Source organism: Stegodyphus dumicola, chromosome X2 (assembly GCF_044657685.1).
Source record: "Stegodyphus dumicola isolate Sdum_Otavi_A_Nest chromosome X2, ASM4465768v1".
Classification (NCBI taxonomy): domain Eukaryota; kingdom Metazoa; phylum Arthropoda; class Arachnida; order Araneae; family Eresidae; genus Stegodyphus; species Stegodyphus dumicola.
The window spans coordinates 121439373-121583551 of record NC_140781.1 but is presented as its reverse complement, the minus strand read 5'-3'; the positions used below and the strand labels follow the sequence as shown (position 1 = coordinate 121583551).

The 144179-nt window shown below is 33.0% G+C and overlaps 1 protein-coding gene across 1 annotated transcript; it reads right to left on the bottom strand.

The window, feature by feature from the left end:
• Positions 1-52681: 52681 nt before the first annotated feature.
• On the bottom strand, positions 52682-140175 carry stnB (stoned B). Its single transcript, XM_085808744.1, has 9 exons — positions 139901-140175; positions 119903-122544; positions 79617-79874; positions 79360-79534; positions 74062-74230; positions 70714-70795; positions 63238-63453; positions 54602-54737; positions 52682-54465 (listed from the first exon to the last, which is right to left on the bottom strand). Exons 2-9 carry the CDS (start codon positions 122534-122536, stop codon positions 54128-54130), a joined length of 4008 nt encoding a protein of 1335 aa, XP_085664870.1. The 5' UTR covers positions 122537-122544; positions 139901-140175; the 3' UTR covers positions 52682-54127.
• Between the last annotated feature and the right edge of the window lie 4004 nt (positions 140176-144179).

The window sequence follows — 144179 nt, the reverse complement described above, 5'->3', positions numbered from 1 at the left end:
AGAAGAGAACCCTCCGCCACCTTTACCCATCCCTTCCTTAGATGATAAGAGGAGCTGGACCAAACCGTCATGGCCCGAAACAAAATCGACCCGGCAACGGAATGAAATTGAAGTCATCACAATTGAAGATGAGGAGGAAGAAAAAAAATTACCTCTTAAAAAACGGTCGACTTACCGGAACCTACCTGGCGTGCAAGATCCGCTTCAGAACCCAGAAGCTTCTTCTTCTTCTTCCCCGACTTGTTCAAACAGGCAGCCTCTTTCGGACTCCTCACAGACAGAACCTCTTCCAGTATCCTCTGCTTCTTCTTCTTCTCCTCCAACCTGTCCCGACATCGTAGAGGTAGAATGTCAGCCGGGTCCACAAGTTCCAACGGGTCCAGAAATCATGGAGGCAGAATCACAGCCGGGTTCACAAGTTCCAACGGGTCCAGAAATCATGGAGGTAGAATCACAGCCGGGTCCAGACATCCTAGATCCCTCCACTCATCCCAAAGAGACTCCAAGTGTTTCAAGACAGGCTTGTGAGGATCCAGCCCTTCCCGTATGGAATGATTATATGGACTTACAAAATTTGATGCAACAGGAAGGAGAAGAAAATAATCATACGGATGGGTGGGTCAAAGACTGTTTAGATCATTTAACCTCGAATGAAATTGAACTGTTATGGAATTGCATTTCTGAAATCACATCGGAAATGGGATAAAAACCAAAACAAAAAAAAAACAATTTTTTTAATAACAAATTGGAGGAGGGTCATGATGTCAATTAAAAAAATATTATATAGAGTCCAATCTTGGTGGTTCACTTCAGTTTTCCAGCATGAGGTTATCCACGTTTCCCGAAATATGGATCCCATTCCAAGAGAGATTGTGTAGAGCCTTCACTTCAGTTCTTTTTTTTCTACCAAGAGGAGAGGGTCCCCAAAGGGCTACCCATGTTCAAAGAGAGAAAGTATAGAGCGTTCATTTCAGTTTTTTTTTCAAGTTTAGGGGAGGGAGGTCTCAAAATGACACCCCCCATTTTCAAAGAGAGATGGTGTAGAGCGTTCATTTCTGTTTTTTCCAAAGTTAGGGAGTTTTCAAATGACTACCCATTTCAGAGAAAGAGAGAGAGAAGGTGTAGAGCGTTCATTTCAGTTTTCCAAGGTTAGGATGGTGGTGGACAATCCTCCAAAATGGCTACTCATGTCAAAGAGAGAGAGAGAAAATGCGTAGAGCGTTCATTTCAGTTTTCCAACATTAGAAGGTTCCAAAATACCTTCTGAATTCAAAGAGAGATCGTGTAGAGCGTTCATTTCCAGTTCTCCAAGATCAGAAGAGGGTCCGCTTTTCCCAAAAGGGCTTTCCGCATTCAGAGACAGCGAAGTGCAGACTTCAGTTTTCTCCCTCCCCAAGAATAGAGGGTCCCAAAATGGCTTCCCATTTCAAAGAGAGAGGGAGAGGCGTTCATTTCCATTCTCCAAGATAGGGTCGTCTGCATTTTCCCAAAATGGCTTCGCAATTCAGAGAGAGAGAGAGAGAGAGAGTAAAAGGGTGTGTAGAGCGGTCATGTTCATTCTCCAATATAGGGTCGTCAGCTTTTTCTCAAAATGGCATCTCCCCATTCAAAAAGAGATCGTGACCAATTTTTTCCAGTTTTTTCCAAGATGGGGGGGAGAAGAAAACCTAGGATGGAATAACACGACACACAGAGAGAAAGAGAAAAAAATGCCATCTTGTCATTTTCTGATAGGGTACCGGTGTTCGAATACTTTTGTGACCGACTGTACAAAGAACCCACAAGTGGCATATGTTTTTATCATATGAATTTTGGCTCGCAAGTGTGCCCCTCCATGCACTTTTGTACAAGCGGGAAACTAAATGGGCGGTCTTCTGCTGGCCAACAGAATGTCCGCCACATCGACAGAATAGTACTGGCTGATCGTTCAACTCAGTTATGTTTTCTAGTAGATACTGGAGCTGACGTATCAGTGCTCCCGAGAACTAAAACAAATGCTCACCAACTTAATAAACTTGTACTGTATGCAGCCAATGGTACCCAAATTGCAACCTACGGCACCAAACTATTGACACTTGATTTAAACTTGCGCCGGACTTTCAACTGGCCTTTTATTATTGCGGATGTAACTCAAGCAATTATTGGTGTCGACGTCTTGACACATTTCCACCTTCTAGTGGATTTCAAGAATAATTGCTTAATTGATGCTACAACTCAGCTGACATCACAGGGCCAAGCTTCTCACGTATCAAACGTACCTACCAACATAAGTGTTTTATCAGGCAGCACACGGTTTCATCGGTTATTAGCAGAATTCCCTGACATTTTAAACCCATCCAAATCAGGGCAGCATACTCATCAGCCAGAAGTGTATCATCACATTGAAACACATGGCCCACCTATATTTTCCAAGCCTCGTCGTCTTTCTCCAGAGATGCTAAAAGCTGCTCGCAAACAATTTGAATTCATGCTAGCACAGGGAACCATTCGCCCATCTAAAAGTCCATGGGCCAGTCCACTTCACATGGTTAAAAAGTCTAATGGTGACTGGCGGCCTTGTGGAGATTATCGTCGAGTTAATGCCGTCACAGTCCCTGACAGATATCCAGTCCCACATATCCAAGACTGTACCCATCTTTTTCATGGAACAAACATATTTTCTACCCTCGATCTTGCCAGAGCATATCATCAGATCCCAGTGCATGCTGAAGATGTGCCCAAGACCGCAGTGACTATACCATTTGGTCTCTTTGAGTACTTATATATGCCATTTGGCCTTCGCAATGCTGGCCAAACATTTCAGCGTTTCATACACCAAGTACTGTCTGGTCTCGATTTCTGCATCCCATATTTTGATGATATCCTGGTTGCATCTACAGATGCGGAAGAACATTTTCAACATCTGCGTCAGATTTTCACTCGCCTTAAAGATCATGGATTAAAACTAAATCCATCCAAATGTGTACTTGGTCAACCCTCAGTTTCCTTTCTTGGATGTCTTATTACCCAGAATGGAGTCAAACCTTTACCGGAAAGAGTCAAAGCAATTAACGACCTACCCCAGCCCCAAACCATCTCTGAACTGAAGCGTTTTCTAGCAATGTTAAATTTCTACCGACGCTTTCTGCCAAATGCCGCAAAAACACAAGCCTGCCTACATGAGTTTCTGAAGAATAGCAAAAAAAAAACGATCAACGAGCTGTCCCTTGGACTGAATCTGCATCTGCAGCATTCGTGCAATGCAAACACGATCTGGCAAATGCAGCCACACTTTCTTATCACTCACCTAGTGATCAGCTCTCTATAATGGTAGATGCATCTGACACGGCCATAGGAGCAGTGCTTCAAGCCCATACCACTAAAGGACTTTCCCCAATGGCATTCTTTTCCAGAAAACTACTGCAGAAACTTACTACTGCAGAAAGGAAAAACTTACTACTGCAGAAAGGAAATACAGCACATATGACAGAGAGCTACTTGCTGTGTACTGTGCTGTTAAATACTTCCGGCACAACTTGGAAGGACACGACTTCATCATTTTCACCGATCATCGACCATTAACCTTCGCTTTTAGAAAAAAACTCTGACTCATGTTCTCCTCGTCAGCTTCGACATCTGGATTGCATCGCCCAGTTAAGTACAGATATCAGATATGTCTCTGGTACTGATAATTGTGTCGCTGATACCTTGTCTCGGGTAAACAATATCAACCTCACTACCCCAGATTTCTCTGAAATTGCAAAAGCTCAATTGCATGATGAGGAACTCAAGAACCTAATCTCAAATCCACAAACCTCCCTTCAGTTACAACCGCTGCACATTGATCCAACGCTTAAAATTTACTGTGACATAGAGAACAATAGAATACGTCCCTATATTCCTGTCAATTTTAGACGTGAAGTGTTTAATGCCTTGCACAATTTGGCACATCCTGGAATCCGTGCCACCAAAAAGCTGATCGCAGACAGATTTGTCTGGCCAGCAATGAATCAAGACATCACAGAATGGACTCGTTCATGTATTAGATGTCAACGGTGTAAAGTATCCCGTCACACTCACAGCCCCATTCAACAATTTAACCTTCCAGCAAGACGCTTTGATCATGTGCACTTAGACTTGGTTGGCCCATTGCCTCCTTCAAATGGTTACACTTACCTCCTCACTTGTATTGATCGGTACACAAGATGGCCTGAAGCCATTCCTATTGAAAATATATCCGCTGAAACTGTAGCTCGAGCATTCATCTCCCAGTGGCTTTCAAGATTTGGCATGCCTACCACCATCACTACTGACCAAGGCCGACAATTTCAATGTCACTTGTTCGCGTCCCTCACCTCTGTTCTTGGCATTCGCCATATTCGCACCACACCATACCATCCATCTGGAAATGGGATGGTGGAACGCTTTCACCGATCTCTCAAACAAGGTTTGAAGTGCCACAGTAGCACACACTGGACAGAAGCCTTACCCCTAGTCTTGCTTGGTCTTCGCACAGCATTCAAAGAAGACATTGGTAGCACTTGTGCTGAAATGTTATATGGTGCAACCCTCCGTCTGCCAGGTGAATTCTTTCACCCGGAATCTACTCCAGTAATCGACCCTCCAACATTCCTTCAACGTTTACGTGAGACCATGAGCAATATCTCGCCAACCCCAGCATCTTCGCATAACCAGCCAAGCTATTTTGTACATCCTGCGCTTGAGACATCTTCGCACGTATTCGTGCGCAACGATGCAATTAAGCCAACTTTAACACCTTCATATGATGGTCCATTCAAAGTTGTCAAACGAACACCGAAACATTTCACCATCATCTGTAATGGCAAACAATCAGTGATTGGAATCGATCTTCTCAAACCAGCATTTCTAATGCAAGATCCAACAACTTCCTCATCAACATCACTCCCGGAAGAAAGCTTACATCCCGTTAAAGAGCAACCCAAAACTACCAGATCTGGAAGAAAGGTTAAATTTAACCCAAAGTACTTATAACGTACCGATGGTACTTGGGGGGGAGTACTGTGGCGTTCCGACAGATATTTCAACTTCTATTCATGAGATGGCGCCACGTGTAAAATCCAGTTCTTAATCGGAGCAGCAAAGCGACATCTTTACTCGCTCAGACTTCTCGTCGGACAAGTGTACGCGACGCTAGCACGAACTGTGTTCCGAGCTCTGTGTTGATCTCTGCAATGTAATTTAAATTGTAATTTAGTATTTAATATATTCTTTTGTTATAGGAGGTTGTCTATTCTTATTTTCTTTAATTATATCATGCATTAAGCACACACGACCACCAAAGAAACAAACGCCTCCACAGGACCACAAGCTTGACACGATCAAGGACTATTTACAAAAACTAAACGAGAAGTTCTACAAAAGTGCAGAAGAGTGTGATCATCTGTGATTTTAATTTGTTTCACTATGAGATATTAACAGAAAACAAATACCTTCGTCCTCTTGCGGCATTTAAGCTAAGCAAAAACCAAGTCTTCCCCACCTAGCTCTGATAATTTCGATTGTGAATGCTCATTGGCAGCAAAATCTGTTTACTACTTTCAAGCAGCATCTCCATGGGTCACATCCCGGGAGCATATTTTTACTCCCTCCATAGGAAATGCCACCCGCGACTAAATTTGTCGATTTACGAGGTCTTGGCGAAATTGTGTGGCTAGCGCATGCGCAGATATGGACGAACTATCGTGATGATATATCGTATTTTGCAGCGTGATACTTGATCGCCGATATTTCGTAATGGCGCTTTATATGTAATTGTGCATGTGTCAAACATAATTACTGAAGCAGCAAACTTCATATGTGATTAGTGGGGGGCATTAAATACAGAAAAATGGCGGTTCATTTTTCAACAGAGTGTACTTATGGTGCCTTTTTTATGGCTTGACTACGTGTCGAGCTATTGGACAGACAGACAGACAAAGTAGACAGATGTCTTGTTTTGCACCCGCTAAGTCGTTCTGCACCGATGGGCGAAAAATCAAGCATAGGTGCGAAGGAAAGGTATATAAAAAGGGGAGCAATTTCGTTTTTGAGGAGAGTAAAAAGGAACTTCGTACATTTTGTACGAGTTCAAAAGGCCAGAAAGAAAAGACAGGACAAAATAAAATTTAAAATAAATGGCCCAAAAATAATAGAGGGGGAATAAAGGGCCTATAGAAAGAAAAGGAAAAGAAATAGAAAATATCCTAAAATACGACTGCGTCCATGAGTATAGTTAAAAGGAGTTCATTAGGAAAATTAGTGTTTTTAAGAAGCAAACTTTAGCTAAGTTAAAAAAAATAATAAATGATTTCCTACATGGTAATGTGTATGCCCTTATCTTGAGACCTAACTAGAAAAGGCATATATCATCACAGAGATGTTCATAATATTTTAACTAAAGTAACATTAACTATTACCGTTCCCAAAAAATTCATGTATATTTCAGAAAAACAGTAATTGACAAAATCATAAATCCATACACAGTGTGAGAGCATTTCAGCAAAAATAAATTATACAGTTTATTTTTCTTAAATATTAGTTAAATATAAAATTAATTTGTTAATTTAACCGTTGTAAATTATTATAGTACCAGTTTAACAAATTCCGTCACACTGTATGTATATTTGCTCATAATTCTAAGTTTGAGACCTGAAAAAAAAAAAAAAAATCGGGGATCGTAGTTACAAAATCGCGGATTCTAACCTCCATGGTAAAAATACGCGCATGGTAAAAATACGCGCACGCGTAAAAATACACTCATCTATTATAACTTACATTTGTCCTTTGATTTTTGGGCCTAGAAAAGACTGGCGCTGCGATCACGAAAGGAGGCAGTGTCTAAACATAGCTCCGAAATTTTTTAAATAACTGTTTCAGTAAATATTTTCAACTCTCTAAAAAAGTTTAATGCACCTTTCCTATGCAATGTCTCATTCATCAAATTGAAAAAGGAAACTTCGCTTCATCGAAACTTCAGGTGTTTTGTTAGCTGTTTACTATCAGCACGAGAAATCCAAAAGAGGCCCTGACACGGAATATTCAGATAAGTAACATTCTGTTCTCTATACAATATATGTTTCTCTATCACTAGAGTGCAATTAAATTTTTTTATTTATTATTTTTCATAAGATTCTAGCATTATACAATAGTTAGTAATAGTAGCAAGTCATGTGATTCTTTTCTTCGTAACTATTCCGTAGAGACGCCACATTCCTTATCAGTAGTCTGTTCTTATCAGCAATTCACACCCTTCGGAGGCCCCCCTCTTCATGCTTAGGAATTTCTTGAGAGGGAAAAAATGGGGATCTCTTGACCAACGATGAGTATAGATTGTGATTTTTGTAACTAAGATCCCCGACTTTTTTTTTTTTTTTTTTTTTTTCAGGTCTCAAACTTAGAATTATGAGCAAATAAAAATACAGTGTGACGGAATTTGTTAAAGTTGTACTATAATAAATTACAATGGTTAATTAATAAATTAATTTTATATTTAACTAATATTTAAGAAAAATAAACTGTGTAATTTATTTTTGCTGAAATGCTCTCACACTGTGTATGGATTTATGATTTTGTCAATTACTGTTTTTATGAAATATACATGAATTTTTTGGGAACGGTAATATTTAATGTTACTTTAGTTAAAATATTATGTACATCTCTGTGATGATATATGTCTTTTCTTGTTAGGTCTCAAGATAACGGCATACACATTACCATGTAGGAATTCATTCATTCATTCATTTATTTTTTAGATGAACTCCTTAACTACGCTCATGGACACAATCGTATTTTAGGGTATTTTCTACTTCTTTTCCTTTTCTTTCTATAGGCCCTTTTTTTTTCCTCTATTATTTTTGGGCCATTTAATTTAAATTTTATTTTGTCCCATCTTTTCTTTCTGGCCTTTTGAACTCGTACAAAATGTACGAAGTTCCTTTTTACTCTCCTCAAATACGAAATTGCCCCCCTTTCTATATACCTTTCCTTCGCACCTATGCTTGATTTTTCACCCATCGGTGCAGAAAGACTTAGCGAGTGCAAAACAAGACATCTGTCTACTTTGTCTGTGTGTCTGTCTGTATTTTTAGGCCTAGTAGAAAAAGACCAGGGGGGGCCCACGAGCGATGCGTAGTGCAGGGAGAAAATTTTGCCACCTGCGCATGACGTCATGTGGGTGACAGTCGTTAGTTCTCGGCGTTTGTTTACATTCGTTGCATTTGATCTGTGATACATTTGATTTGTGTTGTTAATTTGCTTTTATAAGTAGTCGGAAATGGCAAGTTGTGCTATAGCGTTGTGTCAGAATTATAGAAGGAAAACTAAAAGTCAAGGCATCACATACCATCGTTTTCCAAGTGATCCAGAACTTCGTAAGTTATGGACTAATCGCTGCAAAAGAGCAGATAATTTCAACATCGAAAATGCCAGAGTATGTGCTCTTCATTTTACACCTGATGACTACGTACGAGATCTAAAGGCAGAATTGCTTGGTTCAACTCCTAAAAGGGTGCTGAAAGCCAATGCTGTTCCCACTTTACATCTTCCGTCATCATCATGTGAAAATAACTCATCAATAAAGTATATATGTTGTGCTTCAAAAACTGAACCTAATCTGGAGAGAACGTTTTCTAACAGGAATGAGTCATCTAAATTTATGCTAAAAAGGGATAGAGCAAGCAGGTGTCAGGCTCGGGGAACAAGGAAACGAGCATTGGAAAATTTAGCTTCCCTTTCCCCCAAAAAGAAAAAACTACAAGCTGATAAGATAGACTGTGCAACTCAGTTTACATCCAGTGACACATCTCATTTAGTTGAGCGTGTGCAAATCTTAGAAAAGGAAAATAAGAGATTAAATGTGTTGTGCAGTCAATTGAAAATGCAAAAGAAAATTATTTTTACTGAACTTACTGCTTCTCGTAGAAAATTGCGTAGCTATCAGAAAATGAGCAGGAAAGTAACAAGCAAACAAGTACGTAGTGCAGTTAAAAAAATTTTAGGGACAATTTTTACGGACAATCAAATTCGCTTTCTCATGTCAAATAAAAAATATGTTAAGTGGAATGCAGATGACATTTGCAAATCTGCAACACTTAGGGCAGTATCCAAAAGATGCTATAACTATCTCAGACAAAAAATGGGATTTCCATTTCCTAGCATTTCGACTTTGAAGAGATGGGTATTTTGTTCATTTCGCTGTTCTCCTGGTTTGCTACACGATGTAATTCATGTTATGCGTGCTGGGGCATTACAGATGACAGACAAAGAATGTATGTGTGTTCTTTCATTCGATGAAATGAACGTGGATAGTAGAATCTGTTATGACCAAGCAGAAGATAAGATTGTTGGCCCACATAGAAATGTTCAAGTAGTAATGGTGCGAGGACTTCTTGCAAGCTGGAAGCAGCCAATATATTTCGACTTTGATACGCAAATGACGGCAGAAATATTGAAAGATATAATAATAACATTAGCAGAAATTGGATATTATGTAGTTGCAGCTGTAGCTGACTTGGGTGGTAGAAATCGTGCTGTGTGGACAAAACTTCAGATTACTCATCTGAACAGCAGCTTTTCACATCCCCAGGACTCTAGTAAACGTGTGTGGGTGTTTGCTGATGTGCCACACCTTTTGAAACTTCTTCGTAATCACTTTTTGGATGACAGATTAATGCTTTCGGGAAATAAATTAATTACAAAAGAACCTATCGAAAGATTGATATCGATGGATTGCAAAGAAGTGAAAATTTGCCCAAAGTTGTCCGTAAGTCACATTTCTGTTAAAGGTAATGAACGCCAGCGTGTGCATTTAGCTGCGCAGTTATTTTCAAACCATACTGCACAAGGTATCCACTATCTTATACCAGAAGAAGAGGAAACTGCAATTTTTTTTGAATTAGTGAATAATTCATTTGATATTCTTAACTCCAGGAAACCTGTCTCTACAGTGTTATCTTGTGCATATGGGATACATGAAGAAATCCAGGAGAGAACCTTAAAGAAATTTTATGCTTTTTGTGAAGACATGAGAGTGGGCAAGGCAAAGCACCTATTACCATTTCAGAAAGGATTTATGATGTCGATTACATCACTGCTGGGGTTATTTTCTGATTTGAAACAATTAGGAGTTAAATACCTTTTAACTTCCAGACTAAATCAAGATTGCCTGGAAAATTTTTTTTCCCGAATCCGCGGTCTTGGCCATTTCTATGATCATCCACTGCCCGTAGACGTGAAGTATCGAATGCGTCTTTTATTGTTAACTAATAATTCCTACCAGATTTCACTTTCTAACACATCTTCTGTTGCTCCTGATGAGGAGGAAGATGCATACATTACTTCCAACTTTTTTGGTAATATTTTACCTGACATGACTGAAGCTCTGAAGATGTTAGACGGTGAAACTGAGATGAGGGATATTGTTTTTGATAATTCTAGATTGACCCTTGCAAGTGAACCTGCAGCTGACTGCTCTGTAGAGGGTTTTCGGTACCTTGCAGGCTACATAGCCTACCGTGGAAGAAAATATGACCATTCTTTGGGAACACCTACAGAACAATTGCTCCATCTGCCTTTAGATGAACACGTTGGTTGGATAGAAACGCTTTCTCGTGGTGGTTTACTTGTTCCATCTGAGGAATGGTTAAAAAAAATAAGTCAATTTGAAGTAGTGTTTGTAAGTGAACATGGGAAAGATGGTCTTTCAAGAAATAATAACATTATGCAAACTATGTGTAAAAAAATTGCACAAAAGTTTCCTGATGTGCATAATGAAATCATTAAAATATATGTTAAGACACGAACATTTATATGCTTGAGGTATTTGAATACAGAAATGAAAAAGAAGAAAAGAAATAAGGCTGATATGAAAAAGGCACAGAAGTGGATTGCATCATCTTTATAACTCCTCCTCATATTACATCCTACTCATATATGAAGATACTTTTCAATAGCAGCCAGGACAGCGATTGATGATGATGAAGAAGTTCAAAATGTTAATGAAAATGAGTGTAAAAAATCATTGCCAGTTAAGTCAAATGCATATGATTCTTTACTACACAGTGTCGAGTTTGAAGATAGTGTACCAGAAAACATTTCCCATGCATTTACAAAGATGTGAGGCTTCTTATGACATGATCCCAACAATCAAAACAAGCTTTCGTGTTTTAGGGAAAGTATTCTGCCACTGCAAATATCCTCTTCGCAAACATTTCACATTGGCAAATTTAATAATATTTTGTCAAACAATTTTTGGCATTTTAAAGAAAGAAACTTGCTTTAGAAGACTGTGTTGTAAAATTTATAAGTGAATACCATTAACATTAAGTAAAAGATGTCTGAAATGGAACTGTAATGCTACCAGATTAGAACCATCATTTACTTCCAGATATGTTACAAAAAGGGAGCTACAGAATGTCAACAAAACATGCATACAACTTTAGGTACTAATGTTGCATCATATGAGACTGTGAATGTTTGATATTGAAAGTTCAAAAACAAGGGCTATGGCTCAAACAAGGACTCAAAACAAGGATTACTAATATTTTCTCAAACAATTTTTGGCAAAGAAAGAGATTTGCTTTAGAACAGTGTGTTGTGAATTGTATTAAAATATCATTGTGTACAAGGTATCAGAAAGAGAACTATCACACTACCGGATTAGAACCACCACTTACTTCCAGATATGTAGCAAAAAGTAAGCTACAGAATGTCAACAAATCATATGTACAGCTTTAGGTACTAATGTTATATCATATGACACTGTGAAGGTTTGGTACCGAAAATTCAAAAATAAGGACTATTACACTCAAGAAGCATAGTACTAGAAAATAGTGTACCAAAAAACATTTTCTATGCATTACAAAGATGTGAGACTTCTTACGACATGAAATGTCTTTCCCAACAATCAAAACAAGCTTTCGTGTTTTAATGAAAGTATCCTACCACTGCAAAAATCTTCTTCGCAAACATGTCACATTGACATATTTAATCATATTTTGTCAAACAATTTTGGTGTTTGAAAGAAACTTGCTTTAAAACACTGTGTTGTGAAATGTGTAAAAGAAATATCATTTATCATTGAGTACAAGGTGTCTGAAATGAAACTATTTCTACTATAGTTGTGTTACAAAAAGTCAGCTACAGTATGTCACCAAATCATGTGTACAACTTTAGGTACTACTGTTATGTCATATGAAACTGTGAGAGTTTTGTATTGTGAAATGTATAAAACAAATATGTTATCGAATACAAGGTGTCTGAAATGAAACTATTTCTACTACAGATTAGAATCATCTACTTAACTACTCCAAAATAGAATCATTTACGTAACTACTACATCTATTTTAACTACTACAGAATAGAATCATCATTTACTTCCATTTGTGTTGCAAAAAGTCAGTTACAGAATGTCACCAAATCGCGTGTAAAACTTTAGGTATTAATGTAATGTCATATGAAACTGTGAAGGTTTAGTACCGAAAATGCAAAAACAAGGATTATGACATTCAAGGAGCAGAGAACCAGAAAATATTTTTCATGCATTAAAAAGATGAGTGTTTTCTTATGACATGAAATGTCTTTCCCAACAATTAAAGTAAGCTTTCGAGTTTTAATGAAAGTATCCTGCCACTTCAAATATCCTCTTCGCGAAATTTCACATTGGCATATTTAATCATATTCCGTATATAGGATTAAAGAAAGATTTGAAATTCGAATCATATTTTGTATATATGATTAAAGATTATGCATTTTAAAGAAAGAAATGTGCTTTAGAACACTGTATTGCAAAATGTATTTGAAAAAGAGAGACTTGCTTTAGAACGGTGTGCTCTTAAATTTATAAAAAAATACCATTAAGTACAAGGTGTGTGAAATGGAACTATCACACTACCAGATTAGAACTATATAATTTTCTTCCAGTTCTTTTGCAAAAAGTCAGCTACAAAATTTCGCCAAATCATGTGTACAACTTTATGTGCTAATGTTATATCAAATGACACTGAAGGTTTGGTACCTAAAGTTCAAAAACAAGGCTTATGATACTGAAGAAGCAGATCACTCTGGCCAACCTACTGATGTTGATGAGGCCCACCTACGAGAACTTGTTGAATATCAATATGTAACCACTCAAGGGCTTGCGTATGGTCTCGAGAGAGTGAAAGCTGAAGAGTTAGACATTAGTGCCATGTCCATTAGTTGCGCTGAGTATCTCGTAGATTTGACGCACAAGTTCAATTACTGGGTACTGCATGAGATTACTTAATCACACCTGCAGCCACATCTTGCTGGTGCTATCTTCCATTCTGCGCAGGATGTCCAAAATGTAGTTGATCTGCTTTTGAACTCGTGGCCACCAAGTTTATGTGTCGATGATTTTGAAAAACTACCAAAATGTTGACAGAAAATCATAGATTTGTCTGGTGATTTGTACCCGTGCTATATATACTACCTTTATGTTGTTGTTTTTTTCTAGTTTTATGAAGAACGTTTTTGGTGGAAAACTTTCTTTACAACCAGATAAAATAACTGACTATTTTTTAAATGAATTTATGTAGTTTTCATACATAACTTTTATGTAATTTTACATTTATTTTTCATTTTACTTCTATTTTAATTTTTTATCATAATTTTCCTTTTATGAAGTAGACTTATAGCGAGATATTTAATCTCAATGTCGTGTTTACCAATAGTGACTACCTGAATGATTAGTTGATAAATTTGCTTATCTAAGTTAATTCACATGCTTTGGTTACTTTCTTTACATCCCAAAAGTAATTCTATGTATTGAAGCAATGTCTGGGTTAAGCATTGAGACATAGTAAACTGATACATGCTTCAGAAGAAAGAACAATTTATCGGCCACACTATGATGCAAACATCGATGAGCGAGCGACATATTTCCTTCAATGTTGTTTAACTGATGCATATGCCTGATGTAATTTAATTGATATAACTAAGTGAACATACACATACCTGACCCTGAAGGAAAACAAATCTGTGTATAATGCTGGAATACAAATAGCGAAAGAGTAAGTAAGATATTCTGTTCAGTGTTATTTAACTGCTGCATATGTTTTAATTTTGATTCCATATAACTAGTTTTTAATTATAAGAGAAAGAAAAACAATTCAATATTGAACACATATTTTGAGTATAACAAAAGTATTTTAAGAAACAACCTGTTAAAAATACATTAGTCATTAAAAATATTTAATTTGTGTACAGGCTGAATTAAAACTAACATGTGGTGGTGTATTTAATTATGGCAAAGCACACTAGGGCTATCTGCGTAATAGGTGTGATGCCTTCGTGGAGGACTTTCTCAGGGAAACTGGCTCGTATACACACTAAGGTGTAGGGCAAGTTTATTATTGTGCGTATATGTGTAAGAAAATGTATTTTAATTGTTCCATTTTTATTGTATGGAAGGAAGAATAGGATGCCAATATCGAAGATTATTTACCATAGCAAATAATCACGGTCAGGATAAATGTTATATAGAAATCTTGGGAGTGTAAGGGATTATAAGAGTACTTTTAGATTATACTGAAAATATATGCACTTCTGCTAAAATCTGAAGTGAATCAGTATGAAGTGACTTTAAAAACAATGTGATAAGTATACTATTTAAAAGTATAAATGACGAATATTAAGAAATTTGTAGAATTTTATGGTATTTAAATATGAATTTGTTATGTCAAATCTTTTTATATATATTTTTGCTTGAGATATGTAAATTAAACTGAAAATCACGATCATATATTTCTCATGGAATGTCAAAGTTCATTTGTATTAAAAAAAAAATGCATGAGCAATGAAATTAAATAGAATAATACTTTTTGATTATGTTTTTACCATGGTCTTAGGAATTATGCCATCATGTGTTCTGTTCAACAAAATTTCTTTAGTGCAAACAATACTACGAAAAATATTGAAAAATAGCTTGTTTTACAATATTTATTTCCCTCAATTAACTTAAATATCGTTTTTCATTTCCTAATGCTTTCCTTTATGATAAGAATTTAATGTTTACAATTATTTTCAGCATTCGTACGAATTCTGTGCATAAAATAAACATTGCTTTAACAAAATACTTTATCGGAAAGTATATACCCGGTATTTCCGGTGTATCTACCACATTTAAAATGATTATTTTGCTTTAGTTTACATTACTTCCATTACGAAAATCATGTAGCAGACGCGTCGGCCGATGCGTCTTGTCTCCCGGGTGACGTCACTACCAGCAACCAATGGCACGCTTTTTCCGTTCCTAGCCTAACCTTAGTATATTAAAGAACCTTGGAAAAAGACTTAACTGATGCAAAGCACAATATCCACAAACTTTGTCTATCTCACGCCTGTAGAAAAGTTCGTATTTCTGATCGATCGTAATGGAGGATGACAGAGTATGCTAGTATATTATTGTTAAAAATATATGATAACAATTAGGGTATGCTTTGTAGTGGCTAATCTTCATGTCAGTAAGATCCGCATGCCGAAATTCGGAAATATTTGAGAGCCGCAATCACAGATTTATATTATTTTAATGCAGCTATGTGACTAAAAAGAAATGCTTCAGTAAATAAATGAGTTAATATTTTGGCTCATAGTGTAGAATTGGGTGACCCTTCGATTAGCAACAATTTTTTTTAAAATTTTTTCATTGAAACCTCACTTCTGGTTACAATGATAGCTTTAACTTTGTTTTAGCTTCTTGATTTTATTTAAATGACAATAGATTGATGTGTACATGGACAAATTTAAGGCAGTGCGCAATGCCTAGTTTGTGCAATTCTAGGATGTTTTTTTAAGTGAAAACAGATCGATGTGTGCACGGACACAGAGTTTGTGATATTCTTTGACTTCTTAATTTGGTTTTGTGTAGCAGCCATCTTGAAATTGTGCCTTCCTGGCACCAAAAAAAAAATCTAAAAAGAATCGCCAAAAAAAACAAGGTGCACCCAATTGTAAACTTTTACCAATATTTTTTTTGTAAATGTAGGTATTTATGGTTCTAATAATATTGCTCTATATTCAGGAAAGTTTGATCCTGTGACAGATTTGTATTCCTTCCCTTCCAGAATGAAAGCAGTGCCCCCAAAAAATATAATTTCCCATTTTATTCCCTTCGTTAGTCATAAGTTCAAATGATTTTAATAGAATGGACTCTTAATAAGCACTGCTTGGAAATTAAAAAAAAAAAAAAAAAAAAATGTGACAACAACGCTTCATACTACTCATTTTGTATCTAACTGCATGTACTGTCATTAAATAGTTACAGAGTTTTAGAGATTGCCTCTAAATAAACTTTTTGTATAAAAACATATAATTAAGTTTTTTACGTGTAAAAAATCTGTTTTTGACACAGAATTGCTACAGACACATGTGATCAAACTCATCATTCATTTTTCATTTTAAGCCATATAAATTCAGGCGCCGAAGGTGTGAAATTATAAACTAGTAATATTTAAATTCAGTTACTTGATATTTTAATTTCTTTCTTCTAGGAAAAAAGTTTTTCAAAATTTATTGCTGTCTTCATTCATTGTTGTTGATCTATTTTATGTGTAATTTTTCTGTAAAAACGTAGAGATTAATTTTATACTTGTGTATAAGTAGAAAATTAATCTTTATGTTTATAAATATATTATTTTATATTTCAAATATTCATATATTATTTTTTCTATTGTTCAATAAGAAGCTCATACATTAATAATTTGGGCTGATCTTTGGAATATGGTAACTGGTAGTTTGGCGACATTTTGGAGGCGATAAAGGTTACTACCTAGGACTTTGGTAATAATGTGAGAAGTGCTTAGTTCCGATTATGCATTATTTTGTGGAAGGAAATGAGAGATCATGAGATATGTCATGTGACATTAATGTACGAATTACAGTTCTTGAATCGAAAAGGGGGGGGATTTGGAAAACTGTAGTACTATATTATTTTGTATTAAGCTTCATTGTGTGTTGTGTGAAATAGTGGAAGTGTGCGTGCCACGTAATGAAGATTCTGAAGATTAGGTAAGTTAGTATTTTTAATCATTTGAGGATATTATTTTTATGCATTGTTCTAAATGTAAGGAGTAAATAAATTAATATATTATTTGAAAATTGTTATTAGCAATGATTTAGTTTAAAGTAATTAGGATTGTAATCTAATTTTTATTAATTTAATGTATGTGCTTATTTATATTTTAAGTAGTGTTTTTTAATTTAATTATATTTTAATTTAATGATCGTGATTTTGCGAGTTATATGTTTGTAGTATTTTGGAATATGTTGAGTATTTTCATGCATTTTCGTGACATTTTTCTAATTTATGAGAAAAAAGCAGTGTACATGGATATAGTGAAGAGTGTGCGCAATGCCATTTTTGTGCAATTCTGGGATTTTTTTTAAGTAAAAATAAGTCGACGTGTACATGGTTTAGTGATATTTTAATTAAATGAAAGTTATTTTGTGAATTTTATGTTTGTAGGAATTTGGTATACGTTTCAGTTGAAGTAAACGTGTATGGAAATAATTTAAATATTTGACACTAAGCATTTGTAACCATTTGTAATGTTTGCGGTATGAATTCGTTGGTGACGTTTATAATATAATAGATAATTTAGAGGTAAAAGTTTTTGCATATTTTATTTATTTTATACGTGGGTATATACCCTACTTTTTCGCGATCAGGTAATTTGATATATGTGCTTTTTACCAAGTTTAAAGATTCACAGAATTTTTTTGCATTTTCGTGCAAATTTTTGTAATTTATGAGAAAATAGCAGTGTAGATGGATAAAGTTAAGAGTGTGTGCAATGCCATTTTTGTGCAATTCTGGGATTTTTTTTTAAGTAAAAATAAGTCGACGTGTAAATGGTTTATGTGTATGTGCTATTCTGAAAAACACGCAAGGAGTTTGCGATTGTGTACTTTTCTCCAATTTTGCAGTTAATATTTGTCATGATTAAGCAGTTTTGTTACATAAAATTTCTAGCATAAGTGTAATTTGGCTAGTAGATTGTTGGAAAAAGTGTTGAGTAATAAAAAGAAAAGAAATATGTCCTTACTTCGTGAAGACAAAATGGCGGCGAAAAAAAAATAGAGGGTTGCTGTAGCAGAGTTGGTCACCAAATTTTTGCCAAAAAATCGCCATGTTACCATAATCCAAAGATCAACCGAATATGTTTAATTTTACTACTATTATTATTTTTTATAAAAAAGAGGGATGTTATATATGTTATTGTATCTATTATTATCTTTAATCATAACTGTAATATAGAATAGTAGATAAGCAATGTAGAATAAACGATGTTTGTGTACATCTTGTAATCATCACTGAGCACATACCCAACATATATAAAATACAACACAGACACAATTTTGAGATTTCCTTCACATATCAAAATCTTCAGTCACAGCAGTGCAGTGAAACTAGAAAAACACTTGATTATTCGAATGTTTATGTAAGCGCATTGATTCAATATTAGCCCTAAAAAACAGAAATATTAAATTCTAATCCTCGTTCTCTTTAGCAAGCCACATATTATATATATATATATATGTATATATAAAGAGAGAAAGAAATTATGTTCATCACAAACTAGCTAAATGTGAAAGATTTTGGAACTGTAATTTTACTGCAGTTATTACTCATGTGAAAGTTCTTATATATGGTTATAAAAAGCTAAATTTTACATAAACAAACTTGGCTAATCTTTGGAAAATGGTAACAGGTAGTTTGGCGACATTTTGGTAAGGCACTAAAGGTTACTAGCTAGGACTTTAGCAGTGTACATGGATAAAGTCAAGAGTGTGTGCAGTGCCACTTTTGTGCAATTCTGGGATTTTTTTTAAGTGAAAATAGGTCGACATGTAAATGGATACCGTGCATGCGCTAAAAACGCAGCAAGCAGTGGGCAATTTTGCACCTAATCTTTGTCATGATTAAGTATTTTTTTTCCATAAAAGTTCTAGCATAAGCGTAATTCGGCTAGCAGATTGTTGGAAAAAAATGTTGAGGAAAAAAAAAAGCCTTTACTTCGTGAAAACAAAATGGCGTCCAAAAAAAAAAAAAAAAAAACTAGCAGGTTGCTGTAGCAGGGTTGGTCGCCAAATTTTCGCCAACAAATCACTAAGTTACCATAATCTGAAGATTAACCACATATTCTTTTAAATAATAAGGTTTTTTAACAGTCCTACAAGATTGAGTAACGTAGTTATGTCCATTTGACAAATTTGATGATACTAAAGTCAAAAGTTGTTAATCCGGACTCATCGGGACTTCGGCGTTTCCGGATTATCGATTTTTCCGTATTATAGATCATCAGTTTAAATCTGGTGAGATGGCATGCAGAAATTATAAAATTAAAAATATGAAACCGTAATTTATGAAATGAACAATTATGATCTAAAGGGTATCAAAATTTACAAAAAAAAAAAAAAGCTTAATATTTATTTGTTTACTTTATTAAACATTTCTTTCAATGTAAGTTGTTTAAGTTGCTTCCTTTTTTATGTAATAATACATTCTCTTTAATTCTATAAACAGACATAATTTCTTGTTCAGTTACAAAGTTCCGCTGTTCAAGTCAATTGCTGTGTCGAGAATACAGACTAATTTGTCAATCGAAATTTTTTCGTTTTCAATAACCTCTGTCACTTTCTTCGCTATCGGAAGCGAATTATAATGATGAGGAATTTGATTTAAATCATATCAAAGATGGAGTACATCGAGATGAAATAGTACATTTAGTAAGGAATTATAAGCCAAATAAAATAAAAACATCTGTCCTGAAGATAAGGATAGTGCTGACAGATCAACTTCCAATTCGTTGCGCGCCGCAGCGTTAAAGATAAACAAAGTTTATATAAACAGACGTTAAAGTTTAGATAAACAAAGGATATGCCTTTATCCATTTTTTTTGCAGCAATTCCACTTTTTGTTTAATGGACTTCGAAACATACTTTCGCTTTGTAGATCCTTTACATATTAGTAAATATATATCAGAAATTCTATTTGACATAATCGAAAGTTCAAGCTAACTTTTATAAAATTGCTCCAACAGTCGGAAAAAAATAATAAGCCGAATCCAATTCGAAGATTAAGGAACAACGCAATCTGCAACATTAACTGAATTAGATAATTTTAGCTTAGCTTATACTGTCCGTTATACATTAAACGCGCATTCGTAAACGTATTTTGGGCACACGCATATTCGCAGCCGTAAAGGTCTTGCGCGCATGTGTCAAAGAGACGCATGCGCAGAAAGTTTGTAGCTTTGAGGTCCGGATTAACGACTTTTGACTGTATACCTCTTTCACTATTTGGTGACACAACACTTCTGTTAGGTTTGAAGGACTTGCAGGCACATCTAAATTTGTAGTGCTCCTACTATTTTCATGTATCTCGGGTTCATCTATAACTTCATTCTCATAGTTGTTTTGTATTGCAAACTCTTCCTGATTAGTTCCTTTGAGAAGGTCTCTTCCAGCGCCGGTGCAAGGTTATCCGGCGCCCGCCTGCAAAATAGCTAAAGTCCTCGCCCCCGACTTTTTTTTAAATTTCCCTATAGGAGAAGAATGTTTTGAAGAAAGCATTTGTTGAAATTCTTTTAACAATTTAACGAGAATAACTTATTTTTCTGCATATCATATTTACAAACTTTTCTATAATTTCTTTTGCATCTTATCTCTTAACAGATTTCAGTTTCAGTGGCAATCAAGCTAAATTTATGAGTCTTTCTTGTGATATATTTCACCATAAACATGTCTTTATCAATTTTAATTTAGAGAATGATCTTTTGCTACTAGGAACATTAACAGGAATGCTAAGTAGTATTCTCAGTATGATCTTCAAGTTCGGGAAGCACAAATTATTTGACACAATTAAGTTCAGAATATCGAATGTGTTATTCATACTGATTGTAAAAATATCTTTCAAAGGTACGATTTCGTCATAAAGGTCTGTGTTAATATCTTTATTGTCACCACACTGTAACAAGTTTTCTAATTTACTGCATTTTATTTTCAAATTTGCATTATCAATTTCTGATAAATTACCCAGGAAACTAAAATTATCTCACTGATTTTTCCATTGCATAAAACCTTTCATTTAATGATACCCAAGCAATATCCAAAATTCTAAAAAAGACATTTTCCCTAAACATCTCTTCTATGGAGATTAAGGATTTTCATCAGAATGTTCATAATTGAAGTGACGTTTCTTTCGTCGGATTTCTTCAACAGTTTTAAACTATTGCTCGCCATCCGCTTCTTCACTAAGTTCTTTGGCTTTCTCGAGAATACTTTTGTAATTGATGTCATTTCTATATTCTTCAATGAATGCTTTTATCTAACACTCAAACCCTTTGCTTGCTATTGTTTCCTGCCAGGATTAATTCTGTTACGCAAATCATGGCAAAGTATCAAGGAACAAATAAATTTATAATCCTTGATTTTGGGACACAGACTTTGTGCTGCATGTTGCACTTCTTTTGAAAACCATTCACCTTCAGATATTTCAAAATAAGCGTCATAGATTTCTCCTAGTTGATATCTTAAAGATAGAATGGCTTCAATTTTGCTTTCCCATCGAGTGTTTGACAGGGGCTTTAAGGTTGAACAGAAAATGTTTTTTTAAAAGAACTGCCCATCGCCAGAAGAAAAAAATAAATTGCATAATTCTTAAATTGTCGAAAAAAAACTTGTAAGGATTATGTTAATTTTATTAACAGTTAAATTTTCAGTTAAAGTTCGTTTCCTATCGATTCTTAACTTCAACTGACTACTTCCGGCCAGAATGTAGTTTTAGAATCACGTCTGAATACATAATGAGGAAGAGCTTTATTTAATCGCGAAGTTCTTAGGTCTTAGAGAGAGAGATACCAGGCATTCCGGCTGCACGCGTCCGCCTTTTTAGGCTACTCTCTCGTAAGCTATTATCACGCTCGGCCGTACTTTAGGCCCTTGATAGCTTCGCAGTCTATTAACGTTAAGGGGCCAACTCCGTTAGAATCTTGATAGCTTCGGCTATATCTCTTTAGTTAAGATCAGTTTAGTTTAGTTCTTAGTTTCTTAAGTTCACACCCAAGTGTCGGCTTTATTGTACACTCCAAGACAGAGTTTTGTTAAACTTTAGTTAGAATAATAAAGGGTTAGTTTATCCTTCTATCTTGTTGTTTCCAGTCACACGAACTCAAGCGATTACTCGCTTATCTGTTTTTAATATTCTTCACTTCAAACTGTAACTTAGAATTACAAAGTGAGGAACTCTATAAACTAACTGTATCTGCAACCTTTGCTGCATCATTAATCATTAAATTTAAGCTATGAGAGGCACCAGAAACATAAAAAGCATTAAGATTTATTTTTAAGCTATTGTTTTAAAGACCTATTTTCTTCCCTTTCACTATTTGCTCAGTTGTTATATTCCTGGCCTCCCACAGCATCAAGGAAAATGTTCCACATTTTCAACATTTCCATTACTGTCTCACATAGGCCGTTACCTGCAGAATCATCAACTTTAAGAAAGCCTAAGAATACTCCTTGATTTCTACCACTCCGTCACTGCAGTAGACAAAATGTATGACAAGACTCATCTGTTCAGTTTTACTAATATTGGGAGTACAATCTAAAATTGTAGATTAATATTTTGCTTTTCGAAGAGATAGTAAGATTTTCTCATAGATTTTTCTCTTAGTCAATAATTTGCAGCATTTCATTTTGACTATCTTTGCTTAGATAATGAACTGTTGCTACCTTTATGTCATAATACTCTATCTACATGAAAGTCCATAACTAGATCGAACTTTGCAAACAAATCCACTAATTTTAACAAGTCTCTGTTGTCTTTTTGGTAAAGCACATCAGATGAGCTTCCTAATACATTTAACCAAATTCCACCCCCTTTTTTTACTTTCATTTTCGTACATCTCTTGTACAGTCAAAAGTCTTTAATCCGGACTCGTCGGGACTTCGGCGATTCCGGATTATAGATCATCAGTTTAAATCTGGTAAGATGGCATGCAGAAATTATAAAATTAAAAATATGAAACCGTAATTTATAAAATCATGAGCAATTATGATCTAAAGGGTATCAAAATTTACAAAAAAAGAAGCTTAATATTTATTTGTTTACTTTATTAAACATTTCTTTCAATGCGCGCATGCATAAAGCATACCTTACGCATAGCCAAAATTAGAAAATTGCAACCAGAAAACTATTTGATTTGTATTCGTGATTTTTATAATGACGAGGAAATTAATTTAAATCATATCAGAGTTCATCGAGATGAAACACTACATTTAGTAAGGAATTATAAGCCGAATAAAATAAAAACATCTGCCCTGAAGATAACGATAGTGCTGACAGATCAACTTCCAGTTCATTGCGCGCCACGACGTCCTCCCCCCGCGCAGAGGAGCGCGAAATTGATAAACAGATTTCGGAACGGTTAGATAAACAAAGGATATGGCTTTATCCATTTTTTGTAGCAATTTGTTTTTTGTTTGATGGACATCGAAACATAATTTCGTTTTCTAGATCCTATGGGAGCTCCAGCATCGGAAATTCTATTTGACATAATCGAAAGTTCAAGCTTACTTTTATAAAATTACTCTTACAGTCTGCAAAAAATAATAAGCCGGATCCAATTCGAAGATTAAGGAACAACACAATCATCAACATTAACTGAAATAGATAATTAGAGCTTATACCGTCCGTTATACATTAAACGTGCACACGAAAACGTATTCTGCGCTTGCGCAAACGCATATGCACAGTCGTAAATGTCTTGCGCGCACATGTAAAACGCTTATGCGCAGCCGTCAACGCGGTGCATGCGCAGAAAGATTTTAGCTTTGAGGTCGGATTATAGATTATTCCGGATTATGGGTGTCCGAATTAACGACTTTTGACTGTATTTGGGAATCAATTGCTGCTTTAGTTTTTTAATTTTTCTCGAGCTCTTTCCCTTTTAGGAAATTTTTCATATGTGCTCAACTAGTCTCATGCCTTTTCTGGGCTTTAGATACATTTATTCAATCATTGTAGTCTTTTAGGAGGATACTACTGTCAATCGATGCAAATATCTTGCAACAGAAGCAAAAAACCAAATTTATATTTATGGAATATAGTAGCCATGTAAGGGGAACTAATTCTCTGTTTTCCATTTTTCTGTTGTAATATGTATCACTAAATTTACGTCCTTTATTACTTTTCGGATACATTAAACCTTTCCTTTGAATAGGCCCCATTTCAGACAAATCATTCTCACTTTGTTGCTAAGAGTTGGCCACTTTACAGGATCATCAAAATCAATATAAAGCAAGGAATTTTCATTTATGCCAGCCTCTTCCATCGAATTATCTGGATAATCTTTAAATATTCATTTAATTCCATGCTTGGATCATCATTCTCTTCCATTAGAGTTTCATCAGTCCTTTCAATAACTTCATCCAATGTAGTTGATGTTCTTTGGCTGAATGATGTGTATTCTTTTGTAGACGATTCTCCTCCTGATTAAATATGAACATCATTTACGTCCGCAGTAGTCTTCGTCTCCTTTATGAAATGATGCATAGCATCTGCCTGCTTCTGAAGAAGGAGCATTATTTTCAGCCTTGCATTTAGGATTTTGCGCATCGGATGATTTCTTCTATGTTTCCATGTAATGAAAATTTCACACTGAAATTTAAATTTTAAAATTCAATTCTAATTATTAAATATCTAATCTTTCTTTTAAAATAAATCATAACATCTGTTAAATAAAGATATTAAATCGATTTTCAGCAGGAGTTTATAATTGCAAATGAATGTGTAAAGGATAATGAAGCAGCGTCACCAATCCTGGACTTTAAAGTATTGGTTTTGAGAAAAAAGAAAAAAAAAAAAAAAAAAAAAATGGAAAATTTAGTGAGTTTCATTTAGTCTTATGTGATGAGACCCGAGGGGAAACTCATGTGGTGTGATTTAATCCTCCGGTGCACAGCTAAACCTCAACTGCACGGTAAGAAAAAAAAGGAGGTAATAGAAAAGCATGGTGAGAAAACACTTAAAATTAATTCAATTCTAATTATTAAATATCTAAAAATCTTTCTTTTAAAATAAATCATAACATCTGTTAAATAAAGATAAAAAGTAAAAAAAAATGAAGCTAATAAGAAACTAAAACAGTAACCTTTATGATAACGTTTTCGAGCAGTTGGTGAAGAATTACCATCTTTCTAACAAAGGACAAGGAAAAGTTTGACCTGTGATGGGTCAAACTTAGATGCTTGCCAAGTGCTTCGTGTACAATGACCCGGAAACTTCTCTCTCCCCAAACACCAGCTAAGTCTTACTTCAACCCATTTGTGCAACGCAACAACAGCACCGAAAACAAAACAGATACCAGCTCACGGCGAAAGTTAACCAAATAACAAAATGTTATTATGATAGGAATGCAAGACGGTTAAAACCACTGAAAACAGGAGATCATGTTTACATAAAAGAGAAAGGGAAAAAACTAAATGAAAGAGGGAAAATTATAGAAGAAGCAGAAACACCATGTTCATATAGAATTATAAGAACAGATGGAATAATTGTAGAAAGGAACAGAAGAGAAAAGGGCCAGCGGAAGCGGGCCTGCAAGGCCTTTTTTGCAGGCGGGCGCCGACCGACACTGAGCTATTTTTTTAATGCAAAAGAATTTGCACTTACCAGGGAAGAAAAATAAATGTACCTTAAATGCTACACAGGACAGGACCTTGCAAATATTTCTATAAAAAAGAAAGGTGGGGGACGCGAGTGCCTATAGTCCCTGTCCTGTGTAGCATTTAAGGTACATTTATTTTTCTTCCCTGGTAAGTGCAAATTCTTTTGCATTAAAAAAATAGCTCAGTGTCGGTCGGCGCCCGCCTGCAAAAAAGGCCTTGCAGGCCCGCTTCCGCTGGCCCTTTTCTCTTCTGTTCCTTTCTACAATTATTCCATCTGTTCTTATAATCCTATATGAACATGGTGTTTCTGCTTCTTCTATAATTTTCCCTCTTTCATTTAGTTTTTTCCCTTTCTCTTTTATGTAAACATGATCTCCTGTTTTCAGTGGTTTTAACCGTTTTGCATTCCTATCATAATAACATTTTGTAAGGTTTGTCTCTTCAGTAAATGTTGTTTATGGTCTTCATATCATTTAGCTTGGACGAAATTCTCTTTTATAGGCATCAATCCATTTACTTTTCTTCCAAACATCAATTCTGAAGGTGACTTAATTTCATCTGAAATAGAAGAGTTACGAATAATTCCAGTAATACTAAATATGGATCCTTGTTGTCAACTACAGCTTTTTCTAACATTCGCTTGACAGTTTGAATATGTCTTTCAACCATTCCATTAGATTGTGGGTAATTTGGACTTGAAGTTCTGGTTTCAAAATTACATCTTCTTGCAAAATCTTTAAATTTTCTGCAATAATATTGTAGACCATTATCCGAATATACTATTTTCAGAATACCATGTCTTGCAAAAATTGATTTCAATTGCTTTATCACTGCTACACTTGACAAATCTTCCAAATGTCCAATTTCAACATAATTGCTAAAATAATCTATAACCATTAGATAATCCCTTCCTTTAAAGTAAAAGAGATCTGTTCCCAATACTTCCCATGGACCATTAGGTATTTCTTTAGATATCATTGGTTCTTTAGTATTAGCTTTTTGTAAACTTAAACATGTTTGACAATTCAGTACCAAATCTTCAATTTCTTTCGACATTCCTGGCCAATATAATATTTCTCTTGCTTTGATCTTGCATTTTACTATGCCTGAATAACCATAATGAATTCTGCTTAACATATCTTTTCGTAAAATTCTTGGTACAACAACACAGGAATTTTTAAATATTAATACATTTGCTTCTGATAGTTCTTCTCTGAAGTTAAAATATGGTTTTGCCAATTCTGGAACCATACATTTTTCATCTGGCCATCCAGTTTTAATTAATTTTTTTAAAACTTGTAGTTCTTCATCTTTTTCTGTTTCTAGTTGAAAAACTTCCATTTTACCATTAGACATTGGTATACATTCTACAACCAATCCAACATGAGCTTCTTTGTCTCCTTCAAAGAAATCAGATCCTTCATCAGTGAATGATCTTGATAATGCATCTATCTGCTATAAAAAGTTCTTTTCCTGGTTTATATTTTATCTCAAACTGATATGGCTGTAATCTTATACGCATTCTTTGTAATCTTACAGGGCATTTATTTAATGGCTTTTTGAAAATTAATTCCAGTGGTTTATGGTCACTTTCCACAGTAATATATTTTCCAAATATATACTGGTGAAATTTCTCACATGCAAATACAATAGCTAAAGTTTCCTTTTCAATTTGAGCATAATTCTTCTGTGTATCTGTTAATGCCTTAGTTGCATATGGCTACTGGTAAATTATTCTGAAGTAAGACTACTCCTAGTCCTTCTTGAGATGCATCTACAGATAAAACTACTGGCATCTTTATATTATAATACTGTAAAACTGGTTCATTTACTAAGACATCTCTTAGTCTTCTAAATGCTTTTTCATGTGTTGCATTCCAGTTCCAGATAACTTGTTTTTTCAACAAATCTCTTAAACATAATGCCAATTCTGATACATTAGGTATAAATCTAGAAACATATGTAATCATTACTAGGAAAGTTTCTAATTCTTTCACATTTTTTGGTGGTTTTATATCTAGAATAGCCTTAATTTTGTCTTCATCTTTCTAAAGATGGTTTTAAACCATCTTTAGAAAATATATGCCCCATATATTTCACTTCATTCAACCCAAATTTACATTTATTTAAATTAAATTTAACATTCTTTTCTCTGGCTCTGTCCAACAACTTCTTTAATCTTAAATCATGTTCTTTTTTATCTTTACCCCAAACTATTAAGTCATCTATATATATCTGAACTCCTTCTAAATCACTAAAAATTTCAGAAAAACTTCTGGTGATGAACTCAGTCCATATGGCAACCTCAAAAAACAATATCTACCAAACGGAGTGTTAAATGTAGTAAATTCATTACTTGTATATGACAGTTTAATTTGCCAAAATGCTTTCTTTGCATCTAAAATACTAAAGACCTTTGCATTTGTCATTGGAGATGAAATTTCTTCAAAGGTTGGTATGTGATAATGTTCTCTCAGTATATTTTGGTTAAGGTGCTGAGGATCTAAACACACTCTTAAATTACCATCCTTTTTTCTTACTACCACTAATGAATTCACAAATTCTGTTGGTTGGTTAACTTTCTTTATAATACCATCTTTTTCCATTCTTGCTAATTCCTTTTTTAATGGATTTAATAAGCTAAGTGGAATTTTCCTAAAGGGTTCTATTTTACCGACAGCTCCTGGTTTTAATTTAATATGATATGTATATCCAGTTAAATTCCCAGTTCCTTTAAACAAATCTTAATATCCTTTTAAAGATTCTGGTAACTTTTCATTGGAATCAGGATTTACTGTAGAAATCCTTTGTATTAGGTTTAATTTTTGCAATGTAGGTAAACCTAAAATAGCTGGAACAGTTTTATCACATGCTACGACTTGAAATTCTACTTCATCCTTGTCCCCTTTCGATGTTTCACATAATAATTTACATTTTCCGACTACATCAATTGAGGTACCATTGTAATAAAGTGACTTTTGATTTAGTCAAACATTTATCTCTTAAATTGTTTAAATTTAGGCAATGGTAGAACATTACACTGAGCTCCAGTATCCAACTTAACAAATGAATATTTAGATATGTTTACTTTTAGTTTTTCAAACCATTCGGTTTTATTTTTAGAAAATGGATTTGTATCTTCTACTGACCCTAAAATATATTCATTACCATTATTATGTAAGTCATGCTCTAAATTATTCTGTACAACATTAACATTTTTATAAGTGCACATTTTAGTGATTTTTCTTTTTACAGTACAAGCAAATCACATTATAAGCAGGACAGTTGTATAACTTATGAAAAGTTCCACATTTTCTACATGGTTTTGGATTATTGTACTTATTTCCTTGATAGTTTGAAGAAGATTTAGTACTTTGTTGCTTTTGTTTTACATGATAGTTTTTCTTACAAGGCTGAGTTTTTTCCTCTGAAGGTGGAAATTTATTACATTTGATAGTTTCTATTTTATTTTCTTCAGTTAAAGTTTTCAGCTGAAGTTCTGCTAATTCAGAAGCTTTACACATTTTAATACATTTCTCCAATGTTAACTGATCTTCCCTTAATAATCTATCTTTGAGAATTTTATTTAGAATTCCACTTACTATTCTATCCCTTATTAAACTATCTTTTAATTCTGCAAATCCACAGTTGCTACTTAATTTCTTTAAATCGGTTAAAAAATCATCAAACGATTCACCTACATGTTGTGTTCGACAGAAAAATATATGTCTATCAACACTTTCGTTTGCTTTCGGTATGCAAAAACTTTCGAAAGCTTCAATTACTTTGTCAACATCTTTCTTATCTTCTTCACTTAAATTAAAAGTATTAAACTTTTCAAGTGCTCCTTCACCAATAATAAGCAATAAAATAGCTACTTTAATTTCAGGTGATTTAGTAATACCACCAGACACTAACATATAAATTTGGAATTTTTGTTTCCATTTTTTCCAATTTTTGCTTAAATTACCTTCAAAATTTAGATTACTTGGTGTCTTTAATCCATCCATATTTAATTTAGGACTTTAAATAGTTTATATATACGTATTTTTAGCCACTTCAAGTAAAAATAAACAACGTACTTACCAGGGATGGATTTCACTGTAAACAACTTTCCATCATGTTTTTGTTTAGAATATCTTTACTCACGCTGCATGGTTCTTCAAAAAAGATTTTCTTTTTTAATCTATAACGGGCTGCGCCATGTGTTGTATTTTATATATGTTGGGTATGTGCTCAGTGATGATTACAAGATGTACACAAACATCGTTTGTTCTACATTGCTCATCTACTATTCTATATTACAGTTATGATTAAAGATAATAATAGATACAGTTACATATATAACAGTGTCCTTTGAATGTTTTATTTATCACTTTTACGTTAGTATTTAAGCATATTATATTTTAATTTACCTCCCGTTTTCATTTTAAACCAGAGATAAGTATATTTCAAGCACACCTTTGGTTACTATGCATTGTGCCAACCAGTACAGTATCTGCGATTCATAAAATTTGCCGCCCAGTACCTGCCTAAATTGAAAAACATTTAGTAGCCCCTCAAGTCCATCACCTAGTGTGGCCATACAGGTTTAACCGCCCTGTCTTTGGTAAGCCTTATGGGCAGAAATTCCTTGTAACAGATTTTGTGTCATTAATACAGTTTATATACATTGTATTAGTACTTATACATAATATCCCATTGACTACAAAACTGATGCCATGCAGCACAGTTTAGTACTAATTATGGACAAGTATGGCACAATATACTGGTAAAATCTGCATTTTCATTTGATATAAGCGCAATTAATTCTGAAAAAGGTGCATTCTGTTTTTATGAACAAAGACATTAATTAACTATTATTACTCTTCTTGCAGTTTGAAACAAAATATTAAAATTTGGAACCTGCCTTCTGCAGAACACCAAGCAGTAAATTATTTAGAAAGTTATGAGATCCTTAAGTTAATGATCATGATATGGTCAACTGAATGTGACTGAACAAACACTGATAGATTGAAACAAGTACCTACAGGAAGTCTGTACTCATAGCGTTCCAAGCAGAGCTTCCGATAAAATCAGAGGGCCTAAAATTAGTACAACCATCAAAAGCCTTTTTACAGAACACAAAAACAAAGCGGGGTGAATACTGATTGCTTATTAGATAAACAGGCAACAGTTCATTCAGAATTTTGCAGACATAATTGTTGTATGTTGACAGAATCTATGCCAAATTTAATAATTCCATAATAGCCAACTTTTACACTTGACAGGATAATATGTAAGTACCATTATATCCAAGGAAAAAAATGGTGAAATTATTAGAGAAGTTATGCTGTTTCATAACTTGTCATTCTCACAAAATGGATTAAGAATATATGTGTGTGTATTTATAGAATTATTAAGTTTCTAAGAATTAATTCTAGAGCTTGCCACCTATGGACTAGCATTTTGTTCCCAAAATTAAGTAATTTAATTGTGTGAGCAATATATTGTTGATGAAGATTCATTAAAAAAGACTTAGGGGCTGGTCAAAAAGATATGCAACATATTTCTGTGAGATGTGATTTTTAAACTTATTCTGAGATATGGAAAGTATCTTGAGCTTTTATCACACATTGAGAAGATCTAAAACAACCATCAGGACAACTGCAAGGTTGTTATGCAAAGGAATGAGGAAAACTAGTTTTAGCTGTAAAATTGTTATATTTTGGATGATGAAAGACTCAATACTGGTAATTGATCAGTTGAAAATGTGCAATCGGCAGTTTTTCAGAAATGGGAGGAAGAAAACTTATCTTTCTTTTAATGGCAAAGCCTGACAGTAAAATTGCTGTAAATAGTTGGTTGCCTTAAATAATTTGTATATAAAAACTTTTTAGTAATCAGATAACTATACAGAAACATAGACTTTATAGGGTTCTAATTCTCTAATATTAACTCAAATGTCCTTTGGACCATTGTAGATTAACAAGTGAGTTATCGCTTACTAATGTGAATCCAACAAAGTCCTATGAAGGTTTTAAAACACCTTTTTATTTAACTTGAATTTTAATAGAAGGCACCACTTTTGTGTTCAACAAAACCGTATCATTTATGAGTAATAAAATAACAAAGTTAAAATTACAAATGAAAAGTATTGTAGCTGCCCAATTCATGAATTTCATAAATTTAATAGCACGTTTTAATGTCAGCTAGCAAAATAGCTAAATCTAGAATATTAACTTTGGAAGAAGTTGTTGCAAATATTCACCATACAACAGATTATGGAGAAGACAAAAGGATTTGGATTTGATACCCACCACCCGCATCATAGATGCTTCAGTGGAATACGAAAGTATATGAAATCAAGTGTAATTAAAATAAAAACAAAGGTTTTATTTTATAAGAGCATTATAAGACCAATTTTGATATATGCATGTGAGATTTGGACCATGACGTGCGTGAATGAGTATATGCTGGGTATTTTTGAAAGGACGTTTTTTGAGAAGTAGTTTTGGAGGAATACAAAAAGATGTGTGTGGCTTAGAAGAGCAAATTAGGAGCTATATCGCTCATATAGTGAACCCGACATCATTAGTTTCATTAAATGCCAAAGAATAAAATGGGCAGGCCACGTTATTAAAATAGATGAAGGCCGTACAACAAAAAAGTCTTCAATGCCAGACCAGCAGGCACACAGAAAAAAGGCAGACCAAATTTAAGATGGTTAGATTCCCTAGAAATTTACCTATTGTTCTTAAAAAACCAAAAACTGGAAAATGCCAGCAGGAAGAAATTGGCCTGGAAGAGAAGGCCTCGGCTGCTGGACCATTGAGGAGGAGGAGAAATATTAACAGGCAAAGCTGAGCGGTAGTAAAATAAAGCACCAAGTGCCACTGCTAAAAGCACTAAAACACTCAAAACCATTGTCTTAAATATTCTTCAGTGTCCTTTGTGTCCTGGTGAAGGCCAGTGGATAGGAGAAGTTACAGTAAAGATTTAAATGATAAAAGTCAATTAATTAACATAAAATACCTTACAATTTTAGTTAAAATTCATAAAATTTTTTAAATTTGTAAACAGCATATATCCTTTTTACCAACTTTTTTATTTTATTTTATTTTTTTGAATGACTTTCATTAAATCTAATTTTTCTTTAATCCAATTCTAGTTCACTGTGTTTGGCAATGATCTTCAACGGATTCCTTGTTTTAAAAAAACCTTTACCGTTGGAATTAGTTCTGGAGTAATAGCAGGCTTAACAACTTTCTTATTTACAAGTATGTGCCTTTTTATAAGATAATTTTATAGTTATGCGTATTTGATAAAATTTTTGTGTTTGAACAGGAATAGTGCCAGCTTTATCTTCACGGTTCATAGATAAAATCTTAAATTTATAACATTCAGGTGGTTCTTTCCTGTTAATGGGGTGCTACATAGTGCCAAACATAAATGTTGACTAGAAATCTGACTAGATGGTGGCAACTCTAATGATACATGCAACTTCATGAAAAGAATAATCTTTTATATATGAAGAATATAATATATATATATAAATTTGCTTAATGTACACAATACTCAGGATGTGTGCAGTGCCAGTTTTCTGCAATTCTTGGATATTTCATTAAGCAAAAACAGATCATGGGAAGAATAAATTGTTGCACTTCCCATTTGCCACCCAAATGGTATAGCAGTTAGTAATTCTGACTGCTGTTCTGAGTTTCCAGGTTTGAATGTCAGAGAAGGCATGGATGTTTTCAAGCATTTGTTTTTGTGACAAGGCAGCACTTGAAATACACAGCAGCTGAAATCTTCTCTGGAAATTGCGAAAGAGGGGTGGGAGATCCTTGGACCTCACCCTGGGTTTTTTCACATGGAATTCCATCTAGGGCAGAACCTTAGCAGTTAGCAAGGCCTGGTGATACCCAGTATGCTGACTTATATGCATAGGTGCTAGCAGTGCTTCAGCCCAGTACTTTCCATGTAGGCAGTTATTGGTTTTTGTTTAAAAAACATCCAGAATGGAGAGTTCTTCCAGAAATGAAGAATTGCATAAATTCCATCAGGCCCAAATTTACAAGAAACACTATCTGCCTTCAGCACAAAAGGCAACTGAAAATCTAGGATGGATTTTCATTCGGTACTTAGTAGTAGTAGTAGTTTCATTAATACAACGACCTTAGCAGAAGTCATCAAAGTTTCAGAATGTGCCAAACGTTAGCAGCTGAGTGCATACCAAATCATCAGACAACCATGCTCATGGCAATTCTTCAGTCGATCAACATTGCCATTTTTGTATGCTTTCTTTTTGCTGTGTTGCAAGTTTAGTTGTTTATATAGGTAAATCATATTTTTTGCTTTAAACTTTATTTTAAAATATATGCTTGAAGAATTGCCAGCTGTGGAAGAAACTGTTGTAGAATTTCAGAAATTTTGCTGCAAAATCTCTAAAGGAACTAATTATTTTGACTCTGCTCTTAAATCTATTGCCACAAAATTTCCACCCAAAGAAAAGACATAAAACCGAACTTGTAAGTAGGTTCATTGATTGATTTTTTTTTTTTACACAAATAACTTATTAGCATGTAAAATATATATGTAATAATATTTATGTATGGAATAGGAAATTTTTGAAATTATATATCATTCTTTTTCTTCTGTAAAAAACTGCTAGATTGTTCCTAAGTGGTTGTCACTATTGCTGATGTGATGTAAAACATGTCACATTTTTCTCTTTGATGCATATTTAGTGACTGGTGCCGTGTTAACAGAAAAACACCAATCTGGCATATATGCATTTGTATAATTTTCCTGTAACAATTCATTTTGCAGGTGTACTCATTTTTTTAATGTCTTTTCTCTTAATACTGTATATAATATTAGATGATTGCAATTATATGATGCAGTAAAAGTTGGTTAGGTCGTAACAATAAAATCTTATTTACCTTCTCAGCATTACCATGCACTTTTTTTAGATTTTATTTTTCAAATTTATAGACCTTTGTCTAAATTATTAAAGGAAAATATACATTAGAGGAAGGGAGAGATAAAGAAAAGCTGCAATGCTAAACATATTTAAGCTTTATGAATTCACCTGCATTGCAAAGAACTATGAATTGTTAGCATTTGAAGTAATGTAGAAGCTGCTATACATGTGCTGCATGAAAAAGGCTGCAGAAATGTATAAATCAAAAATCATAATTAGTTGGAGAATTTTTCAAGAAGCTAACTTAATCACTAACAAATAATGAAAAGAAATACATTTTCTGTATTATGGGTTATATAAAAAAATGTCCAGGAGCTTATCCTGTATTCTCTGTCAAGAAATTTTGATTATCACTTAAATTCCTTTGTCGAACTAAATTTCCTTACTTGATCTTATTCACTTGGTTCAGGCAGCAAATTCTACTTCTTTTTATAAGGGATTGTGCGAAGTGCTTTTCGAAGATGAATAAAAATTTCTCTATGCAAAAAACTTGTGCTTGAAATGGCAGGCTGGTGAAGTAAATACAGTACATAGTAGAAGATCTGGAATCATTGGGACTTCAGTGATTCCATATATTGGAAATTTCGGGATTTTAGCTCATCAGTTTAAATCTAGGAAGATTTCATGTAGATACAGTAGAAGTCCAGAAACCTGCAAAGCTTGGGACCAGAGATTGTGCAGATTTGAGCATTTTGCGGATTTCAGGACAGAAAAGATAATATTCAGACTAAAAGTGCAAAATAAATAAGGCGTATTAGACACATTTAATTGAATTATTATATACATTATTACAATAATTTATTATATGCATTAAATTATTATTACGTATATAAATTGATTATATTATATTATTCATTTACATTAGGCTCCTCTATTTTTAAATCAGCATGAATCTGCTTCCCCTTTTCTCTCAGGAGTATTCCTGAAATTGGTATCCCATCACTCCGCCACTGCCGGACTCACTTGTACAAGACAACATCGAGGTTTGCCGATTTCACCTCATTCATACACACCATGTCACAATTCCATACGATTCTGCGATAAACTGAAGAGTAGCACCTGCCTCGATCTTTTGCAGAATTTCCACTTTTTGCATTACCATCAGTGCAGTGTGTTTACATTTTTCAACGTTACAAGCAGTAAAATCATGAGTGCATTTCTTATCTGACATTGTATTAAAAAGCACTAAAATTTAAAGTATTCTTAATTTATCCACAAAATACCCGGATTTAAAAAAAAAGGCAGCACTAAACCATCTCGTGAAATAACAAAGCTCAGAGACTACAACAACGTAAATCGTGAACATGAAAGAAGAGTGAATCGTGAATTTGAAAGAAGAGTGAATCGTCTGCTTTTTTACCTCAATGCAGATTGAAACTTGATCGATTGAGAGAAAAAACTTTTATCATGATGTCAATAATTTGGTATTTCAGTTATGACTCATTATTATTCAGTAATTATGACGTCATTATCCGGTAAGTATTTTTTCTTCGATATTTCGTACTCCATGTTGCGGTTTCCAGAACCTATAAACTAAATGTTTATATTTTAAGAGGCAACGCGGATTACAGGAGTTGGCAGATTTCAGGTTGGCGGATTTTCGGTATTTGACTGTATTACAAAATTAAAAATATGTAAAGTTTTTGGTGAAATAATAAAGTATGTATGATGTTAACGAAACTGAAATTTACAGGAAAAAAAAAATCAGTGTTAATATTTATTTTGTTTTATTAATTTTTTTAGCATCTAATGAAAATAGTTTAAGCAGTTTCATTTTATGTGTTAATACTTTCTCTTTAATTTCATAAAAAGACAATTTCTTCCTCAGCTACAGATTTTTATTATTCAAGTTCTGTATTTGTTGTGCTGAGAATTTCCATTAACTAATCAGTTGAAATCTTTTCATTTTCAATATTATCACTTTCTTCACAGTCACTTGCAAAATTTAAAACCACGCTACAGGTTTTGCCATCCGTTAAATTGATAGATGACAGAGATGTAGCAATTGCAGTGAAGACTTTATCACATTTATTTAGCATTTCTTCACACATTCCATTAAATGAAAAATTTTTCGATTTTCTTTCAAAGCCATGAATTTGTTTATTACACTTCCTCTGCACTAAGGCATCACTAGTTTGTGTAGTTTCTTTCCTTATGCAACTATGTTTTTCTTCTAATCATTTTCTTTTCTTCCTGAAAATGAATTTTATGATTTGGAATTTGCCACGAGATGAACAAACAGCTTTCCTGTTTCTCCAATATTACCACAGATTTTGCCATCCATTTATTGATGCTTCATTGAGTCATTGAGTTATATCATCTTCATTTAGCATTACTTCACATAATGGATTTTTACTCTCTACTGATATCATCTAAAAAATCTTTAAATTCACAACTATCATCAATACCCACTTTATGAATTATGGTAGCTGGCTATAAACAGCTTCAGAACCAGTATGATTGGAAACTAGTACAGTCAAAAGTCGTTAATCCAGACTCGTCGGGACTTCGGCGATTCCGGATTATTGATCATCAGTTTAAATCTGGTAAGATGGCATGCAGAAATTATAAAATTAAAAATATGAAACCATAATTTATGAAATAAAGAACAATTATGATCTAAAGGGTATCAAAACTTACACACACAAAAAAAAGCTTAATATTTATTTGTTTACTTTATTAAACATTTCTTTCAATGTAAGTTGTTTTAAGTTGCTTCGTTCTTTATGTGCTTTCTCTTTAATTCTATAAACAGACATAATTTCTTGTTCAGTTACAAAGTTCCGCTGTTCAAGTCCTATAATTGCTGTGTCGAAAATACCGACCAATTTGTCAATTGAAATTTTTTCGTTTTCATTAACCTCTGTGTCACTTTCTTCGCTATCGGAAGCGAATCATAATGACGAGGAATTTGATTTAAATCATATCAAAGACGGAGTACATTGAGATGAAATACTACATTTAGTATCGAATTGTAAGCCAAATAAAATAAAAACATCTGCCCTGAAGATAAGGATAGTGCTGACAGATCAACTTCCAGTTCATTGCGCGCTGCCACGTCCCCCCCTCCACACGCAGAGCAGCGTGAAATTGATAAACAGATTTCGGAATGGTCAGATAAACAAAGGATATGCCTTTATCCATTTTTTGCATCAATTCCACTTTTTGTTTAATGGACTTCGAAACATACTTTCGCTTTGTAGATCCTTTACATATTAGTAAATATATATCGGAAATTCTATTTGACATAATCGAAAGTTCAAGCTTACTTTTATAAAATTGCTCTAACAGTCGGAAAAAAAATAATAAGCCGGATCCAATTCGAAGATTAAGGAACAATGCAATCTGCAACATTAACTGAATTAGATAATTTTAGCTTAGCTTATACCGTCCGTTATACACTGAAGTGACAAAAGTCATGGGATAGCAATATGCAAATATACAGATGGCAGTAGTATCGCGTAGAAAATGTATAAATGCGAAGTGCTTTGGCAGGGATTTCATTTGTGTTCAAGTTATTCATGTGAAGAGGCTTTGACGTGATTATGGCCGCACAACGAGAATTAACAGACTTTGAACGCGGAATGGTAGGAGCTAAACGCATGGGTCATTCCATTTCAGATATCGTTGGGGAATTCAACATTCCGAGATCCACAGTGTCCGACCACATGCACAGCGCAGTGGCCGACCACATGCACTTAACGACCGAGACCAGCGACGTCTGCGTAGAGTTGTCAATGTTCACAACAACACTGCGTCAAATAACCTCAGAAATCAATGTGGGACGTACGAGGGATGTGTCCAATAGGACAGTGCGGTGAAATTTGTCTTCCTTGGGCTATGCCAGCAGAAGACCGACTCGAGTGCCTTTACTGACAGCATGACATCACATTCAGCGACTCGTGGGCTCGTGAGCATATCGGTTGGTCCCTAAATGAATGGAAAACCATGGCTTGGTCAGATGAGTCACGATTTCAGTTGGTAAGAGCTGATGGTAGGGTTCGAGTGTGGCGCAGACCCCATGAAGCCATGGACCCAAGTTGTCAACAAGTCACTGTTCAAGCTGGTGGTGGTTCCATAATGGTCTGGGCTGTTTTTACATGGCATGGACTCGGTCCTCTGGTGCAACTGAACCGATCATTGACTAGAAATGGATACCTTCAGCTACTTGGAGATTACTTAAGCCATTCATGGACTTCACGTACTCAAACAACGATGGGATTTTTATGGATGACAATGCGCCGTGTCACCGGGCCACAATTGTTCGCAATTGGTTCAGAAGAACATTCTGGACAATCCCAGCGAATGATCTGGCCACCTAGATCGCCCGACATGAATCCCATCGAACATTTATGGGACATCATCGAGAGGTCAGTTCGTGCCCAAAACCCTGCACCATCAACACTTTCACAATTACGGACATCTATAGAGGCAGCATGGCTCAATATTCCTACAGGGGACTTCCAACGACTTGTTGAGTCCATGCCACGTCGAGTTGTTGCACTTCGCCGGGCAAAAGGAGGACCGACAAAATATTAGGAGGTGTTCCATGATTTTTGTCACTTCAGTGTACATTAAACATGCATTCGTAAACGTATTTTGTGCATGCGCACACGCATATTCGCAACCGTAAAGGTCTTACGTGCATGCGTCAACGTGACACATGCGCGGAAAGTTTGTAGCTTTGAGGTCCGGATTATAGATCATTCCGGATTATGGGTGTCCGAATTAACGACTTTTGACTGTGTAAATGAAACATATTCATAATTTAAAGTGAAATGTACTTTTATTTAATTGTTCCTTCTGAAAACAGTTTAACTGACACCCTTCAAAAATGTCACTGTAGGTAACTGCACATGGCCGCGCAAGCCAGTTTTGTACAATTTAAAAAAAATCTGCAGACCTGCCCTCACATGACCTTGCAATGCTCCATCCAATAGACTTTATTTTAAAATATTTCAAGACTTCTAGGATGGTCTTACTGCTGCATTGATTTTAAAAAGGCCACCTTATTTTTCTGCACGCAGAATTCTGAAATTCATTGGCTGATTGATGGACATAAGTTTTGAAGAGAAAAGTAAACAAAAATGTTATCATTTACAAAAATTTTTATTTTTGATAAATTAACAGCAATAATAATAGACTGAAAAAATAGTAAGCTGAATCAAATCAAAAAGTCAACAAAAAGGCAATTTTCAGCGCTACCTAAGCTTAAGTTAATCGGAACCTAAAACTGTCCATTGCAAACAAACAACATTGCAACATTCCATTGCAAACAAACATTGTCTTCAGGATGCACTTATTGTGTATAATACTATTTAATATAGAAGAATACTATCCCATGCAACTGTTCAAGAGCTGAAAATGAAAAAGTGATTTCCTAGCCAGCAAGCATTTAAAGGGTAAACAATATGCATGATGATTTAATATTATAGCAGATAATGATGTTTTTCAACAACAAAAAACACTCATCAGAATAAAAATAAATTTATGACACACTTCATTGTGCTTGAGTATCACAGTATTCATATAATAATGAAAAAATAAAAATTTAAGAGAAAGAAAGCTTTATGGGAAGTCCAAGTAGATCATTCTGATTATTGTATGTTCAGATTTCGGACTTTGTTCTGGAATGTGATAATGAACTCTCTCTTTTGTCACGGGTCCAAAACCATTTGGAATTACAAAGTTGTTTTATTATTTTTTTTTCCTAATGTGCAGAAACACTGTTTATAGGAATTCAAAAATTAAGCTATCACAAAAGAGTTTTGGCACAGATCTTTATCTCCTATGTGATGTGTTCTTTAGACAACCCTCATAAACCTTATATAGCTGAACAAAATTTACAAGAAGTCCAAACATAATTAGATTGATAAGTTAACCCTCCAACTAGTATGCAAATTAGTTAATGCATTTGATTTCAAAATTCTTGAGTTCAAACGAGAGCCTTGGCAGTTATTGCTGGCAGGTCATTACTCTGTTATAACTTCACAGCTATTAGATTGCATTATTGGCTTTAGCTCTGCAAGTCGAGTTCTTGCATTTGTTCAATTGCTTCATGAAATCTCAAGGGCTGAGAAAAAACTAGATGTGAACATTTGCTCTGAATTTTCAGCAAGCTACAGTTTGTGTTCTACTGCTTTTAAATTTTGTATAACTGTCAGGCTGACAAGCAGATAGAAACGTTTATTTTAAACCATCATCTGAGTGTATAGTTACCGTATTTTAGAAAGGGAGATGGAATAAATAATCCTCTGTCTTTGTGGTTAGCACTGAAAGAAGAGCGGGACCATACAAGGTGATATACACCAAGTAATAAAAAAGGATCCACTTCTCTGTCTCCTGTCCTGTGCAGCTGATTGACAAATTTCATCTTGTGCTTTTCATCTCTCGAAAGCTGGACATGTGATATGTATTAGATTTATATACAGCATTGTTATAACGTGTATTTTGACACAAAGTTGGACTTTTTCTGACATGATGTGCCAATTGTTTTCCGTATTTCGATTTTACTACCCAAATTATGCCAGAATACCTAATTTTGTAAATTTGGTGAGAAATTTAAGGAGCAGTTTGAGAATTTAGCTTGGCACACTTCTTTTACTTTGTACCAAGAAAACTTGCTTGGCAAACTTCTCAGTTTCCCGCAACTTATTTCCTTTTCATTCTGCAGGAATGTAAAAAATGTAGCAATTCTTCTTTCTTGTATATACTTTATATTTTTTAATTACATTTGCTATTTCCTTTTTAGAATTTCATTTTAATTTTGTGAGTTGCATGGTTGAATTATATTTTTTCAAATAATTATTTTTAAAATTTCTATATATTCATTTTTACAGTGTACTTCAAATATATTTATTAATATAAATATTCTGAGAATTTAATTTTTTAAAATTTGAACTGCATTTCTTTTGAAAGACTACTGTGTGGCCCAGTATACATTCCTATGCATTTAAAGACTACATACATTAAATGAGGGAATACAGTAAAGCAGAGTTTTTAATGAGCCATTTTGGAAAAGATGAATAAATGAGAAAGATGTGTAATCAACATTTTAATTTAGGGGGAGATGCTTTACACAGTTTTCCATTGCTTTACATATTGTTACATTTTGTCATCCTGTTTTAAGTTTATTAAAATATTATCCATATTTCAGAATGTTGTATTATAAATTGTAATACGACGTTTTGCTTAAGATCGCTTCTCCTGATGCATGTGCCATTCGTGTTTATCCACGCAGTGATGATGTAACTCTTTAATTATGTATGTATGTATGTATGTGTATACCTTCTTACTTCTTCGTCTTTCTCTGCTGTACGAAACTATGTTTAAGTTAATCTCTCTCATTAAAAATATTCATTGATGTTACGATCTGTTTAGGCTCATTTTATTCCTTCAATGGTTATGGGTCGAGAAACGTTTCAACTATGCGTAAGTAGTAAAATACTTTCTGTATAATGAACATTTTGAGTTTTCAAGCCTTGAACTCTTAAACCTAATTCAGTGCAAGAACTGTTAAGCCTAATCAACAGTAAGAACTGATCAGCGTTCAGTTAAGCCTATTATTATATCGCTCAATCTTGTTTTGGCTGTGAGAGACTGTAACAAATAGAAGCAGTATTAATTAAAAACAACCATTGGGATTATGTAACCAGTAAAGAGCTAAAACCTGCTGAAGGAACTGAAGACGAAATGAAATGGTTCCAAACTGATCAAAAAGCTCGCTTAGATATAATTATTGCTATTAACCCTAGTGAATTGTATCATATAAAGCATTGTGTGACATCAAATGCTGTGTGGAATAAACTCTAATCTCTATATATGAATCTAAGAGATCTGCGAAGAAGGCTACCTTATTAACACAGCTTTTGTTTAGAAAAATGGCGGAAAGCAAAACGATGTCTGAACATTCGAACAATTTCTTCAAAATAGTTGATAAGCTTAAACAAATAGAAATTGGCATAGCTGATGATTTATTATCGATTCTTCTGCTCTACAGTATTCCAGAAAACGTTGACAATTTTAGATGCGCCATTGAATCAGGAGATCAATTACCTAGTCTCGAATCTTTGAAAATCAAAATGCTAGAAGAATGGGAAGCAAGAAAAGGGAAAATGTTTCAAAATTCACAGAATGCATACTATATTGAAAATAAAAGAAGAAATCAAGAACAGAAGAAAAATGAAAAATGGAAAGTAAATTCAAATAAAAATTTTCCTGCTAAAAGAAATTATCGAAACTTGAAGTGTAATTACTGTTCGAAAATTGGGCACAAGGCATCTGAATGCAGGAAGGAAATAGCTGATAGAAAATGTTCGCAATCAATTAAGGGAAAGCAAGGTTCTACGATGGCTTCTAATTATGAAGAGCAGATTAGTTTAGCAGTAAACAATGCTTATCAGAAGACCTTCCCCACGGTGCTTACATAGTGGCTATACATCTCACATGTGCAGTGACAAAATGTTATTTTCAGAATTTCAGCCTCGAACAAATAAAGCTAGCAGTTGACAAAACAGCAAGAATTACAGGAATTGGAACTATCCTTATAACAGTACCTAACAGAAATAAGACAATTAAACTTACACTCAGAAATGCGTTATGCGTTCCGGAATTAAAATATAATTTGCTGTCAACATCTAAAGCTACTGCAAGTGATTTTACAGAACGACATGCTAGAATAATAGAAACAAATGGATCTCTATTGGTGCAGGCTATTCGTAATGGTGATCTTTATTATATATATCCAAGCACTGAAACAGCTGCAATATCACAGGTAATTGATTTTGTAAAGTGGCATCTTAAATTAGGTCATGTAAATGAGTCTGATAACATGGTTAGAAATTTAAATTTTAATAACACTGAACCCCTAAAAGACTGCAAAGTCTGTATCCAAGGTAAGCAAATGGTGCAACCTTTTCAAAAAGAATCAAAATTTCAAAGTGATGAATTACTGAACTTGATTCACTCAGATTTGTATGGACCTATGAGAGTCCCATCCCATGCTGGTTCGTGTTATTTTCTTACCTTCATAGACGATAAATCGTGTTATGTCAAAGTGAGTTTTCTTAAAACTAAAGACAAAGTGAAAAATGCATTCGTTAAATACAAAGCTGTGGTCAAAAATCGTCTAGGGAAGAAAATAAAAATTCTTCGGACCGATAACGGTCTCGAATATTGCAGAGAAGAATTTAATAAATATATTCAAGAATGCGAGATTAAACGAGAATTCTTTGCACCTATGACTCCGTAACAGAATTCGAGAGCTGAACGCATATGACTACTACTCTGATTGCATACAGTGCTGAACAAGACCTTATTTTATATCAACTAGATTTTGTTATGGCTTATTTTAACGGAGATTTAAAAGAATTTCATGGAACAAGCTAAAAGTTTTGAAGACCAAAATAATCATGATTATGTTTATGCTTTGCAAAAGTCTCTTTATGGTTTAAAACAAAGTGGATGACAGTGGTATGAAAAATTAGACAAAGAAAACTTCGGATTACAACCATTACAATCAGATAAGTGTGTACACAGGTTGAAAACATTTCAAGGTGAGTTAATTCTAATTTTATATATGGATGACTTAATAATAGCAGCAAATAGCTATGATTTATATGCTGAACTTAAAAGATTATCTTTCTAAAGAATTTCATGTTAAAGATTTAGGCAAACTTCATTATTGTCTTGGAATATAATTTAATCAAGATGTAAATAATAATTCTATTAGTTTACCTCAGCAGAAATATGTTGATAACATTCTACGAAGTTTTAATATGCAAGATACAAAACCAGTAGCAGATCCTAGTGTAAAATTAAGTAAAGAAATGTGTCTTTCTGAAACTGAAAAGGAAGAAATGAACGATGCACCTTATCATTGTCTAATTGGTTCACTTATGTATCTCTCTGTGTTTACTAGGCCGGATATTACATACGCAGTCACTCGAGCCAATTTAATAGCAATTCTGGAAAATTACACTGGTTGGCTGCAAAGCATGTTCTTTGATACTTAAAAGGAACTAAAAATTATTGTTTAAAATTTCGAAAGACTGGCCTCGACTTATTTAAGTTTTAGTGTATATTTACAGTACAACAATTATGTAATCGCAGTGTATTAAATGAAATAAAATGCTGTAGAGCAGCGATTCTCAAGCGGTGGTACACAAGAGAAAAATAGGTGGTACACAAAGAAACAAAGTATTTTTAACTATTAAATTCAAAAATTAAATACCCCAACTTCCTGTTTTTTCTCTAACACTTGTAAATTTGTGCGATTTGAGCTTTGTTAAAGTTCTACATAGCTGTTCATAGACTTTATCAAAATAATCCGTTTTTATTTTCACAAATATTCTTTTAGCCATGGACATAACAAAATTTGACATAAATGATGTTTTTAAAAAGTGGATTAGAAATGGATATTGTATTTAATAGGAAATAAAAATAAGTTCCTGTATCTCATTAATTCAAGAATTGATCGATTTATTAGCATGTCTACCAGGGTTGTCTACGCTTTATGTCACCACCATTTCCGGCCTCATATTACTCTATTTTCAATGAGAATAATTTTTTACATCGATTTTCTGTCTCTGACAGGAGGTATTTTGTGTTCTTATTGCTTTGTATTCCTTACTTTTCTACATGATTTGAGAATATTTTCTTTTGTTTTTGAAGAACTCCTAATATATTGTGCATTTAAATATTTGTGAAAACAATAAAAAAACAAACTTAAGTTTCCAAAATGGAAAGCATTGACTAAGTGGAAAAGTAATGATTCACAGGTGATGGATCCAGGGCAATCTACTAGCACTAAGAATATTGAAAAGAAAATTTTTTACAGAAAATATAATGACAGTTATTTATCATTTGGGTTTACTTTGAACATAGAGGAAATGGACCCTCAACCTCAATGTGTTATTTGCAGTGAACTATTATTCAATCAAACTATGAAACTATCGTTTTTTAAAAGACATCTTGAATCTAAGTATGCCAGTTTCAAGGATAAATATGAAGAATATTTTAAGAGGAAATTATCGGAGTTCAAAAATAGTAAATACGTAATGAAAGGTTATGTTATTTTCAAGTGAAAAAGCTTTGGGAGCTAGTTACCTTGTAAGCCTAAGAATTGCCAAGACTGGGCACGCTCACACTATTGTATTGAACAAAACCTCATATTACCAGTAGCTAAAGATATTGTTTTAACATTATGCAAAGAAAAAGTGGCTAATGAACTTGATAATATTCTATTATCAAATGATACAGTAAGTGGATGAATTCATGAAATGGCAAATGCCATAAAAGAGACACTTTTCAAGAAATAAAACATAGTATTTCGCATTGCAAATGGATGAAAATACTGATATAACAAACTTTGTTCAATTATTAGTTTACGTACGTTTCAAAGAAGAAAAATGAATTGCTGAAGAGTATTTATTTTGTGGATCTTTTCATAATAGAATAACTGCAAATGAAATTTTTAAAGTAATTGACAATTTTATATCTGAGTATGATATCCCTTGCAATAAGAGCACTGCCATATGCTGTGACAGCGCTCAGGTTTTTAACAGGAAAGTATTCCTGTGTTATTTCTCAAATAAAGAAAGTTGCACCTGGAACTAAATTTACTCAGTGCTCCATTCAGCGGGAAGCTTTAGTAGCCAAAACAATCACTGAAAACCTGAAAACCATTTTGAATGAAGCTGTGAAAATCGGTAATTTTATTTGAAGCCGAGCTTTAAATTCAAGAATATTTATGATTTTTTGCCAAGAGATGGGCAGTGAACACGAAATGCTTTTGTTACATTCCGAACTGAGGTAGTTATCCAGAGGCAATTTTGTGAGATTGTTGAAGTTTTTTTTTTTTTTTTCCCGAATATGATCAATATTTTCTAGTTAACTCTTTAAAAATGTATATCTTGCATTTTCATTTGGTTGCTAAAACTAGCACCTTATATAAGCATGTTAGGAGAATTTACACTGAGGCAAAGATGCCATTTTATTGCTCTACATGTATGGTGGGACAAGTGGTATTCCACCGTGTCATGAATTACCTTAAAGGTTTACCCATTTTTCTTGCATTAGGGGCTAAATTATCTATGTGTAAATTTATTTTTTGAAGAAAAAAAAAATTATGCACTGAACATGAAATGGTTAACCCTTTGTTTAAATGTTTCTAAAATAAAAATTTATTCCAATTATTTGAGCTTTCTGGTTAGTTGAATGCCCGATAATTGAGCTTTTGCCATAGTACATAATCAATGTCAGTTTTACTTTAATAAAGCACAAAGCTTGGATTTTTAAAGTATTGCAAATTTGAATATTATTAATTTATGTATTTACTCATTGTTTATACACAAGTAGTAATAACTCCCTTGCTGTATTTGTTTGCATCTAGCCATAAAAGGATATTCCAGTTTGACTTTTGCTTGCATATGCATATAATGCTTCAATCTATATTTATACTTGACCTTCATTCTTAGCATATTAATTCAAGAACCTACACCAATATTAAAAAATTACATATTTTGTAATACCTTCTTTTATGAGTTATTTCATGTGTAACGCTTTGAAATAGCAGTAGTAATTTAAATTATACAATAAATCTCTTACATTAATTCCATAATAAAGCTTAATTCACTTATTATTGATTCATCAAATGAAATGATATACTTGTTATATAAAAAGTTTTGTATTTACAAGTAACAAGTATTGAACGATTTTAATTAACAAGTTACTTTTTAAAATTTTGTTATCATACTTATTACCAAGCTAACTCAGTTTTAGAAAATTCAATTTAAATAGAGTTAAAGTAAAAATAGCAGATAGCATAGTGAAGGTAAAAGTTCACATTTGCAAATATAAAAAAGAAAAAAAAAATTAAAAATTTGATTAGTATTGCTTACAATATAAAAAAATCGCAGACTTCCTTTTCACAACTGTTGATGATAGACATGTACCTCTACTTACATGTGTATAAATATTCGTGTTACTGATCATTTTTGTTAAAATTGTGTAATCCTGTCATTTAGTAAATTCCTTGTTATCTATAATTTTTTCATTTTTTGTTCTGTTGCACTTTGACATATTAAGTTGTACGTGATCCTGAAAGTTTGTAAAGAAGCATTTACTATTCTGTATATATATATACTTTATGTTAAAAGAGTTTCCAGAAAATACTTGCAGGACTTGAAATATAAAAAAAATTATTAGCTTGTCATCTCTGAAGTAACATCCTTAATAAACATGCACTTTCTGTAAGTACAGTACAAAGTCCGTAATCCAGACTCGTCAGGACATAAGCGATTCCGGATTATAGATCATCAATTTAAATCTGGTAAGATGGCATGCAGAAATTATACAATTAAAAATATGAAATCGTAATTTACGAAATAAAGAGCAGTTATAATCTAATGGGTATCAAAATTTACAAAAAAAGCTTAATATTTATTTGTTTACTTTAGTAAACATTTCTATCAATGTAAGTTTTTAAGTTGCTTCGTTTTTAGTGCTAATACTTCTCTTTAATTCTATAAACAGACATAATTTCTTGTTCAGTTACAAAGTTCCACTGTTCAAGTCTTGTAATTGCTGTGTCGAGAATACTAACTTGTCAATCGAAATGTTTTTGTTTTCAATAACGTTCTCTGTTACTTTCCTCACCATCGGAAGCACACATGGGTAAACGATTTACTGGCTTAATGCGCATGCATAGTGGACGCGCACATCAAACGCATGCGTAAGTTTGTGGCTTTGAGGTCCGGATTATAGATCATTCTGGATAGTGGACTTTGTACTGTATTTCTGTAGAATGCCTCATTTGATTTAGATAGCTTGAACTGACTTCAGGCAACAATCTTAGTTAAAGAGAACAGTGAGAGTAGAGTAGGCGCTCAATTCCGGAACGAATTCTATTGTTTGCTTGAAGAGTCCAAGATTTGTAGGTATGGTACGTGAAAGTAGGGATGAGCTAAGAGGAGAAAGGAAAAGGAATTTTGAGGGAACAGGCTCCTGCTTTGTGACGGAAGCTAGCGTTTCATTATTAAAGTGTATTATTTATTCTTATTGATAGTCTGCCCTTTTTTTTTTCAGTTACAATTTTTTACAGTACTTAAAATAAATAAAAACTTTACAGTTACGTATTGTAACTTCATGTAATACTCTGTTACTTTACCGTAATAAGAGTTCTAATAAATATAAAATTTCGTTGGAATAAACAAAATTATGTAATTTTGCCAAAACGTTATGCCTTTAAGCACATTTTAAATAAGCATACAATTTTACATTGCAAATGCGTATTTCTCTACGAAATATTTTTTTTCTGTTTCATAAATTGATAAAAATTAATCTGTCACACAAAATGTTCAATAAAATACGGAGCATAAAAATAAGCAGTGAAACTCCTTCCACGGTTCGGGAATAAGTCAGCGAGCATATCCCTTTTTTCCCTAGTACCACTGAAAGCCATTCCACGATCTAATTATTATTTCCGTTGGAAACCATTCCGGAACCTTTCCTTTCTATTTCTCTCGCCCAGCTAACAATAGCAGGCGTTCCGAGATTGACGGTCTATGAGAGTAGAGGATGAGATGTTTTGCAAATAAGTTTGTAACATGATAGGTATTTGTTTCTGATTTAAAACAAAATAATAACCAACGTTTTTTACTCAAAATATAACATTGCATTGAACTATCGAAAGTTTTTTTAACTGTGTTTGGATTTTAACACAAACACTGTCATTCTGATTGCATCACTTTAAAACAATTTTTTCATGGCAAGTATGCCAACATGTTATAGCAGCGTTATTCAATTACTGAAAATTTCACTAGAATAAAACTTTTTTTTTAACAAATGAATATTCCATATAGAAGAAAGTGACAATCAGGTATTCAATGAAATTTGTTGAAAACCAAAACACTTTCAATTTTGCATGTTGGGAAAACGATTTATTTTTGATTATTGTAACATAAATTTTCTAAAATGCTCTCATAATTTAACCATCTGCTATAAAATAGTGCCATTTTTTTAATCTAGAAAAAGGTTAGGTTATTTAATTATGGCAAAGCCTCGAGGGCTATCTGCCTAAGGGGAGGGATGCCTTCGTGGAGGACTTTCTAAGGGAAACTGGCTCGTATACACGTTACACATGGGGAAAACCATGAAAACACCCATGCAGCCAGCCCGTTCGCGGGATTCGAACCTCGGACCGATCTACCAGTGTTCAGCGACTTTATCGCTTGGCCGCTGGTGGGCCTAATCTAGAGAAGGTGTGCATGTTTATTTTTTTTTTAAAACATCATCTTACATATACAATATTGGATATTCTATTTTTTCATTATTTTAAGAATAACTTGCATAATTTAAAATATTGCGATACAATTTTTAAGAGTTATATTTTACTTGTATTTCTTAATCGTTTTCTTATTCACTTCCTGTAAGGTCGAGTGAAAAGATCATCAGATATAGCAGTTATTACATTTGCTGTGACAACATTAGGATTTTGGTAAGTGCACATGTAAATTTTTTACGTACCTTATAAAATCATTTTGCAAAATTCAGTGCCTCCTCTCCCCATGCTTTTAGTGTATTTTTTTATATCTATTTTAACTCCTAAAAAATTGATTGTCAAATTATCATTAAAATTTTAAAAAGTGCTTTTGATTTTATATGTTATACATAATTTTAATCTGCTCTTGAGAGCATGCATAGATAAACGTATATACTGTGCCTACAGAAGCCTACCAGTCCTTTTATTTTCATAACTGTGGATCATAGGCATGTAATTTCAGTTACAAAAATGTTTTTAATGGCAGAAATATTCATACCATGGTATTTTTAGATAAAAAAAGGTTTTTATAAAAATTAGAAAATCTAACTTTTTATATGTCCCTCTCAAGTCCTTATAATACGCACATGTCTGCAAAAGTCCTTATGAGAAATGTAGTAAATAGAATGGCTGTGGTATGACAGAGATCAGTTTAAAAAACAAAAAGATTTTTTTTCCTCACCATTCAACACTGCACTGAATGGCTGAAAGATGTGTCTAACATCCAGACAAACCAACATCTAGTATCAGCCAACCTCGTAAATATGATGTGAACTTTTGAACAGGAAAGTAAATTTGTCTGTAAGGTTGGTATAGATTAAAGCTCTAGCATTTTCAAAAAAGTCTATTAATGACTATATGTTAGCTTCATTGAAATAAAACATGATGTATGATAAAATGAAATGCTAAATAAAAGAAAATTTTTAAATTAAAGAAGAGATAAAGAGACCCAAAATTAAAATTTGTGTACTTAAAATTGCTGTCTTAAAATTAGTCATTATTTAACACCAATATACAGGAAAAGTCAAAATGAATGCCCCAATTTCATAGGTACACTATACAAAATGTATTCATTAAAAATATACATGAATGCAGAGGTAATATAAGCAAGTACTTTGAGCAAGCAAGCTTTGAATGTACTTCTCACAAATGTTCAACATGCACTTTTGTTATATGGCATACATCAAGTCTGTTGGAGGCACATACAAGCAATCTTTAATAAACCTCCACAGGAAAAATTCACATGGGGTGAGATCTAGGGATCGCGGGGGCCAAGCACACTGTCTGCAGTAGATACATGACCAATCCACCATTGCGGTAACATGTTATTGAAGTAGCTTTGCACATCAGTCATAAATTATGGTGTCTGCTGCAGAATAAAGCTAGACATATTCTCTAGTAGTCGTAGCAAAAGCCATTATTTGAGCATATCAAGGTACACTCCTCCCATTGCAGACTGTAGATAGTTTAATGGGGTATTGCATAGTACACATTAACCATAGGAGAATGATGTTGGTGAATGCCGCATGTGAATATTCAGTACCCCAAATTGTCACATCATGATTATATTTACTAATCTAGAAATGTGAAAAGTTGATTCATCACCGAATACTAACTTTTTCAGAAATTCGTCATCCTCCATGCATGTCAGAAGTTTCTCGCAGAAAATATAATCACCACGGCAGATCTTCAGGTTTCAGATGTTGGCCCAAATTACAAATAAAATTTCATTTGCAAATGCCTCCTAACTCTCCACAATTTTAAGTTCCAAATTCTCGTCTAGTTTGATATGTCAATTTTTGAGGCTTTTCACCTAGCTGGCTTCAATATGCTCAACTACTTCTCCTATCGAAGGATGACCTGTTGATTTTCCTTTACAAATGCATCCTCTTGAAATTTTGGACTCCCAGTGACATCTATTAAAAACTTGCTTTTATTACCTCCGCATATATGTACATTTTTAATGAATACATATTACATTTTGTATAGTACACCTATGAAATTGGAGAAATCATTTTGACTTACCCTGTACATTGATTCATCTTCTCAAACTGAAATAATGAAGGAGATGTCTGAGCCTTCCCATGGTTTTCCCCATATCTTTAACATGAATACAAGCCAGTTGTACTTAGATCTGAAGGCATCCCTTTTCTTAGGCAGTTTCAGGTTAGTTTTTACCATAATCTAATGTATCTAAGTCATGCTAGGTCTAATATTAATAATGTTAATGCTAGGTCTTTTTGTACCTTTTGTTAGGGAACTTTGAGAGATCTAAATGTCTGTAGATGATTTAAATGATTTTACTTACTTCAAATAAAGCATTCAAATGCAATCTGCTAGCTAGTGAAGAACTTTCAAACTGAAATTAGTTTTTATTTACATTACGTATGGTGAAATTCCCATGCAGTTGTTCAAGTTATGGGAATTTGAAGCCAGTATGAGTACCAGGGTTTTGTCACTTGATGACCAATGGCTTCAAGTATCATTTGAGATTTTACCAATCGAGAACATAAACCTGTTTGTTGCATTTCAAGAATTTCAAATCCCGTTTCTTTTCATCATTTATGACAATCAATACAAAGAGTGGATATGCATTTTTTATTAATGCTTATTTGCATTTATGAAAAATGCATATCCAGTTTTTGCAAATTATCTACATATTTTAAAAAAATACAAATAATACAATACTGACTATAGACAATTTCTCCCTAGGGCATTTTGCAGATATAACTGGTCAAAAGAACATTGGCTGACTCAAAAAATGAATTCTGCAGTTCATGATGTCATGCTAAATGAAGGAATAAAGAAAAGAAGTGACACCTAAGATATTTATTATAGTATGTATTTATTAGACAGCATGAATAAAAGTAAAATATGTTTATCTTTTACATATCTTTTCTACATGAAAATTATTGAATCTATTCTAGTCATGAATATTTTAAATTGATCACACAAAATATGAGAAATGAAATTACAAAAAATGTGTATGATGAAACAAAATTAGGTTTTTGTGTGTTACAAAAGTAATTTTTATTTATTTTGGAATACAAAACTTAAAATGTTTAAGTTCTTACTAATTAATTTTAATAAATATTAACAGGTTTAATTAATGTTAGGTTTTATTTTTCATATATATCATCACTTAGCTCTGACTGCAGTACATGCTACATCTGATATCAGTAAAATTAATACTTTTTAATAATTCTATCATATTTAAAAATTCACCAATATTAAATTTGATAACTTATTAAAATAGTCAAAGAATTTTACTACTCTGAAATATAAAATACATAAATTACTTTAAAACTTAGAGTACAAAATTATTTATTTACTAATAGTTGTATATTAAAATAAATTTGTGGAATTTCGTTTCCAATTGTGGAAAGTAAAGCAAAAATGTTAAGTACATTGTAATTATACTACTACAATATTTCAAACAGCTTTTCACCATTACATAAAATATTTAATATTTTATTACATTGTCTTTATAAACTACAGTGCTTTCGTTCTCCTTTAAATATTAAATAGTGTGTTAACCCATTTAAAGCTGACAATGCTCCATTCATCTATCTTATCCAATAAAGTCAAAAATGCATCTAATGCATTGTTGGCTGTATTGTTTCAAAACAGAAAAGTTCCAGCTCGTAAGAATCATTGCATAATAAAGACTTCAGCTTCAGATGGATTAATATTGAGGGAAAGTATTTGTTAGAAATGGCTTCGAATTAAAAAAAGATAAAAGTAATATATAATTTCTACTGTATTTTTGAAAATAAAATTTTAACACTTACTGTAGACAAAGTGAGATAACATGGAAAAGCAGTTATTTTATGGAGTATTTTATCAGAAACTAATTCCAGAGGAAACATTTAGACAGCTTGTACACGCACTGGTCAGACACATTACTAACAATCCAACTATAATATAATTTCAAAAACATTTCAATGTACAACAAACATAATTTTCATGTTTAATCAGCAGTTTTAACATTTATTGTTTTACCCAAGATGTCAGAGCCATTTTCTTCCATTTAACATAAATATCTGGTCCGCAAATATGCAATATATTACATTGATATACTACACATGAACAGGAATAAACCAATTACACCACATATCTTATTTGCATGCTGTGACAAGCTCTCAAAAATGGAATATTTAACCACTGTCATCATCTTTTTCTTCATCTTCAATGCTTTCTTGTACAACTGGTGTAGTAGTAACAGGTACATTTACATTAGGTGCCATCAAACCATCAATTTCATCAGAGCTTTTTTTGAAATCGATCTCTACCTTATATTCATGCTTAGAGATATAACGCACATATTTTTCAGGTGGTATAGGATTAGTCACAGATACAGAACGAACAGTTGTGTGGGATACATATGTAGCAGGCATAGTAAATTCAACATCTACATACTGTTCAAACGCTTCAGGTATTTGGTCAAATGATGTCAGTTCTGTACGAAGCAGGAACAGTTGCTGTGTATATGCTCCTAAAAATATTTTCATTTTAAAATGGCAAATGGAAACAAATAAATAAAACACTGTAGAAATTCAGAGTGGGCATCATATTTACAAATTAGTAATTCAGAATGATTTTCAATAGTTTTGACACTGACAAAAAATTACCTTGTCCTTCTTTTGGAAGGCGAGGAATACGCCAAACCACAGCATGGAAGACATGTTCATACTTTGCTTGACCAGCTGATACTTCTATGAGACTTGTATCAAGATTCTGAGCTGCACCTATTATTCGTTCCAAGCCCTATTAAAAAATGTCAGTATTATACAAAATAGACTTCTCTATGTTGAAACTGATTTAATGAACACATTACAATTATAAAACTTAAGTAATATTTTCTTTTTAATTTGCTATTAGTACAGGAACTATTTTTATAATGTGTGCACTTTTCCTCCTTTTGTTGTTTTAATGAACTTGTGATGTGAATGAGAGAAGAGATTTTGGGCACACGGATATTATATAATGCCAAACACGAGGTAGGATGATCTAATTTGATGATGAAATCAAAAATTTATTAATAAAAAAAGGCAGACAAATGTATTAAATCCAGAGGATGAAGTCATATAAAAAACCAGGTGAAAGCACATATTAAAATACAATAGACAATCTTCAGAACAGATTACATTAAATAATAAAAGCCATCTCTTAAATAATAAAATAAATTGCAATTGACCTCTCTTCCGATTAAACGGTTGAGAAGTAAGTCACAGCTATTGAAATATTTTATGAAGAAGACTATTTAAGCATGGACACTCAATTAAAATATGACGGCCTGGCTCATTCTCAGCTTTCAAAAGGTAGTTATGTGTCACTCTAGTGTGACCAATTCTGAGGCGAGTCAAATGAACTTCCTCCTTACGATTTCTAGTAAAATCCCAATGCTCAATTCTAAGCTTTACATTTCTCAACTTGTTTTCACGCTGAACATCCCAAAGTTGCTGCCATTTCTTTCGGATCTTCTCTTTGACAACACAACAGATGTCTCTAAAAGGGATGAGGCGATTGGACAATTCAACAGCACATTATGCTGTTATGTCTGCCAGCTCATACCCCTTTATTCCTGCATACCAAGGAACCCAGCAGTACAGGATTTCATATCCATGACTCGTTAAGAAGTTTATATGAATTTTCAGAACATCCACTATTGCTAGATTTTGAAGGTTGGGAAAACCTTCTAACAATTTAAGTCCGTATAAACTATGATTTAGGAGTCTGCATAAACTATGAACTTTTTGTGACAGAGCTTTGAGATGTAAAAAAGAATATAATATATTGCAGTTCAGATGTTAAGACAGAGAAAACATGGTGCAAGCGCCTGCCCTCCATGTGATTTTTAATTACAAATGCCATCCTGGCATGATCATTTGACTTAAATCCATCTGTATATACTGTAACTGCTATATTTATGCCTGTGCTCAGTAAAGAGTTATCTGTAAATGATGTCATTAGTGCTTGCCTTCACGTGATAATTGAAAACATTAAGAAGCGGGATCCGTGCATTCTCCCAAGGTGGGAGAGTTCCTCAATGATAGGGCGAACTCTTAAAGGAAAGTTAGGCACACAGGATGGACATGTTTCAAATAAAGTGCTACACACATTATCAAGTAAATACAGTTTATTAGGATGTTCAAATTGCGATAAAATTTTAAAATACTGCTAAAGGGATAACTGCTCATGCCTCAGATAAAGTGATGGTTCGTTAAAGTCAACATACAGGCTCTGGACAGGAGATGTCCTAAAAGCTCCAAAACAAACCCGCAGAGCTTGGTGGTGAACAGGATCTAGTTTTATCAATACTGATGACCGAGCGGATCCATAAACAACTGAGCACGCATTCAGAAGGCGTATCCAGACAGTATCTAAGAAGAAACATTCAGAAGATGTATTCAGATGATGTTTAAGAAGACGTATGTGCGGAGACGAATCCAGACAAAATCAAAGGAAGACGTGTTCAGATAGACTGTTCAAGATGAACGAACACTGAAAGAGCATTGAAGAAGAGATAACGCCATTATTTCTGAAGATGTTAAGATGATGAGGGAAGATGGCTGAAATAAACCATTTAAGACGACTTTTCCCTCAATACTAACTAAAAAAAAATTTTTTTTCTAGTTTTATTTTTCAGATCCCTAGATGTAGATGGTGGTACTACGAGAATGCGAGGCCACATTCTGTCAGAATCGGATGAGCAGTTATGGGAATGTGTCATCGAGTAGACATAGAGCCAAGCCGTAGGAAAAAGGACCTTTGAATCCTGAGTGCTATGACAGACTGAACTGCGCAATCACTCGCAGAAGGACGTTAGTGAGAGCATGACGATGATGACGGCATAGTCCAGTGTGATGTGAATGTATTTTAAGCAGAAAATAAACTAGAATCATTATGTGATGATTTAGAAAAGGAGACTTAGATACTTACAAATCATGGTCAGTTTAATTACTTTTACTGGCAAACATTTTTGATTGAAACACAGATAATATGGTGCAGTAAGCACCCATTCCTTAAAAAACTGCATCAGTACCATATAGAATTTTGAAATGCATTTGAAGCAGCAGATGTTATCAAGCTGGCAACAGCAAAACATGAGTATATGTATTAAACTTTAAAAAAAAAAAAAAAAAAAAATTAGTCCCTTATGCTATAGTCCCTTAACTCTTCAACTTGGCTATTTCCTCTTCCTCTCTTAAAAGTAATAACTGAAATGATGCAATTTAAATAAATTTATTAATATCTCTAATCTCCAAGTGTTTCTGCTCTTGGAACCCTTAAGTTTCCCACAATGACTGTGACTTTTCACCGATTCCTATTCTACCACCATACATCCAACGAAAAATTGGATCCATCAGATATTTGCCCTGTGTAATGACTTAACAGCCATACCGCTGTATGGAATTTTATATTCATAACCCTCGGATAGTTAAACTGCATCATTTCAAAATTAATCCACAATTCCTGCACAATGCTAATAAAATGCTTCAGCAAATTAAGATTTAAATTTTTAAAATACTTTTTATTCATAACAGTATTCAGCATCACAACATTAAACATTTTCTATATTAACACTAAAAAAAGTTCTTGTATGTTTTTCTACAATATTAATCAAAATTCTTTCATTCATTTTTCACATTTACCTCATTCTCAAAATAATTCAGAAATATACTGTATGAACACCTGTAATTTCAAACTATATTTTTTAATTTTTAGTTGCATTCGCCGTATAACGTGCCCCCTTTTCGCTATGAAGAAATTTCAAGATGCATATGCGATGTTGCTATCTTTTGAAGCCATTCAAAGATTTGTCACAGGCTTTCAAACAATGATATACTATTGAAAAGCAATATGGAGAACGATATGTATATGGGGGGGGGGTAAGCTTGAGGGAATAAATAATTCTGCAAAGAGGGGTGGTATTCAGTGCAGCTGTGCACAAGAATATTTTAGGATTGGTTTTAAGAATAGCGGGAAATAATATACGAATGTACTTCTGATTCGGATGAATCTGCAGAATTATGAATTAGATGCTTTCTCTTTCTGCAGCCATTTGAAGCTGTGATTTTGAAATGAACATTGAAGGCTTTAATAAATCGCATTTGCTTTAGTATTGTGTAGTGTTTCTTTTAGTAGTAAATATAGTTTCTGCCAAACAAAACAAACATAGTGCTGGTCTCAAATGCATAATCATTTTCAATTTGTGAAAGAAAATGGAAATCATGCTATATAGCAAAGATGTTCAGCATTGGTGAAAGCTCCATACATAAGTGGAAGAAAAATGATATCACAATAATTAATATGCAAAAGAATGAATATGCTTTGCGGAAAGGTGTAAAAGAAATGACCTATCCTTGAACTGTTGCAAACTGGGTCCTTATAAAATCGCCATTTAGGTACATGTAGAAATAAAAAATTTTTATGCTCCTTTTCCCTTATTTTTAAATGTAGCATTTTTGTATCTGGTGTATAATGTGAACCTGTAAATTTCAATCTTATTTTTGTGTTAAAAGTGAGTGTTATATGCTGTATATACGGTAATTATTACCACATTAAATTTCAACAGACTAAAAATTTAAAAAGAAAAAGAAAAAAATGAATCTATACAATGAAACTTTAAATTTAAATTTCTGGTAACATAAAGTTTTGAATATTTTCATAAAAACAGCATTATATATTGTGCAGTTATTTATTAAAAACCTTTCTAGCTTCATGAATTAATTAATATGTTACTTTGTGAAAAATCTTTTGGGCATACACTACTAGGAAAATATAAAATGAACCAAAAAATTAATAAATAAATGTCAAACCATTAAATAAAAATATTAGGATGATTATGTCAATTGTTTAAAACAAATTGTGTTTCAACAGCACACCAAATCAAAATATGAAGATTTGAAATGCAAGAACTTAATTTAATGTTATTGCAGATAATTCAATTTTGTTTTACTGGCAATAAATGCAGTTTGATTCACTTGAAGATATTTTGTGTTTTGGTATGATACATGGAGCATATTTAATCAATGTTGAAAAAGAATGTGATTTAATTGACACTGAGAATGGAGAAGCAATATGTTCTCATTCTTTTAATGCCTAAACATTTTCTGGAACATAAATCAAATCTTGGAAATTAAAAATAAATGTTTCGGAAGTATACTACAGAATAAATGAAAGGATCTATGAACACTTAAGACTGATAACTTTTAGGTACTGGAATGCTGATTCTATTAAACACTCATTAAATTACTACAGATTAATAGAAATTCTGAAGCACTGAAACACCACGTTCTTTAAAAGTACTATTTAGTAACCAGAACGATACAGCATACTTTCTTCATATCTCGATGTGCCAGTGAACTTGTTATGCAAGCAAGAATTTGAAGTGATAAAAGGGAGGGAAAATCCGAATTAGATATGCTAAATTGAGAACAATACTATATTTTTTTGGCTGAATGTTAGAAGTTTAGAACATGAATGATGAGCACAGAAGAAAAAATCTGTAGGCATGACACAGGTTCATTTTAATCCTGTTGACTAAAAATTGTAAATAATAAGTAGTCACAGTCCAGATGTTTGCAGTCATTGTAGCCAATTTTATTCTTGAGAAGCACAATCTGAATATGAATTACACATCATAGCAAGGCATAATCTATGTGCCTATTCTTGATTGCAATTTTTGTCTTTCCTACAGCTTATGACAATACAATTGATTAAAGACAAGTAGGTGTTGGCATGACAGCAAGCAAGAGCAGTAATCTGATGTATCCAAGATGAAAGTTGGGTTCAGAATGATTAACTTTCATTTAACAGTCTCCCCATCTACTGTTAAAAAGTTTTGATTCTGAAACTGAAATCTTAGTGGCTGAAGCATTTATACAAGTGCCTGTATTATTTTTTGTTACGCAAGAATCATATGGTATGGATTAATTTTGAAATGAGGCATGTTAGAGAGATTTATTATAAGTAACTAATTTTAGGTCAGAAAAAGGAAACAGACAAATTAAAATAGAGGGTTAAAGGACTATTGCAAATTAAAGTTATTATTTTGATTTACAAGTTTTTCTTAAATCTTACATACACAAAAACCAAAATACTCATTTACATATAAACTGAAATTTAGCTCAGATAATTACAGGTGCATAATACAATATATTGTAGTATGGTAACCGTGACTCAAGCAGATATGTATTTGCTGTCATCATTAAAAGAAAAAAAGTGAAAGTGAAAAATATTTACATGGTCTGCTTTACACATTTCATAAGGAAAACTAGACAACTAAGCAACAAGCAATGTTAATGGAATGTAACTGAAATCTGTGATAACTGAAATAAGGATATATCAAAAATCATCATTTTGATTTACAGGATACTTAATGATGAGACAAATCTCTCACATGTTGACAATAAAGGCTTAAATAAAAAATCAACAGCAAGTATTAGTTAAAACTGCAGAAACACCAGGCACAGTTAGGTCAAATTTTCCCTTCTATTAACTATATGCCGTGTGGAAGGCAAATAGCTGGAATACTGTATTTATCTGATAACAGGCTAGATTATTGTTATTTATTTTAAGATGGATTTTTATTTTCATTATCATTTTAAACCAGTGCTTTTCCTTTCTTTTGAATGCTAAAATGTATATTAAGATAGGCATCAAAATGGAATATGATAGACTATTATTTTCATCATCATTTTAACCAGTGCTTTTCCCTTCTTTTTAACACTTAAATGGCATCAAAATGGAATAGTGCAATTATCGCATTTATTTGAAAATAGGATTCTCCTTGGATTTTAGGATAATTTTAAAAATGTATGTGAATATTTAACGAGAGCAAGGTTCCAATTAGAATTCATTTGTTTCTGAAAATGCAATATTTTACTATTGTACAGGAAGACAAATCAGACACATTATTAGCTATGTGTGTTCAGACATGCATGGAATAAAAAAAAAAGGGTTTAATATTTAAAAAAAAAACTGAAACCACTTAACTAGATATCACTATTATAATTAGCAGGAGTTGTGCAGTTTATATATATGGTAATTTACCTATGCAGTTATTTAGTATTTACACAATGAAATTCTTCTGTATAGTATAACAATTAAGCACCTTCCTCTTATTAAACTACCTGATTATAAGGCCAGATAAATTTTAGATAAATATAGGAAGAAAAGTCCTTTTTTTCAGTAATTATAATATGCACTTCATTATGTACCCATTTGTTCAAACTCTCCACTTAGATTATAAAAATGACCTTTTTCTGGATGGGAAGTTACAGCTGGAAAAAAGTGAGTATTATAAGAAAATCTCACTCAAAAACAGCAGCAAAAGCATATGTTTTATGAAGCAAAGACAGAGTGGACCTGGTGAAGATGAAAGGATGAATTATTATCAGCTTCTAAAAACAATGAAAACTATAAACTCACATGTACAGTAAGCAAGTTACCCACCTTCACATGCATATTTTAAATCAAAGTGCCACTTGTTCATTAGCTGAGAGATGCTCTCATGATAGCATCTCTTGATTACCATTTATTTCAAGCAAATACTACAGAAATGTGTTAATCATCTCAAAACATTTGACGATGGTGCATAAAAGTAAACAAATGCTTGCATTAATTATGCCCTTGCCTTCTGACATTTTTAAGCATTTTTTGAAACAGTATTCTGAATAATGTAGCATAAGATAAGAAAACTGATGAAAACCCCCAAGCTGTCATACAATAAATGCATTGTGCAAATATTTCCTCTAGCAAAAACTTTAGTTTTTTTTTTAATTCTTGATCTTTACCATGTTTAAAAAGATGTATGATTATGGAAAGAATAAATTTTATTTGAATTAACACTTTCATAATATTTACAAGAAAAGTGGTGTAACATTCACCATTCAGATGGTTTGAAAAAATATGGCTGATTCTAAACATTCAGAGCTATGATGTCAGTCAAAATTAGCTGACGAATCCTTGAGGATAAACTTAGAGGAGAAAATGAGTACATTTATTTACAGCAAAGTAAAACTTTTTAGCATAATTTAGTACATTTTCATTATAACTTTTCTTTCATGCTTCAGTTTTTAATCAAATTTACAATCTTATGCTTTGAGTATCAATCAAATTGTTTCCACTTTATGTTCATGATTGCATTGCTTACTCACATAGGTTATCATAAAAATAAATTGTTCAGCTTCAGTTTTTTATATAAACTGCAGTTGTTTATCTCTGAAAGCATTTCCTCCATGTATTTATTGAAAGATTTGTAACCTATAATTTGAAGTTTTCATGTTTACTTATATCTGTGCTTGATTAATTTCTTATTTATGTTTACATAACAGCAGCTAACTTGCTGAACTTCAGCCAGGGTAAAACGTTTTCTCTTCTGTATCTCATCTGTGATAAACATTTACAGTCGCATGAACATGATGGTAGAATGAAACACCTTTCCACAGCAAGATGATTTTTTCTTGTACTCTGACAAATTTTTCAAATATTAAGTTTGCTTCATTTCTTTTTAGCCTTTCATATCACCTATTAAAAATTATGAATAAAACATAGTCATATATAAAATATACTTGCAAATTAAGGTTTCCAAAGAATTTTTGGCGTATCCTAAAACAGTGCCTGACTATATAAACAGATATTATATAGTCAACCCATTGTTAAACTGTTACCTCAGCAGTCCAGTCAAAAGTGATGTTCAGTTGATAGCCTAAGCCAGATAAAAAAACAAACAAGGATGATAAGTTGCCAAGGCAGTTATAAAATATTTCACGAGAAGTTTTCTATAGTTTAAAATTCTAAATAATCCACAGGTTCACAGGAGTCCATTAGTCACATTTGGTGGAAGGTAAACCATTTATTTAAGACTTCTACTGCTTATTCTGGAGTGAGTGATGCAAGTATCAGTAACTAAAGCTATTTTTCTGCCTTTCTGCAAAATTTTTGTATCTAAATTTCGCATAGTTCTGAAGTTGTCCAAGCCCATGAGAGGTTAATGAAGGTTGACTGTATTATACATTTCTAACTGCCCATCTACAGTGATAAAGTGATTTAGAAGACAGTTTTTTTTAAAAAAAATTATTAAAGCATTTCTAGAGGAGCAGATTAATATGCAAAAACACTATCTGTCTAATTATGTAATCACTTCCTTTTAAATTTCAATTTTACTTCATATTTTTTAGCATTATTCAATAAATTATGAGCTCAAAATAAATATTCTATACAGCCTATTTAAAAATAAATTAACAAAACTTTAACAAACCTTTATTTTCCCTGGTCTTCTTGCAGCTGATTTTTTAGAACCATAACGAAAGTGCTTTTCAGTGCGAAATAAATAAATCCAACATTCAGGTACAGGAAAACGTATCTGAATGTTTTCACATGGGACCTGACCCTGTTTTCTACTGCTGTAACCTGGAACCAATATATCAGATCTAATTTCCACTCTGGTATTGCTGACAGTCATAAAAACTCTGACCTGTAAAAGTTATTCCTTTTAAATATAATAAATAAAACATTGTGACACACATATAATTGTTTGCTCTGAAATAAAGAAAACCTTCAATGATGTATGAACTCAATCTTCTTTTTTAAAGTTAAGCGACAAATCTGAAAGCTTATTTATATTTGAGTTAAGAAAATTTTATGATTATTCATAGTTGCTTGACCTTTCTGAAATAACCAACCATAAAATGATGGATTTTAGCTGTTACAAAATTTAGTACAATATTACAGTCTTAAAGGAGGGGGGGGGACTGGCAGTCAAAATATGTGTTCATTTAATCAGATACAGGTGGGATTTTTAAAGTATGACCAAGTACACAAAGGCTGTCTGCTTAAGATTTAGCTGAACTTTGATACAGTACACCCTGCGGACTGGCATCTGAAGGTTTTGCTTCCCTACCAGAAACACTATATAGTTTGACTACCTCAGACACGACTAACAGCACAAACATGCAAGCAAACTTCAGACGGATTTATTTATGAAATATGCAACAGATTTTCTCGTTCTAATTATTTCTTCCTGTCATTTTTACACAGCATTTAAAAAGCCAAAGAGTTAAGGAACAAGACAATTTTTTCACTAATCTAAGCTGATATGTGGATCATCATTTGTAATTACCGTAATTTTGGGTAGGTATATACCGCATACATAATAGTTGACTTGGGGGGAGGAAAGAAAGTTCACGGGATAAGCCATATACGCCGCAGCAATGCATTCTGAAACATGGCACTTAATATTCATTTATTCAGTAATTCTCTGCCATATTGATGTTCTTCATCGATAACATTTTATAACATTTACAACGTAAACATAATCAGTAATGTATAAATAAGGAAGAAACATCTTACCTTGAACTTGCTGAAAATGAACTCTGATGATTTCTGATAGATATTATTTTTATGGGTTTGGTAAACTTCGTTTATCGCCATAAATTACCATATTTTGAAAAATAATACGTAAATTAGATACACAGACTTTTCTAATTAAATGAAACTACATTTATTTATACAAAACCTTCAAAATCTGACTAATTGATGTCAGAGTTAAATAAATTTAACAGATGACCATCAAGGGCAATTTCATCTTTCTGTTCTAAATCACTTCTATCAACGTCACTATCGTCACTTTCATTTTCTTTTTTAATGACTTCCAATTTAATGAAAGCTGATATTGTATCAGCTCGGACTGATTGCTATGCTTTATTGACCCATAAGGTAGCCTCCTCATACAAAGTTTTTGTCAGGATTTGTGAAGGAATGGAGTGTGCTTTGCATCCATTCCGCACTGCTTTTGTAGTTCATGCTTGAAAATTCTATTGATAGTAAGATCCAGCATTATCCCAATAAAAGAAAAGCAGTATAAGCAATATCTCATTTGAAATAAATGCCTTGGGGATTTGTTTATTGTTTACATCAGGTAAAAAATGCTGATACCTCCACACAACTACTCAAGAGCTGAAAGTATGGCCATGACCAATGCCAATCAACATATTTTAATTGTCCATAGAATAATTCCCTAGCTAGCAGATAGTTGAAAGTGACAAGGAGGAAATCTTAGCTGGTGGAAAAATAATTTTTATGGCCCACCTGCTTCCTCTCGAGTTATTATATTGTCTATTCCGATTCGTAGAGGAAAAATTGTTTAAGGGGAAAAAATGCTGGTGGCCTGGCTATGTACATGCAATTTGTATTGTATTTGGTAAAATATACATGCATTAATTACACCATATTTTAATTATAAAAACTAGTTGCTGTTAAGAATATATTGTAATGAAATTAATAGAATACAGCTGAAGTTATCACTTTCATAAAGGAAAAAATATGATAAATGGTCAAAAATTACAGCAGGATAATATAGATACATCACACACATTAAAAAATACATAACATTTTGTATTAAATCACCCATCAATATACTTGGTGATTAACAAATACAGGGTGTCTCAAAAGGTCGTTGCCAAACTTAACATGCTTGTTTGTCATACCATAACAAAATTTACATATGAACTTGTGTCCAAAAATGCAGACGGTGACCGCTAGAGGGCAAAGTTCGCAGGCACAGAGGGGGAGAAAGTAAAGCCTAAGACTATGAAAAATATACCTAATTATATGATTTTTATTAAAAAACATAGTTAAATAAAAGATGTTCAAAATTCCTTCCATTCGCCACAACGCATGCTTCACTAACCCATTTAATACAATGGATTTCATGTATCCTCACAGGTAGGGGGGATCCAAGGGAGTTAGGTCGGTATCCAAGGAAGTTAGGTTGGGAAATTTCGGTGCCCATGTGACTGGACCAAGGCACAATACAAGTCCCAAGTAGCACAGCAACGTTGTAACGACATTGCAAACTGGTCTGAGAGGTTGAAAAGTGGTCATGGCAACTTTTACGAAGGCTTTACAACGCTGCGAAGACGCAAAATATTTGCCGTTGCATCTTGGCAATTTGCCGACATTGCTGAAACATCATGATATGACCGCTTTTAGACGTGGCCATTTTAGCATCTTTTTCATAGTTCATCAGCGTTACTTTTAGAATGAAAAGAGACTAAATCTGCCCTTTCAAGAAGCTGAAGTCTGCATAAGATTTATTTTGCAATGTTTCATTACTTTATTTCGTCTAAATATATTAATCTAAGGTAGATTCAGTTAACGAAATATAAATTTAATATAAATACTTGAGTTATTAGATTTAATTAGTACTAAAAATACGTGCTAAATTATCATTAAAATAATTAATACTTAAAGTATTTTTTATATATATTATAGCAAAATATTTAAAAATGAAACAACTCTATAAAGTAAGTTATTAAGTTCTGCATTTTATATATTAAAAAAAAAACATATTTTGGAAATCAATGCAAATCACATGTTAACAATTATTTTACAGCTGAAATATGATTTTTTTATTTTTGAAGCAAGACGAATTTATTTGAATTAATATGCTGACATAATATGAAACATTTTTACCGCATACAGAGCAAAAAGTACAATTTTCGCAAAGAAATGATCGTGCGTGAAGATGTATTCATGATTATAAATGGGGCGATTTTAAGTAATCCGAGAGAACGTCCAATGTTAAAAGACGCTACATATCCATGCATATTTAACGGCTGTCCAAAATATCTGATGGAAAATTAATGGAAAAGGAGAAAGAAATATTAACACTTTTAATGGAAAACGACAAAATTAATGGCTTTGATAAATTACTAATAAATATCGACATCAAAATTAGAGAAACTGTGAACAAAAATATGAAATTCATTACCTATAAAAGTTCTGATGAACTGTTTGTTAGGTTTTTGTCCATATCCATGCATTTAAAAATGCTTGGTTTAATCCTAGTATACGGTACACTCGGGATTTGGCGATATTGACATTACAAATGTTTTAGCGAGCCCGATAAATATTTTTTGTAAATATAACCTTGTGAACATTGTTCGTAATTCTATTCAGTTGAAATAATTCTTCTAAGCCATTTAAAAAGATTCCATTAAATTATCAGAACTGTCAAAAGGTTTAATGCAATCGTATAACTCACTGAAAAGTTACACTGATTGACAACTGTTCGACCGATTGACATTCCATGCATTTAATTTAGTAGGTGATTATATAAACGTACATCTGAGCTCGAGGCTTGTGTGCTTTGACTAGCTGCCAAATTCGAACACGTTAGTTAACTGTGTAATAAATTTCAGACTCCATCTTATTTTCAGGAATGTTTTATTCATGGTTTTGCAATTCACCGTTGGAATTAAATACTGGAGAGCTTCAATACAGAAAGAAAGCGATGCACAAGAATATAGTGATGGCAGTTTATTTTGAATTGAGGAGAAATCTTCGTGGCAACTCCGAATTTCTGCTTATTTTGTTTGTGAATATCTGCTTTACAAGACCACACCAAAAGTTTGAATTTTGGATGCATCGTTTAAAGAAAATATCGGATGCAGCTTGCTAAAGTCCATATAGAGTGAAAGAGTTTCCTGTTTTGGTGTCTTATGTGTTACCAGTGATTAAAATTATATGGTGGTTTTCCCAATCTTCAGTGACCCAAGCGGTGCAATATTTGGATACACGAATTAGTGATTTGGATATAACGTCGTAAGTGGTATATCGTATATCATTCAAATTAATCGATTATTGTGTTGTTGCTCAAAATAAATTCATATAAAACCAAAAACAACATACAACGTTAAGGCATTTCTGATGCAATCCATGCAGAAGCAACAGCAATTTAAGCTGTTATGTTGTTTGTTAGGTTATTATTTCATTTTAGCTATGAATATGGGAAGTTTTTCTTTGGTTGTTAGATTCATGAGTTCATGAGTTTCAAAATAGAAAGAAATTATTGGACTGGTACTTAATATGACTGCTGAAGATGAATTAGATATATGTAATAACATATTAGAAAAATACAAGGAATTCATTAAAATTAATAACAATGCACATTCTATATTATGTTATCTTTTGCATAGTATGTAGAAAAGGTTAATGATTTTAAAGTGTATGAAATGTATGATTGAAAAAATAGTGTTAAGGAAACATTAACATTACTATGAAATATTGTAATTTATAATTATGTGATATTTAATTGTGTAATATTAAAATAACACTAAATACTTTTTATTCATTGCAAATTGCAGTTTTATTACTTTTCGTTTGGTATCTATTCTTCCAAACACTGTGTAATTCGTGTTTTTTTTAATATTGCCATTATGTACGTATATTAGATTATCTCAATAAATGAAAATGTTGGAAATTAGGTTTTATTTTTTATTAAATTTAAGTATATACTATTTTATTTGCTTACTTTTATGTGCTTGCGATAACAAAGAAATTCATAATAAATAGAAACAAAAAGTTTCATCGCGTGCTATTTAACGAAGAGCTTTTTTTAACGTACTTAGCTTACTATCGTACACTACATTTATTAAAATTATTTCTGTACAGTAACAAAAGGAAAAGTTATTGATTATATAAAGTGTATGAAATAATCATTGTAATCTACCACTATTCTAAAATGTAGAAACTAAAAGTAAGTAAATACATTAACATATGATCGAAAGAAATGGTGTTAAAAACGTGAACATTATTAGTAAGTACTGCAATGCAAAATTATTGCACTTTTAATTGCTTACTATTTAAAAAACAAAAATAATTTTTTATTAATTGGAAATGTTAGTTCTGTTACTTTCCTTCTGCTTATTTATATTTTCAAACACTGCTAGTTCATTTTTTTTTTCTTAAATAGTGCTGTCATGTATGTTGTTTGTTAGGTTATTATTTCATTTTAGCTATGAATATGGGAAGTTTTTCTTTGGTTAATAGATTTAGATATATTTTTGTACGAAATACTTTTGATCACATTTATTAACTACTTTATACAGTGTTTCATTTGGATATCTTGGAGATATAGAAGTTAATGGTTATATTTTTTAGTATAAAATGCGAATAAACTTATACTTGAATTCAGGTAAAATACTGATTATGCTACCTTAAGAACTGCTTCCTAATTTATCATGACGGGGGCAATTTTCAATGTCTCTGAGATTTAACAGAAATAAATGTGATAATGTTGTTATAATCAGAAACGCTATTTTTTTTTATACCCACGTATATATCTTTACTTTTATTTATGTCTGATTGAGTTTTATTTACTTAAAAACTACTATTCATGTTATATATTTATAATAACCACTTTCATAATTATTCTCACTTACATACTAAAGGATTAAGGGGAAAAAATGATGAAATCTTAAATAATCGTGACTTGGAATTTAAATTATTTAAAAAATATAGTTTAAAGTACTGAAAATAATTAAGGCTATTACTAATTATGCATATTTATTCTAAAGAGAAAAAGTTGTATTATCTTCTGGTTTTCAGGAAATGGCAAAAGTATTTAAACTTTAGATAAATACAAGGAATACAAAATTTCAAAAAAGAAGAAAAATATATTAATTATTAAGTTAATTTTTTGCATACATCAATATGTAACAGAGACATAATAACCACATTTTCACAACTGTTGCAAAAAGGTGGAATTTGGCGAACATTTAGGTGTCTTTAAGATGTCGTGATACAATGCTTTCGCAACCAAAATATCACCTGCGAAAGATGCAATAACGGCGTATATGTGACAAAAACCTCATCTGCAATGACATAATAAAGACGTCTTTGCAACAGTTGCAAAACAGTGGGTGTTCACGGACATCTGAGCGTCTTAAAGAAGACACATTGCAACGTTTTTGCAACGACATCCGCAACAAGTACTGCTACTTGGGGTAATGCATATCGGCCAGTTCTGAGTTAGTAAACCGTTTCATCGTACTCCTGCAATGTCCTTGTCTGAAATAATCCGACTTCCCACTCTAAGCCTGCAAACATTTGCCCTCTAGCTGTTACCATTTGCATTTTTGGACACAAGTTCCTATGTAAATCTTGCTTGTCATGGAATGACAGACTAGTATGTTAAGTTTGGCAACAACATTTTGAGACACCCTGTATTAGATAGAAATGTAAAGTCAGGTAGAGTGTACTGAAATACTTGATTTTGTAAAAGAATGTGAGTTCCGCAATACTACACTCTTGGGCAGAGCTAAAAGCATTCTGCTGGTGCAAATTGCCATTTTCCAAGTGAATTTCAAATGGTATGCACCACTAAATAAATGTGGAACTCAGTGATATGAATTTCATCTATGAGGTTGCAGATAAAATGGAGCAGTTAATCAAATTAGGCACAAAGACTGTGAGTATTTCCTTTAAGCTGCTCGATTTCACTCCGCAACACCCAAAATAAAAGGCATGGTGATGAGCTCTGCACACATATAGTGATGCATACAGCTGAAAATTCACACGGGGAATCATAATTTTCCCAAATAGAACGCTCTCACCCACTGCTCAACTGTACCCTGTGTAACTTTCATGTGCCATTCTGGAACATACCTTCCATAAAAAATTTGCTTATTGTGGTCCACTCTACGTACCTGCTTTTGCATTTTTGTCAGATATTTTTTAATCACCCTGTATATACCTGAGACTGATAGCTGATCTATGCATATGTGTGTATCAAAATTATATCAAGAATCACAGATATTAAATTTTTGCTAAAAACTTTCATGCCAGAAACATAATAACTTTATAATTAATGCAATATTAAAGTTGAAAAAAAAAAAAAAAAAAAAAAAAAGCTTAAAAAATTTTACAAAGACACAAAATGCAAAATAGTCACCTGCAAAGGAAGCTCTCGATTCTTTGGTGGGCGAATACGGAATCGCAACAATTCAAATAAACATGCATCAGGAGGATGAAATCTAAAACAAAAATTCTCTATCAAGAAATGCATGCAGAAAGTAAGTTTAGATGATACATATATGATAATGAATACCACAGATAAGAAGAATGAGTTTGGCAAAAGTCTAAACTGTGATGAAAATGGAATTAATAAGTAATTAAAAGTTAACACACATGATCTGCATATCTAGTTTTAAATGAACATAAGACCATTCTTTCTATTCAAAATAAGAACTGACAGAGAATGACTTCAGATATGAAGTGATAAATTATCTTTATATATTTAGAAACAGCAAAGAAGTGGTTGCCATAAAAGATTGCGATCCAATTAAACTTTTATGCCTAAGAAAAGAATTTGCACTACAATGAATATTTTTCATACATAATTACAAGGAATAAATTTTAATTTTTATAAAGCGTTAGTGAAGACATCAAATGCTATTACTTACTCAATTAGCTCTTGTGAGTCTGTTGTGCCAGTGTATAATTTATTCACCTTGGGAAACACACTTTCATTCAGATTATCTGAACTTTGCTTATGCAAATCGGCTGAACAGGTAAATACAGTCAAAAGTCTTTAATCCGGACTCGTCGGGACTTCGGCGATTCCGGATTATCGGTTTTTCCGGATTATAGATCATTGGTTTAAATCTGGTAAGATGGCATGCAGAAATTTTAAAATTAAAAATATGAAACCTTAATTTATGAAATAAAGAGTAATTATGATCTAAAGGGTATCAAAATGTATAAAAAAAGCTTAATATTTATTTGTTTACTTTATTAAACATTTCTTTCAACGTGCGCATGCGTAAAGCATACATTACGCATAGTCGAAATTAGAAAATTGCAACCAGAAAACTATTTGATGTGTATTCATGATATTTATAATGACGAGGAATTTGATTTAAATCATATCAAAGATGGAGTACATCGATATGAAATAGTGCATTTAGTAAGGAATTATAAGCTGAATAAAATAAAAACATCTGCTCTGAAGAAAAGGATAGTGCTGACAGATCAACTTCCAGTTCATTGCGCGCCACAACGTCCCCCTTCCCCGCAGAGCAGCGTGAAATTGATAAACAGATTCTGGAATGGTTTAGAGAAACAAAGGATATGCCTTTATCCATTTTTTGCAGCAATTCCACTTTTTGTGTGATGGACATCGAAACATGGTTTTGCTTTGTTGATCCTTTGGCAGCTCCAGAATCAGAAATTCTTTCTGACATAATCGAAATTTCAAGCTTACTTTTATAAAATTGCTCTAACAGTCTGCAAAAAATAATAAGCCGGATCCAATTAGAAGATTAAAGAACGACGCAATCTGCAACATTAACTGAAATAGATAATTTTAGCTTAGCTTATACCGACCGTTATACACTAAACATGTATGCGTAAACATATTATGCGCACGCACAAAGGTATCACGCCAATGTGTAAACGCATTATGCGTTTACGCATGCCCAGAAAGTTTGTAGCTTTGAGGTTCGAATTATAGATCATTCCGGATTATGGACGTCCAGATTAAAGACTTTTGACTGTAATTTTTATTTTATTTTGCCAAATGTGTTCAAATGATTTGCCCACCAAAGCATACTTGTATTCCAGTATATGTTAAAAACAGAATCTCATTCAATTAAAAGGGATAATTTAAGACTGAAATTTTATTTATTTCATCATAGTATCATAAGCCAGTTTTAAAATACTTAAGTATTCTAATAAGACACAGATTCAAATTTTTTAAATACTTGATGTTCTGTACATTTAAAGCAAATGAATAACAATTACACTGGCATGAAAAATTAAAGGAAGAATAAAAAGGTGCTTCAGGCAAATTCTACTCTGCAAAGTCCAATGAAAAGTGGTTTGTAGCTTCAGGTCAACATTCACATGATCCAATGCAATTCTCATTCGCTACATAAAAACCTGAAGTTCAGAAAAGCCATGGAGCAAAATTTCTAGGACTAGATGGATAAAGTTTTGCTATGTGAAAGGTAGAACACGCCACACAGAAAGCACTCGATAGATTGTGACAAATGGCATGTGATTAACAGAATGGAAGCAGGACAGACACCAATAGAGGTCTCTAAAGACTTAGCCAAAAGTATCATGTCAAGAATCTGGATACAATTTAAAAAACACTGGTCACATTTTCAGACAAGCAGGTCAAGGTAAAAATGTGCCACAACAGATGCTAAAAGTAATACACATCTGACATTAGCCTATATTGCAAAGGAGTTCACTGCAGCTACAGGAACTCAATTATCCTGATGTGCCATGAGTGACACATTTCATAAAAGCAGGCTGCATGCAAGAGAACCCATTTGTGTCCCACTAACTCAGGCTGCAAAATGTGCGCAGCTGCAGCGGTGCAAAAACCATCATGATTAGAGGACTACAGAATGAAGTTGAATTCTCTTTGCTGGTGAGTTTTGTTTGAATTGAGAGAGTGATTTCAGACATATTACAACCTCAAGGGAGTAAATAACATGCAATAAAACTGGAAACATCTGTCAACAGCATCAGTATACACACTTGATAAAATTACGATATGTACAAGCATTATTTCAAATGCCCTATGCATTTTTAAGAGTGTCGACTGAATACGGATTGAATACTTTTTATGAATACTGATATATAGAGATGAGGTCTTGATCCCTACATTAGGTATTTTGGGATGCAATAGATAATAACTTTATAGCATGGTCATCTCCAGCATGGTGCTTTATTATTAACAATCTTGAGGGCAAAGGAATCTAGTGGATGGAGTAGCCCACATATTCTCTGGATTAAAATTCTATAGAACATAACTAATGCAAGATAACTAAAATGCTGACTAGCAGCATCACTGAGCACCTAGCATACTCTGGAAGCTTCAAGACTTTAAACTTCTTAAATACACCTTGTTCCCACAGGAATTCCTGAGCAAGCTTATACATCGCATGGAAATTACTGTTAGACTTGCATTTCAATCAGGAGTAATTGCACATCTTATTAATTTTTTCTATGTATTTCTAAAAAGTTGTAACAAACCTTTCTGTATCCCACATTGTATCACAGTTTCTGTGCTCATATCTACATTAACTTTTTTGCAAAAATAGGTAATTCTGCATTCTAAAAACATGCCAAGCATGAGATAATAAAGATTTTACACAATTCCATATTTTAGCTGCAAAATCATTCAAGTTACGTGAGTTTCTATACTTGTTCCTTTCAATTTTATCACCAGTGTATTTAAAAATTGTTAAGTAAACAATAATTAATGAAATAAAGAAGAATACATTACTTAATCACACGATTTTTGTGAAATTCATCTTGAATAACACAAGAATGAAATTCACAGTCCTCTAAACGTATCCATTCTTCTGTAACAACAGGTATGATATCATAACGTCCCACAACTTCTTTACCTTGTCTGTTAATATCGTTTAAGCCAACTTCAACTGATGGCATACCTGAAGAAAAATGATACTGTAAATACTGCTGCAAATAGTATTTAATAAATATTTAGTAAATGAATAATTGATTATGGCAAAGGATTAATTATGGAATGAGACTATGGAAGGCAATGTATGCCAAGACAAAGACAACCACCTAACTGCAAGTTACTGGCCATTTTATGGTCTACTTTTGAATGAACTGGAAACTATCCGTCCATTTTATTATTACTTTTTATTTATTAGCATAATGGTAGCTTAAGATGTACTCAGAGAAAAAAAGGAAATGCACGCTCATGAAAAGTTAGGACTGTCTTACAGACAAACCTCCTTTGACCAGCAAAGGGATAATGTATCACTTTTTCAATTTCTAGAATATCTCATTTTGTTTATTTACACAACTTCCTGCATTTCCCCAATCTCCAGGAAAGAAGGAAAAAAAATCTAGTTATCATGGAACTTTGAGCTTGCACTTTCCCCCCTCTTATTTTATTTATTTATTTTTTTGGCGAAACATATTTTAATCTTTCAAAACTTACATTTTCCACAAGTTGTACTTAAATATTAGATGATGCTATAATCTGAAATACCTTCTCCTGTCCACATATGATCTAACCAGCCCTTAAGAAGCATGCATTAAAAAGTGTGACATAAAAAAAAAAGAGTTGCAAAACAATTCCCCCCCCCCACGACCTTGGAATGCTGAAGATTGCTGCCTGTCAGTGTATTTTGCAGTTAAGTCTAACATAAAAAAATATTTCCTATAAAAGCTGTTTTTTTATCAAAATATTTGGATTCTTGCATATGTCATTTTAATATTATTTCTGATAATACAAACAGAAAATCCTAATACTTACAAATTAAAATAAAAATTTTAAATAAGCTAATGTGCAATATTAGTAATTATGTGTAGTAATAATAATTTTAATATTTAAATAATTTTCCCATTACAATAATGAAGTAAAACATTTTAGAATTTAAATATCTGTCTATTATGGCCTATTACCAAATGAGCTTGTTTCAGGTGCCTGCACGGTATGAAAATTCTGAATGTACATTGTAAGCAATGCATGTTTTATATTCATAGAGAAAATAATAAATAATATTCATAATAACAAGGCTGACACTCAAGAGATTCCATTTAATAAGATTTCACAGCATTCTGACATAATTTAAGTGCATTTACAATGTCAAATGAAATGCTCTATTTCAGCATATCATATATGATATGGTGGGTGCTCCTGCATTATTTGATATGGTGGGCCCATGGAGGGAAACAGAAATATATTATATACAATATGCTAGGAGCCAAGAGACTAAAGGTAAATCCTATCTTCATTTATATAAAAAAAGAAAGATTATTTAAGTCATCTCATGAAAGAATTTATAATGAAGTAAGTAAGATTTTTGTATCAACTATTATCTGCAATATTATACTTTACTTTTGACTAAACAAATGAGATGCATGTCCTGCAGAGCATTTTGCAGCAGCTGAAGGCTTGTCCCAAAATATTGTGAAACCTCCTGTTTTGGGACTAATCAGTTCCTAATTATATTTAAATGTGATACTATATTACCTATTTCTTGAACTTCTTTAGTGTTAATCATCCAGAATGTTGTTCCATTTCTTGCTGTTTTGATTGTTAATGTTCTAATTAATATCCGAAGTATGAAATTATAGTAGCTCTAGTTTGGAAAGCAAAACATTCTTTCATTTTTTAAACTGGACAGCAATAGTACTAAGAAAAAAGATCAATCAATGACGGGAATGAATTTAAGACAGAACTACTTACTTTTTAAGTACAAATGAGTTAAATTAATTACAATAAAATACACAAGGGCTATCTTCCTAAGGAAAGATATACCTTTGTGAAAGATTTCTTAAGGGAAAGTGGCCTGACAGTCACAATACACATATGAAAACTATGAAAAATCTCATGCAACCAGCCCATTCAACCAGGATTTTAACTTAAGTTGAAGTACCAGTGTCAAAAATTCTTAGCCACCAAGCTACTGGTAAGCTCGTTCACAAATGTAACATCACATACAAAATAGACTGTGCACATTTAGTGGAAAGGGATTTGATTTTTAATTGAATATGAAAACAAAGCTGAATGAACACCCATTTTCAAGCAAATTAGGTTTGGTTTATTTGACTATGGCAAAGCTCACGAGGGCCATATGCTTAAGAGGAAGTATAACTTCATGGAGGATTTTCTTAGAAAAACTGGCTCATATGCATGTTACACAAGGGAAAAACTACAAAAATGAATGTGCTGCCTGGGTATTCCCCTGAAAACGAACCTAATCCAAACTATCATCATGCTGTAACTTTATAAAACAAAGCAGGAATGTTACACAAGTCCTGAAATTTTATAAAGTATTTCTTTCTTCCATAACAATCTCAGAAGTATTTAAAAATTAAATTTAGAAAATCAAGCTACTGATAGTTCTGGACTGGATTTGATTTCCAGTAGCAAAACAGGTTTGCATGTGCATTTCAGGTTTTATTTCCCTGTGAAATGTTAAAATCAGAAAATTACCCTTATAAAGTCCTCAACAAAAAGATAGTTGCCAGATGCTTTGATTCAATTATAATAACCATTCAGCCACGTGTAGCCCCCCCCCCCCGAAAAAAAAGAAAGAAGGATAACATGACTGACAGATTCCTAACAGAATAAAAGGCAACTGTACCTACATGTAGTGTTAAGATGTACTACTAATAATACTTGTAAACCACCATATGGTCAATGATTACAAATTTATCAAGTACATAGAAGAAAACTGAAACAAAATTATTTCGGTAAGATAGATTGTGCAAAATAGGATATCTAATGTATCCAATTAGTCATGTTCTTTCAGAATACCCACGATCAGTAGTAGATATACAGTAACACCTGTTCTACTACCATTATTTAACAGTTAAATATCATAGGCAGAAACTGTAAAACCAGGGAAACATTATTTATACAATTACAAGAAAGTGAATATGTGAAACTGATGTAAAGTTAACAATAGATTATGATACATACACGCAATTAAAAGAACACCATAAGCAGAAAACAACTACAAAAAAGTAATTTTCTTAAAACAGTGTCTGTAAAGGTAATCAAAAATGAGCTGAGTTAAAATCTCATTTAATTGTTCATAATTTAAATAAAAAATATCTTCTTCATGAACACAAATTCTCCCACTAAAGCAGAATTGATAAATGAATGATTTATCTTTTTCCTGTGCACTTTTTAAATAGCTAATAAGTACTTATGTAATATCCAACTGACCGTGAAAAGTTGGTAAAATTTCTTCCAAAGTAGCACTAATCATTCCTGTGGATGCTGCATTTGTATATGCAAGTCTTAGGATAAAACATTCATCAATCTTTCTGCACTATCTATTAAACAGGTATTGCTGTTGAAGTATTCAAGCACCTTTGTTTTAGCTCTTGGTAAAAAGGCTTTTGTTGATTTCTAATATTTCATTAAGTTTTCCAATTTTACCGAAAGCTCTTAGTAGAACATCAAACTTTCTACAGGTGAGTGCTGTGATCTACTACTGTTTTGTCTACCACATTGAGTTGTCCTTTTCTTATTTCAACAGATGTTAATTTGCTTGTTCAGCTGTAAATGAATAGGACAACAGTCAAAAATATGATTCTACAGCTTTGACTTTTTTTTTGTTTAACGTAAGAAAAAACATAGCAATTAATCAATTATATCCTTGTCCATACAAATAAAATGTGCTTATTGAGAATCACTCTGTGTTACAACAAATGAGAGTACAGACGTTACATGTTGTGACATCCAGCTTAGCCATAACTGGTATAAAATCACACTGCTTGGCAACATTTTCATGGTTGATGAGATAATATATTCATTTACATCCCATCACATTTTGCAAAACTGACCACTTTTCTGCTGTCTAAAAAGATTCACTAAATTTAATTTTTAAAAGTACTTATTAATCTGTTGTAATATGCATAAAACATCTACATTTTAGGTACAGTAGTTCCAAAAATAACAACATCTGAAGATTATGTAAATAAAGATTAGCAACTGCTTTAACATAATTTTATTATGCAGAATTACATTTGAAAAAGGCATACAGATTTAAATATTCATCTTTTGAACTGGGGGGAGGGGAATCTAATAGGGAGAATTCAATATTTTATATATCAAAATACAGTGTGGCATAAAATGCCAAATCTACATTTACTAGTGCTATTTAAAAACTTACTTTTCCTATACTGTGAATGTATAAATTATTATAAGATTATCACAACTGTTTTAAAATAATTTTATTCTGCTAAATTACATTAGAAATAATAAGGCACAGACTCAAATATTCATTTTTTGAGCTGGGGGGGAGGGGAGAGAAATCTCCGACTGAGAAGAATTTATTATTTTACATATGAAAATACAGTGTAGCATAAAATGTAAATTCACATTTACTGGTGCTATCTGAAAAGTTGCAGTTGCTTTCTAATACTCTGAAATGTACAGTAAATGTATACTCTGAAATGTACTCCACAAATGGGAAAACAGAGCTGAATATTGATATTTGCTTTTTATTCAAGTAATTGCAGTTTTATTCACTACAGTTTTTCCAAAAACATACACACAGCTAGGAAGGAGCTCACATGGTTCCATTCCTCCAGGGTTAGTAGTCTGTTGTTTCAATGATTTTTACAGAAAAAATGGGATATTTTAGCTTAAATATGGTTTTAAAACACACTTGTGGGAATGAATGGCCTGTAGCAGAAAAAAACTGCCATGAAATTTCAGTAGGAACTACAGTTCCTGAAAAATCTCTAAAGGGAACAATTGTTTTGAATTTATTCTGAAAAGACTGTCACAAAATTTTAACCAAAACACACAGCAAACAGAAAACCTAGTGATTAAGTTTACTGATTGATTTTGGAGATAATCTAATTATAACATTTGTATGCAATAATATTGATGCTAATAAATAATTCTTTGCAATTAGAAGTTGTCATTCTTCTGCAAAATATCACTGAATTGTGCCAAGATGGTTATGCTTATAAGCAAGTATTATTGCATTTTATTTATTAGTATAAAATTTTACATTAAATAAAACTAGCATGATAAGAATATTTGATAAAAACTATAAATGTAAGCAAAGCAAATTACCTGTTATAAATGCCAGAAAGAAAATACGGACACGGGCGAGTTGTTTATCTATATGACCAGTTTTACTCTGCTCTACATAGAATTCATCTTGTGCAATGACTTGAACTTCTTCAGTTTTATATGTTAGTACACGATCTCTATGGACAACCATACGGAATAGTGCATCTTCAACTTCCTATAATGAGAAGTTATATAACTAATTTGGAAAACAGATAACAGAAATTTACATTTAATGTGTTTTATTAAAAATTCAGTACCTGAATAAAAAATTTCATGTCAGAATATGACTGAGACCCAAGTTTTAAAAGTTGAGATGTTTGAGGTGAATGCTGTAGAGGTAAACCTAGTTTTGCCACATCTCCCATGGATGTCACTTGACCCTGAGCAACCTTTGATATTTGACCAGGTCGAACACCGACTCTTTCCCTGTAAAATTTATACTGTAATTTAACAGTAAAAATTTTCCCATACTGGTCATACTGCTGAGCTCCAATTTCTGATAACGAGTAACAAGCCTGGAAAAAAAAAATACTTTTTTTGTTAATCAGATTTCCCCATAAGTAAAAATTACATAGTTAGAAAACTGAAAATATAAATAACTGGGTTAGTTAATTTTAAAGACCCCAAACTGAGGAGGTAAACCAGAAAAATTAGAAAGCTCTGTCAAAAGTAATCATTTTCTGGAATCTTTCACATAATAATTTGGTTTATTTGTTTACAGCAAAGAACTGGAGGGCTATCTGCCTAAGGGAAGGGATGACTTCGTGGAGGACTTTCCGAGAGAAACTTCTCATATACACTTTACACATGGGGAAAACCCAAAAAATGCCGATGCAGTCAGTCTGTTCACAGGATTCGAACTTTGGACTAGACTACCAGTGCCCAGCGACTTTACCGCTTGGCTGCTGGTGGGCCTCTTTTGAATTATAATATTGAAAATGCCCTCTGTAATATTAAATAGCTTCATATTTAAAATTGATTTCAAGAGCTCACTAATTTATTGGAGGTGATAAGGCAACAAGAATCAGAAAAATATTCATATAATTTTGCAGGACTATATTCAGAGATATAAATATAGAACCCTTTTCTTCAGTTGCAGGAGTACAAATGATGAATTAGTATGCCTGAGCTCAAGCAATAACAATGAAAGGAAAGAAGGTACTATCACCACATAGGTACTATCAACAAATATTTTTACAAAATATTCATAACATGTAATGCAGAACAACATACAATTATGGCCAGTGTTCGACACTGTAAAATTGCCATTCAACGACTTTTATACATGAATCTTAACAATTCTCTGCAAAGATATAATAGCAACTAGATATTTCAGAATTAAATGGAATGTTAAAGGAATAGTCATTGAAAAATTATTAAAATGCTGCATATACAGTCTCCTACAAAGGAAAAAGCTCTTAAATTACATGAATTAGTAAATAAGCTTAAGATAAGCCAGTAAGAGTGAAATTCTTTCCTCCTGGGAGGAGAAAGAATATTTTTTTATCCACATTCAGATAGCAATTTCAATTTTATCTTTAAAAAATCAATCATTTCCTTTTTTTTTGGGGGGGGGGAGGATTCTTAAACCATGCAACTTCTATAAAAATAAGTTTACTTTTTCTTCAGAAATTCAGTACACTAAACGAATTAGATATTATTGCCAATTAATATGGATTAACCCATTAAGATCCATATTACAAATATTACTCATTCAGTTATAGAAGAGGTAAGACAGGACAGGGACCATTCTCCGTTTTTAGGGGTGGAAATGGCGGTTAGAAATTCCTCTGGTCTCTTGAACCATTCACAGCAGTTAAAGGTTAAATTACTGCTTTCCAATCACCTATATCTAAAAGGTTCTGATCCAGGGTCTCAGATTTCAAGTACCACAAACCATTCCAAATCTGAGATATTTTAGGTCTGCAATCATAAAAACAAGAAAGTGGACATTAGACATCACTAAAAAATGCTGTGTCTGGGGCCCCACACTGTCTATACAAAGCTGTAATCACTTTTGTAATTTGAGATCATGTTAATGTGTATGCAAATTTTTTATTTCAGTTTAGATGCAACTTTCTTGCTTTATTTTTTAAATCCTTAAAAAGAAGTCCTGTATGGCAACAGGAAAATTCAAGTAAGCTTATCTAAACAGAATTGCTTTATGAAATCCTTTTCTCCTTTGATCATTTTGAGAAATAAAATGATGTAGTATACTTAATTCTCAAAAGAATTAAAAGGGAAGAAAATTTGGCCAAAACCAAAGTGCACTCTAACTCATTCTTCCCAACTGACACTTTTTTGCATTCTTCCTCTGATAAGTTTTATATGCTTCCCCCCCCCCAATGTTCTTTTTCCTACCCAACAGCATGATGAATACGAATATCAGGAGTTATGTATGCGAACTACACGTTTAGTAAGTTCTTAAGAAATTCATAACCAATTCAGAGAAAGTAAAGCCACAGGAAAATACAAAAAGATATACAGTCAAAAGTTGTTAATCCGGACTCGTCGAGACTTCGGCGATTCCGGATTATCGATTTTTCCGGATTATAGATCATCAGTTTAAATCTCGTAAGATGGCATGCAGAAATTATAAAATTAAAAATATGAAACCGCAATTTATGAAATAAAGAACGGTTATGATCAAAATTTACAAAAAAAAAAAAAAAAGACTTAATATTTATTTGTTTACTTTATTAAACATTTCTCTCAATGTAAGTTGTTTAAGTTGCTTCATTTTATGTGACAATACTTTCTCTTTAATTCTATAAAAAGACATAATTTCTTGTTCAGTTACAAAGTTCCGCTGTTCAAGTCCCGTTAATTGCTGTGCTGAGAATACCGACTAACTTGTCAATCGAAATTTTTTCGTTTTCACTAACCTCTCTGTCACATTCTTCATGTCTTCATCCATTTTTTGCAGCAATTCCACTTTTTGTTTGTTGGACATCGAAACATACTTTCGTTTTGTAGAAGTTCCAGCATCGGATATTCTATTTGACATAATCGAAAGTTCAAGTTTACTTTTATAAAATTGCTCTTACAGTCTCGGTTTAATCCTAGTATCCGGTGCACACGGGATTTTGCTACTTTTGGCAACTTTTATGATGAGCAGTAAAAACGGGACATATACGATGAGTAGTAAACAGGTATTCAAAGAATATATATAGTTATTCATAGTATATACTATACTATGTATATAGTGATAGTATATAGTGTATAGTATACTATCACTATAGTGTATAGTATGTGTAGTGATAGTATACTATCACTATATATATACATAGATGTTCTTTTGGTAATTTTTGGTGTTGGCGATAATTTTCAAAATTGCGCCAAGGCTGCACCGTATACTAGGATTTTACCGCGGGATCCAATTCGAAGATTAAGGAACAACGCAATCATTAACATTAACTGAAATAGATAATTAGATAATTTTACCTTACACCTTCCGTTATACATTAAACGCGCAGGCGAAAACGTATTCTGCACTTGCACACACGCATATGCGCAGTAGTCAAGGTCTTACGCGCATGCGTAAAATGCCTGTGCCAACGCGGCGCATGCGCAGAAAGTTTTTAGCTTCAAGGTCCGGATTATAGATCATTCCGGATTATGGGTGTCCGAATTAACGACTTTTGACTGTATATATATTTCAGGTTTTTTGGTTTGATTAGAGTTATGTGATTATCACAAAACCTCGAGGGATATCTGTCTAAGGGAAGGGATGATTCATGGAGGACTTTCTAAAGGAAACTGGTTCGTATACAAGTTACCCATGCAGAAAACCATGAAAATGACCTTGTAGCCAGCCCGTTTGTGAGATTCGAACCTCAGACAGAACTACCAGCGTTCAGAGAATTTACTAATGTTGGAAATTTTAGTTCAGTTAGAGATTTTTTAAAAACAGGATTCATTTCAAAAGCCAACAAAAGTTAAATTAGGTCACAAGCTTAAACCAATATCATCACTAGAAAAAAACTTAAAATCTCACCCTGGAAAAAAACCAAATGTCCTGCACAAGTATAGGTTCATAATTGATTGAATGCACACAGAACTGATGATAGCTTGATAAAATTTATTTCCCAAAAGCAATTAACAATTCTAGAACTTTGCACATACACAGGTGTACAGTTCTCCTCAATATCACAAAGCACAATCAGTAGTTCCATTTCAGACTAAGAACTTTTAAACACAATGCATGCAGAGTGCAACAAAAAGTTGAAACTCTCACAGATATCTCAATACTCCGAAGTGATCTCTGAACAACTGAGAGCTGATGCTTTCTCTGGCCTTATACAGTTTTTTACCTTGGCCGCTGAGAAATTTCCAGCACCTCCCATTACAGTTATACAGGGCCCGGCAAAAATGTTGCCAAATGGTCACCAATTTAGCGATAAACATAAGTTGCCCAAAGTCACCAATTTTGCAAAAGGGACAGTACCTTAATGTTGAATAGACTGGTGCCTGTAATCTTATTTTTCCAGTACAACTTTGTCTCTTCAAGCATTTCCTATTACATTACATGATGGATAATACAATTTCAGTCAAATTATTTACATACATATAAAATTCATAACATTGCCCCCTTCCACAAAACTATATCCCCACGATGTAAAATCCTTGGGCTGAAAGCCATACTTACAACTAAGCCAAATCAATGCAATACTAAAACAATTTCAATAAATATCATACAACAAATCAAACACTAAATCAATAAATGTACAGATTTATATACTAATAGGACAATGGTTCTTTGTATACTATGTACATTATATACACTATGGGGGACTATACACTATGGCCATAGTAAGGGCCAAGCCTGTCATAATGAACACTTTTAGGCTTAGAATTTGATTACTTATGGATCCGAACTATGACACAGTTCAGCCTATTTAGGTCTGAGTATGATTGTCCAACAGCGAATGTAGTTTATGAGAAAACATTTTCCATTGAATCGGATTCCATAACCACACCTTGTCACCTTCGTTTAATCGATGTCCTATAGCTCTTGTGTTATATTGGGGCTTCATCCTCTCCGTTGTCAAACTGACTCACTCTCATGCAAAACTGTTTATTACTTCAAACCATGCCTGGAGATCTTGAATGTACTCCTTAGGCAATGGTGGCACATTCAGGATGACTAAATAAGAGATCATAAGGCAGACGAAGGTTCCAACTGTAGAGCATCTGGGACAGGAAGCAATCTTGTGGCACAGTCTGTAGACAGCAATCTTGTGGACAGCACTGTGATAGGATAGTACAAGACCACTGCTTCAAGGGATCAAAATCGGAACTGTTCGCTCACTGAAGTGAATCAGTTCTTTTTTAAAGATTCCACTAACAATGACCTTGATGAAAGTGTTTGGTACAGGCATGGATCAACAGCAGTGCACAAAGATGGAAACACAGAAATAACTGAACAAGGCATGGGATCACTGGAATCAACTCAATCAAACCACTCATTCCCTGGACTGATTTCTTTCAACTGTACTTTCGAGATTCTCAAAAATCTTTCTACATAGAACAACATTAATTCTGGAATAAAAAATGCTAAAAATTATGACTAAACTCACTTTTGTTAAAGATTACATTATTCTATTACTATAGTTGATATTTTGTTGCTATGACAAAACACAGTTTAAAAGTAAATTTTTAAATTGGAGGCAGATTCCAAAGAACAAGAAATTGTCTGCTGACAATACCGGCACTTTCCTTTTTTTTTAACCTAATTTGACAAAATGATACCAAATATTGTTCCGAGGTTCTTCTATTCTTCATCAGCATTTTGTTCTGCAACCTTGAAGAAATACACTAGATAAAAATTTATGTTCCTAAATCTAATAATTCTAAAGAAGTTTTGCTTGTCTTGCTTCTACCGCACCAGACCGAATTGTATTATAGTTATTTATTATACTTACTATTTCTTGCACATGCTTAAGGCTTATCCGAGTCCTAAATAAATAAATTCTCACATATACTTAAGGCTTATTAAGGGCTGACGATAAATATCTTACCATCTGATGCAGACTCTGCTGGTCCTAAAATTTTCCAAATGTTTGCAGCCCCTAAATTTTGGGTCCCATGTTTCCCTAAATTCTAAACATTTTGTCATCCCTTAATTTTGCTGCTCCGTGCTTCTCTAAATTACAAAAGTTTTGTTTCAACTAAATTCTGCTGCCAATTGCGACCATACGAGCTCTGGCGCTAATTTTGGGTTTATGCGACTAACAAATCAGTTGCTCTTAATTCAAACAGCACTAAATGTAATCTTTTGGCGTATGAATATCATTAAAGAAATCTATTTTTAGTTTATCGAAAGATATTTTTGTTAAATATTTCCTCGTCAATATTTCTTAGCGCATTTAAATTAAATCTGTAATAATCGCCAAGCGGAATGCCAACAGAAAAGTTTACCACACTCTTTGTTATTGAATTACTAACATAACAATTTTTTTTAGATATCGCTGAATGAGTCATTACACAAGTTGTCATGTGCTGATAAACAGGCAATGATGAAAGCCAAATATAATAAATAAATGATTCATCAGATTGCCGTTAGGGATATAAAATATTAGTTGGTGTAAAATCAATGATTTTTCTATGTAGAATGTTTTGAATTGAGACATATGCCAAGCAGATACACAGCTGCAGAGTTAAATTTTGATCACACAAATTTATGCTAAAATGATTGTTTCTTCATTAATGAGGTATCTAATCTACTCTCCGCATGTTTTATTATCGGGTATAAACCAAACGTGCATGTGAAAAAGCATACACACAAAAAAAGGGGGGAGGGGGAAGAAGTGTTGGTGGCTTTGAGGTCCAGATTTTAGATCATTTCGGATATTGGATGTCTGTATCTCGGACTCTGTACTGTAGTAAAGGCTGGTGAACTATTTGCAGATGAATTTATAGAACTCACTAAAAGTGAAAAGTTATCTTCAGAATAAATTTACAATGCTGATAAAACTGGCCTTTTCTGGCAATATGTACTACGAAAACACCTTGGCAAACTCTACAGAAGAGGCTCCAATTGCTCTCAAAGATTCCAAAGTGATACTAACAATTTTAGCAAGTACGAATGCTGCAGGAACGCACAAGTACACATAAAGATATTTCCCATTATATATCATGCAAATAAAAGAGCATGGATGACACAAGCATCAATGAATGAGTGGTTTGAAAATTATATCATACCTGAGGCTCGGCAACATTTGAATTTGGTTGGTTTAAAATGCAAAAATTGTATTAATGGTAGACAACTGTACGACTTCACTTAAGCCTCCCAGAAACCTTTCAGATTTTTTATTTAATTATTTATTTATTTTTTGTCATCACATTTATTAAAACAGGAATTTATCGACTAATTTAGAATAATGATTTGATTCTCCTGGGGAGGGATTCACAACACTAGGTATTTTGTTTCATTGGCAAACTGACTAATGGCTACATCTAAATACCATATGCTGCTCTTACATTACTTTTCAACAAATACATATCATTGGGCCAAAAATCTACTTAAACTAACCAATCAAACGGATAGTGTAGAGAAAACAGAGCATGCTATTTTGTTTATGAAACAATACAGCACACAGTAAAGAAACCCCCCCCCCAAAAAAAAAGAACTTGTAAGTCAAGAAGCATTAAGCATCAAGAACGCTTCACACAAGCAATAAAACTTTTTTAAAACAGCATTAAAAAGTAAGTGTCATATTTTTAAAATAAACAAAATATAAAATGAAATTGTTATATATATTTGCCTTACCATTTAAAAAAATGCTAAATATAAACTTACTATGAAAAATCATAAGCTCATGGAATGACACTCTTTTTTTTAAACATCTTAGTACACATACGTCAGTGAGTATTCCTTAGAAACTTTTTTCATCATAAATGCTATCAGACAATTTATAACTTGTACCTTGGTATGTAAAAACTTAATAAATATAAAAAAAAATCAGGTAACATACCTTCTAAGAAAACATAACAGTGCATATTGCCGAGGTTGTGGAATGTTGACTATCCATATTTGTCATTTCTAATAAAAACTCATGATAGATGTTCTAGACAACATCAATACTAATGATGAGTTTGGAAGAGAATTTGGAGTTAATTTTGAAGAATTCCAGATATGTAACATTCCATTCCCGAATTTTGTTAGATCCCTGCACAATAACAAAACAAAATGAACTGAAATTAAACATGCATTACAAAATAAAACAGAAAACAAAAGTTTAAATAAAATAAAATTATAGAACAATACAAGGTAAATAAATAAAAAAAAATTAACATAAAAAATTAAAGGAAATAAATACTTTTTTAGATGAATATAACTCAATATGAGGCTTCCAGTTTGCATTTTGAATCAAATGCACACAAAATAAATTAATTAATAAAACAAAAAAATTAAAATGTATTAAGAAAATTTTTGTTTGCCACTGATATGCAGCATCTGCATTACACAAAAATATATCACCAACAGTCTTATTGGAAGGGGGAACTGGCCTATATGAATACTCATAAAATTTCACAATTTGTATTTCATATGAAAGAAAATTCACTTCCACCTACCATCAACACACATACAATTCAGTTCATATTTAGAATACCATTTATACACAGTATCATTCAGTTCATATTTAAAATACCTTTCTGAAGTATTCTAAATATGAAAATTATTTTGTACTGTTTACTTCACATATTCTGCAACATTTCAAATGAAAACTGATTTACATTTATGTACACATGCAATCTTTATGCAATGGATAGGAGTTCATTACCACTTGGAATGAAACATGAAGTAAACTATTAGCATTTTGCAGTTTTAATATCTTAGCTATTCTGAGGATAGAAAATAATGTTTCATTAATATAATGCCTATTGATAGCACAGCTAAGTTAACATTCAAAAACATTCTATGAATGATATACTTTTTAGAATTGTCCTTTCTTATAAACAGATCTCCTGCAAGTACAATCAAGTCATCAGAGCCCCATTAAATCATCATATAATCACCATTAAATTTAGGTAGTTAGTTACCTATACTTGAAAGGGTCATTTACTAAGAATGAAGAATAATGAAAGGAACATCTAAAAACACTGTGCTATGGAAGTACTATGAAGCGAGTTCATCAGTGTGTATTTATTACGTGACAAAACTGGAAGACATTTTGGAATTCTGCCGTAAAAAAAAAAAAGGTGTCTCGAATAGTTATAAGTTACAGGAAACTTTGAAAAGTGCCTGTAATATCTTCAGCATTATGTATATGAAAAGGACTGGCAAGTTTACAAACAGAACATGTTTCCTAGAAGAGTTTCTGAGTTCTGCTTATTTTCTGTAGTTTGTCAAGGGTTTGGGCCCATGGTCGCGATATTTAAGGACTGTAACCAATACTAAATTTTATTCTTTACTCTTCAGCAGTACTTGCATTGTAAAAACTCATTTGAATTTATCTATAAATTCAAAGGTTATTTATTCTCTCCAGGATTTAGTTATGGTCACTTTTGAAGTTAAATTTGATTCTGTTAATATTTCAGTGGAAGCAAAAATTTTTTTGAGAATTTTACTTCACTCATCCTGAAGCAGAAAAAGGAATCTTTCTTAGGTTTCAGTTAAGAGTCTATTTTCAACAATTACCATTGCCAAATCAAATGATTTACTATAGGAAATCTCTTGGCCATTATTGGCCAATACTACCATTATTTTGATATTAAGTTACTTTAAAAATAGTTTTTTCCAATTTGGATTCATTATGTTGATGGCATTTATATGTTTTTATGGCAATAATTATTGATTTAACAAACACGGTACAAAATCTGAAATCCGGATGTCCAGTATCTGCAACAATCTAATATCCAAACCTTCAGACCTAGAGCTATTTCTTTATCCTTACAAAGTCTCAAACACAGAATATAATATCCAAGAATAAGTAAGGTGTGCCATGAAAGTGATCATTCTTCTGACTGAGATTACTGCATGTTATTTTCAAACACCAGGTGGCTAGCAACTGCACCATGGTCAATGCCAATACACTGACTAATGTCATACACAACCATACTTTTGGCCTTTCAGTGGTTGTGATAGGTTAGCATTTTTCTATCTAACCTAAACAATAAGCAAAACTCCAAAACAAAAACAAAAAACTTATTTCTTTGGAGTGGGATGTTGTTATAATAGTTTTCCTTGTTAGTTTCATTCATTAATACGAAAAAAGAAAAATAAATGCTAAGGTATACATGTTCAAGTAATATAGCAGACTGCACTCTTCCTTAACTTTCTAATTTGATCCATCTTATTATTTTTTGCAGGTTATTGTTATTACTGCCATTTTATCAACATTAATGTTTGAATTTTTGATTACATCAAAGAGAGTTTCTAATTCTAAAGCTTTTGCAGGATATGCAAAGCAAAAGCATAATTCAATGTCAATCAAGCAAAAAGTAGAATTACTGCAAAAAATGGAAAGAGGTTCTCAAAATTATAAGAGGAGTGCACAGGAATGCCAACAGTATAAAACAAAAAAAATGAACTTTTAAATCTTCTGTGGATTTTCATACCCCACTCAAAATGAATAACAGAAAAATCATTATTTATTATGCTAAAAGTGATAATCATAGTGAAATGGTGATTGAATGGGTGACATAGCAAGGGCATGCCTATTCACAGATCCAATGATAATGGCTTAAGCCAAAACATTTCATGACCAAATGGACTTAAAACAATTGTGTATATATATTCAACAGGTTAGTTAACCAAATTAAAAAATCGTCATGTTATAAAAGCAGTTACAAATTTCAGGTTATAAACGAGTCAGGTGACATTGAAACAGATAACACAATCTGTAGATGATTTGCTTTGGTTATGGCAAAGCATTCAAGGGTTATCTGCCTAACAATTTGTAGATGAATTCATTCATAAGTCACCGATAACATGTTATCTTCAGAAAAATCTTATAATGCTAATGAAACTGGTCTTTTCTGGCAATATATGACATGAAACAGCTTGTTGATTTTGCAAGAAAGGCTCCAGTAGGTGTCAAAAATTCCAAATTGAGACTAATAATTTATGGATGTATAAATGCTGCAGAAATTCACAAAAGTAAACTGCTTGTTATCAGCAAAAATACACAGCTTTGGGCATCTAAATATGTAAAAATTTTCTGTGTCCTGTACTGTTCAAATAAAACAGCATGAACGACACAAACATTAATGAATGATTGGTTTAAAAATCCTTTCCCACACAAGGTCGGGCAACATTTGAAGTCATCTTGATTACAGATAACTGTAACTCATACTTCACTTAAAATTTCAGTAAAAGATAACACCTCCCTCTTAGTCTTTCCTCCCTATTATACACCATCATACAGGCAATACATAGTGCTGCATGCGCTGATATGTAGATATAAAAGTCTTTTTAAAATGTATACTTAATTTACAATGGGAAGATCATTAAATTTTTTAAAACTTTATATAACATAAAATCTGCTGTGTGGAACATTGCAAGGTCATGGAAGTGTAAGCAGATATTTTAAAAATGCCCGGCATAATTTATGGTCAGCAACCATACTTCATAGTGGCAATGATAGCTACAAATCTGAAGGTTTTCAGATATCATATGCAAAAGGTAAAATTTTCCAGTCAACGCAATTTGTGATGAAATATGAAGAAGTGATAATAAATGAAGTTCAATATAACAAAAGTTCTCCATTATGATCGCAATTCCCTTATCATCTAACAGGTGACAAAATCTGCAATATGGTTTTTTAAGTCTAGAAAATATTGCTACCGACAGTGAAAAATGTGACCAAGAAGTTGTAGAGAAGACTTCCAACTGACCTTTTAGTAGGAATTCTCTAAAAGGGAAACTGCAGGGCCTGAACAGTGGAAATTGTAACTGTGAAAGAAATATTTAACAAAAAACTAAAATAAATATTGAGGCTTTTTTTTATAAATTATGATTCCTTAATATCATAAATGCTTCATTATTTCATATTTTTAATTTTATAGTTTCTACATATGGGTTCATCGCCCTTTTGAAGAAACAGGTACCAAGTATTTTAGTTGTTCGCTGCGTGATTCATAGACAGCAATTAGTTGCAAAAAAACCTCTGCGACCATTTGCATCAGTCATTACAATATGCCATGTTACAGTAATGCTCTTAACAATTGATTATTTGGGCAGCTGTGCAAAGACAACAATGAAGAATTCAGTCGCTCTCTTCTACATACAGAGGTTCGCTGGCTTTCCAAAGGGACCTGCCTCAATAGGTTCTGGAATCTTTTTGACTCTGTACTTGAGTTCTGCGAAGAGAAAAATCTAGCTCTGAAAGACAAATAGCTACAATTTAAGATTGATGTTGCTTATATGACCGATTTATTCACAAAAGTCATTGGAATTAATTATCAGCTTGAAGGCAAAGAGCTTAATTTGATCACAGCAGAATCTGCTATTTCCCGCCTTCCTAAAAAGACTCACTTGGTGGAAACAGAATTTTGGTCGCAACAAGTTCAGCCAGTTTCCAATCATGTCTGATCTGCATAAGAGTAGTGAATCCTGTTCGATGAAACACATGCCTTACTGTCAACACCTTTAGTCTTTGCACAAGGACGTTTCTGAGCGATTTGAGGATAATTTGTTTCTGAAAGTCCCTCAGTGGGTCATGAATCCTTTTATGAATATTGAGACAGCAGACGTTCAGCGTCAGGAGGAACCGGTCGAATTTTCAACTAATGAAACTTTGAAAGCCAGCTTCCAGAATGGTGATTGTCTCACAGAATTTTGGCTTCAAAGTAACTTCATTTGCCTTTACCCAGGATTGTGGAATGTCGTGAAAAAATTTTTAATTGATTTCCCTTCATCCTACCTTGTCGGGCGAGAAATCAGTGCTGTGATTGATCTAATTACAAAAAACAGAAGTTGACTCCAAATTGTGGAAAGAGGGGACTTGTGCCATCCTCTGTATAAAAATATTGAACCAGACATTCAGAAACTGGTTCTGTACCATTAAGCACAGACATCCCAGTGATCATACTTGATTGTTTCATTGATATTACTCTTTTAGTGTATTTTTTACTGTTTCTTTTTTTAAATTATTTAATTAAGAATAAAGAATTTTTAAACATTAAACATCACTTAAGCAATTTTTTCTAGGATTAATCATTGTAATTTTAACAAAAGGAATGTAATTACTTTCCAGGCAAAACTATCGAGTTCAATTTGGTGCGTAAACCTACTGAAAGAAAATCACTTAGAATTTTTGCCTTTTATAATTCAGGAACTCTCTTTCCCATACCTAAATTACAGGATTTTCTCAAAGGGGGTATTGAAAATGTTTTCGCTCCTTAGAGGAGGGGCGGCAGCTTTGAAAAGGTTGAGAATCGCTGACCTAGACAATCAGTATGATTGACACCCTGTATAAATAAAACATATTCATAAAGCATTCATAAACCATACATTTATTTGTTGCTAGTCTAATTTAACTAATGCTTTTGAATAATCAACACTATAGGCAGCAGCCTGTGACTATGTAAGCATTTCAAAAATTATCTGCAGACCTACCCTCTCATAATCTTTCAATGCTGCATACAGCACATTTTACATTAAAATATTTCAAGAATTCTAGGATAGTCAAAGATTTTATTAAATGGCCCTTTTATATCTGCATTTCAGTGAATGCAAAACTCCAATACCCACTGGCTGATTGATGGATATAAATTTTGAAAGAAAGCGTGAAACAGAGATGTTATCTTTTACTAAAACTTTAAATATTGATAAATTAACAGGAATAATGATACACTAAATAAAATAATGAGCTAGATCAAATCAGAAAGTTAAGGAAAAGCATAATTCCCACAGTGCTACCTGAGCATAAGTTAAACAGAACCTAATCTTTTCTCCTTCTTCCCCGCTATGTCAACAAAAGGAAACCACTATGTGCAAAATTCCACTTCAACAAACATTCTTCGCGATTCACTCATTGTGCACAGAACTAGAAAGATTTCTTTAAAAAAATGGTGTCCTTGTCCCAAAAAAACATTTCACTGCCAAAATGAAAATGTGATTCCCTAGTCAGCAGGCACCAAAATAACATGCAGGATGATTCAACGTTATCACAGTAAATGATGCTTTTCGGCAAAACAAACTCAGCTAATCTAAATAGAAATAGATTTGCGACACATTTCCTTTTGGAAGTGTATCACATTATTCATTCATGGGCTGCATGAGAAAAAGGAAACATTTTCGAAAAAACGTTTGAGAGGTCTTGATAATAGATCATTTTGGTTAATGGATGTCTGGGTTTCAGACCTTGTACTGTATTTGCATTTTATGTTTTAGTGGCAGCAGAGCTGAAAGGAGTATTCAATTGTTCTGAAAAGAATATTTTATATTAGTCATTATTGTTGAGACAACATTTGTTTTAATTTCTCTTACATGGAAAAATGTTTTGTGTGCAATTGCTTTCAACATATGCCTACTACATGACGTACTTTTGATTAACTTAGCATTTGTAAATATATAAAAATTCATTCAACAACAACATATGCCTACTACATGACGTACTTTTGATTAACTTAGCATTTGTAAATATATAAAAATTTTTCATTGTAAATTACCGTTAGTTCCACAATCATTCGACTTTAGTTCACCTAAAATTAACCCAGACAACTTCTTAAGTGGTTACTTATTTTCCTTGAAATTTTCACATTCATCAAAATTTGCCAGTTTCAGTTAACCTTTAACTGCTGTGAGTGGTCTGAGAGACCACTGAGGATTTTCTAAGTATTGTTTCCCCACCTAAAAATGGAGAATGGTCCCTGTCCTTCCTCCTACCTTTCCAAACCCGCCCCACAAGGTCACATATCTAGTTTCACACTTCTAGCTTTATTATGATTTTAGTTACCACGTTTTTTACTTTTTAAGTTGTCTGGGAGACCACTCACAGCAAATCATACCAGTTTTAGTGGAAGATAGACATTATTTATCGGATGCTTGTTTTTCGTAAAAGTAATAAATATGGCTTCATATTTTGCAAGAAAACATCCCATATATATCACTCAAAAAGAAACTGAATATCATGTCAGTATTTTTCATGTAGAATACTCTAATTCTGAAGAATTGTATAGTGTTATTGACAGAGAAAGCAAAAGTGAAACTGAGCTTTCTTCAGATGCATATCGTAATTTTTCTAATGACTATGAACAAAATGGTAATTTTTATTGAAAAAAGCACTTCAAGTGGTGCAAAAAAGAGCCAAATTGGGCGGCATGAACACCAAAGAATAACATAATAATTCAGCTCCCTGATCTGAAACATCCTACAAAAGTAAACTCTAGAGCAGAGCCCAAAGATACTTGGAATTTATGTTCATACATATTGTTCCAGTCGTATCCTGATGCTACAAAACTGAAAAGGAAAAATATTATGCTTTGATTAGCTAATCAACTTATTAAACCGCATCTGAAAGTTGGGATAAATTCCACCTTTTTGCCAAGAGAACTAAAAATAACAATTAGAAGAATCCTTTGGACAGAAGGAAATTAAGAGAAAGGATTTATCAAATCAAGAAGAAAAGTTAGAAGAAAGAAAAACATGTAGTCTGTGCCCACCTTGTATGAGAAAAACAGCATACAAATGCTTGAAATGCAAGGAACCAGTTTATCTTTAGTGCTCTCAAAAACACATTTTGAATATGTATCATCTTTGTAAACAAAGATATACTAATATATTATTTATTAATAATTAAAATTCATTGTTGTAGAATTATGGTTTAATTGACAGTAATACTTAATAAAGTCGCACATTTTCATGCATGTTTAATAAAATCTTTGTTCTTTAAAAGCTTTTTTCCTTAAAAAGATGACAATAGTAATTTTTTTAAATGAATTGAACTGCATAAAATTAAATGATTTATGTTTAAAATATGTTGATTTAAATGAATTAGAATTTTATAAATATGCATAAAATATCTATAACATTCCTTAAAAAGGCATAAAAGTATGTATTTTTACGCATTTCTCTCAAGCGGTCTGCGAGACCGCTCACAGTAATTATGCCGAAAAAACTGTCACAGCAGTTAAAGGTTAAAAGACTTTTAATTGCAAACTAGACTTCTCAGAGATTTTTAATATGATGGTGATGGTAAGTGAATGGTGATAGGCTTATTTCATTTCATTTACTTAAATGATGTATTTCTGCACTCAGTGCAGAATAATTTTATCTTTGACGAAGGACCCTTCCATGAAATCAAAAATCTTTCTATTCAACCACTTTTAATCTAAGACTGATTTTTGTGTAACTTTACATCCTGTGCAAATCAAAAATTCAAAGCATAGCTACTGCCTAATCTTCAACATGTTATCAACGTAGGTCTTAAAATGAAAAGGCACATTTCTTTCATTTAAGACAAAGTATACTATGGTTATCTGTCAAAAATAAAGCGGCTTCATGTAAAACTTTTTAAAGAAAACTGGCTCTTATTTATGTCATACACAGGGAAAAACCATGAAAAATTCATTTATTTGGATTCACATCCATTTGTTGGCATTCAAATCCAACAAACTACTAGTAGTCAAAGATGATGATGTGAACCCACTCATGGGTTATTTAATGACAAGATAAAATATACAATTTTTAAAGATGTCTAGCAACATTTATTTCAGGTCTCTCCCCTTGAAGTTATACTGCTCTAATCACTGCAGAACAGATTTTGTTGTTCTCACAAACATTCAATTTGACTGTGTTTTGAGACCCTGCATGGCAAGGCAATACCTAGTACAAGCTCTTTGTATTTCATATGCCAGTCTCAAATAATATTAGTAAAATAATATGGCATATCAACCTGCATTAAAAAAAAGTGCCTATTTTCACAAAAACTATCATTGCCCTCAAAAAATGCACATGGTCAGCATTCATGTCAAACTCTTGTATGGGAAAAATCTTTCAGTTATACCATATCTGAATAACAGAAAATTAAATACCATACAATGAATTCATTTAATCATTTTTCATATTTAAACACATTTAATTCTGTAAGCAATGAAAAGGTGTGGAAGGGTTTAAAATTGGTTGTAGATGTCCAAGTACATAAATGATTAAATCTTCACAAAGCACTAAACTCTGCAACCAGCTTTGTTTGTTTGTTCTATACTTTATTATATAATTGATGATTTCTCAAATACATGATATTACATATTTCCAGCTTCATTCTGACTAGAGGGCGCTGTGTTCGTCCCAATAATCAGTGGCAGGCAGGATACTAAAGGTGTAGGACATGGAAGGCAGAGATGCCTAATAATATATCTCTAATTGATTGAAATTTTCATGTATTTTCTTGTAAATAAATGTTATTGTTCACAAAACCTCTTATTATCTCTTGGATGCACCTTTAGTCTCACAGAACCATTAGATGCAAAATTGGTGCATCTTGTCCGCGAATGTGAAATATCGGAAGTAATTAGTCATCATTACTGGATTATATTTCTGAGAAATTTGGATACTGTACGTATGCTTTTGGATACGTAACATTGCATACTGGACTATGGAGGTAAGAGCTTTTGAACTCACAAATTCTGAATTAATATGGATAAGCTTTCAAAAATAATTGAAAAAAGAAGTACCGTTCGCGCTAGTGTTACGAAACTAGTTAAAAGAGTGCAGAAGCTCGATGAAGCTGTCGAACACGTAAGTTCATTATCAGAACTACTGGAGCTATTAGAAACGAAGGAGCAGATCTTGAAAAGCCATGATTTAGAGGTGGAAGCACTCATAGACGATCCGGAAAAATTTTAAAGTGAATTAAAAGCTTCGGAAGAATACGATGACAAAATATTGTTCGCTAAGATTAAACTAAAGAGCAAAATTAAAGAATTACCAGCAGAAAATGTTCAGCGGACTTCTTCAGTTCTTAACACATCTAGTGTTTCGGAAAACACCGTAACGGCTTTAAAATTACCAAAGTTAGAAATTTCGCGATTCTCTGGTGATTCTAGCAAATTTATGGAATCTTAAACTGTTTTGATAGCGCAATTGGTTCAAACAATTCACTTACGAAAATTGAAAAATTCCAATGTTTAAAATCTCTTCTTTCTGGTCCTGAATATAACGTTGTTGCGGGTTTTGAATTAAATGAGAAAAACTATGACTCATATCTTGAGCTTTTAAAACAAAGATATGGTAGAACTGATTCTATTATAAATTCTTACACGACTAAATTATTAAGCTTAGAACCCGTGAAATGTTCATCTAATGTTAAGGGTTTGCGTAAATTATATGATGAAATAGAAGTTAATATAAGAAATTTGCATTTATTAAATGTAACGGAGGGTTCATATGGGCATTTATTGAATCCAATATTATTGAAGTTGCTACCACAAGATTTGGTGTTAGATTTTCATTGAAAACGAAACAGGGAAATGAATTAGGAGGTTTCGGAAATTATTACGTTTTTGAGGAATGAAGTCGAATCTAGGGAAATTGCCGAAACTGTGATGAGCCCCCTAAAAAGTTACGAAACGAAACGATCCTTTTCCCAAAATTATCAAAGTGGTCAAACTTATCAGAAAAACTATTCAAAGCCTAAAAAACTATCAACTGCTTCGTTAAATACACAAATAAAAAATGTTTGTTTATTCTGCGACGGTCGTCACGATTCCATAAGTTGTATGGTATCGTTTCATTGACGTTGTGTAATAGGAATCAAAGTTCGAAATTGTACGAGTTAGAGGCTGTCATAACGGAATATATATCTAATTTGTCTTTGAAAATCCCAGATGTATCTATTCGCAATGCATTGAAGGAAAGAGGTTTACCTTTGGCTGATTCATTTTCTGGCGACTGTCAGATGGAAATACTTATCGGATGCGATTCATTTTGGGATGTTGTTTATGACGAGAGAGTAAAGTTAAATAAAAACATTACTGCGATAAATTCTTCTTTCGGTTGGTTATTAGCGGGAGTGGAAGGAAGTAATAAATTGACTAATAATTATGACAATGTACGTTTAGTCATGGACTCTTCTTCCATTTTGTGCGATTTGAAAAAAATTTTGGGAAATAGAAGAATTTCAGTAAGACAAACAAAACTTTTCTGAATGGGACAATCAATTGATTGAAAAATTTGAAAATTCTCTGGAATTTAATGGGGAGAGATACGTTTGTAGATTGATGTGGAAGGAAAACTTGGAACCTGCAGTTGGGTTGAATTCTAATTATGAGGTTGCTAAAAAGTGTTTTGATTCGTTAAAGCACAAACTAAATAAAAATCAAGAAATTCATGACCAGTATAAACAGATTATATCGGATCAGTTAGAATGTCAGATTGTGGGAAAATGTGTTAATGAGGATAAAAATTCAGGATATTATATGCCCCACAGAGCGGTAATTAGGGATGACAAGGAAACAACTCGAGTTAGAATTGTTTATGACTGTAGCAGTAAGGCTAATGAAAATAATAAATCTCTTCATGAGTCTCTAGAATCGGGAGTAAATCTTTATGCAAATTTATTGGACATAATTCTTAAATTTCGAGAATATCAACTTGCAATTTGCGGAGATTTAGAGAAAGCTTTTCTTATGATAGAGATTGCGGAGGAAGATAGAAAATACCTTAAATTTTTGTGGTTTCCCGAAGAGGTAGGCGATTAAACCGAAACTCTCCTTTTAAATTGTCTCCATTTCGTTTTAACTACTTCGCCATTTTCCTTGGCTTGCGTTTTGAGATTTCACATTAAGAAATTTAAGGAACATCATCCAAAATGTTACAACATGTTAAATTCTTTTCTTTATGTTGATGATCTCTGCTATGGAGCCAATACCGTTCAAGATGCTTATCATTTGACTTCTACGGCAATAGAGATATTAAAAGCAGCAGGATTTCATTTGAGGAAATTAAAAATTAATTGTCCGGAATTGTATAAACTTTGGAATGAAAACGGATATGAGGAAAATACTGACTTCGGGCAAGGAACAGCTTTCTTGGGATTGAAGTGGGATCTGATTGAGGATAAAATTAAATTAGATTTAAGAGATGTTAGGGATTCCATTGATGCTAGAATCACTAAGCGTCACGTTTTGAGAGTTATTTCAAAGATATTTGATCCATGTGGACTGATTAGTCCCTTTGTAATCACTGTGAAAATTCTTCTGCAAGGGATGTGGGAATGCGGTCTACAATAGGATGAAGATTTGCCAAGTGACCTACAAAATAAATGGAGAACCTGGTGTTCTGAACTTTGTGAACTTGAACCAGTATCTATTGAAAGAAGGTTTTTTGAGAGTGTAGAAATAAGTGAAGTTTCTCTTCATGTGTTTTGTGACGCCAGTCCCAAGGCATATGGGGCTGTTGCATTCCTAAGGTACGTGAATTGCAATGGCTAAATCAAAGTGAGCTTTATAATGTCAAAAAGTACGGTTGCTCCTTTAAAAACTTTGACTCTTGCAAGATTAGAGTTAATAGCAGCACTCCTCGCTGCACGTTTAGGAAATTATTTACAAGGTCTATTTCCTAATTTCGCAAAACAAATTTTCTTCTGGAGCGACTCTCAAATCGTCCTTCATTGGTTGAAAGGATCTTCTAAACAATGGAAACCATTTGTCGCCAACAGAGTAGCTCAAGTGCAGTCGCTAACTCTACCAGAGTGTTGGAACCATTGCAGTGGCTCCGACAATCCTGCAGACCTTACTACTAGAGGAGAATCGGCTAGGAGGATTCTTACAAATTCTCTGTGGTGGTCAGGCCCTGTTTGGTTGTCTAAACCACTTTACTCGTGGCCTCTTCAAGAATTGCTACATCATTTTAATGACATCTGTGATGAACGCCTTATAGTGAAAGAGCGACGGACTGCACTGGCTAATTCCATGGTAACCAGTTCAGCTAATGGAAACTTACCTATGTCGTCGTTACTGGACGTTAATGACTTCAGCGAAATTACAGCGTGTTACTGCTTGGATTAAAAGGTTTGTGCACAATTCTAAACCTAATTCTACAAAATTAAATGGACCTATATGTGCTCCAGAACTCGAGCAAGCTTTGCGTTTTTGGATCAAAGCTACTCAATTCAAACATTATAGTACAGAATTTACCCAACTTCTTTCTAAAGGAACTATCGATAAGAGTTCACGCATATTTAATTTGAATCCTGAACTTGATGATAATAACTTACTTTGTTTAAAGGGACGTTTACAGTTTTCAAGCAATGATATGCGAGCCAAACATCCTTGGCTTCTTCCATCTAATGATAAATTTGTTGAGCTACTTATCTGTGATTCTCATACTAAAATGTGCCATTTAGGTGTTGACGCAACTTTAACACATTTACGAGAACAATTCTGGATTGTTAAAGGTCGTCATTTTGTGAAAAAAGTGTTAAATAACTGTCTGATTTGTAGACGATTCAAAGTTAAATCTGGAATGCAAGTGGTTGCCCTTTTACTGCCTGATAGAATTAAAGAGCATCCACCATTTGATATATGTGGTGTGGATTTTGCCGGACCATTTTTTGTTCGTGATTTTAATTCAAAGTGTTATTTACTTATATTCAGCTGTGCAGTGACAAGAGGTAGCCACTTAGAAGTAGTTATTAACATAAGTGCTGATTCTTTTTTGTTAGGATTCCAACGATTTGTTTCTCATCGAGGATTATGTTCCACTATATATTCTGATAATGCCAAAGCTTTAAAAAAAAAAGCAAATTGTGAATTGAAAAAATGGTGGAATCAGATAGATAATGATCAAGTTAAAAATTTGTTTGCTTCTAAAGGTATAGTTCGGAATTTTATAGTTGAAAAAAGTCCATGGTGGGGAGGTTTCTGGGAGAGACAGATACGAATGGTTAAAACCTGCTTAAAGAAAATTGTTGGATGATCCTCTCTCTCTTTGAAGGAATTATAAACTGTTTTTTCAGAAATTGAAGCTCTGGTTAATTCCAGGCCTATCACGTATCTGTACAACGAACCCTCAGAACCCTCTCCACTCACCCCATCTCATTTTCTTATTGGTAAAAGGTTGGTGTCTTTACCTGTAATAAAACATAAAAATTAAAATTTTAATGTTAATAGGAATTCTTTGGTAAAGAAATATAAATATCAGCAAACACTTTTGAATCACTTCTGGAACAGGTGGAGAAAGGAATATTTACTTAATCTAAGATCAGCTTATATTTCTCCACAAACAGGTAAAATGGTTTCATTTAAAGTGAATGATGTTGTTTTGATTAATGATTAGCGTTATCCCATAAATATGTGGATGATGGGGAAAATTTTAGAGCTATATCCAGGAAGAGATGGAAAAGTTCATTCTCTTCTTATTCAGATTCCTAAAGGACAAATAAAACGCTCAGTACAACTTGTATATAATTTGGAAATTAATCCTTAATTGTGTTAGTTTAATTGAGTTGCAACCTGTTAATGTTCTATCTGTGTATTAATGATAGTTTAATTGTGCTTATATTTTAAGGCTTGATATTTGAACAATTTTCTTTGGAAGTTAAAAGTGTAATTTGTTTTTGTATGTCAAGTGACTGAATAATTTTGAAGCTTTGTATTTGATATAATATGCTATTTATATTTTTATTCTTGTAATTTTAAATGGTTCCTGAATGTAAATTTAGTTAAAATTCAATGGTAAGTGAACTCAAGTGAGTTCAGGTGGGGAGTATTACATATTTCCAGCGTCATTCTGACTAGAGGGCGCTGTGTTCGTCCCAATAGTCAGTAGCAGGCAGGATACTAAAGGTGTAGGACATGGAAGGCAGAGATGCCTAATAATATATCTCTAATTGATTGAAATTTTCATGTATTTTCTTGTAAATAAATGTTATTGTTCACAAAACCTCTTATTATCTCTTGGATGCACCTTTAGTCTCACAGAATCATTAGATGCAAAACATGATGCACACTGATACTATGACAGATAACCATAGTATCAGAAATAATTAAGTTCTTCAACAATTAAATGGAAAAGAAATATGCCGTTTTAAAATTACGCATGCAAAGTAACCTTAATTTTTCATGTACACTATCTACCAATAAGTACTTGGACACCTGTGGTAGAACAGAAAAACAAAATTTATCCATATTCGGTATTTGGCAGCACCTCCACGAGTGGGAATTACAACCTTGACCTCCAAGGCATGCTTTTCACAAGTCCTTGTATGACAGCTATTCGTATTTTCTTTCACTCGGTTTAGAGATGTGCAAGTTCCTTCACCAATGTTGGACGGTCGTAGCATACCTTAAATCGGCAATCCAACTTGCCCCAGGGGTTCCCAACAGGGTTCAGGGCTGGGGTCTGGGCAGGACAGTCTATTTGGTTAACCTTATTATCACCACACCAATCCATGGTGAACATCACAACATGCCAGCTGGCTTTGTCTTTCTGAAAGTAACATGGATCTAACCCATAAAACTGTCACAATGTAGAAGGTACACTGTCATCTAAAATAGTGCAGTGGACATTAGCACTGAGCTTACCATGAATATGGACCAAGGGTCCCAGTAGAAGAAACACCCCCAGACCATAATTCCACCTCCACCAAACTTTATTGTGGGTGCAATGCATTCTGACAGGAGGCATTCTCCAGGCAGACACCAGACACAGACCCTCTCATCCAAATGGTAGAGGGTGAATCTTTATTCATTGCTTCAGAGAATCCCATTCCCACTTATTTATGATCCACTGTCTACATGCTTTACACCACATTAACCAAGCAGGGCAGTTGGACTTTGTGATCAAAGGCTTATGGCAACAGCATGAACATGTAAACAAAGCAGATGTGCTTCCTTACAGATGGTATTCATTGAAACAACACTCCCAGATGCTTGCTGAAACTCCTGGAGTATACAGGCCATTGGCTGGCTGCGATTCTTCTGAATTTCTATAGACAGTACCCGTTGGTCTCTATTTTGAAGTTTGTAGGTCTGACTCAGGCCACATTCTGACAATCACTGCTCACCTTCCACTACTGAATCACATAGCACTGTTGATTTTGGATAATTCAGCTTGCTACGCATGTCCCTCAAGGATCAGCCATTTCTGCAATAGCTGACGATTACACCTTTCTAAAAATCAGATAACACTGCACTTTGTGGCATTTTGCATGTGACCAATGCTAATGTTATTTACTGAAAGATATTTAATGGTGAAGGGTGTGACATATATCAAAAACCGCAGATACTGGCATTTGCATGGGTGTCTAAATACTTATTGGTAGATATGTCTGACTGCTCCAGAAATCGATAGAATCGAATTTTTCTCAAAATCTACATCAGTTTATAAGTTTGCTTTTTTCTGCTTAATTTCAAATTTAATTGTTGTTAATTTCATAGCCTTGTTAGATGTTTCTAAAATTTCAGTTTTAGCTTTGAATTTAAGTGCCTTTTCAACATTTTAGCAGAAAGTTTGGTTTAAAAGGGACAGCAGAGGACAAATAGGAATTGAGTTTAAATGTCTTTATCATTGATACACAAATGAAAGATCTTCTGCCAAGAAGCCTGACTGATTAGCAGATTACAATGTGTATTCTATCCCTCCAAACAACTGTCCTCCCATCTCACAACAAGAATGTAACTCCTACCCCAGTCTTAGCTACCTTTCATGACTTTTCTCCCCTTATACCTCCAAGCTTATTTTCAAATGTTACAGAGAATAAGAAATTACTTCTGGAGAAACAGAGCTATGAAAAGAAAAGTTAAAGAATGAGATAGGAGAAAAATAAAATATAACCAAAATTATGCATCATTCAAAAACTATTGTAACATTAACATAAATAGGTTCTGTGCTGCAGGTACTTAGATGAGACTTAGATGATATAGTGCAAATGAGAAACAAAAACTATTCACAGTATTATAAAAAAATATAGCTGATTTCTACCAGCTATAGAATTCGTACTCTTTCTGTATCATTTCCGTAAAGATTTTTAGATTTTCAAAAGGATAATTCCAGAGTAATTTTTTTAGTGCTCCCTGTACAAGCAAATCTTTTATGACCCAAAGTATACTGGTTCTAAGAAGCTCTGAAAAGAGTGCATCACCCTGCATTTAAATCAACTTTTATACTTGATTTAAAGAAAGATGACACAGATTGATCATATATTTACAATGATAAAAAGGAAAACGCTTTTCAGTTTCACTTCTGCAGAGATTTTTTTTTTAAACAGTTTGTCAAGAAATGATAACACATTAATAAAGAGTAAATTAGAGGGTTTACTAATCACTTAAGAGGGTAAAGAACATAACTTATTTTTGTATAGATTTCTGTGCAGATTTTATTCATTCACAGGCAAAAAATGCCAGATGAATTGTTCTGTCTAGATTTGAATGACATTGTGTTTTGGTGATACTGTTAATAAGAACAGAGGAACCTTGGATTACGAATGCTTCTCATCATGAAAAAATTATCACGACAAGAAACCTCTAAGGTAACAAATGATATTGAGTTCGTAACACTGAAGTAGGCGACAAATGACTTTCAAAGGTATTTTGAATAACCTGCGACACAGAATCTTCTAGAAGCTTTTAATGGTTTCCATTGCTTAATTCTCATTAATAAAGCCTAGGTCTATTAATTTGGCCTAAAAAATATTTATTGCTAGACTGTATTGCAGGCACAGACTTTCACGGCTTTGACACAGAAGATTCTTTTGTTATCTATGATATTACGAGGGCTATCCAGAAAGTAGATTACGTTTTGGAATAAAAAAATAAACAAAGTATAGGAAACAAATTTTATTATATACAGATGAAAGCCACACTCAAATACTAATTTTCTACATAGTCACCATACAAATTAAGGCATTTATCGTAGCGATGTACGAGCTTGGAAATTCCTTCGTCGAAAAATTCGGCCGCCTGAGCCTTCAACCACTTCGTTACCTCTTCTTGCCTTCCATCTTGCACAAAACTTGTGGTAACCAAGCTTTTCGCTGATGATTTCGTGCAACAAACTTCGCGAAATTTGTGGAAAACTCAAAGAAAGTTCCGTTATTGTGAAATTTCGATTTTCACGGACTTTAGCATCGACTTTTTCGAGAAGTTCGGCGGTCACTATGCTGGGTCTCCCACTTCGATCTTCGTCCTGAACATTGGTTCGGCCATTTTGAAATCTTATGACCCACTGACGCACTCCACCTTCAGTGATAATGTTGTCCCCATACACTTCACGAAGCTGCCGATAGATTTCTATCGGTTTACAGTTTTTTGCAGTCAGAAACCTTATTACTGAGCGCACCTCGCAGCTCGCGGGATTTTCAATTAACGCAGACATTTCAAACCGTCACAGTATCTGAACGGAGCACAGCACGAACTTCTCACTAGCACGGCTAGATGCAGACTGAGCTGCGCAACGCTCTGACCCCAAGATGGCCGCGCTAGCCCCGCCCCTAGCGGACACAGACGGAAACGTAATCTACTTCCTGGATGGCCCTCGTACATCTTTAGGCAAAATCAAGGATCAGGATGCTAACAATGAACATTTGAAGGTGTTATTAGAAGCCTCAGCTCAATAAGAAATAACTGAAACAAATTCAGAAGTAAAATAAGATGACTGTGTTGGAATTATACTTGGAGAAAAAGAAAGGAAGAGAAGATAAATCTAGTTCGCTGATCTGCTAAATGGGATAATGTGTAAAATTTCACGTCAGGATATCACCCTCATAAAGCAGTAGCAAGCTACAACATACGCATTTTCAATGACAATGCCATGTCTCATTTAAAACATTGACAACATTACAGAAATTTTGAGTTAAATGGAGACTCAGTGAATCTCAGGCGAATTCAAGTGGTGCTAAGATACAAAGAAAAGATAAAAAGATAGCCTAAAGAGGCAGTCAACTGATGTTTTTATGGAAGGGAACTCCAGCAGCCAAACAAACAAACCTCCTCTTTTCCTCCTTGCTTTCTGCTTATGCTATCTAGATATAATAAAAGTTTAATATTTAAGCATTGTATTCGTTTAATACTGTGTTTATATTTTTTTCTTAGATTTAATAGCTTCCATTGGTTTTGGATTATGTCCTTGAGCACAAGATATAGCTTCCAATTTTAAATAAGCAATTATCTGTGATCCAGAAACTGATTAATCCCTTTTATTAAATCTCACATGGATAACGGTTTTGGTTTATGAATATGATGATGAAGAGTTTTCAGCAGTGAATTAATTTCATGAAGTTTCTCTATATATAATTAAGCATTTATATACCTACAGTATATGTTTCAGTATTTAATTTATATATATTCAAAATAAAGTAATTAAAAAGCCTATGATTTGTGCTAAAGCTGCAAAGTAATAAACCAATAATACATAATAATTTATAATAAGAAAACTTTCTATATACCATCTCCAAGGATATCTCGTTCAGAATGTGTTCTTAATGAGAATCTTTAATTTTAAGATTATCTGCTATTTTAACAGGATGCTTTTAGCTTTAGTGGACTAATGTCTTTATTTGTATTGAGTATTAATTGCGACTTATGGTTTGCTCCAGCAAATAATTTGATGCTTACTTGGAAGTAAAGATGAAACACTCTCTATTAATTCAGTTGTTATTAATTGATGGTAGATTGGTTTATCCCCTTGATAAATCAATTAATCTGTGATCAATGACCATAGCTACTTTTTCAATGTTTTTAATAATTACTTTTGGTATTTTTGCGATTGAAAATTTTTCTTAGCAGATTTTTACGTTTTTAAACAAGGAGATTAAAATACCGTAATTTTCGGAAGAAACGCTGCGGCGTTTACGTGTTTAAAACTTAAATTTTCAGCAGGTGCGGCGTTTAGGTGCACTAAAAATAAAGTATTTCCTATGATGGTCATTGTACATAGTTTGAATAACTTTGTCATTGCACATAGTTTGGATGGCCTCGTCATTGTACATAGACTGGTGCTGTTCCCACACAAAAGACCACTCAGTTGCTTTTTGCGAACGTTATTTTGTTTACATTCTTTCCCTTGAACAAACCTACATGCATTATTCACCCTAAACGAGATCTCAGAACAATAACATTCTTCCCCCTTTCAAATCAGCATTCTTATCATTTTGAATAGTCTCTCTCCTCTGCCATTCGATGAATCTTCCAGGACCCATCCTCTCCCCACCTCTGCCTTTTGTGCAATTTTTTTCAAAGGCGGACACGACTCCACCTGCCTCGCAATAACGAATCTGACGTATTTCCCCGTCAGCATGAATCGATTTTTCTTGGCATTCTGCCAGATACAGATCCCATCAGTTTGGGTACAAGTACTTGTTGGATAGTTTTTAAGTAAGAAAGAAGCAAAAAATTTTTGAAAATGGCACAGAAGCTATACTGCCACTTTTAAGCTTAATGTAATTTCACGTGCTGAACAAATTGGAAATACAGCAGCAGCTCGAGAGTTTGAAGTGGACGAGAGATGTATTCGACATTGGAGAACTGAAAAAGAAGAACTTAAAAATATGCCACAACAGAAACGAGCCAAAAGAAGTGGTACTGTAAGGTGGCCTCATCTAGAGGATGACCTTGCAAACTGGATAAAGGAGCAACAAGGAAAGGGAACGGCAATTTCAACTGTAAAAATTCGCTTACAAGCAAAATTTATAGCAAAACAAATGAACATAAATGATTTCAAAGGAGGGCCTTGCTGGTGTAGCAGATTTATGAAAAGAAAAAATATTTCTGTGCGTACTAGAACAACAGTCGGGCAACAATTACCAATGGATTGGCAGGATAAAAAGGCATCTTTTCTAAAATATGTGATAGATATTATTGACAAAAAAAAAAAAAACTTCTTCCGTCACAGATAATAAATATGGATGAAACGCCGTTAGCTTTCGACTCTCCTGCAAACAGAACTGTTGATGAAACTGGTGCAAATCTGTGCTTAAGATGGGGCATGAAAGAATGTCATTTACATGTGTGTTAGCTTGTGCCGCAAATGGTGACAAGCTAAAGCCGGTGATCATTTTTAAATGAAAAACTATTCGGAAGGGAGATTTTCCTTACGACGTAATTATTTGAGCAAATGAGAACGGCTGGATGTGCGAAACAATCATGCATGAGTGGCTACAAAAAGTTTGGCAGTGTTGTAAGGGATCTTTTTTCCAACCAAAAGGGTTATTGATAATGGATTCCATGTATGCTCATTTACTTGAGTCAGTGAAAACCAGATGCCAAAAATTGTCTACGACCGTAGCAATAATTCCTGGTGGTTTGACAAAAATCTTACAACCATTAGATTTGTCAGGTAATAAATCCTTCAAAGATGAAGTCTGAAAGCGGTGGAGTGTTGGATGAGTGAAGGATTGCATACGTATACCAAACGTGGTTATGCGTAGAGCATCTTATGAAGAAGTTGCAAAGTGGGTAGGAAGTGCGTGGAAATCGGTAAAAACATCATCAATAATAGCAAGGTTCAAAGAAGCTGAAATTATATCCTTAGATAAAGAGACTGTAAACCAAGAGGATGAATGTGTCGATCTGGAAGACTTAGTCCAGGATTTACTAAATCTTTTTAATTCAGATAGTGAAGAATCAGATTTTGATGGCTTCATATGATGTATAGTTTGCTGTAATTCCTTTTGTAAGTAAAATTTAAAATTTCCTTTTGTCATCCAAATTTAATATTTTGTTGTTGCAACATTTTTTATAATATAATCTGAGTATTACAAATATGGACTTCTTTAGTGGGTAAATATAAGTATATTCGTGAACGTAAATATATTTTTAACATTTCTTACCTTTAATTTATTTTTGAGTTATGGTTTCATTTCATGCATTTTTCTTAACTGATATGTCATATATCAGAACATAGGTTGAGATTTCGCATCTATACGGCCCACAACGATGTCACGCGTAATTTAATCTATTGCAGTGTTTCTGTGTAATTTAAATTTTTTTCCCGCCATTCTTCTCGAGTGTGGCGTTTACACTGATGTGGCCTTTCTTCCGGAAATTACGGTATTTAGATTCTGATTAAATGGTTTTAAATTGAATTTGTGTTCCCTCGAGATAGTATAGGGAAAGTTTTCTTATTATAAATTAAAATTTAAACAAATTTAAATTTTAACAAAAATTTATATATATATGTATGTAATAAAAAAGGATTTTGCAGTATTGATGGTGTAGAACATAAAGGGCTGAATCCGTAATGAAGAGCAAGAATTTTGATGACGTAAGATGCTGAAATGCCTATCCACGATGTATATGAAACCTGGCAGTCGAGCTGGATCAATTGCACTAATCATGCCTAATCAAGAACATTTACATTTTTGAATACCATTGCAATAGGAAGAAATGCAGCACAGCAGGGTCTCAACAGCAAGAGATATAGAAGCAAAGTCTACACTTATCCAGTATGCAGTTTGTTAAGAGAAAGGTTTGGGTTTAGGTTAGAAAAGTTTCAGTTCTCAAAACTGTGAGTTTAGGTTCCGAATTAGTCCTGTCATTAGCGTTACGCAAGACATGCAAGATGGACTGATCTAGAAATGATGCAATTCAGAGAAGTTATTACGATTTTTAGAATAGAGAGCGAGAATTTCTATTATACAGGGTTACTGTTAGTTTAAATTATAATTCTAATTTAGACATTTTTTACTTCTTTTGTGTGTGCTAAGGAAATAAATCTTGTTTCCATGCTACAAACATCAAGATATTTACATGGCTGTGTGTGTGTGTGAATCGTTCTAAAGTGTGTTACGAATTTTATTTTTAACCTCATGGCAGTGTGTGCATAATTAATCAACCATTTCTTTAAATCATTGATTATGTAACAGAATCATTCAGAAACAAACAAACCAAAAAAAATTTTGAAAATGCAACCTTGCACCAGCTATTCAAGAGCAACCCAGCGTATGTTTATAATCGAATGATTTAAGAGTGTTTTCAAGTACACAATGTTCAAAATTACTCCAATGCTTTGAATGTCAAAACTACGTGGTGTGGATGTGGAAAAAATTTGCGTTATCTTCAGTTGCAATAATGTTATCAAAGATTCATTCATTAATTGGTTCTGTCCTGAAATTTCAACATGTTATTTTACTGGATTATTTAAAAAACTGTAGCACTGTTTGATGAAAAAACAGAATTAAAATTTTATGGCATCAAAAACTTTTAACTTTTCATACTTAGGTGTGATAAAATAAAGTAATGAATTTTCAAGATATTTTTAACTATTTTCAGAGAAGGATATTAAAGTAAATAATTATATTTTTGAAAATTTTGAGTTGTTCAGAATTTTTAAAGTACATAAAATAATTTTGGAAAGTTGGTATAGAATATCATAAAAAATAGTGCTCCTGAGTAATAGTCTTATAGTAAATATTATGTTGATACAGAATAGTGTAACAATGTATAAAAATATGGTAATTAAAAAATCTGAATAATTATCATTAGTATAGCATTACATTAACCAAATTTAAAATTTACAGATGATTAAATGTTCAGATAAAATTTGAAGGCTCCCACTTTTTCCTTTTTTGTATATAATAATTATTTTTCATTTTTTTTTAATATAATGGAGAGCTTTTTTTTTTTTTTTTTTTTTTTTAATGGAATGTGATAGTACAGTTCAAAAACAGACTTAAACAAGGAATGGATGTCTTTATAAGTAACTGCAGAAGCACACCTTAACCAGTAGTGAAAGCATACACTAATTTGTTAATGTGGATTTGCTCAACAGATCAAAATGTTTGTATTAAAAGAAAGCTGTGGGGTCTTTCCAGTTTGTACGAAGTAAGTAAATTAGAAATGTCAATAATAATATAAAGCATTATTTTAGTAATATTATTTTAAATCATGTTTCGAATGAAAAATTAATTACATTATAATATTTTGAAATTTCTTGTGATTTTTGTAACATAATTAAGAGATGAATTTAAAAATTATGTTTGAAAAGATTTAAAAACTTTCCCTAAACAGGTAAAATTATGAAATTTGTTTATTTTCTTATTTTATATTCACAAAGTTATAAGGTTCATATTATAAGGCAGTCCATATGTAAGGCATGTAGAATTTTATGTATCTAATTTTTATATATTTTTTTACTTCCGTTAACTACTTTTAAGGATTTTTTTATGGCCATAAGTTATAAATTCAAACTTTGATAATTATACAATACTAGAAGCCAGTCACCTCTTTTAAAGAACTGAGGTTTTTAGGTTCTGTTGTACTTAAGCATCCCACAGCCATCAGCAAGTTGTAACGCTAACTTGTATTGTAGAGGAATTGCCCATTTTTATCAAAGTTTATTTTATTGTTGTAATGAATTTTGTTACTATGTTTATTAACTTTTGAATTCCATTTTATGTTGCTTTACAATTAAGAAAATGTGGAAAGTTCTATTAAGTGTAAAATAATTCATTTTAATACAAATTTCATGAATATAAAAGACAATTTTGGCTTTATATTCACAACAATTTTTATGAAAGACTTTCAAGCTACGGATTGCTAAATATTATGATTATGATATTCAAGCAGAGATTTTAAAAACTGTGAACTTTTACAGGTATTTCTTGACAAAATTAGGACACTCCTTACAGTAATTTTTCAGAAAAATGAACTTGCAGGCTTTCAAAATTTCAACAAAATTTTCAGTTTGCATTCATTGTTAAAAATGATATTTATAAGATTTTTTTACTTTAAAAAATTTAGATAAAAATTCTATGATTCTTCCTCCACAATTGTTTTTCCCATGTTTCACTAATGCTTTCCTCTAAAAAGGCTTTTCTGTCGCCAATCCTTTTTTCTCTTTGGGAGAATATGGAAGGCAAAGAATGTGTAAATAAAAATTATAATTTAAACTAGTGGTAATCCTCTCTAACGGTAGTGCTTACTCTCTATTCTAAAAATCATAATAACTTCTCTGGATTGCACTACTTCTAGATCAATCCATCTTGCATGGATAGCATAATGCTAATGACGCAACTAATCTGGAGCCTAAACTCTCAATTTTGAGAATTCAAACTTTCCTAACCTAAACCCAAACCTTTCTCTTAACAGACTGCGTACTGGATAAGTGTAGATTTTGCTTCTAGATCTCTTGCTGCTGAGATCCTGCCGTGCCGCATTTCTTCCTATTGCAACAGTATTTAAAAATGTACATGTTCTTGAATAGGCATGATTGAAATGCCAAAAAAACTGTGGCCACAAATGTGGATTTAAGTAAAAATGGAATTTAATCTGTTTTGAATGCCAAGTTTCCAATTCATTATGGATCAGCATTCTACACAGTCAAAATTCTTCCTCAGCAATTTGGATCTACATTCTAGGCTATCAAGTATCTGCGCAATCAGTATTTCTATATTTCAATGTCTCTTTGTTCCTAGACTAGCACTTAATTTTTTTTTTTATTGTATATATATATATATATATACAGTCAAATAATCCGGACTCATCGGGACTTAGGCGATTCCAGATTACAGATCATCAGTTTAAATCTGGTAAGATGGCATGCAGAAATTATAAAATTAAAAATATGAAACCGTAATTTATGAAATAAAGAGCAATTATGATCTAAAGGGTATTAAAATTTACAAAAAAAGATTAATATTTATTTGTTTACTTTATTAAACATTTCTTTCAACGCGCGCATTCATAAAGCATACATTACGCATAGCCGAAATTAGAAAATTGCAACTAGAAAACTATTTGATGTGTATTCGTGATATTTATATTAATAGGAATTTGATTTAAATCATATCAAAGATGGAATACATCAAGATGAAATACTACATTTAGTAAGGAATTATAAGCCGAATAAAATAAAAACATCTGCCCTGAAGATAAGGATAGTGCTGACAGATCAACTTCCAGTTCATTGCACGCCGTGACGTCCCCCCCCCTGCAGAGCAGCATGAAATTGATAAACAGATTTCGGAATGTTTAGAGAAACAAAGGATATGCCTTTATCCATTTTTTGCAGCAATTCCACTTTTTGTTTGATGGACATCGAAACATGCTTTCGCTTTGTAGATCCTTTGGCAGCTCCAAAATCGGAAATTCTTTTTGACATAATCGAAAATTCAAGCTTACTTTTATAAAATTGCTCTAACAGTCTGCAAAAAATAATAAACCGGATCAAATTAGAAGATTAAGAAACAACGCAATCTGTAACATAAACTGAAATAGATTATTAAATAATTTTAGCTTAGCTTATACCGTCCGTTATATATTAAAAGCGCATGCGTAACGTATTATGCGCATGCGTAAATGTATTACGTGCATGCGCAGAAAGTTTGTAGCTTTGAGGTCCGGATTATAGATCATTTCGGATTATGGACGTCCGGATTAAAGACTTTTGAGTGTATATAACATAATTTAACCCCTTCAGGACAGGCGTCCCATCCACGCATCACTTAGAGATTGCATTCAGAGGACGGGTGATGCGTATATGCATTTTAAGCTGGAACGTTTTCTGAAGACCACTAGATGGCATCCTATGTCCATTATTTTTGACGTGAACACAGTTTTAGATTCCTAACCTTGAGTTTGATATATTCTGCCTGACTTAGGTATTTTACTCATCAACTGCTGTGGGGGGGGGAGGAAGCATAAGCAGAGGTAAGCCCTTTAAATCGCCACATGCTACATTTGCATGTTTGATTTATATCCAATTCCTTTTTTTATTCTATTTTTCCCCTCTACTATGTATGGTCTTTTAGGGTTATTATGTGGAGTTCTGTTACGTTTTGCATAGCCTTCAGATATATTTCCATTTCTGTTTTTTATTTCAGAAAGCCTCACCTCGGTCTATTATAGCAGGAAGGCGCTACTTATCAGAGGAAGAATACCCTCGAATGGTTAATGAACCATTTACTAAGACAGATGAGAGTGACGATTCATTTTTTAAAGAGTTAGAAAGTGACACTTTTTCTAAGAGTTAGAAAGTGATACTTCTCTGTACTTCGAGATTTACCACAGTCTTCATTTTAAATTTTGTTACTTCTTACTGTAAATAGTCTTTATAGTGTTGTTTTATTAATTTTAAACTTTATTGATGAATTTTATCAATTAAAACATTGGAATAATTTGAATAGTGCTTCTGAAAATTATTTTACAAGATAAGCAATTTTTTAAGTATATTTTCATATAGAATAAAGAAAAAAAAAAATGTTATCAAGTGCTAATTTTAACATATATAAGAGCTCAAGTAATAATCTAAAATGATACCAAAAATTATGATGCTTGAAGTAAATATAACTTTTTTTTTCCTGATATATATATATATATATATATATTTTATAAAATTAGGCTTACAGATGCAAAACCTCCGTCTTGTATGGTGATTGCCTTTGATTCCCTTCCGTCCCGCATGAGCGTCTTAAACAGTGCTGTGCTGTCATGAAAGTGTTAACGCATAGGAGGAATCCGGACACTTTAACAGCTTGCAGTCTCAGATGGCCGAGTGGACAGATGAAAAGATGACGCTGACAAAAATTTCGAAGAAGTCCTAATCTTTGTTTTCATGCAGATAGAACCATCTTAGTAGACATATCCAATCATAATGAGATGTGATAATTTTCATATACAGTACAAAGTCCGAAATCTCGACTCGTCGGAACTTCGGCGATTCCGGATTTTTCCGGATATGAGGTTATCAGTTTAAATCTACTAAGATGTCATGTAGAAATTTTAAAATTAAAAATATGAAATCTTGATTTATGAACTAATGAAGTATTTATGATCTAAAGGATATCAAAATTTACATAAAAAAGCTTAATATTTATTTGTTTACCTTATTAAACATTTCTTCCAATGTAAGTTGCTTCGTTTTTTGTGCTAATACTTTCTCTGTAATTCTGTAGACATACATAATCTCTTGTTTAGTTACATTGTTGAAGTTCTGAAACTGCTGCTTCAAGAATTCCGACTAACTTGTCAATTGAAATGTTCTCTGTCACTCTTTTCTGGATCTAAAACCATACTACAGACTTTGCCATTCATTAATTGATTAATGACTGAGAAGCACTGTCATCACAATGAAAAACTTCTTTTATATCATTTTCATTTGTTACCACTTCTCCACATTTCTTTACAAAATCCGTTAATTGGAAAATTTCACCTTTGTTTCGCAATATCCGAAGACCTTTAAAATTAGCGGCCACAATCCTCAAATTTAGCCATCCTTCACTATACATTATTTGGCTATGCATCATGAACTTGGCGGCTAACGACAAGTTGTTACGTTAAATTTTATCTTGCTTCTATCGTGTACTGAGACAAAGCCTGAATTGAATTAGTTTAGTTATTTATTAACAAAACTTAAGCTTAGGAACAGTTAAATTTGAGGTCGCCAATTATTCTTAAAGCAGCCATTGTATTTTGTTACATATATATGTAAAATATAAAAAAAATACGATGGCTATGCTCTATGCGAACACGCAACCTCCAATTAACTTTCCGCAATTTAGGACCTTACCCCTAGACCAGTACCTTCTAGAATACGCTAGCCTATTATGTAACCGCTACTATAAATACTGAGAACGTGTCATTTTTTAGTCAGACAGCTCGCTAATATCACTGCTACAAGACTCTGTGCTGCTCTGTCCATCTTTCTTTCCTTTGTTAGAAATACTGATGACGCAAAAAGTTTAAATTCAATCATACTTAGTTAAAATCACTATGGATATGTAATTTAGAGAGTTTCATCTAAAAAGAAAATTATCTGCTAATTGGATTAAATAAAAATGTGCAATTAAAAGCTAAATCATCTTGTCTCATCATTTGAATTTCGCCTTACCACTCTGCAAAAGCAATGCCTGAACTTTGATGCCAAGCTTTCTCATGACTGCTGGAAAATATCACATATATATATACATAAGTAAAGACAAAAAGTAAAAAATTTAGAACCTATTTTACACAGAGACCCAAAAAAGTGAAATTTAATGCCAATTAATTTCAAAATATCCTATAAATATACAATAATAAGAATTCAAGAAATTTGAAACTAAAACCTGAAAATATATACCAAAACCAGAAAAATAAATAAAGATAACTAAATTTGACGTAACATTATCAACGGGAAGATACATCAGACTGAATTAAAATCTGCCTTCCACTGAAAACCATACATGTGTAAAGATAAAAAATTTGTAAATCAAAATTATAATTGAAACTAAAGGTAACCCTTTAATTCTCCCTCTCTGTTCTAAATATCATAATAACTTCTCTGGATTGCATCATTTCTAGATCATTCCATCTTCCATGGCCTGTCCAATACTGATGACTGAGACTTCTGATCAACTCTGAGAACCGAAACTTTTCTAATGTAAACTAAAACCAACCTTTCTCTTAACCCTTTCGCACTGGTGCACCTTTGTACAAGACGATCAGGCGGGATGGAAGGGAATCAAAGGCAGTCTCCGTACAGGACGGAGGCTTTGCATTGCTAAGCCTAATTTTATAAAAACAATCAGGAAAAAAAAAGTTTAATTTCTAGCATCGTAATTTTTGTTATTTTAGATTATTACTTGAGCTCTTATATATGTTAAAATTAGTACTTAATAACGTTTTTTTCTTTATTTTACATGAAAATATACTTAAAAAATTGCTTATCTTGTAAAATAACTTACAGAAGCGCTATTCAAATTATTCCAAAGTTTTAATTGATAAAATCCATCAATAAAATTTAAAATTAATAAAACAACACAATAAAGACTATTTACAGTAAGAAGTAACAAAATTTAAAATGAATACTGAGTGTGGTAAATCTCGAAGCACGGAGAAGTATCACTTTCTAACTCTTTAGAAAATGAATAATCACTCTCATCTGCATTAATAAATAGTTCATTGACCATATGAGGGTATTCTTCCTCTAAAAAATAGTGCCTTTCCCCTATAATAGACTGGAGGTGAGGCTTTCCGAAATAAAAAGAGCAGAAATGGAAATATATCTGAAGGGCAATGCAAAACGTAACCGTACTCCACATACTAACCCTAAAAGCCGTATACAGTAAAGGAAAAAATAGAATAAAAAAAGAAATTGGATATAAATGAAATACGCAAATGTTTATATTAGCACGCCATGATTTAAAGAGCCCACCTCTGTTTATGCTTTCCCTCCCCCCACCCTCGCAACAGATGATGAGTAAAATACCAAAGTCAGGCAGAATATAAATTTTAGTTTTCCCAAGTTACGCACCGAAACTTCTTTACCCGATTATGACTTTTTTTAACCTGCTGAAGACTTTAAAACCTAATTATGAAAATTTATTTTCCTAATTTTGACCTTTCCCGTCTTGCTTTCACTTCTTCCCTAGTTTTTCCATTCAAAATTTGTTGTGTACGTCCCCCATAGCCCGGAGATGAGGAAAGGGAAAGATCTACCATCACATTTTGAAAATCTGGATTTAATACCAGAATCTCATTCAAAGATGACACTTTTTTTTAATATCTGACCTGAGTTTTTACATTATGTGTATTACTCCTTACGTCCTCTCTTTAGGGAGGATACAAGCAGTGACAGCACACACCCACGCTAAGAGTGTTACCCAGGGAACACTCTTAACACCCCCAAAATTTTATTTCTATTTTCTTAGGAGATTCAGCTATGGCTATGATACTGACTTGGATTTTATATTTGTTTTATCAATCACATCCTCTGATAATAGTTAAGCGAAACAGTGCTACCACACACATACACATATATTTTACACAATTTAAAAAAATTTATTTTCCTTATTACAGGATAATGTCTAATTCTATTGTGCAAAATTTAAAAGACTTCACTTGAATATATGAGTTATTTTTCTTAAACGTTAATCTTAATTTTGCATATTTTTTTTTTTTTTCTTTTGATTTATTGAACTTAAGCATCCACCAACCATCAGCAAGTTGGTATGCTGATTTTGTTTGCAGAGGTCATTCCAACTAATCAAAGTTATTTTATTATGTTGTCATGTTACTGCATTACATTTGCAATCAGAAGAATTTATTCAATAACTCACAAACTGTCTGTATTATAGTTTCAAGATTTCATTACAAATCAAGAACTCTTGGAACTATTTCATTGCTGTGTCAAGGACTGTGGAACTATTTCATCAAAACATTTCATTAGGCATTTTTCTGCTATTTTGAAGACAGAGCATAAGAACTTTCAGAATTATGTTTTTGTCAATTTATTGTCATTTACATTTATTTAGAAATTATATTTTGTTGTAATATTTTTAAATTAGATTTTTATGTATTTTCTAACTCGCATGTGAGAGAACTCAGGAATAATGAAGGGGCATAGTGAAACGTACAGGTTATGTCCTTGATGCCTACACATGACTTAAACTCTATAAAACTTGTCAAAATTTTCTCTTGCTTCGCTAACACACAAACGCTTTCTTCTCAAAAGGCTTTTCTGTCACCAAGCCTTTTTCTCTTTGAAGGGGGGATACACAAGATAAAACATGTAATATAAATTATAATTTAAACTAACAGTAACCCTTTAATTCTCCCTCTCTATTCTAAAAATCGTAAGATCATTCCACTTGCATGGTCTGCATAATGCAGGTATCATAACTCTAAAAATTGAAACCCTTCTCATGCAAACCAAAACCAACCTTTCTCTTAACAGACTGCCACACTGGATAAATGTGCAGTTGGTTTACAGCTCTCTTGCCGCTTGGGCATAATTTCATTTCATGTATGCTTTGTACTGATAACTATACCCTTACTAAAAATTTGATGCTCTACATAAAATTATGGCCTGGATGTTACACCCATGATCATGTGTAATGAAAAATATGTTTTTAAATAATTAGTTCGTGTCCAGCAATAAAGATTATGTTAATTCGCCTACATCGGTCGCAAGTTGCTCCTTCGAATGTCATCTATCTAATTATGCAGCAGTCTCTCCAAGTTATTATCACTCATATATATAGAGAGAGATAGATAAGATAGATAGATAGATAGATAGATTGAATACTGATGTCTATCAACTATTTTCGCCCAATTATTTGACTCTAATGGGATAGACTATAGATGTTTTATAGGTGTTGTATACTTGGAGAGGTTACGGTATGTAAATGGTGAAAAAGAAAAAGAATTGTGCAATTTATTAGTATATATAAGTTGGAGCACTCACCTGATTTTGAATAATTAATTGCTTGCTTCACTGAGCCAACATATTATAATGCTAACATGTCCCATTTACTAACATTAGCTGCATTTCTTTCTTCTCCTCCCTTATAAAATCATCTAAAGATAAAATTATTTTTTCTCCCTTTTCTACGTCAAGCATTCTATTATTAACCCACTAATTTTTTAAAGAAAGCATAGAAAGAGTACAAACATGTTTCAAATTTAAGAACATGTTTGGCGTGGCAAAATATGATACCAAAACATTTTTGCTTTTTCTCTAATTCTTTCATTCCTGATATTTTTAGCATTAAATGCTTTTATAACAATTTTTATTTTTTATAACAAACAATAAAAAAAAATTTCCTCACTAATGATACAGAATCTATACAGTAAAAATTTAGAAATGTCTATAAATCAATATGATGATAAAACAGTTGTCTAAACAGATAAGCATTTACTTCCTTTCAATGCAAGAAGCAAAGAAAAATTCAGAAATACTTACTTGCAGAGGTAACTCTTGAAATGGCAGTTTGTCATCACTTTTATTGAAAAGTTGCAAAACACTATTTTCAGAAAGCTTTACAAATATCTTTTTCCAAAATCGGTTGCCAGTTAATTTCTTTTTATTAGGTTGTCTCAAGACCATATCCCAACCGTCACGGTCAAAAGGTTTTGGAAACACTTCGAGGGGCTGTGAAGTATCCTCATCAAATAAGGGTGAGAGAGGTGTTTCTATTGAATCTGCTTTCCGGACTCCAGCTTCTCCAAGAGCAGGTACAGGCTCATCTTCGACATCTACACATTCATGTGCTTTATCAATTGTTCTTGTTGTTTCCCCACTATCCAAAAAATCTTTATCGAAGGGATTAAAACGTGATACACCTGTCTCAAATGCTTTTGTAGGAGTTTTAGGAGGAGGCAATAATTTTGGAGGTTCCATTGTAAACAATTTAACATCACTGCTATCTTTTACTTTAGGTTTTATAATAACAGAAAAATCAACCTCATTGTCATAATCCTCAAATGAATCCCGAGAAGGCTCCTTCTTCAATGCATGAGAAGTTTCTTCTACTTTTGTTACTCTAAAGGGATCAAACTCATCCATACTATCAAATCCTTTACCTTCATCTTGAATCTTTTTTAAAGTTGGTGCTTTCTTACTCATAAATGGATCAAAGGCATCATTTTCTTGCACTTCTTTCGCACTTTCAAATTTTGCAGCAAAAGCATCAAACTCAAGATCTGCTTTTCCATTTCCAGACTTAATTTTAAATACGAAGGCATTTTGTTCATTTTCTTCTTCAAATGGCTTAGAAAACTGTTCAGCACCAAAGGCTGCTGCAGTATCTATTCTTTCTTTGAGTTCACTTTCTTTACCTTCAGTCAATTTAAAATCAAAACCATTAGAAGCCTCAGAATTTAGCTGATTTGAATCTTCTTTTAATGTAGGAGATGAATCAAATGCATCTGAACTCAAAGCATTGACTTTTTCATCTTTGGGAGAAGATAAGTTAGAAACAATATTACTTGATGAAGTTGGCTGTAAAACAGAATTATCAAATTTAGTCTCTACAGAAAAAGCTACATCAGTGGTGGAAGTTTGTTCAAGTGATGGCACATCAGAATTGTCAAAGAAGTCTATCTCCCCTGCAGACTTTTCCTCCTCATTGGTAGCTAGTGTTGATTCAAGTTTAACATCAAGTTTTTCGGGCACTAATATATTAGTTTCCAAGGAAGCTGAATCCCATAATGAAGAAACATTTGAGTCTTTTTCTGCTGTACAAGCAATTTCAGGATTCAAAACAATTTCAGAAGCAAGCATATTTACATCATCTTTATCAGCATGCCATACATGATCTGTGATATTTTTTTGAGAAAATGTACTAGAAAGAATATCTTGAGCAAGAATAATTTCATTTTCTGAATTATCTACTCCTTTGAATGTTTCCTCTGTACTATAAATGTTACGAACAGAGCTGTTTTTATTTTCTTCTACAGAAGACTTTGATGTTTCTGTTTTCTGAAACACATTTTCAGGAACTGATGTTTCCGCAGTTTGGAATGCATCTTCTGGAATATTATTGTTACTTGGTGATGGAATTAAATTCAATCCAAACAAGTCACTTTGAGCATTACTTGAAGAAACTGGATCACCAAAACTGAAAGGATTGTGAGAAGTAGCAGAATTTTTTTGCTCTGTATCAAGTTTATCACTTAACAGGCCAGAAAAAAACGGATTTGTTGAACTCTTCTTGTTTGCATCAGAATTATCTGCAGAATTTTCCACCCAAGTTTCAGATACTGTTGAACTACTAAATGGATTAAAGCTATTTTCAGAAGCTTTGTTCTTAGTTCCACCATCCTGCTTTTCTGAAGTTGAAATTGTTGATGATATATTATCAACATCAACAAAAGATGTATCAAAAGGATCTACTTCTTCCTTATCATCAAGGAACAGCAAATCCTGCATATTGGTATTAGCAGATGATGCTACAGTATCACTCTGAAAACCAAATTCATCTAATAATGAAAAAGATACATCTTTCTCAGTGTGATGCACACCAGAAGCTACTGAATCAGAAACAGCAAAATTTTCAGATGCAGGCTCTGACTTTCCCACATTTGGAGGTGGAGGTCTAGCAGGTGATCCAAAGCTTTTACTGGGAGTTCCATGCAAGGCACTTGAATCCACAAAAGAGGATTCTGAAGATCCTGGGGGTGGGGGCCTTGGAGGACCTTTGGAAGGAGAGCTTTGCGAAAAGTCTGATCCAAAGTCCAAATCAACTGGTGCTGTTTTGTCACCAAAAGGTGGAGGTGGTCTAGGAGGAGCTCTCAGTACTCTACCATATGGAGCTGGATCCTTAGTAAGTCCACCATCTATATCATAAGAATCTTTTTCATCTTCCTCTACCCCATCTTGCCTTATATCCTTCAATTTATTTAATGTGGTTTGAGTTTTCTGGACAGTATCTTGAACCTTCATGGATAATTGTTGAAAAAATTGCCATTCCTCGGTATTTTTCATTTTTTGATCTTGGTTTTCAGGATGAAGAGACTGCTCATACACGGCCTTTTCATACTCTTCCTCCTCATCATCCTTCTTATGGCCCTTCAGTTTCTTTTTTATGAAATTCATTTTTCAAACTGAAAAGAGAAATAAAAATAGAATAGCCATAACAATTTTGGGGAGACTATCATACAATTAATAAAGATAAAAAGGTTTATGACTTTATAACAGTCTATAAATCCTGAATTAGGTTATAATACCAATGGAGTATTTTCCAATGTACTGAAACAACTATTTTATTTATAAATACAATACAAAGTCCGAAATCCAGACGTCCATTATACGGAATGATCTAAAATCCGGACCTCAAAACCACCAACTTTTTTTTCTCGCAGGTTTTACGCATGCGCATTTGATTTCCCCTTTACGCATAATAAAATATCTGGAGAGTTCCGATTCTTAATTTCACTTCGATACTAAATAAAACACCTTGTTATTGAAGAAAGAATCATTTTATCAATTTGTACGATCAGTAATTTGGCTCAGTTGCTGCGTATCTGCTTGACACATATCTCAAACCAAAACATTCCACATAGATACATCGTTGATCTGACGACAACCTGGCGAATCATTATTTATTATACTTTCCTTTCATCACCGCATGTTTATCAAAATATGACAACTTTTGCCAGCCCTCAATAAAGCTTAAGTATATGCGGGAATTTATTTATTCAGAACTCTGATAAGCAATTGCAAGAAATAAACATAAGTATAATAAATAACTAAGCTAATACAATTCAGGCTGAACTGTCTCTGTGCGATAGAAGCAAGATAAAATTTAACGGAACAACTTGTCATTAGTCGCGAAACTCGTGATGCATAACCAAATATGTATAGTGGAGGTTAGTTAAAACTTGATGATGATAGCCGCTAATTTTAAAGGTTTTCAGATATCTCAAAAGAAAGGTGAAATTTTCCAATTAATGGATTTTGTAAAGAAATGTGAAGAAGCAGTAATAAATGAAGATGACATAAAAGAAGTTTTTTATTGTGATGACAATGCTTCTCAATCATCAATCAATTAATTAATGAATGAAAAATTTGTAGCATGGTTCTAGATCCATAAAATACCTCTACCATTAGTAAAGAAAGTGAAAGACAAGTTACTGAAAACGAGAACATTTCGATTGACAAGTTAGTCAGAATTATCAAAACAGCTGTTACAAGACTTCAACAATGTTACTGAACAAGAGATTATGTCTGTCTTCAGAATTACAGAGAAAGTATTATAACAAAAAACAAAGCAACTTAAACAAGTTACGTTGAAAGAAATGTTTAATAAGGTAAACAAATAAATATTAAGCTTTTTTTTTGTAAATTTTGATACCCATTAGATTATAAATACTTCATTATTTCATAAATCCCGATTTCATATTTTTAATTTTATAATTTCTACATAACATCTTACTAGATTTAAACGGATGACCTAATATCCGGAAAAATCCCAATTCCAGAATCGCCGAAGTCCCAAATTTCGAACTTTGTACTGTAATAATATTGACTGAACATTTATGCAAGAAGCTTGTTCTTAAATTAATCATCAGACACCAATTCATTCTTAACTAAACTATTATATAGATATACTGGGTGGCCATAATTAAACTGACAGTGCTCACAGTGTTCTGTAGCGCAATCTATTTGCGAGAATGACGCCACATTTTGTAGGAAGATTAAACAAGACGGGGGACGAAGGATTCCGCGAAAAAAAAAAAATTAGTTCCAAAAGTCACCGGTAGGGGAATATTTGGCGCTGTGTAATAGAAAATAGAGTGTTAACAAATGCAAATTAATACGGAATAAAATTATCTTTTATTATGAATATGCCTTATGGAATATGGATATGCCTTACAGTACGGTATGGAAAATCTTATGAAAAATTATCAACTTCTATCTGTACAAGATCAGCCGTGTACAGGAGTTACTGTACCCCGACCATGATAAGCGACTGACTTTTGCTCTCACCTTTCTTGCCAGAATGGAGGTGAATGATGCTTGGCCGTGGAAAATCTTATGGGGAGACAAGGCCCACTTTAACCTGAATGGAACTGTGAATACCCAGAACTGCCGAATTTTGGATGACAAATCACCACATGCAGTCACAGCAATTCCCTTACATTCACCAAAGGTAACTGTTTGGTGTGGGTTCACAGTGGAATTTATCGTAGGTCCATTCTTCTATGAGAACATTACCCCGACAGGACCGGAAACTTGTTCCGTTACCGAACAGAAATATCGCCACATGTTGAACAGCTTTGTCATTCCGGCACTTCAGCAAAGACAATACCTGGGGGAAATCATTTTCATGCAAGATGGAGGCCCTCCCCACATTGCTGTATGGGTGCAACAGATGCTACTACAGAAATTCATAACAGAAAGTCATTAGCCGCTACTTTCCAACTGCATGGTCCCCTCGGTCGCCTGATCTTACCCCATGCGACTTCTGGCTATGAGGTTACCTTAACATAACATAACATTAGTGGCGCTTCCTTCTTATGAAAAGAAGGAAAAGAGCTTAGGCAATATTGCTCATTGCTCTTCTGCCATTTGATCATTTAAATCAAAGGATATGGGGTTACCTTAAGTCCAAGGTCTATCAAGGAGTAGTCCAGGACCTGGCTACGTTGAAGGATAACATATCATGGACTGTACGGGAGATTCCTGCAGACATGTTACTTTCTGCTGTTGTGCTTACTGTGCACAGAATGCAATATGTGGTCCACAACAACGACAGCCTCATTGAACCTCATTTGAATGCAAAATAAAAGGTAATTTCCGTATTGATTTGCATTTGTTAACACTCTATTTTCTATTAAACAGTGCCAAATATTCCCCTAGCGGTGACTTTTGGAACTAATTTTTTTTTTCGCGGAATCCTTCATCCCCCCATCTTATTTAACCTTCCTACAAAATGTGGCATCATTCTCGCAAATAGATCGCGCTACAGAACACTGTGAGCACTGTCAGTTTAATTATGGCCCCCCATTATATCATTTATAACCATTCTTCAAAACAAAATCTATGCCATGTACAGTAGGTATGCATCAGAGTTAAAAATAAATTAAATAATTGAAAAAGAAAATAAGAAAAGTGTCATTTAAAAGTGGAAACTTTGCAATGCATTTCAAAACAGCAAAAATATCCTTATTTTATTACAGCAAAGCATAAGAGAGCTGGAACCTTTTTTGGAAAATTGATTTTGTAACATTTTTAAAGGAATTTTCTTTAAGAAACGGTGCACTTTTAGTCTAAAGTGATGCAAGAAAAAACACATGAAGCCCATCTATTTTGCCAAAAAGTCCACACTAAACTATCAATAATTGTAAATACTATTCAATCACTTATAGTTTGAAAATTATACACATAAAACATCTACAATTTTCAAAGTCCTAATTTAATTATTGGAAATTATATTTATTATTATTGGAAATTAAAGACCTAAAAAGGTGCCATTTTCACATGAAAGCTGCTGAAAGCAATTTACTCATTTCTGACCTATGTCACTCTGAACATTTTCAATAATTTTTTAATACTTTTACTTCATCTTTTCTCCTTGTAACACTAACATTTAGGCTGTTATTCCTTTGACAGTAATGAATAAACCACACCCAAGCCATGCACCGTGATATATCAGGGATGTATCACGGTGCATATGGCGCAAAGCATATGGCGCATGTCTATCAACTGAAACCTATGGAAAAAAAAAAAGTTACTTTTTAATCAAATGGTATAGGAAAACACAGTATAAAGTCGAAAATCTAAGTCGTTCAATATATGGAATGATCTAAAATCTGCAACCCCAGATCACCACCAACTTTATTTCTTCCGAATTTTTTTTATGCTTTAAAAATTGCACATGTGGAGATTCCCAATTCTTAATTTCACTTTAGCACTGATATCATCCTGGTAAATCATCATTTATTATTTTTTGCTTTCATAACTGCATGGCTATGAACACACTACAACTTGAGAAATGACTCACACAGTGATGTCTAAACATTTCGTTTTAAATTTTTAATATTAGTAATTCAATACCAAAGACCATAATTACCTTTTATGTTGATATCGCACCTGGCTATGATTACAGCTAATCTGATGCAGAGCATAGAAAATGATTGTACTGCTTTTATTTCAGTCAGGATTGAAAACACATCTTACAAATTTTTTTTTAGTGTTTTATCTCAAAAGAACAACTAACAGATGAACTTTTCTCTACCTTACTTTATCACATTCCCTACATTCTTAGTTAAATTAACTTTTTGTGGAAAGTGGCAATTATGCACTTTGATAATATGTCGAGTATGACAAAATAAAGATCTTGCACAAATTCCACATTCTTAATTTCAAAATCATCCAGGTTATATGAGTTTATATAATTGTTCCTTTAATTTTTCCCACCAGTGTAATCTTGCATATCTTAAAGAAGATTTATATGCCCAGTATTAAAAAGTTTATTTTAAAAAATATTCCTTTCACAATCAAATGAACTTTTGTAATTTAAAGCAAGCGATAATCATTGCATACATAGCTTGAAGATTTATATGCCTAGTATTAAAAAGTTCATTTTTAAAAATAGTCCTTTCACAATCAAATGAACTTTTGTAATTTAAAGCAGCCGATAATCAATTGCATACATAGCTTATTATGTAGGTTTTATAAAGACATTAGTTTAACTGTACATTAAAAGAAGTACAACACTACAAAATAATGTCATTTTAACCTGAAACTTTTCTGAATATTTTTGCTTATTTATTTATTTCCCTTTATTTACTTTTCTAAGTTCATTTACTCCAATAAACAGATCAACATTAGCCTTAGATTAGCTTCATTCTCTAAAATATATGCTAATATGTTAATAACTTCATCAATATTCATTTGAAAAAAAATATTTTTACTTTATATAACCATTTTTTCCTCAATAACTTTTTTCTTCATCTCTGAATTTTCAGATTTAAAAATATTTCCATTCTAAAAAACTGCATTTACCTAGAATGTATAGAAACTCCTACTGTTCCTTCTTTAATAATTTGAAGTGTTTAGAATAACTCCCAAGAAACTTTATAAAATGATTTAATACATGTTCACATATGCATGCTAGATATAATCTTTTAAATCGTGGATTTTCAATACCTTTATTAAAAGAGAAATTCCTTTTTACAGATGCCTGCTCTTATGACAAGAATAGAATTTTCACAATTTTCCATACAGAAAAAGAAAACTGAAAATAAAGAAAACAGAACTAACATGTGGCCGGAAAGTAATGTCATTTCTGCACATGTCGATATTTGATTGTCTTCGATATTTGATTGTCGATATTTGATGAAAACCACCTACACCTTGGTTTTCACAGCTTTTCCAAAAATTCTCTTATAAATATGAGAATCCCACCGCAATCTTGCTTCAAAATAGTCTATTCTGTATTAATACCAATAATACTTTTTGTTTTGTCATGGATTTATTCTGCACTTTTAACCACCTGCCAACTTCACGAGTAAAAATCAAATGATTAAAAATAATTCAGGGAAAAAAAACAAAAAATTAACTAAAGATAATGCATATCGGAATATTTTTATAGAATTACTGAGGGAAAAACAATTATAAAAAATTAGAGAAATAAAATTAAGTTTTGCATAAATACAAAAGCCTTTTTGCTTTCGCTAAAAAGTAATTCAGAAATTCGGTATTATAACATTTATTATCTTGTTTAAATTTCAGAAATGATATATTGAAAAACTGTCAAAATGAAAAGACAGTTTAAAACATGACAGACAGATACAAAAAAAAAAAAAAAAAAAAATTTAGTAATATGTTTCTGAATAAAAATTTTTTAAAATTAAATTTAAATACACTGTTGTAATTTTAATACAACTGTAATAACACTATTACATTTGTTAATAATATTGTTATACAATTCACAAATCACCCAACCTAAATTTTTTTTAAGCAAACTTATTTTTAAATTGTGAAACCTGGCAATGTACACCAAAGAATTCATATTACAGATAGAGAGAAACGGTTGTTTTTGGTAAAATAAAGAGAATGAACTTACAGTTACTGAACTGATGTACTATAAATCTTACAAAGAATCTCTAAACTGACACAACTTTTATTCATTCTGTTAAAAATTTAAAAAAAAAAAAAAAAAAAGTTATGTTGCATACATGATTTAAAAACTAGAGCAGTTTTCATAAAAAATTCATGAAAACTGTAGATATAAATGAAATGAGGGCCTAAAAATCTTGCTAGAAGCTACAGTTTGATAGGAAAATTGCTTCAACAGCTGATCATCATCCAACAGGTAAAACAGGTGAACCACCCAAAAGGTAAAAATACTTGATGGTATCTGACAATAACAAGAACTAAGCAATATTAAACACTTTTTAAAAGAATAACATTTTCATTTGTTATAAATACAGCTTTATAATTATAAATATACCCCAAAACTAAGATTTGACAATCAGGTTTAAAACCGATGACAGACTTTAATGATATCATCATTTAGTAATTTTTATTAGACCCTCGACAACAGCAAGATTAAGATTTAACCGATTATTAATAATATTAGTCATTATTCATTCCCATATTTAGATGTACAGTAAAAGTCTCATGAATTATCATGGATGAGATGAAAACATACTTCTCGCTGGCAAAGTACGCTGAACAATTGCAGCAGCATGACGAATTTATCACTTGTAACCTCTACAAATCACATATAATCTTTTCTTTTGTACAACTTAATGTAGACTGCGAGAGGCATTATTAGGAAACGAAAATAATCGTAGAATGATGTAGTTTAAAAAGTGAATAATAAATTGTTTTTCTTTCAAAATTAATAATGCAAAGTAACTCTTAAAGCAGAAAAATAATGTTTATGATGTAGCAACTGCTACATTACATGGTGACCTGAAGTTAGCAACACTAAATATTATGGAAAATACAGAGAAGACAAAAAGCTAGTCAAATGGTGCGGATTCTTCAAAAACTATGAAGGTCGGTATAAAAATTCCACCTATTTGGATAGATAAACCAGAAATTTGGTTTTATCAGATAGAGGCACAGTTTAAAATTAATGGTACAAATAATGAAGATATCAAGTTTAATTACATTGTCTCACAAATGGAATCTAAATATGTAGATACTATTTGGGATATAATAACTGATAAGACTGAAAATATTTCTTGGCAAAAGAGCATTTATTAATTATATTTAAAGTGAAAATAAACGAATCAAATGCCTTTCACTGGCATTGAAATTGGCGACATAAAACCTAGTCATCTATTACAAAAAATGAAATCCTTGGCAACTAGTGATATTTCTAACATGGTATTAAAAACATTATGGATGGATAAATTGCCCCACCGTACCAAAGATACATTGGCGGTTAATGATGAAGGTATTGATTAATTGGCGATTATGGCCGATAAGATTTTCGACATTCATTCGAAAACTGACTTATACGAGACTCATTCAACTGAAGTTAAGAATTCGAGCGTGCCGCCAAACACTTCACAATTACTGGAAAAAATATCTTCGTTGGAAAAGCGGACTGAAGAACTCCATCTCCATCACCCATCAAATGAAAAGAAGTCGTCATATATAAAGAAAAAACAGATCATCGTCTACAGTCAGAAGTAGAAATCGAAAGCGTTATAATCCAGATGGTAAGCTGTGTTATTACCACTTCACTTTTGGATCCAGATGCTGTCCGGAAAAATGTAAGCCACCATGTAACTGGAAAAACCCAGAAAACCTGCCTGCGCAGCAGAATCAGAATTAGCGGCCGCTTTTGCTGCTGAAGATTTAAAGAATTGCCATGAATTCATTTATAGACTTTTTGTAATAGACAAAAAAACTGGGATAAAATTTTTGATTGACAGTGGTGCAGATGTAAGCTTAATTCCAGCCACTTGTAAGTAGAGATTTTAAACTTTAAGCTGCAAATGGTACTGAAATTCCGTGTTTTGGACATAAAATTTTAACTCTTGATTTGGCACTTCACCATAATTTTCAATGGCTATTTATCATAGCCAAAGTCAGTAAAGGCATTTTGGGAGCAGATTTTCTTAGTCGGTTTATTAACTTAGTGGTTGATACTAAAAAAACAAGTTAGTTGATGGTGTAACTAACCTCAGTATTATTGGTGAAATTGCATCGTCAGCCGATGAATCAAAGATAAGCACCTTAAACAAAAGATAATAAATTTTCTAATATTTTGGCACAATTTTCGGAAATCACAAAACTTGATTTACTAATTTCTACAACAAAACACAATGTTGAACATAACATACCTACTAATGGCAAACTAATTTTTTCAAAAGCGAGACAATTAGATCCTAGAAGATTAGAAATAGCCAAACAAGAATTCAACTTTATGTTCGAAAATAATATTATAAGGCCATCCAAATCACCATGGGCAAGACCACTTAATTTAGTCTAGAAAAAAGACGGCACTCTGAGACCTTGCGGAGATTATCAGCATTTAAATGATTGCATAATACCAGATCGCTCCCCTTTACCCAGAATTGAAGACTTCCACCATGTTTTAAAAGGCAAAACAGTATTTTCTAAACTTGATTTACTTAAAGCCTATTACCAGATCCCAACAGCAGAACAAGATAAATAAAAGACAGCTATAATAACTCCATTTGGACTTTTCGAATTTAATGTGATAAGTTTTGGCTTAAGAAATGCTCCCTCCACTTTTCAAAGATTCATTAACGAAGTTTTCATGGGACTAGATTTTATTTTCCTGTATTTAGACAACATTCTAATAAATCAGAAACTGAGAAACAACATACGAAACATCTTACGGAAGTATTTAATAAAATTCAGCAGTATAGACTATGCATCAATCTATCGAAATCTGTGATGGGAGTGAACAAATTAGAATTCTGGGGATATTTGATAACACCAAATGGCTCAAAACATCCTCCAGAAAAAGCACAAGCCATAACAAGTTATAAACTTCCTGAAACTATTCACGAACTTCGTACATTTTTATGAATGATTAACTTTTATAGAAGATACTTAAAAGATGCAGGTAATACACAAGCTTCCCTAAATGAATACTTGAAAGGTTCAACAAAAAAAGATCACAGGAAAATTCCATGGACAGAAGAAGCAAAGAAGTCTTTTGAAAAATGAAAAGAAGATTTAGCCAATGCTGCTACGTTAACAGTTAATCTTTGGATTATGGTAACTTGGCGATTTTTTGGCAAAAATTTGACGACCAACCCTGCTACAGCAACCTGCTAGTTTTTGTTTTGATGCCATTTTGTTTTCACAAAGTAAAGGGTTTTTTTTTTTTTACTCAACATTTTTTTCCCAACAATCTGCTAGACGAATTATGCTTATGCTAGAACTTTTATGGAACAAAAGTGCTTAATCATGACGAAGATTAGGTGCAAGATTAGGACAAAGTGCAGAACTGCCCACTGCTTGCCCCGTTTTTAAGAATTGCACATACATGGTATCATGCATGTACACGTCGACCTATTTTCACTTAAAAAAACATCCCAGAATTGCACAAAAATGGCATTGCGCACACTCTTGACTTTATCCATGCACGCTGTTAAAGTCCTAGCTAGTAACCTTTATCGCCTTACCAAAATGTCACCAAACTACCTGTTACCATATTCCAAAGATTAGCCACGTTAACTTTCCCTAATCCAGATCTACCATTAGCTTTATGTACAGATGCCTCTAATTTTTGCAATTGGATCTGTTCTACAGTAATATGAAAGCGGAGATTGGATACCAATAGCATTTTATTCAAAAAAATTAAATGACACCCAAAAATCGTAAGTATCTATCTTTCCATCAAACAATTTAAGCATATGCTATAAGGACGTGAATTTATGATTTTAACAGATCACAAGCCATATTCGCACTTAAACAAAAAAATGATAAAGCATCACCTAGAAAATTAAGATATCTCCAGTATATTTTCCAATTTTCGACAACTATAAAATACATTACTGGGAAAGATAATATTGTTGCAGACTCAATGTCTAGAATTGAATCAGTTTCAGACATCCATTATGACAAAATTGTGGATGAACAAATAAATAATGAAGAATTAAAAGAATTAATAAACAGAAGCAAAAATTAAAATTTTATACAACATCTACTACCTCCGGGATAAATAATCTAATGTGATATTTCAACTTCAGCTATTCGACCGTTCATAATGTTCCATAACTAATCCACAAGAATTTCGAATAAATGTTTTCGGTAAAAGAATAGTTTAGGGTACCCCTTGGCGAAACTTCGCGATTTTTGGCAGTACATGGATACCAATTTTGTGCAATTCTTTGACTTGTTATTTTGGCTTGCGAAGCGGCGATTTTTGTACACAAAGCCAAAATAACAAGACCAACAATTGCACAAACTTGGTATCCATGTACACATCGACTTATTTTCACTTAAAAAAAAATCCTCGAATTGCACAAAAATGGCATTGCACACTCCTTTGACTTTATCCATGTACACGTTGACCTATTTTCACATAAAAATCCCCGAATTGCACAAAAATGGCATTGTGTACTCTTTTAACTTCATCCATGTACACGTCGACCTATTTTCACTTTAAAAACACATCCCAGAATTGCGCATTCCCTTTACTTTGCCCATGTACACATCGATATATTTTCACTTACAAAGTCAAAGGAGCACCAAATTCTACAATACAGGCAAACAAATACATAATATCAATAAAATACATTTTAAACTAAACAATAAAATAACATAAAAAAGGAAAAACATGTTATACATTTAAGCACTACCAAAAGCAAATATTCACTTACCATGATTTTCGAGTTCGCTTCGTACACCCAGAGCCACGTAAAAATCAAAATATCAATCATACTCAAATGACTTTTTCCAAACCAGGTACTCTTTCTGATCAAACGCTTCACATAGTGACCATCTGAACCTTTCTTCCTACAAACCCATTCAAATCCATCTAAACAGTTTTTACATTCGACTAGACGCATATCCTTCCTACATACAGGACACTTATAATGGCTACTAAGTAAACCTTCATTTACACACCAGTCAATTAAAGCTCTTTTCCCCTTTCACTCCAAATCGTGCAGAAACTTCAAATTAATCTTACTACACTCGGCCATTCTACCGTCTAAAGAATCAAACCAACACACAACACAAAAACGCTTACAACACATTCCATGATTCAAAATTTCCCAGAATCATGCACCCGATTACGTCACAATAGAGTTTCCATAACATTGAACTACTCAGGTTACCATAAATGAAATAACAACTTGGCGATAAATCAAACAACAACTTCGCCATAATACAAGAAGTACCTTAAAGTCTACTCTACCCATGTTTTCCACAAAATACACGACATGAACCATCCTGGTATCAAATCATCAGTGAAACAAGTAGCATCAAGATTCATTTGGAAGAATATTAAGAAAGATGTTAGAGAATGGGCTAAAACTTGCATTAATTGCCAGAAAAGTAAAATTATTCGCCACACATTTTCCAAATTTAACTCATTTGAAGAACCTGATGAAAGATTTAGTATAATTCATATCGATATAATTGGACCATACCCACCATCAAATGGAAATAATTATTGCTTAAGATGCATTGATCGTTTTACTTGCTAGATGGAAGTTATATTGATAGAAAATATTACTGCAGAAACAATCACGAAAGCATTTTATGCTAACTGAATTTGTCTTTTCAGTGTTCCTTTCAATGTGATCACAGATAGAGGAAATCAGTTCAGATTAGAACTTTTCAGAAGTTCAGGTACTACCTGTGGAATTAAAATGCAAACAATAACTTCATACCACCCGCAAAGCAACGGAAAAATTGAAAGACTACACCGAACATTAAAAGCAGCCACTAGAGCTCACAATTCAGTCAAATGGTGTTAAACTTTACCAACTAAAGTTCTCCTTGGTATACGCGCATCTGTACGTGATGATGCGAACTGCTCCATAGCAGAAATGGTCTATGGTAAATCACTGAAGCTACCAGGAGAATTCTTTCAAGCGCCCAAAACCAAATTAGAACCAGATACTTTCAACAGCGAACTCTAAAAACAAACGGAACAATTAAAGACAATTAAAAGTCAATGCAAAAGAAAACAGAAGTTATTTTTCCATGAGGATTTAAATTCGTGTTCACATGTCATTATAACTATGAACTATAAGTGTAATTCGTGTTCACATGTATTTATCAAAGTGGATTGTGTCAAAATGGCATTAGAACCTCCTTATGAAGGACCTTTTCTTGTCATTGCCAGACACGACGAATATTATACAGTGAGAATTAAAGAAAAAGACATCAATGTTTGTCGATCAATTACAACAAGCTTATTTGTTAGCTTCAGGTGAGGATGATTAACCAAACCTAACAAATAAAGAAAAACTTACTATTCAATCAAACAAAGATCAAAATGGAAAGACGGATGATTTAAAATTTACAACAACATGTAGCAGGAGAACAATTATTTTTCCAGCACGTTACCAAGATTACGTGAATATTTAATGTTGTATACTAATTTTTCACATAATGACACTAATATTTTGTAAATAATATTTATGTAGTTTATTGTAATAAAAGTATTTATCTGAGAACAATTTTTCTCCTTGCATCACAACTATGTTGCTTGGAAGGGGTGTAATATAACCTCTACAAACCATATATAATTTTTTCTTTCGTACAACTTTATGTAGACTGCGAGTGGCAATAGTAGGAAGCGAAAATAATCATAGAATGATGTTGTTTAAAAAAAGAAAGTCTTCAAAATGTGAATAATAAATTGTTTTTCTTTCACAATTAGTAGTGTAAAGTAATTCTTAAAGCAGAAAAATAATGTTTATGATGTAGCAACTGCTACACACTAACCCAATTTTTTATTAGAACACCACATCAGTGGCATAACTGGAGAGAGGAGGGACATTTGTCCCTGGGTACAACATACAAGAGGCACCCAAATGATATTTCCTATTTGACAAACAGGAGCAGGCACGAAATCTTCAGTTATCCCAAGGTGCTGAAAACCTCAGCTATGCCTCTGCTCCAAAAAGGGCTGCACTGAAGTATCTCTCATACTTTTTCCATTAACTTCTGGAAAAGATTGTCAGCTCATCAAATATTAAATGTCACACAGACAACATTTGTCACAAATGACCACGTCTTTTCTTGGATTTGAATTCGAGATAAAAAATACAGAAACTGGCTTTGCTAAGCACTTAACTGTTCAAGGCAACATACATCAAAAGTAAATCTAACAGCAAATTTACAAACATGAATAACCATATACATAAAATAAAAACTATTCATAATTGTAAGACTAAGTTAAAATCTAACGATTTAAAATTAAGCTTTGTACAAAAAAATAACTTGTGACATTGTGCTCATAGACTAATTAAAAAGTAAACAGCTATGGGCTCTGAAACGCAGCATTCTGCCCTTTCAAAAGGCACTACAACTAAAAAAAGCAAAATAACTTTAAAAAAAATTGAACTGCAAATAGTGGAAAAGAACGTTTTCATACTTTGGTTAAAAAATATGGATCTTCAGAGTAATCATTTGGATATTTGCCCAACATAAATAACAGAATATTTCATACTAGCATAAAATAATAAATCAGATGAAAGAGTTCTCATATAGATATATCTCACACATATACTTTTTAACTGGCAAGTCAGCATCATACTTAAAATTTTCTTGTCAAGGCCAGAAATAAATTAAATGCTGCCGGAGCTTCACAATGTTTAAACTGGATACTGATGCATTTTTAGGCTGATCTTTGGAATATGGTAACTGGTAGTTTGGCGACATTTTGGAGGCAATAAAGGTTACTTACTACCTAGGACTTTGGTTATAATGTGAGAAGTACTCAGTTCCGATTACGCATTATTTTGTGTGAGGGAAATGAGAGATCATGAGATATGTCATGTGACATTAATGGACGAATTACAGTTCTTTAATCGGGAAAAAATCTGGAAATTTTGTATTTAGCTTTATTCTGTGTTGTGTGAAACAGTGTTCATTAATTTTTGGATCCCATGGCCCTAACTAAAGTGAATTCGAAATGGGTATTTAGTGGGATTGAAAGGGGTAGTAATAAGTGTTTTTTTAAGGTTGTGAGAGATAGAAGTAAAGATGTTTTATTAAGTTATTTATTTTACCTGGTACCTTGCTGTGAACTATAAGTATGATTTTAAAGATCTTGAAACAAGCGCACATACGCTTGCTTTTTATTTAGCGGAGGAAATAAGAAAAGTTTATCGGGCACGTAATCAAGATTCTGAAGAAGATTAGGTAAGTTAGTATTTTTAATTATTTGAGGATATTATTTTTATACATTGTTCTAAATGTAAGGAGTAAATAAAATAATATGGTATTATTGGAAAATTGTTATTAGCAATGATTTTTATATTTTAAGCAGTGTTTTTGAATTTAATTATATTTTAATTAAATGATAGTTATTTTGTGAATTATATGTTTGTAGGAATTTGGTATACGTTAGAGTGGAAGTAAACATGCATGGAAATAATTTAAATATTTGACACTAAGTATTTGTGACCATTTGTAATGCTTGCGATATGAATTAGTTGGTGACATTTGTAATATAATAGATAATGTAGAGGTAAAAGTTTTTGGATATTTTATTTATTTTATATGTGGAAATGTTCATATTTGGAAAGGGTAAATACTTTTTCGCGATCAGGTAATTTCATATATGTTCTTTTTACCGGGTTTAAAGATTCAGAACATTGTTATGCAGTTTCGTGAAATTTTTCTAATTTATGAGAAAAAAGCAGTGTACATGGATATAGTGAAGAGTGTGCACAATGCCATTTTTGTGCAATTCTGGGATTTTTTTTAAGTAAAAATAAGTCGACGTGTACATGGTTTAGTGATATTTTAATTAAATGATAGTTATTTTGTGAATTTTACGTTTGTAGGAATTTGGTATACGTTTTAGTTGAAGTAAACGTGCATGGAAATAATTTAAATATTTGACACTAAGTATTTGTAATGTTTGCGGTATGAATTCGTTGGTGACGTTTATAATATAATAGATAATTTAGAGGTAAAAGTTTTTGGATATTTTATTTATTTTATACGTGGAAATGTTCATATTTGGAAAGGGTATATACGTTTTCGCGATCAGGTAATTTCATATGTTCTTTTTACCGGGTTTAAAAATTCAAAAAATTGTCATGTATTTTCGTGAAATTTTTCTAATTTATGAGAAAAAAGCAGTGTACATGGATATAGTGAAGAGAGTGCGCAATGCCATTTTTGTGCAATTCTGGGATTTTTTTAAGTAAAAATAAGTCGACGTGTACATGGTTTATATGTATGTGTTATTCTGAAAAATGCGCAAGGAGTTTGCCATTGTGCACTTTTTCCCAATTTTGCAGTGAATATTTGTCATGATTAAGCAGTTTTGTTAGATAAAATTTCTAGCATAAGTGTAATTCGGCTAGTAGATTGTTGGAAAAAGTGTTCAGTAAATAAAAAGAAAAGAAACATGTCTTTACTTCGTGAAGATAAAATGGCGGCAGAAAAAAAAAAATAGAGGGTTGCTGTAGCAGAGTTGGTCGTCAAATTTTCGCCAAAAAATCTCCAAGTTACCATAATCCAAAGATCTACCCAATTTTACTTATTAACTTCTAGCATTTAAATTTTTCCAAACAAATTAGTTTAGATTGCTAGCAATTATTCATAATTCCATTGAAGCAATTTAAGACATTTCCATAACTGAAATCAGATCTTCAAGACTCCAAGAAAAAGTCTGATAGTTCAATTCAGTTTTAAAGGATAATGGGTTTTCATTGATGAATTTTTAACTTTAAAATAATTGGCTTTTTATGATGTTAATAGTTGCTGTGAGAATATGAAATTATTTATCATATTCACTATAATGTAAGTTAATATGGAGAGAACTGTAATAAAACAGTATAATTTCTGTAACAGTTTTCCCTTGAATATAACCTATGCAAACTATGTCAGTGATTCACAATATAACATTATAATATAACATTATTATAGTGAAGCAAAACTGCACTGAGCACATAGTGAATGAAGTACTAATGCAAAAAGTTATATATACAGCATCTCACCAAAATGATACTCTTCCTCTTATCAATAAACATACAATACCAAAAACAGAATATTTTATCAGAAACTAAATAAATGCAAAAAATTTCAAAACTTCTGTCTGAATGTACAGTCTCAACATATGCTGTTATCCTAAAAGATATCTTAAGCTTCAATAAAACCAATACACTAACAATGAAAAAAATAGAGATAATAAATATTTTTAAAATGTCGAATAGAGAGTAAGTATGAATTTCAGTATTTTAATGGTATATAAAAATGCACAAAAAATATGAGAAATTCATTTTAAACTGGTATTGCAAGATAGCATAGAATTATTCACATACCATATTAATTACAATAAAATATTAAATGCCTTTATATACACATACTCATAATGAATGAAATTGAAACATTCATACATTTTTAAAAATTATTTAAACCATTTCAATAAATACATTTATAATCAAAAGCACAGTCTCACTAATACTGCACACAATAACTTCCAATATCTGGGCTACCACTGGCAACAGACACTTTTTCAGAAAAAATTCTGCAAAAAATCTTCAAATCAATTTTGAATTTCAAATACTGAAAATTATAAGGGCATGAACTTCCTACGATATTATCAGAAAAATAAATCACAAATGGAAACATGAAGTTTAAAACTGAAATTTTAAATAAATCTTCTACTAAATAAACTGCATATCTGCCTCAAACTATGGGCTGTAAACTGAATTACTCCCTCAATACTGAATTTATGATATATTTTGCATATGTAGCTAGAAAAAAAAGAAACTTGAATAACAAGTATCTTAAATACTATACTATGAAAATTTCAAGAGTAACTCAACAGCTGTTTTCATAGTGCTTAAAGTGAAAGCAAATGAAAAAACATTTAGATCTTAACGTAACATGTTAATAACAGTTCAATTCCCAACTGTACACCTAATCTTCCTCTTCATCCACTAAAAATAATGAGCAAGATCCGCTTCCATTACGGAAGTGAATTTATAAGAATTTTATTTTAAAATCACAAAGAAATATATATTCAGTACGTATAAAAAGTTAGCCACCAGAAATAGTAGCAGCATAAGAACAGGGCATTAAAAGCAGCAAATGAATTTCCCAAAGCATAAAAATTATAAATTTCCATCAAGAAAATCAACATTATAGTCAATAAACAACAGAATCACATTGCAAACGTGAATTATTCTCATATCATGTATGAAAACTGTGGAATGGGGTCTTCATTAGTACATTTTTCATATGTGTTGTTTAAGGAACAGTGAGAAAATTTCAAGAATAATTTACAAAAAAGTTACTGTACAATACACTCACTTTCTTCTTCGGTCAAAAAAAGGTCGGGAGTTACAGAAGATAGATCTGTTTTTCACTACAATCGCAATTCATCTTTTAGTCCAAAATATGATTTTAGTCCTGTTTAAAATTCTTCAATTCTGCCTTTGGCACATGGATGACGCACACTGAACACAAACGCTTTTTAGAAGACATTGGTACATATTCATATATGGCAAAATTGAGCCAAACGGACAGCTATACACCACTCCCAACATACAGCTTAACTATTGAAACGTCTATACCACCAGAATCAAAATTAAATGCCGTAACTCTAAACAAATGATACTCAGTATATAGATGGCGCTGTAGTAGTATCTCCAGATTTCGGCACAAAACAGACTGGCTGTGCATCTCGTATATCTCGTATTCTGAATTTAATCCAGTAAACGCTAAATTAATTCTTGTAAATGTACTTCCGAAAGTCAACGACGTCCATAATGCCATATTGGCATGTTATGCTAATGTTGCTGAGGTACGGATGCGCTGAGATCATGATGCATGTTGCGACACTTTGTAGTGCTCTGGAATTAATTATTTTAATACCCCTCACAGTCTAAAAGTCGTTTACTTCATTTTCCTTCTCAAGATTGTTCTACCGGACGTACAAGACCTTTTTCGCTAAAATTTTCAACAATTCCACCTCATACCTATGATTTTGGAATCCTCTATAGCAGAAACCGCATTAGCTCTAAATTCGCCACCTTTCTTATCAGTAACTCATCATTCACCAGTTGACTCAGGCGAACGCACTTCGCAAACATTAGGCAGCAGCGATCTCCCGGGTTAACAGTGTTGACGATTTTCGATCTGGTAATGTGTCCCAGCATAGACGAGGGAGAACATTAGGTTGAAGAAGTCATAGGGAAAAGCAATTATACAGTTTCCGAAGTAGACATCACATCGATCAGGAACAGTGTAGGAAGTGAAAAAAAGCCGTCGATGAAATGTTTCAGGGCTAAACCAGAGGCGACACTCAAATTAGGCTACAAAGTTCAAGTAAGATGAGGAGTATACTTTAACTAGAAGGAATCAAAAATTAAGGAGTGCAAAAATACCCAGCACTCTGAACAAAAGCAAACGAAGATGATATATTATTCTCGAGTGTAAAGATGTAGAAACAGCATCTTACTCGGCTTCTGATAAGCAATCTAGAGAAAAAAGAAAGAAGTACAGCGTAGTAAGAGGGGTGAGAGGGGGTGAAAAGAGAATCTGGTCCGCGCCAGCGGCGGCTAAAGGGTAAATTAAGCTTGAATGAGTCAATTTTGGTTGTATTTCTTATGTGGATAGGGTGTCATAGAAATAGCGATGTTTTTCTCTAGGTGCGGGGAGTGTCTGACAGTGCTAATAAGGCTATTACTGTAGGATTGTACTGAGTGAAAGAAGTTAATATTGTCTTGTATAGGTTCTATTTGTAGTTCTATTTGTAGTATCTGTCTTGTAGGTCTCTGTAAATGCAAGTGTTCGGAATATACCAAGGAGCATTGATAATTTCTCGGAAGGCTTTATTTTGTAGTACTTGTAATTGTTTAATATTGGTTTTAGTTGCAAGTCCCCAGATCGGAGCTGCATAAAGGAGGGCTGGACGAATAATGGAGCGCTATAAAATTAATTTGTTTGTTGTAGATAAGTTGCTTCTTTTACCAAGAAGAGGTTGAGCTGAGGTGATCTTAAATTTTTGTGCTACTGCGCGGAAGTGGGTTCTGAAGGTAAGTTTTTGATCCAGGGTGACTCCAAGGTATTTGGTTTCATTAATTCAGTCTATTTCTTCGTCAAATATTTCAGGGGAAAGAGGGTAATAGTTTATGTTTCCCCTTACGGAAAATTATTGCCTTGTTTTTATGAGTGTTAATTTTAATCCTCCAAAGGATGTGCCGTTTTTCCAGTTTAATGAGATAGTTTTCGAGTTGGTTTCTTACGGCGATTGCTGCGCAGGCTTTACTAAGTATGTCGGTGTCATCGGCAAAGAGTGCAAGATGAACAGAAGGGTCTTTAGGAATGTCTTGCGTATAGATATTAAAAAGATACGGCGAAAGTGCTGACGCTGTGGGACACCAGCTTTGATAATTGTGGTGGTTGAGTAAGCAGTTCCAATTTTGATTCTGAATGTTCTGTTGCGGAGAAAAGATGCAAATAAGCGAATAAAATGATCTGAGAAATTGAGTGTGATTAATTTGTAAACGAGGCCCCGATGGCATACCCTGTCAAAAGCCTTCGCAATATCGAGGAATATGGCACCGGTCGGAAGCTTGCGGTTGTAGCCTTCGGTGATAATGTTGATAACTCTTAGAAGTTGGTGGCAAGTGCTATGATGATTTCGAAATCCGAACTGTTCTGGAAGAAAATTCCTGGAAAACCAAAGCAAGAAATGGTACTAAAAGTTAAACAGTTAAATATAAATATTTAAATGCAGAAAAATTAAATATTTTTAAAAATATAAATGTATTATAGAATTAATACATGAGACATCTACTGAGCATTAAGCATTAGCACAAAATAAGCGATATAGTAAGTTAAGTTAATTTAAAGCGCTTATTTCCTCCATAACAGGAGGTTCGAATCCCGCGAACGGGCTAGCTGCATGGGTGTTTTCGTGGTTTTCCTCATGTGTAACGTCTATACGAGCCAGTTTCCCTTAGAAAGTCCTCCACGAAGGCATCCCTCCCCTTAGGCAGATAGCCCTCGTGTTCTTTGCCATAATTAAATATACCATGCCCTCCTCCATAACAGAGTAGAGGATGTTAGATTTAGTACTTTAGTCATTTGCAGCCTGCATCACAGACGGTTTACTTTTAAAAATTTGTGTGACTCTGTGTAGGTTAGTTCCAAATGCTCGTTGAAATTCAGGTATAATTTTCATTAGCTCCAATAATTCCATAAGATTACTACTGCCGTTTGGCAAAATACTTTATAAAATTCATGTCATTTCTACCGTCGGTGAGATTTGTAGAAAAATTTATGTCCATACCAGCAGGTTCCGAAGAGGAATTGGCATTTTGTTCTTCACTACATGATTTTAAAGCCTGAGAAAAACTCACACCATTGCGGTGATTAGAAGAGAGCTTTTTAGGTCTCTTAAGCCTAGGAAATTTTTCACAACCCCTATACGAGGCTGGTTGACCCCCTTTTCCGAAGTTGCAGCATTTAGGGACGTCTAAGCGTCCTTTATTGCAGTCCTGAGTCTTATGATGTCCAGCGCATTTAATGCATCGTGGGAAAACATGATAATTCTTGAGGAGTGGTGCCTTTCTGGCAGTTAAAGCACTGCTGAACTTGAAATTTAGAAACATATTTTTCCATCGTAATAAAAAATAGACACATATCAGTCAGTTTATGGATTTGATCGACTACTTCATTTTTGAATCATCGTACTTGAAATAAGGCCATGGGGGCCCGAGTCCTATGTTTTGTCAGCTGCACTACTTTATAAATCTTGAATCCTTTCTCAACTAACTCATCTTCGATTTCGAAAACCTCCATATCAGAAGGCAGAACTTTCAGTAGCAGCTTAACAGGCTTTTCGTGCCTAAGATTGACTACAAAATGATCGATTCCGTTTTCAATGTCCTTTCTACAGTTGGTGAACTCAGAATCCTATAATCATTATCAGTGCGGGGTAGAACCTTTAGAAATTCACCACTCAGATGGAATAAAAACTTAACATCAGGTAGTTTAGCGGCTACGTCCTTAGCAAAATCGTTAAACTTAACGTTTGCCTCTTGCCTAGCCATTATGAGGAGGGGGAATTACACCTTGACAACAGTAGGAACATTCACCGGTTATACTTTCTGGGCCTCTGATACTTAGAGCCAAGAATTTCGGCATGGGATGAAGTGGAAACTGGGCGTTGGCCTATGCATTTAAATATTACTTCTGTACACAGTATTCGCCCTGATTTTCGATTTACTTTTTTTTTCTCCTTGTCTGTCTAAGGGTTATTCTTATCAAGGATCAAGGAATTTAATTTACGGAGTGTGCTAGGCTAGGCCTTTAACTCTACATCATCAGAGATAAAATAATTACATCAAAAGAGGGGTTCATCTAATACGGGAAAAATTTAGAAGCCTAATTTATAAAAATAAAAGCTTTTCAGATAATGCCTTCCGCATGAGAAAAAATATAAAATCTCATAGAAGGCCTTTTTATTTAAATTTCGTCTCTAAAATGGGCCAGAATTCAATTTGGAGGGCAGTCATCATTCATAAAATTAAAAGGTGCAAAATATTTCCTTGATTCTTAATATCAACAATAAAATAAAAAT

Excerpts from the sequence above, each read along its gene's own strand:
- stnB (XM_085808744.1), bottom strand. The coding sequence starts at position 122,536 with ATGAATTTCATAAAAAAGAAACTGAAGGGCCATAAGAAGGATGATGAG. Across the intron at positions 74,231-79,359 it reads CTTTCTGGCATTTATAACAG|GTATGCCATCAGTTGAAGTT; the intron begins GTAATTTGCTTT and ends ATTTTTCTTCAG. Across the intron at positions 54,738-63,237 it reads GAAGACCAGGGAAAATAAAG|GGCTTGGAACGAATAATAGG; the intron begins GTTTGTTAAAGT and ends ATTTTTTAATAG.